Source organism: Phyllobates terribilis, unplaced genomic scaffold (genome assembly GCF_046119375.1).
Source record: "Phyllobates terribilis strain yellow unplaced genomic scaffold, ASM4611937v1 Scaffold_5__5_contigs__length_657084704, whole genome shotgun sequence".
Classification (NCBI taxonomy): Eukaryota; Metazoa; Chordata; class Amphibia; order Anura; family Dendrobatidae; genus Phyllobates; species Phyllobates terribilis.
This window is the reverse complement of record NW_027362765.1, coordinates 513091956-513236134: the sequence shown is the minus strand read 5'-3', so window position 1 is coordinate 513236134 and position 144179 is coordinate 513091956.

Here is a 144179-nt window from a genome sequence, read left to right as displayed (position 1 = left end):
CACCACCAACATCCCTATTTACTGCCCTGAGGCTATACTCTTCCCGTGGGGAGTTATACTATCCTCTGCTACACCCACAACACCGGCCTCAGCGGTCTGCCCTGCAGCGGCGGTTCCCTCTGACCGCAATTCACAGGTGGGGTAGTCGGACATTTAACCTCAAAACCCTATAAATAGACCGCCATTTGGGTTGACACCCTGAGCCACGGGACTGGGTCCCCGCCACGCAAGGACTACGACCCCCAGCATCCACAACGGGTCTGGTTCCGGGTATCCCCACACACACACGGCCCAGGGGGCGCGTCATAAGATGTTGCCGTTCTTGGGAGAAATTGCATAATAAAATACAGTGTATTTCATTAATTTTCCTGTTGTAAAAATGAACAGCTTTGATCTAAATCTGCATAATTTAACTCTCACCTTCCTCATCATCAAGGATACCTCACGAGGTGAGATTTTGCATGATGCTCCAGATCAATGTCGATTGAGAGTCATTTTCTATTTATTCCATTTTCTTTACTCATTGTGATGCGCCCCCTGGGCCGTGTGTGGGGGAATACCCGGAGCCGGGTGTCTGTGTAATGTCAGGGGTTGTAGTCTCCGTGGCGGCGACCCAGTTCCGTGGCTCAGGGTGGTCAAACCAGTGGCGGATCTGTTTACTTGGTTTTTAATGTTTAAATGTCCGACTACGCCACCCGTGGATTGCGGTCACTGAGAACCGCCGCTGCGCGGCAGACCGCTGAGGCTGATGTTGTGTGCGCAGCAGAGGGTAGTATAACTCCCCACGGGAGGAGTACAGCCTCAGGACAGTGAGTGCAGATGGTGAGGGTTGTGGTGCATGGGCGCAGCAGAAATGACTCAGAGTCTGTGCAGTGCAGTTCAGGGTCTTTACTGTTGGTAATGAAGAAGGCCCTGCCGGGAGTACTGGCTAACATTAGAGGCCTGGTCAGTCTGTGAGCGAACAAGAGTCCCCCTGGCCAGGTGGAGGTGTAGGCCTTCCCGTCTGACTGCACTCTCTCTGGCTACCCTGCTGTAGTCGTGTAGTAGCCCACGTCCTTGATTGTACCGTGTGGTGCTCACCCGTATGGCTGGTGACTTGGGGCCTTTGGTACCTTCCGCTCCTCGATGGCGGTGCCGCTCCCTTGCTTGTGACTGAGCCTCCGGGCTTTCTATGGCCAGAAGACCTGAAATCCCCTGCCAGGTGGCTTCTGCTGCTGGATGTGGATATCCTCACAGCCTCGGACTCCTGTGTCCGGTTCTCTGCGTCTTCGGCCAGGACGAGCTCTGCACAGCTCCAGTCCCTGGCTTTCAGCTCCTGTCTCCTACAGAGCTCCTTGCTGCTCTGTCCCTGTCTCTGGAACTACTCACTAACCCCGCCCAGATAAAGTTTATAAAGGGCAGGATCCTCCCCTTCCTGGACTGGGGCAGGAGGCATTGCATGCAATATTGCTCCTGACCAGGAAAACCCATGCTCGCTCTCAGACATGGTATTTCTACCACTGTGGCAACCAGACCCCCTGGGGTGCCACATTCCCCCCTAGTAAACTTTAGTATTCCGGGACTAAACACATTTTATGAAAACATACATAACAGGGTATAAGCAATAACATAACATATATACAAGGAGTTCAGTCTTTATAGGTCACCCAAGATGTATTTTGAGGGACCCGTCCCAAACCCTCCACGTAGGCCCTGGGGTGGCTACAGGGCATCGATGATCTGGCGTTGGACCTCGTCTTTAGCCACCTCCACGGGTTTTTGTTCTGTGGTCTGGCACAAAAGGGGCACTTAATAGGTGCAACTATTTACAAGGTACAGTTCCGGTTATTCATTGTCCATAACCTGTCAGTCCATAGAACCAGTCGGGTAACTTGAGAAACATAATTATTATTCATGTAACAAACATAAAATATTTCAACATTTGCAATATACAGGTATATATCATTTTCTTTCTATATTCTCCAGCGAGCAGGCTTCTGACCTCTAGTGCTCCTGGTGGACCTACGTAACACACTATCTGGTGGTGTTCTTTCTGGGTCCCCTGTTTCCACCCCTTGTGTAGTGGGCTCGCTAGTGTCTTCACTACAGGTGTTTGGAGATGTTACGGGTAGGCTGGGCAGCTTTCTGTGTACTCTTTGGCTTACCACGGGCACGGCAGGCTCACTACTAGCAGAGGGTTGATTCTCCTGGGCTGCTGGTATGGAATCTTCTGCCTCCAGGGCCGGTTGCTCTCCCAACTCTACTTGCTCTTCTGTAGGCCCTTGAGTGGCTGGTTGGAGAAAGGTAAGGACGGGTACCACAATAGCGTTGTTAATTTGTGTCCAGGACCGGGGAAATTCTCCGAGTACTGTACTGACCATTTCTTCCCTTTCCTCTGCGGGTTGAGGGCTATCTTGGTCTTCATCAGTGCTTTGCAGCTGCTCGGGACACTTCTTCAGGTGGTCTCTGGAGACAGTGGCTGTGGTCTCTCCTCCATCCTTACTGATAATGCATACTTTCGGATTTTCATGACTTGAGGGCAGTACTGTGTACGGGTCTTTCTCCCACTGGTCATCCAACTTATGGAGCCGCCTCTTCCTCTTCAAGACCTGCTCTCCAGGTGCCAGGGGAACAGCGGGAGCATGCTGGTTGTAAGTCCTCTCTTGCTTTTCTCTTGCTTGAGTCTTGTTTGAGACAGACTTCTCTCAACACTCTCCTGCACTTTCCGGTACTGCTGCTGCCGTTCTGTATCCCAGTCTGCTTCTGGCGAGGTGTCCTCGGGTGTCAGGACTCCCATATCCAGGTCAATAGGCAGCTTACTAGGTCTTGCTCTCATTAGGTAAGCCGGGGTGCAGTTGGTGGAATTTACTGGGATGTGGTTATACAAGTCCACCAGATCAGGCAGTTTTTCAGGCCACAGACTGCGTTCCTCCAGGGGCAACGTTTTCAGCAAGTCTATCACCACCTGGTTCATCTTCTCGCACAATCCGTTGGTTTGGGGGTGATAGGGTGTTGTCCTTATCTTCTTGCAGCCATACAGGTTGCAGAACTCCTGGAAGACCTCCGCTTCGAAGGCTGGACCTTGGTCAGTCAACACTTGCTCCGGATACCCGTGTGGACGGCAGAAGTGCTGCTGGAAGGCTCTAGCTGCCGTCTGAGCTATTAAGTCCTTGACAGGGACCACCACCAGGAACCGGGAGTAGTGGTCTACGATGGTGAGGGCGTAGACGTACCTGGACCTACTTGGAGCCAGCTTCACGTGGTCCAGGGCTACCAGTTCTAGTGGCTCCTTGGTGATGATGGGCTGCAGGGGAGTCTTCTGGCTGACACGGTCCTTTCTTCTCAGGTTGCACGGGCCGCAGTCTATGCACCATCTCTCAATGGCCCCTCTCATGCCTACCCAGAAGAACCGTTCATGCAACAGGAACTCCAACTTCTTCCATCCAAAGTGCCCTGCTCCGTCGTGGTATGCCTCCAGGACCATAGCCGCGTCTAGTCTCGGGACCACTACCTGCCAGGTCAGCTCATGTGTCCGGGAGTTGACAATCCTCCGGCACAGCTTCCCCTTGTAGAGAAACAGTTTACTCTTCTCCTGCCACACCTATTTGGTCTCTTCCGGAGCATCTGGGTCAAGGCGGGCATCAGCCTGAGTCAGCATCTCTTTTACCAGGCGGACGGCTGGGTCCCTGTCTTGCGTCTCCGCCCAGCTGTAGTGGGGTAAGGTATTGAACATGGCAGAGTGCTTGTCCCTTACATAGTGGGAACACTGGGTAATCCCATGACGGTGGAACGCAGGGAGTTTAATCTCTTCCAGTTCTTCTGGATCTTCCCCTCTGTCCGGCAAGTTCGGCATCCTGGACAGGGTGTCTGCGTTGGCATTTGTGTGTCCCGCCCGGTATTTGATGGTAAACTCATAGTTGGACAGCCGGGCCATCCATCTTTGCTCCAGGGCACCAAGTCTTGCAGTGTCAAGGTGTGTCAACGGGTTGTTGTCCGTGTACACAGTGAACTTGGCAGAGGCAAGGTAATGCTTGAAACTTTCCGTCACTGCCCACACCACTAGTTTGAAGGAGCTATAATTTTCAGGGTTTCTCTCTGTAGGCCGGAGCCTCCTGCAGGCATAAGCGATTACCCATTCTCTGCCCTGTTGGATCTGGGACAGCACCGCCTCTAGCCTGATGTTGCTCGCGTCTGTGTGGAGAATAAAAGGCTGGCTGTAATCAGGGTGCGCCAGGATTTCATCTCCCGTGAGGGCCATCTTCAGCTGGCGGAAAGACTCATCCTCCAGCTTGTCCCATTTGAAGGGCGGCTGCTGGTTTTTGGCCTTCCTGGACTGGCCTATCAGGAGATCCTGCATAGGAGCTGTCATTTTGGTGAATCCAGAGATGAATCTTCGGTGGTAGCCTACCAACCCAAGGAACTGCCGCACTTCCTTTATGCTGGAGGGTGTTGGCCAGTCCTTAATCACTGTGATCTTATCAGGGTCTGGAGCTACTCCGTCAGCACTCACCACGTGTCCTAGGTACTGTACCTTTGGTTTCAGTAGATGACACTTGGAGGGTTTCACCTTTAGGCCATAGCCTGCCAGGGCGTCAAACTCTTCTGCCAGGTGTTTCAGATGGTCCTCATATGTTTTGGAATACACTATGACATCGTCCAGGTATAGCAGGACCGTCTCAAAATTCCTGTGCCCCAGGCAGCACTCCATCAACCGCTGGAAGGTTCCTGGTGCGTTGCAGAGCCCGAACGGCATACAGTTGAATTCACTGAGACCCATCGGGGTAGTGAACGCGGTCTTCTCCTTGTCTGCCTCTGCTACAGGAACCTGCCAGTACCCGCTAGTAAGATACAAAGTGGAGAAGAAGTTAGCAGACTTTAATGCAGCTAAAGATTCCCCTACCCTAGGTAACGGGTACGCATCTTTGTGTGTGATACGGTTGACCTTTCTGTAATCTACACACATTCTCATGGTGCCATCTTTCTTTTTCACAAGAACTAGTGGAGCTGCCCAGGGGCTACAGCTGTTCCTGATTACCCCAGCCTCCTTCATTTCTCGCAACATTCCCTTTGCATTCTGATAGTGTGCAGAGGGTACAGGTCGGTATCTTTCCTTTATGGGTGGATGGTTTCCTGTGGGGATGTGGTGTTCTATCCCCTTTACTTGCCCAAAGTCTAGCGGGTGTTTGCTAAAGACTCTTTCGTACTCCTGCACCACCCGGTAGACTACCTGTTTTTGGTGTGAGGGAGTGGAGTCGGTGCCCACATGCAGCTTCTGACACCAGTCCTCCATTTGTTTCTTGGAGCCGTTACCCTCCTTTGGTTGAGATGGAGGTAAGGGTTCCACGGCCTTTACAGAGTTCTGGTTAACGGTGAACAATTTGGCTAGAGTGGCATACCGGGGCAAGTATACTTCTCTTTCCCCAATCTTTAGGATGCGGACGAGTACCCTCCCATGGCGTACATCGACCACCCTCCGTGCTGTCAAAATGGTGGACCTACTGTCTGAGTAGACGGGTTCTACCATGGCTTGGCAGTCCCTTTCTCTTAACCCGATTGCAGTCCGGCACCAGATCATCATCTCACTTTTTGGGGGCATGGTGATAGGGAACGGGTCACTCATCCTAACACTACCAATCTCACCACCAGACAGTTCTACCTGTTGCCTTTTCATCAGGGCTCTGATCTCTTTTTGTAGGACACACTGCTGGCTGGAGCTGGCGCTCATCGCAACCTGCTGTAATATGACAATTATCTCTGCAAGACAATTTTCAATAACATTAGTACCCAAGGTTATCTTAGGGTGGCTTTCACGACGGTCAATGTCCACAATAATCAGTCCTTGCGCTGGCAGTTCAACTTTAACAATTTTGATGGTCACCTCCTTGAATCCCACCTGCGGTACGGGCTGACCATTGCTGGCGATGATGCTCAAATCGCTATCTGGGTAGCGGGTAATATCTGAGTCATTCCATTACCGCTTAAAAAGCACATAGGGGATGGTGGTTACCTGTGGCCCGGTGTCCAGTAGTGCACTCATAGGAAGGCCATCCAGCACCACAGGCAGGACTGGTCGTCCCCCTACGTACTTATCACGCCAGCTCGATGGGCCTGATGGCCTTATGCCTGGGGGTCGGCCCTCTGCCCCAGGTTGGGCCCGTTTAAATGACAATACCTTGCCATATGTCCTGGTTGGTTGCAGCGGCGGCAGATGGGTTGTCCGTCCTGGTCGTAGCGGTCGCTGGGCCTTCCTCTGGACGATCGGATCCTCCTCTGTCGGCGCCAAGGGACGTCCTCCGGACTGGAAGCCAATTGGATCTTTCCTGGAGGGGACACCTGTAAAGACTGCACAGTTCTGGTTAGCGCGGCAACGCTTTTGGTCAGCTCTTGGACCTGATGGTGCAGGTCTGCAGCCGGGGCTTTGTCCAAAGCCTGTGCATCAGCTCCAACAGGCTCTGCAGACAAGGGCGATGCCTCCTGGTGATAGGTGATAGCAGGGCACCTGTGGGTTACAGCGCCACCTGGTGCCGGTTCTCGGAGCACCCGGATGGCCCTGTCTTTAAACTGCGCAAAGTCCAAATCAGGGTTCTGCAAGGCCATTACTTGCAACTGGGTTCGGTGGGCGCTGGACTGTAGACCCTCAATGAACTGTTCAGTCAACAGCCTATCCTCATTCCGCACGCTGTCAGGGTCTGCCTGCTTAATGGCCCTCAGGGCCTCCTGCAAATTCAAAGCATAGTCCCGTATACTGTCCTGTGCCTGCTGTTTGCATCCATAAAATTTTAGTTTGATCTCTGCTGAGGTGCGGGTATCAAAAGTGTCCTTTAGACGGGCCAGTATTTCCTTTACAGTCCCCTTTTCCCTGGCTGACCAGGACTTCACTTCTCTTTGGGCTGCTCCGATTAACTGGCCTATCAGGATGCTCACTTTTTGTTCTTCGGACAGGGGGTATACTTTGAATAGGCTATACAGTCTTTCTTTAAAGTCGCTCAGCGTATGCGACTCCCCTGAGTACTGGGGTAACCATGCCGCTCCGGGGATATATGGCATTGTGAACGGCATCACTGCGGCAGCAGCCGCGCTGGCGGTGGGAGCTCCCTCCATTCCTGGTGTCTTCCTCCCCCCTAGTTAACCGTGGCCTACCTCCCGTTGCTTCTTCTCCGTAGGCCGCGGCTCCGCAGGCGATCGTCGGGATTGAGGACCTTGCGTCGCGCGCTGGTGACGTCGGCGTCCGCTGGGCTCCTTCCAGGACCTTGTGCAGCGTCAGTACGTAAGGCGGGGCTTCAGCTCTCGCGCGCTTTTGGCGTAGACGCCCCTCTTCTTCCCGCGCGGCATCCCAGAAATGGCGCCCAATGGCGGGAAAATGGCTGCGGATGGCGGGAAAACGGCTGCGGATGGCTGGAAACTTCACCATGTAAGTATCACAGTCTTTCTTCAGGCACGCAGTACCCGGTGGTTGCGGGCACGAAATCCTGCCGACTACGCCAAAGTTGACGTGCCCCCTGGGCCGTGTGTGGGGGAATACCCGGAGTCGGGTCTCTGTGTAATGTCAGGGGTTGTAGTCTCCATGGCGGCGACCCGGTCCCGTGGCTCAGGGTGGTCAAACCAGTGGCGGATCTGTTTACTTGGTTTTTAATGTTTAAATGTCTGACTACGCCACCCGTGGATTGCGGTCACTGAGAACCGCCGCTGCGGGGCAGACCGCTGAGGCTGATGTTGTGTGCGCAGCAGAGGGTAGTATAACTCCCCACAGGAGGAGTATAGCCTCAGGGCAGTGAGTGCAGATGTTGAGGGTTGTGGTGCATGGGCGCAGCAGAAATGACTCAGAGTCCGTGCAGTGCAGTTCAGGGTCTTTACTGTTGGTAATGAAGAAGGCCCTGCCGGGAGTACTGGCTAACATTAGAGGCCTGGTCAGTCTGTGAGCGAACAAGAGTCCCCCTGGCCAGGTGGAGGTGTAGGCCTTCCCGTCTGACTGCACTCTTCCTGGCTACCCTGCTGTAGTCGTGTAGTAGCCCACGTCCCTGAGTGTACCGTGTGGTGCTCACCCGTATGGCTGGTGACTTGGGGCCTTTGGTACCTTCCGCTCCTCAATGGCGGTGCCGGTCCCTTGCTTGTGACTGAGCCTCCGGGCTTTCTATGGCAAGAGGACCTGAAAACCCCTGCCAGGTGGTTTCTGCTGCTGGATGTGGATATCCTCACAGCCTCGGACTCCTGTGTCCAGTTCTCTGCGTCTTCGGCCAGGACGAGCTCTGCACAGCTCCAGTCCCTGGATTTCAGCTCCTGTCTCCTACAGAGCTCCTTGCTTCTCTGTCCCTGTCTCTGGAACTACTCACTAACCCCGCCCCAGATAAAGTTTATAAAGGGCAGGATCCTCCCCTTCCTGGACTGGGGCAGGAGGCGTTGCATGCAATATTGCTCCTGACCAGGAAAACCCATGCTCGCTCTCAGACATGGTATTTCTACCACTGTGGCAACCAGACCCCCTGGGGTGCCACAATTGCACCAACAGTTGTCTCCTTCTCACCCAGCGTCTTACTTATGGTTTTGTTGCCCATTCCAGCTTCGTGCAGGTCTATGATCTTGTCCCTGACATCATTAGAAAGCTCTTTGGTCTTGCCCATGTTGTAGAGGTTAGAGTCTGACTGATTAATGGAGTCTGTGGACAGAAGTCTTTTCTACAGGTGACTATGCAAGACAGCTGTCTTTAATGCAGGTAACCAGTTGATTAAGAGCATCTAACTGGTCTGTAGGAGCCAGAACTCATAATGGTTTGTAGGGGATTAAATACTTATTTCTCACTGCCAAATGCAAATAAATTATGCAAATAAATTTATCTAATTTATACAATGGGATTTTCTTGATTTTTTGGGGGGGATATTCTCTCAATGCTAAAATTAACCTACCCTTAAAATTATAGACTGTTCATGTCTTTGTCAGTGGACAAACATACAAAAACAGCAAGGGATGGAATAATTCTTTCCTTCACTGTATTTAGATTTCCCTGCTCTGATATATTTCTTGCTCTCATTTTGTTTGATTTTTCAATTTAAAAACATAAAACAGAAGAGCAGTGTATTCTTACCACAGGAGCAGCTATGTTATGAAGGGGTTGTCTCATCATAAATGGGTACAATTTTAAAGCACTTGAAAAAAACAAAAGCAATTTTGCAATTTGCTTGTTATTAAAAATCCTCTCCAAGAATGGAGTCATTTTTAAGTATTATTGCTTACAGCTGAGGAGTAACTAATCTACTAGGCAAGGAGCAATTCTGAAGCTCGCTGGATTGCTGGATCAGGACAGGTTCAGAACCACCCAGCTCCTCCAATGCTGTAAGACAAGGATGACTTTGCTTGCAGAAACGAAGAGCACACAGTCTGACAACAACGCCACAACCTCCGCACAAAAGGAAGGTATACCGTACTGCTTCCCATCATCACTAGAAGAGCACATCATTAGAGAAAAAAACGCATGACTCACTTTTCTAGGTAACTGACAGCTGCAGCCAATCACTAGCTGCGTTGGTTCTCTGACTTTGTAAAAAAGTAGGCATCACTTCAGGAGTCGTCACCGATCTCCGAAGTGGACTGCGCTTGATTTGCGAGGGCAGTGTAGGGAGAGTATGCCACCATTTTTTATTTTAAGCACATTCGTGCCTTATATATTTATTACTGTAACAGCAACCTATTTAATATCAACTTAATTGAACCAGTGTTATGTAAAAATGAAGAGTTGTTCTATAACACTCCTAATATTTTCCTTTTGTATATATTTAGCCTACAGAAACAATTTGTCACATTTTAGACAGAGGTTATTACCCAGCTTTTCCAGTCTGCATAATGCCAGATCTGCCCAGGTAGTCATTTTTAAGTCATTAACTCTTCTTTTATAATAGTGTGACTAGTCAGGTTGCTATTGGTTGACTAAGTCCCACCCCTTCCGAGACTTTCATGTTCAGCAGTGATGGAACACTCACATGCATCTGCTGACATCACAGTGAGTGTGACATCACCGGCACAGTGACATCACATTCCACAAAGTTCCATAAACAACTGACTGCAGCCATTGAGCTTTAGTTGTATTTGGCTTTGACTACAATATACGTGTGGATTGCATTTAGTAATTTTACATACGTTTTTTGGATAATTGCCCTGTTGTTGCCTGATGCAACATGGACTTTACAGGGAAAAGAAAGAGAAAAAGGAAAGAAACACCAGATGGAGAAGACACTGGAAATAACCAGGAACCTCCACCAAAGATAAGGAAGATGGACTCCAAGAAATCTGGGCAGGATGGTCAAATATTACCTGACAATGAGGGAACCCAGAATATTTCCTTCCTAGACACTGTACAAAACAGATGTGACAAGTTTGTGGGATACATCACAAATCAAGCTGATACCAATCTACAAAAGCTGAGTACAAGAGAGAGGAAAAGAGAGACTGTGGGTCCAACCAGGATCATTAACACGAGAGGTAATGAAAGTGCAGCAGAAGAGAAGAGAACTGGGAGAAAAAGGAAACATCAGGAAGATCCAGCCACCAGTCAAGATGACATCTCAGGTGAATTTAGTGGCCCCAGTAGCAAAAAAATAAAGACCACTGTCCCTCTCACCAGGGATAAGTTTATCTGCCATGGCATACTTGGAGAAGGGAGTTATGGGAAGGTTGTACTGGCCACGGATAAGATACGGAAACAAAGTGTGGCCCTTAAAATCATAAAGAAGGAAAGTCTAATCTCCTTCCCTGAATGCCTTGTTGAGCACCATGTCCTGAAGCTTAGCCACAACAGCAGATTCTTAACTCATTGCCATGCCGCGTTTCATACTGAAAACCATGCCTATTTTGTCACCGAGCTGGCCAGTGGAGGGGATCTGCATGACTATATATATAGTACCATTCCCCTGAAGGAACCTGTAACCTTTATAGCAGCAGAAATCGTCTGTGGCCTACAATTCCTGCACAGCAATGACATCATTCACCAGGACTTAAAACCCGATAACATCCTGCTGACTGGTGACGGCCACATAAAAATTACTGATTTTGGACTATCTCTTTATGAGTTTGATAAGAGATTTAATGCCAGAGATTTCAGTGGAACACCTGGGTATGGCGCCCCAGAAATGATCATGGGAGACGCTTATGATGAAGGTGTAGATTGGTTCGCCTTTGGAGTCATATTGTACAACATGATTTTCCAAGACTCACCATTTCCAGGAGACACCACTGAAGAGATTGAGAGAAATGTCATCTACTCTGAACCATCATATGAAAACCTCACTGACCACGATGCTGTGGACATTATGTCCAAACTACTCTGCAAAGACCATTATGTCCGGCTAGGGGTTAATGGAAAAATCAGAAAACACCCCTTATTTTCAAATCTAAACTGGACAGACATAGAAACAGGGAAAGCGCCATCTCCAGTTATTATAAGAAGGAACATGAATGTCAGCATGAGACAGCAGATCCCAGCACCGCGCAGTGAAGACCTGAACGAGACAATTCCGGATGAAGAACAGAGGATTTTTACGCGTTTCCCATTTGTGGCTCCAGAATGGAGCACAACTTACCACTAAGCGGAGAAATGGCATAATACCATCTAATCCTCCTGTATCTTGACTTAAGACTATCTACTTTGGGGTGTGTGGCACCTCATCCCGTATCCCGCATATTCTTAATATGTAACAATAAACTTTGCTTGTTTTAATTCATCCTTTGGTTCTTTGGAGCATTTTTCTATTTTTTCCTGTGTATATACAGTGTATATATGTACAGGTCATGTGTATATCTAAAGGTCATGTATATATGTGTATATATAATGTGTAGGTCATGTGTCTGTATAATGTGTATGTGTATATTGTGACAAACAAACATCAGATTAAGAAACAATTCTATTTTTTTAACCCCATAGTGACCACCAATACGTCTTTTTACGGACCTGCGATATAAGAGATTAGCATCCCCCGACAGGTGACAATCCTGCAGCTATCAGCTGTACACTATAGCTAACAACATGCTGCATCAGCCACGATCTGGGTCGGCACTGATTATGGCCATTTAACCTCTTAAATGCTGCTGCCAATAGTGACTACAGCATCTAGATGGTTAACAGAGTGTGGGGGCTCCCTCTTTAACTACATTGGCACCCTGAGATCTTGATCGTGCGGTCCTGATGTTCGCCATGGCAGTCGAATAACGGCCTTAGAGCCTGCCGCGTATAGTGGCCTGTTCAGAAGTTATTAAAATGTAGGTGGTGAAAATAAACTTTTTCATTCCTGTTATGCCAGTTTACATTAATTCCTGAAAAGCACCTCAAGGGTTAATGAACTACCTGAAAGCAATTACATTTTTAATTCGGGGATGTGGTTTTTAAAATGGTATCACTTTTGGGGGGATTTCCAATATATAGGACCCTCAAAGTAATTTCAAAACTGAACAGGTTCCTATAAAAATAAGTTTTGTAAATTTCCTTGAAAATATGAAAAATTACTCCTCCATTTTTAAACCTTCTAAAATGCTAACAAAATAAAACATTTTTACATTTTACAAATGGTGCTGATAGAAAGCAGACATGATTGAAATGTAATTTATTATTGCTTTGTGTGGTATGACTATCTGGATTAAAGGGATAATCATTAAAAGTTTGAAAATTGCAATTTTTTTTACATTTATATAAAATTTCTGATCTTTTTATAAATATGGAATGATGCCATACGGATGGCAAAATCGATAAAAATCATCCAAATTTTTTCCACTATTTTTTTTCACACTCGTGTAGCCCCGACCTTACAGTGATCCCAGATGTGTTTAGTTTTTTTACGCTTTGCTACTTTTGCACACTATGAACATTTTTTTTAGGAAATATAATTTGATTTCCTCTAAATGACACAGTCACTATTGACTCTATTACATCCAGTGGGTTAAACGGCCGAACTCCAACGATGGTCATGAGGAAACAAACAAACAATCAAACTGAGCTTTTACTCACCCGGGGTCCAGCACTGCTTTTTGCTGCTCCAGACATTTTTAATCAGCTGCATCTTCATGTCAACTGCGCTGCAGCCAATCACTGAGCTCTGTGGTACTGCCAAATTAAATGGGGCATTCTTATAATAAAGAGGCACAAAAGGGGCATTATTAGGTATGGAGGCACAGAGGCATACTTCCCAACTTTGAAAGTTAGGAAAGAGTGACACAAACTATGTGACACTGGCCCTGACTGGAAAGATTTGGATCTCCTCCATTAACCATCAGAGAGACCATGGATTCTTTTAGGGAGACCAGGAGAGGACGAAGAAGTCACCTGGCGCCATGGATATGTTGTTTTGGGGTTGCTAGGAGTGACTCACCGGTTGATTAGAACCCATGGAGACATTGGGAGTTGCCAGGAGGGACCCACTGGTCATCTGGCCCCATGGAAACTCTCGGATAGGCCAGGTTGGGACCCTCGGGTCTCGTGGCCTTGTACCTCGATGGACTGCTAGCTTCTTAAGCTTGCCGCTACCTTCTCTCTGTGGGGGCCCACCAGAAGCAGGGGGCCACTGGTTGAAGTAGTCGGCCCTGGAAGTCTCCAAAGTTGCAGCTGTTCTATCCCAGGTGGGCGGAGAAGGAAGGGTGAGACTGTGTAATGTTGCACCATCTTGGACATTTGCTGGGACTGTTCTATGTGTTTATTGTCCGCTTTGTGGTTCAATAAAATATTGCCACGCTGTTTTACCCTCACCCTGCGTTGTCTGAGTAGCGTTACCCCCACGGAAGACCACGGGTCCTCACAGCACCTATACTCCAAAATAACAACAATAATAAAAAATACAACTCGTCCTGCAAAAAAATAGGTTCTCATACAAATCTGTTAACTGAAAAAATAAGAGTTATGGCTCTCCATATATGGCAATGTAAAACTGTTTTGTTTTTGAAAATGTATTATTTTCATGCAGACATCATAAAACATAAGTAAATGGTGATTTTATGTTAATTGTACTGATCCACAGAATAAAGTTAATATGTAATTGATATGAAATGGTCAATGCTGTAAAAAATAAACCTTAACTGGGGAAAAATGTATATTTTAACTATTTGCCATGTGCCGCGTATTTATCTCTTGAACTTACTTTTAAGTTAAAAAAAAAGATCACCGCATCCCTTGATAAATGTCGTGAGGGGTAGAGGGATATTGTGAAAAAGCACAAACATTATTAAAAATACATAAGATTAAAAGATCATTAAAATCATTAAAAATAAAAATACATAAGATTAAAAACCTGATGATAAATGAATCTATGCAGTAAAAAAGGGTGAGACAGATAGAGTCCTTGTATGCGTAAAGCTGGGTATAAATAGAGATACAAATAGGATTAAATCATTACAAGAATAAACGATCTGTGTATAAATGTGTTTAAAAAATACTCGTTCTGTTAAATGTCTGGTTGACAACACAAAGAAAATAATGGGACCTATAGTGTCAAGTCATAATTATCAATGGCAGGCTCAGACTGAGGGCTCGTCCACACGACCGCTTAACATGGCCGAGTGCTGTCCGATGTTTTATCAGATGGCACTGTCCCACAGTATAACATTGGTCAGAGTGCTAACTAGTGTTTTTTTCTCATGCCGATTTTACATACAAGTCTATGGACTTGCATGACATCAGTGTGAAACATTGAACTGCACTCGGATGTCATCTGAGTGCAGTCCAATTACCACGGACTCAGACAAGGGAGAAGATGGGGAAATTATGTACTCTGTCTACTCAGCACATGTGATACAAATCTCGCATGAGAGAGAATCGGATCGCACTAAGTTGACACTCAGGTCAATCTCTGACAGAGTTTGATCCAAGTGACATTAGCATAATCGTCCAGATTCTCTTGCATGAGACAATCGATGGCCATGTGAGCGAGCCCTGACCCACAGGGTAGCATGTAAATCCCCCGGGGGGTCCCCTATGCAGGAGTAAGTAACGTACCCCCTAACATGAGCAGTAGTTGGTCCAATACATTTGATTCACTATGTCCAGACAAAATGTAGCTGAAAAATGAGCTCCCATAGTCAATATTACTGGTGGGCTCTTGCCACTTAAGTCCAACACTAACAGGCAGTAGCTTAAAGTAAAAATAGTGATAGCCTGGAAAATTATTTCATAATTAACATAAAACCACCAACAACATGGACACAGGATGCCCAACTCACTTACTGTGTTTCGCACAAGAAGCTGCATCAGGAGCTAAGTTTATGGATTCATGACCTGTTACGGCCAATGTGGTTTCCTACCTGTTGTCTTCCCACTTCTCACAAACCCCCGGGATCCCATGATCCGTCCCTGAAAAAAAGACTCTACAACATGTTATTTGTTGGATAAATTGGCCACAGCGGCCGTTTATTAACAAACAACAAATAACAAGCCAAATAACAATGAAATAAATATATATATATATATATATATATATATATATATATATATATATATATACAGTACAGCCCAAAAGTTTGGACACGCCTTCTCATTTAAAGATTTTTCTGTATTTTCATGACTATGAAAATTGTACATTCACACTGAAGGCATCACAACTATGAATTAACACATGTGGAATTATACACTTAACAAAAAAATGTGAAACAACTGAAAATATGTCTTATATTCTAGGTTCTTCAAAGTAGCCACTTTTTGATTTGATGACTGCTTTGCACGCTCTTGGCATTCTCTTGATGAGCTTCAAGAGGTAGTCACCGGAAATGGTTTTCACTTCACAGGTGTGCCCTGTCAGGTTTAATAAGTGGGATTTCTTGCCTTATAAATGGGGTTGGGACCATCAGTTGTGTTGTGCAGAAGTCTGGTGGATACACAGATGATAGTCCTACTGAATAGACTGTTAGAATTTGTATTATGGCAAGAAAAAAGCAGCTAAGTAAAGAAAAACGAGTGGCCATCATTACTTTAAGAAATGAAGGTCAGTCAGTGCGAAAAATTGGGAAAACTTTGAAAGTGTCCCCAAGTGCAGTTGCAAAAACTATCAAGCGCTACAAAGAAACTGGCTCACATGAGGACCGCCCCATGAAAGGAAGACCAAGAGTCACCTCTGCTTCTGAGGATAAGTTTATCTGAGTCACCAGCCTCAGAAATCGCAGGTTAACAGCAGCTCAGATTGGAGACCAGGTCAATGCCACACAGAGTTCTAGCAGCAGACACATCTCTTCAACAACTGTTAAGAGGAGACTTTGTGCAGCAGGCCTTCATGGTAAAATAGCTGCTAGGAAACCACTGCTAAGGACAGGCAACAAGCAGAAGAGACTTGTTTGGGCTAAAGAACACAAGGAATGGACATTAGACCAGTGGAAATCTGTGCTTTGGTCTGATGAGTCCCCAAATTTGAGATCTTTGGTTTCAACCACCGTGTCTTTGTGAGACGCTGAAAAGGTGAACGGATGGGCTCTACATGCCTGGTTCCCACCGTGAAGCATGGAGGAGGAGGTGTGATGGTGTGGGGGTGCTTTGCTGGTGACACTGTTGGGGATTTATTCAAAATTGAAGGCATACTGAACCAGCATGGCTACAACAGCATCTTTCAGCGGCATGCTATTCCATCCGGTTTGCGTTTAGTTGGACCATCATTTATTTTTCAACAGGACAATGACCCCAAACACACCTCCAGGCTGTGTAAGGGCTATTTTACCAAGAAGGAGAGTGATGGGGTGCTACGCAGATGACCTGGCCTCCACAGTCACCAGACCTGAACCCAATCGAGATGGTTTGGGGTGAGCTGGACCGCAGAGTGAAGGCAAAAGGGCCAACAAGTGCTAAAAATCTCTGGGAACTCCTTCAAGATTGTTGGAAGACCATTTCCGGTGACTACCTCTTGAAGCTCATCAAGAGAATGCCAAGAGCGTGCAAAGCAGTCATCAAAGCAAAAGGTGGCTACTTTGAAGAACCTAGAATATAAGACATATTTTCAGTTGTTTCACACTTTTTTTGTTAAGTATATAATTCCACATGTGTTAATTCATAGTTTTGATGCCTTCAGTGTGAATGTACAATTTTAATAGTCATGAAAATACAGAAAAATCTTTAAATGAGAAGGTGTGTCCAAACTTTTGGTCTGTACTGTATATATATAAATATATGGAGGGAGGGTTCTTGGAGCTAATAGATCTGGCTTTAAATTAACTATAGAAATCAACCGCCATGTTACCCTCAGCCGTTCAGCACCAGCTCGAGGGCACCAAAATTTCCACATTCCGTGAAAGACCAACCAACTAAATGCTCCTGAGGTAAAACCCCGTCCAGAGCCCAGAACCGACTGCCAGATCACCCCCACTCAATTTAAAATGACCTGGAATTTTTCCCAATTCCTTCCACCGACAATTCGGTACCAACTCCAAGAACCCCACCCCCCGCCAACCAAGTCACTGTGACAAGCAAAACAAAAAGGGACATGTTAATATACCATTTTAAAAAACTAACATAAAACTATAATCAAAAAGGGGAGGGAGGGTGGGTAATCAGTCTGCTGCTCTTCAGGGAATGGCGGTTTTCCCACACTTTTCCCTATATATGCACCTCTCCCACTACCCGCCCCCAACTTCCCCTTATCCAATCCCCAAGAAAGCCTTATTCAAAAACGGGGGGGGGAGTGAAACCTCCAGGCCAACCCCAGTCATGGGTGGCTTCCCCCTAGCTGTGCTGTCTCCAGCCCCCTCCTTTACCTGTTACGGCCAATGTGGTTTCCTACCTGTTGTCTTCCCACTTCCCACAAACCCCGGGATCCCATGATCCGTCCCTGAAATAAAGACTCTACAACATGTTATTTGTTGGATAAATTGGCCACAGTGGCCGTTTATTAACAAACAACAAATAACAAACCAAGTAACAATGAAATAAATATATATATATAAATATATGGAGGGAGGGTTCTTGGAGCTAATAGATCTGGCTTTAAATTAACTATAAAAATCAACTGCCATGTTACCCTCAGCCGTTCAGCACCAGCTCGAGGGCACCAAAACTTCCACATTCCGTGAAAGACCAACCAACTAAATGTTCCTGAGGTAAAACACCGTCCAGAGCCCAGAACCGACTGCCAGATCACCCCCCACTCAATTTAAATGACCTGGAATTTTTCCCAATTCCTTCCACCGACAATTCGGTACCAACTTCAAGAACCCCACCCCCTGCCAACCACGAACTGCCCTGAAACCTTAGGCTCGTGAGTGCCCCAAAGCCACCAACACCCTTTCAATGCCCTCCTGTATTGCAAGGGCCCAAAGATCGATACCGATATCATTGAGATGGACCCCGTCCTTCAACCAAAAATTACCAACCCCCGATTCCAACTCAAAGTGCCTAACACTTATGCCGCCATTCCTTGACACGAAACTGGACATGGCCCTATTTAGTTTCACTCTCGCTCTATTTATACCTTTTTCGGATCTGACCGCCTGCCATTTTTTCCTGGGCATTATATCCAACCAAACAGTCAAAACCCCCGGGAATGAAGTCCTCAATCTCAAAAAATCGAAACGGATATCCCGAATCAACTCTCTCACGGGCCTTGCCCCCAAATCGTTCCCTGACCAAATGCACAACCAGAATATCCGGTGTTCTGTCCAATCTTGCCGCTTTATGAAATTCCGACAAAAACCGGCTCCATACCATCCCCCTAAAACCTAGCCACCTTATAACCACTTGTACCCTCGGAAAGCCCAATTGCCTACCGTCACGCCTTATGTCCGCACGCAGCGCCCCCCAATGCACATACGAATGTCCGAAAATCCAAGCTAACGAGGGAACACCACCTAAAAGGATAACAAACAAGCATATTCAACAACTATCCAACAACTCACAAATGAAACAAGGTCCTGGGTATTTAACGACGAACATACATCAAATAACGGTCCGAACTCCATCTTTCAATCCGCTTTATCACCTCCGCCCCCAAACCGCGCCTATCAGCCTCAGACGCTGCGCCAATCCTAAAGGAATGCGAACCATAAACACCTGGGCTAAGGCCCAACTCCTGCACCCCCTTTTTTAGGACCGCTATAAACTGGAAACGGGAAAGAAATGACCCGTCGCAATGACGTAACAGTGGGCCGGATCTACCCGACCACACTTGCCAATAAACCTCCAAGCACCTTCTTGGACACATCAGAGCCCCATCCACTCTACCCAAAACGACGCGCTTACTTCTACCCAATTGAGAATTTTTGAGCGTCTAATCCAAAAATCGATACCCCAGGCCCAGCTACTCAAGTCTTCGGCTAATAAACCTCCCTCCCTATTCCTGCTGGGGGCGACCAACTCGCCTACTCTCATTGCCCCGAAAAAAGCTAAAGAAAAAGCTAACTTAGCAGAGCCGCCTCAAAAGCAGAACAACAAATCCTTTCCAAAACTAGACCTAACCTTTCCAACATACTAAACGTGACTGGCCTACGCTTATCCACACTCTTGCTACCCTTTCGAAAACCTCTAAGTGCCTGCTTGACCAAAAAGTATTTAGTAACATCAGTCAAACCCTGTAACTTGAAACCAAATGCGAGGCCAGCAACAAATTTGCTAACTCTAGATGGCGACCACCCTAAGTCCGCAGCCTTACCAATCAAAAACAAGACCGCCAACGTCCTATCCTCGTCACTCTCTATTGCCCCCCAATGCGACACCCAGCTTTGCCATACTCGCCACGATGCCTCGTAAGCAGACCAGGTTGAACTCGCCACTGACTCCTGGATCAATCTTCCGGCTCGTCCGTAATCAGCTGCCACACCTGCGAAGGGCATTCCACTCCTGCGACCTCTGCCTCCGATGCCAGAGCACGGAAACGCTCCCACTGGAAACGAGACAAAGCATCCGCTATAGAATTTTGGACACCTGGCACGTGCACCGCTGAAATCCATGCATTCAACTCCAAACACCGGAGTACCAGTTCCCTGACCAGCTTAATAACCGGGGGAGACGAAGCCGACAAGCTGTTAATCACCGTCACCACACCCATGTTATCGCAGTGAAACCTGACTCTCCGATTCAAAAAGAACTCACCCCAAATCGAGACTGCAACTACAATTGGGAATAATTCCAACAGAGCGAGATTCTTTGTTAGACCCCTCTCTTTCCATGAATCGGGCCATTTTCCCACGCTCCACTTTCCCTTACAAAAAGCTCCATAGCCAGCACCGCCTGCCGCGTCCGTGTAAATCTCGCAATCAAAGCAGTTCAAAAACTCCTGCTGAATCAACGACCTGCCGTTGTAATTGTCCAAAAAACGCTTCCACACCAAAAAATCCTCTCTGTGCTCTCTATTCAAACGAATAAAGTGATGCGATGCCCGCACTCCCGCAGTTGCCCTTGACAACCTGCGACAAAATATTCTGCCCATAGGCATGATCCTACAAGCAAAGTTCAATCTCCCTAGCAGCGACTGGAGCTCCTTCAATGTCACCTTACGCAGTTTACCAATTTGCTCGACCTCCTGCCTGAGTAACAACAATTTATCCTCGGGCAGTCGACACTCCATGCGATCCGTATCAATCAATATTCCCAAAAAACTCAATACAGTACAGGACCTTCAGTTTTTTCTTTGGCCAAAGGGACCCCAAAACGTTCCGCAACCCACACCATGGCTGCCAACAAATTACCACAGACAAACGAATCTGGGGGACCTATAAACATATAGTCATCCAGGTAGTGGATAACGGACTGCACACCCGCAACATCCCTGACCACCCATTCCAGAAAAGTACTGAAAGTTTCAAACAAGGAACATGAAATAGAACAATCCATAGGCAAACACCTATCCAGGTAATAACCTTTGTTCCAAAAACAACCCAACAGTGGAATGCTAGCCAGGTGAACTGGGAGTAACCTAAAAGCTGATTCAATGTCAGTTTTTGTTAACAATGACCCAGGCCCATGTAATGCACACGCCCGGGCTGAGCGGCGTGTGCGTGTGATTCTACTGGACCGTGCCGGAGAGTGAATGCCTGGAGGGGCGTAACTAGGTATTCACCCGATCCGACCAGGGTCACACGACGGCATACGACGCCAGTGCACCAAGGAGGAACCGAGCAGAGGGACCAGGTGCTACTCCAGGACAGACCCCGGACACGGCTGTTGACCCACACAGGGGAATACAGGAAAAGACAGGTTAGGCTGGCCCACAGACTGGTGGGTATAGGCAGGCACGACTGGTATGCAGGCAGGCGGTTATGCAGGCAGGGGGGTACAGGCAAGCACGGCTAGAGTGCAGACAGGGAGGCACTAGCAGGTAGGAACACAGGCGGGATAGGACCCAGTACACACTGGGACTCAGGAACAGAACCACAGATGTGGCGGACAAACACAGCAGAGTAAGGCCGCCCGGAGTGGTGAGCGAGAGCAGGGCAAGACGAGACCGCCTAGAGCGGTGAGCGAGAGTAGAGCAGGACGAGGCCGCCTGGAGCGGTGAGCGAGAGTAGAGCAGGACGAGGCCGCCTGGAGCGGTGAGCAAGAGTAGTCAGAGCAGAGCGAGACTGCTGGAGCAGTGAGCAAAGGGTCAGAGCAGAGCGAGACTGCCGGAGCAGTGAGCAAAGGGTCAGAGCGGAGCGAGACTGACAGAGCAGTGAGCAAAGGGTCAGAGCGGAGCGAGACTGCCGGAGCAGTGAGCAAAGGGTCAGAGCGGAGCTAGACTGCCGGAGCAGTGAGCAAAGGGTCAGAGCGGAGCGAGACTGTCGGAGCAGTGAGCAAAGGGTCAGAGCGGAGCGAGACTGCCGGAGCAGTGAGCAAAGGGTCAGAGCTGAGCGAGACTGCCGGAGCAGTGAGCAAAGGGTCAGAGCGGAGCAAGACTGCCGGAGCAGTGAGCAAAGGGTCAGAGCAGAGCGAGACTGTCGGAGCAGTGAGCAAAGGGTCAGAGCGGAGCGAGACTGCCGGAGCAGTGAGCAAAGGGTCAGAGCGGAGCGAGACTGCCGGAGCAGTGAGCAAAGGGTCAGAGTGGAGCAAGACTGCCAGATCAGTGAGCAAAGGGTCAGAGCAGGCCAGAACCGCCGGAGCGGTGAGCAAGGCAGAGCAGGCTAGAACTGCCGGAGCGGTGAGCAAGGCAGAGCAGGCTAGAACCGCCGGAGCGGTGAGCAAGGCAGAGCAGGCTAGAACCACCGGAGCGGTGAGCAAGGCAGAGCAAGGGGGACAGGGCTCTGTACACACGGAACAGGCAGGAAGGGAAAGGCAGAACCAGATACCCACAGGGTACTTACAGTGAAGTAGCGAGTGGACCACAAACTCACAAACGGAAGTACAGTGACAACGAGCAGGAGTTAGGTACGAGTTCAGACTGGTGGGTATAGGCAGGCACGACTGGTATGCAGGCAGGCGGGTATGCAGGCAGGGGGGTACAGGCAAGCACGGCTAGAGTGCAGACAGGGAGGCACTAGCAGGTAGGAACATAGGCGGGATAGGACCCAGTACACACTGGGACTCAGGAACAGAATAACTGATGTGGCGGACAAACACAGCAGAGTAAGGCCGCCCGGAGTGGTGAGCGAGAGCAGGGCAAGACGAGACCGCCTAGAGCGGTGAGCAAGAGTAGAGCAGGACGAGGCCGCCTGGAGCGGTGAGCGAGAGTAGAGCAGGACGAGGCCGCCTGGAGCGGTGAGCAAGAGTAGTCAGAGCAGAGCGAGACTGCCGGCGCAGTGAGCAAAGGGTCAGAGCAGAGTGAGACTGCCGGAGCAGTGAGCAAAGGGTCAGAGCGGAGCGAGACTTCCGGAGCAGTGAGCAAAGGGTCAGAGCGGAGCGAGACTGCCGGAGCAGTGAGCAAAGGGTCAGAGCAGAGCAAGACTGCCAGAGCAGTGAGCAAAGGGTCAGAGCGGAGCGAGACTGCCGGAGCAGTGAGCAAAGGGTCAGAGCGGAGCGAGACTGCCAGAGCAGCGAGCAAAGGGTCAGAGCGGAGCGAGACTGCCGGAGCAGTGAGCAAAGGGTCAGAGCGTAGCCAGACTGCCGGAGCAGTGAGCAAAGGGTCAGAGTGGAGCAAGACTGCCGGAGCAGTGAGCAAAGGGTCAGAGCGGAGCAAGACTGCCGGAGCAGTGAGCAAAGGGTCAGAGCGGAGCAAGACTGCCGGAGCAGTGAGAAAAGGGTCAGAGCGGAGCAAGACTGCCGGAGCAGTGAGCAAAGGGTCAGAGCAGGCCAGATCCGCCGGAGCGGTGAGCAAAGGCAGAGCAGGCTAGAACCACCGGAGCAGTGAGCAAGGCAGAGCAGGCTAGAACCGCCGGAGCGGTGAGCAAGGCAGAGCAGGCTAGAACCGCCGGAGCGGTGAGCAAGGCAGAGCAGGCTAGAACCGCCAGAGCGGTGAGCAAGGCAGAGCAGGCTAGAACCGCTGGAGCGGTGAGCAAGGCAGAGCAGGCTAGAACCACCGGAGCGGTGAGCAAGGCAGAGCAGGGGGGACAGGGCTCTGTACACACGGAACAGACAGGAAGGGAAAGGCAGAACCAGATACCCACAGGGTACTTACAGTGAAGTAGCGAGTGGACCACAAACTCACAAACGGAAGTACAGTGACAACGAGCAGGAGTTAGGTACGAGTTCAGACTCTGCAGAAAAAGGAAAGGTACGGACATAGAGAAACACAGGAAACAGGCTAGAAGAGTATACAGACAAGAACAGACACAGTAGCACAATACAGGAGCGGGTCTAGATATGCAGCCCCTAGAAGGCGGGAGGTACAGGCTAGGAGCGTGTTCAGACAGGACAGGAGCGGGTCTAGGTATGCGGCCCCTAGAAGACGGAACGAACAGGCAAGGAGCGAGTTCAGACAGGCCTGGAAATACAGCCTCCAGGAAGGGCAGGCAAGCAAACACAGAAGGGGACCTGGCACATTCAGAGTGAGAGAGCACACTGAATGAAACACAATGCTCAGGCATGGGTTAATTGGAGCAGCTGGTTTAAATACCAGGTGACAGACAGCAATAGGCTGAGGACGCACAAGGGGTGTGCCTGCAGCAGGTACAAAAAGCAGGAAGTGATCGGGCACCGCCCTTAAGCAGCAGAAACAGAAGCAAACAGACAGCATGGAGGGAAGCCAGGCTAGCAGACTGGACTGGAGATCAAGTGCGCGCTCTTGCACAGTGGGAGATGGACCACTATGCAAGGACGCCGCCAGGTATGTTACAGCCCATACCTACGAACCCATGACACAGCCGCATCATCAAATGATGTGTATTCAACTGAACATAATTCCGGCGCTATACCGTCATTGACCGAACAACCTTTCGGGTACGACAAATGCTGGATCAGGCGAAATTTATTCGGCTCCTTCTTAGGCACCACCCTCAAAGGAGAAATGATCACACCCTCAACCGGTAGACTATCAAAAGGCCCCGCCATACGACCTAACTCCACCTCCTTCGCCAACTTAACACCGACAACCTCTGGATGCAACAAAGCAGACCTCAAATTCTTAACAGAAAAAGGAACCGTATGGCCAGGAGGCGGGATCCTGAAACCTTCCAAAAAACCATCATTAATAATCCTGGCCTTCGATTGATCAGGATATCTACTTAGAAAGGGGGCCATCCCTAGCAGATTCACTGGAGTCACCCCCTTGACCGGTACCCACAGACATCCTTCCTTTTCATTTTTTGTAGCATTTTGCTGCCCCATGGGAGCTCCCATTGCAATGGGAACAAACGTGCTTGAACTTACAGCCGTTCCCATATTTGCACTGGCCATCATTAAATTGCCAGCACGTTCCCGACTTCTCTTTTCCTCCCTGTCCTCCCTGACTACCTCCACCCGTTCCCGACGATTGACTCCCGCTTCCTCCGCTCCCGTGAAAGGACTGCCCGTATCTAGCAGGGGCCATCACTTTTAACCAAAGGCCAATATCTTTCTGGTCCCACTTAATCTCAGGCCGCACCGCCTTCCTCTGCCTGAATTGCTCGTCGTACCTCAGCCATGTTTGTCCCCCGTAAGTACGATGCGCTTCCCCAATCGCGTCTAAGTAACAGAATAAACCCGAGCAATTTTCTGGAAACTTTTCCCCAATATAGCAAATGCTTGAAGCCAATTTGCAAAAGTCTGAGGGATCAAGCGCCACCTGCGCTTCTCCTCCTCCTCCTTTTTGCTATCATCCTTCCTCCCCTTGTCTAAATTAAATTTCTCCAAGGGAAGGAGGGAGAAAATTTCGACATATTCATCACGCCAAATTTTCTCCTTCACCTCTTTTTTTAAATGTGCCCCCAGTGGCCCCTTGAAGCACACATACACCTCACCCTTTGCCCTATCATCCAGCTTTACTGTATCGCCCTTGTCCTTTTCCGTTTGAACCGATACCGAAACGCCCGTAGACGCTTCCTCAGTGCCCGCCGCAGACCCCTACCATAACGCAACTGGGTTGAAGCAACACCTCCTGGCCTGGTAACCAGGCTCCTACGGGGGATCCCCTTGATCCACCCGCTGCCCCGCTCTCCATTCTAAGAAAAATCTGTGACATGCTATGTAAGATATCCCTAATCCTCGATACCTCTGCACCCCCGGGACCACCTAAGCTCCTCCCCTCTATCCCTGCAAACTGCCCACTACCCCCCCTTGCAAAACAGCCCCTGCGGGCGACAAACGAGACATAGAATTATACTCACGCAGCTGCGCAGGTGCTGTGTCACCGCCAGCTGGAATTCCTGAGTCCTGACGATCACCACTTCCGTCACGGTCACTGCTGGAATCAGATCCTTCAGTGTCCGTTCGCCGCTCAAGGTCCGCGCCCCTGGGCTCTACGTCACCAGGGGGGACCTGAACGGTCACAGATGCTGCAGACTGTCTTCTCCTCGACGCTCGCCTCCCGCCAGACCGTCTTATGCTCCTGGGTGCAGCTCTGGGCCTCTTCCGGCTACCAGACCCAGACACATGGGCCTGGTCCGTGCTGCCTAAACGGACGCTGCCAGGCAGCGCGGTGTCGCCGCCCGCCGCTCCTTCCATTCCACATCTTCTGTGTGAGCCAGGCAGCAGTGGATCCCTGGACTGCTGCCTGCTCGCAGATGCTTGTCTCCCTGGTGTCGTCGTGGTCCTCCCAACAGGCGCCCCGACAGGAGCATCGCCAATGGCGCCTGCCGTTTTTTCCGCTGTTCCCCCGATCCTCCTGGGCCCTCTCTCCTCGTTCTGCCCCCCACCGCTGGTAGCAGCTGGCCTGTGCGGCACAGCTGCGGTGCGCGATCGACGCTCATCCGGGGCCCGGAACCCCGGCTCCAGCGACGCTGTTCCCGGGGGGCGCACATTCGGTGCGGACGTCACTTCCGGTGCGGACGTCATTTCCAGTGCGGCCCTGACTTCCAGTGCGGGCCGCGCTCCTCGTCGTGCAGCACCAACAGGCCAGCTAGATGGATTCCTGCCAGGTTGAGCGCGGCGGGCAGGGACCCCACCGTCTTGCTCTCCTCCCCCAGGGTCCCCGGAGGGGCTCCGGAGCCTGCGCCTGTTGCGCGTTGATCCCTCCGGTGACAGTCTCTCCGGGGGCCGGGTCCTCCTGCTCCTTCGCACAGCTCCGGACGGCGCTTCCATTTTTTCAGCTGCTCCCAGCAAGGCAGAAAGCTGGGCCTCCAGCAGGGCCGGCGTCAGCACCCGGCGCACCCGGGCAAATGCCGGGGCCCTGAGCAGGCAGAGGGGCCCACTGGCAGTCGCGGACCCCGCTGGGCTATGGGCGGAGGAGAGCGGTGTCAGCGCCCGCCCTTCTCCGCCGCTTGCTCAGGGCCCTGGCAGCCGGATACTTACCTCTCCCCGTGCCTCCGCAGATCCGCTGTCTTCCTGCTCTGCGCTCCCTGTGACGTCTCAGGTCAGAGGGCGCGGTGACGTCTTTTCACTGCGCCCTCCCCTGAGCCGTCACAGGGAGCGCTGAACGGGAAGACGCCGACAACGCTGGAGTTCGGAGCTGAGCAGCGAGCAGCGGGCAGCGGGCAGCGGCAGCAGGTGAGGAGAAGGGAGGTGAGTATTTGTTTTTTTTTTTTAATGTATGGAGGCATGGGGCAGTATAAAGAGAAGGGGGGGGCATCCTGCATGGGGCATTATAAAGAGGGGGGGTGGCATCCTGCATGGGGCATTATAAAGAGGGGGGGGGACATCCTGCATGGGGCATTATATAGAGGGGGGGCAGCCTGCATGGGGCATTATATAGAGGGGGGGGCAGCCTGCATGGGGCATTATATAGAGGGGGGGGGGACAGCCTGCATGGGGCATTATATAGAGGGGGGGGGACATCCTGCATGGGGCATTATATAGAGGGGGGGGGCAGCCTGCATGGGGCATTATAAAGAGAAGGGGGGGGCATCCTGCATGGGGCATTATAAAGGGGGGGGGACATCCTGCATGGGGCATTATATAGAGGAGGGGGGGGAACAGCCTGCATGGGGCATTATAAAGAGAAGGGGGGGGCATCCTGCATGGGGCATTATAAAGGGGGGGGCGACATCCTGCATGGGGCATTATAAAGGGGGGGCAGCCTGCATAGTGCATTATGTGGGGGGGAACAGCCTGCATGGAGCATTATAAGGGGGGGGGCAGCCTGTATGGGGCATTATGTGGGGGGTAACAGCCTGCATGGAGCATTAAAAGGGGGGGCCTGTATGGGGCATTATGTGGGGGGTAACAGCCTGCATGGAGCATTAAAAGGGGGGGGCCTGTATGGGGCATTATGTGGGGGGTAACAGCCTGCATGCAGCATTATAAGGGGGGGACAGCCTGTATGGGGCATTATGTGGGGGGTAACAGCCTGCATGCAGCATTATATGGGGGCCAGTATCCTGTATGGAGAGTTATAAGGGGACCGGTATCCTGTATGGAGCGTTATAAGGGGACCGGTATCCTGTATGGAGCGTTATATGGGGGCCAGTATCCTGTATGGAGTTTTATAAGGGGACCAGTATCCTGTATGGAGCGTTATATGGGGGCCAGTATCCTGTATGGAGCTTTATAAGGGGACCAGTATCCTGTATGGAGCGTTATATGGGGGCCAGTATTCTGTGTGGAGCGTTATATGGGGGCCAGTATCCTGTATGAAGCGTTATATGAGGGCCAGTATTCCGTATGAAGCCTTATATGGGGGCCAGTATTCTGTGTGGAGCGATTCACCGGTTTCTGAGCTATTGTGGAATTTACAATAGATATCACTCATGTAATGCAAGAAGTGAAATCTTTGCATTGTACTATATATATATATATATATATATATATATATATATATATATATATATATATATTTCTCCGCTGTATCTCTGCATCATGAATCGTGGTATGTGTTAAAGGGGCCCACTGAGACTCTTTCGCCCGGGGCCCAGAAAAACCTGGAGCCGGCCCTGGCCTCCAGCCATCCCCCTCTCCGTGACCTGGCGACGTCTCTGAGTTGACCCACCAGGGATTCAATGGACGCCATCTCTGGTAATCAGTCTGCTGCTCTTCAGGGAATGGCAGTTTTCCCGCACTTTTCTCTATATATGCACCTCTCCCACTACCCGCCCCCAACTTCCCCTTATCCAATCCCCAAGAAAGCCTTATTCAAAAACGGGGGGGGGGGGGGAGTGAAACCTCCAGGCCAACCCCGGTCATGGGTGGCTTCCCCCTAGCTGTGCTGTCTCCAGCCCCCTCCTTTCTAAATCTTGTTTTATGATTTTTTAAATCTAATATATTTTTAATGAAGTTTGCAATTTTTACATTATACTCATATCTCTTGGCCACTTTTGAAAACCATTCCAGCAAGATTGGCGCTCCTATTTTTCTGCGTCCAAAAAGTGGTATATGACCACATATAAGATGTTGTCGTTCTTGGGAGAAATTGCATAATAAAATACAGTGTATTTCATTAATTTTCCTCTTGTAAAAATGAAGAGTTTTGATGTAAATCTGCATAATTTAACTCTCACCTTCCTCATCATCAAGGATACCTTACGAGGTGAGATTTTGCATGATGCTCCAGATCAATGTCGATTGACAGTCATTTTCTATTTCTTCCATTTTCTTTACTCATTGCACCAACAGTTGTTTCCTTCTCTCCCAGCGTCTTACTTATGGTTTTGAAGCCCATTCCAGCTTCGTGCAGGTCTATGATCTTGTCCCTGACATCATTAGAAAGCTCTTTGGTCTTGCCCATGTTGTAGAGGTTAGAGTCTGACTGATTAATGGAGTCTGTGGACAGAAGTCTTTTCTACAGGTGACTATGTAAGACAGCTGTCTTTAATGCAGGTAACCAGTTGATTAGGAGCATCTAACTGGTCTGTAGGAGCCAGAACTCATAATGGTTTGTAGGGGATCAAATACTTATTTCTCACTGCAAAATGCAAATAAATGTATCTAATTTATACAATGGGATTTTCTTGATTTTTTGGGGGGGATATTCTCTCAATCTTAAAATTAACCTACCCTTAGTGGACAAACTTACAAAAACAGCAAAGGATGGAATAATTCTTTCCTTCACTGTATTTAGATTTCCCTGCTCTGATATATTTCTTGCTCTCATTTTGTTTGATTTTTCAATTTAAAAGCATAAAACAGAAGAGCAGCGTATTCTTACCACAGGAGCAGCTATGTTATGAAGGGGTTGTCTCATCATAAATGGGTACAATTTTAAAGCACTTGAAAAAAGCAAAAGCAATTTTGCAATTTGCTTGTTATTAATAATCCTCTCCAAGAATGGAGTCATTTTTAAGTATTATTGCTTACAGCTGAGGAGTAACTAATCTACTAGGCAAGGAGCAATTCTGAAGCTCGCTGGATTGCTGGATCAGGACAGGTTCAGGACCACCCAGCTCCTCCAATGCTGTAAGACAAGGATGACTTTGCTTGCAGAAACGAAGTGCACACAGTCCGACAACAACGCCACAACCTCCGCACAAAAGGAAGCTGGGCAGCAGGGAAACGGTGAGCTCCTGAGGTGAAGAAAACCTTTAAGGCCAGTGCACAAGAGCCAAGGAGGCCATATGGAGGGTCTGGGTATAAGCTTCATGCGTTTTGTCTACACCGTGAGCTGGCTCTTTGCTGGAAGGATTTTCCTAGATTCCAGTAGTGGTAACCAGTCCACCAGTAATTCACAAATAGTGGTATACCGTACTGCTTCCCATCATCACTAGAAGAGCACATCATTAGAGAAAAAAACGCAGGACTCACTTTTCTAGTAACTGACAGCTGCAGCCAATCACTAGCTGCGCTGGTTCTCTGACTTTGTAAAAAAGTAGCCATCACTTCAGGAGTCGTCACCGATCTCCGAAGTGGACTGCGCTTGATGTGCGAGGGCAGTGTAGGGAGAGTATGCCACCATTTTTTATTTTAAGCACATTCGTGCCTTATATTTTTATTACTGTAACAGCAACCTATTTAATATCAATTTAATTGAACCAGTGTTATGTAAAAATGAAGAGTTGTTCTATAACACTCCTAATATTTTCCTTTTGTATATATTTAGCCTACAGAAACAATGTGTCACATTTTAGACAGAGGTTAGTACCCAGCTTTTCCAGTCTGCATAATGCCAGATCTGCCCAGGTAGTCATTTATAAGTCATTAACTCTTCTTTTATAATAGTGTGACTAGTCTGGTTGCTATTGGTGACTAAGCCCCGCCCCTTCCGAGACTTTAATGTTCAGCAGTGATGTAACACTCACATACATCTGCTGACATCACAGTGAGTGTGACATCACCGGCACAGTGACATCACATTCCACAAAGTTCCATAAACAACTGACTGCAGCCATTGAGCTTTAGTTGTATTTGGCTTTGACTACAATATACGTGTGGATTGCATTTAGTAATTTTACATACGTTTTTTGGATAATTGCCCTGTTGTTGCCTGATGCAACATGGACTTTACAGGGAAAAGAAAGAGAAAAAGGAAAGAAACACCAGATGGAGAAGACACTGGAAATAACCAGGAACCTCCAGCAAAGATAAGGAAGATGGACTCCAAGAAATCTGGGCAGGATGGTCAAATATTACCTGACAATGAGGGAACCCAGAATATTTCCTTCCTAGACACTGTACGAAACAGATGTGACAAGTTTGTGGGATACATCACAAATCAAGCTGATACCAATCTACAAAAGCTGAGTACAAGAGAGAGGAAAAGAGAGACTGTGGGTCCAACCAGGATCATTAACACGAGAGGTAATGAAAGTGCAGCAGAAGAGAAGAGAACTGGGAGAAAAAGGAAACATCATGAAGATCCAGCCACCAGTCAAGATGACATCTCAGAGGAATTTAGTGGCCCCAGTAGCAAAAAAATAAAGACCACTGTCCCTCTCACCAGGGATAAGTTTATCTGCCATGGCATACTTGGAGAAGGGAGTTATGGGAAGGTTGTACTGGCCACGGATAAGATACGGAAACAAAGTGTGGCCCTTAAAATCATAAAGAAGGAAAGCCTTATCTCCTTCCCTGAATGCCTTGTTGAGCACCATGTCCTGAAGCTTAGCCACAACAGCAGATTCTTAACTCATTGCCATGCCGCGTTTCATACTGAAAACCATGCCTATTTTGTCACCGAGCTGGCCAGTGGAGGGGATCTGCATGACTATATATATAGTACCATTCCCCTGAAGGAACCTGTAACCTTTATAGCAGCAGAAATCGTCTGTGGCCTACAATTCCTGCACAGCAATGACATCATTCACCGGGACTTAAAACCGGATAACATCCTGCTGACTGGTGACGGCCACATAAAGATTACTGATTTTGGACTATCTCTTTATGAGTTTGATAAGAGATTTAATGCCAGAGATTTCAGTGGAACACCTGGGTATGGCGCCCCAGAAATGATCATGGGAGACGCTTATGATGAAGGTGTAGATTGGTTCGCCTTTGGAGTCATATTGTACAACATGATTTTCCAAGACTCACCATTTCCAGGAGACACCACTGAAGAGATTGAGAGAAATGTCATCTACTCTGAACCATCATATGAAAACCTCACTGACCACGATGCTGTGGACATTATGTCCAAACTACTCTGCAAAGACCATTATGTCCGGCTAGGGGTTAATGGAAAAATCAGAAAACACCCCTTATTTTCAAATCTAAACTGGACAGACATAGAAACAGGGAAAGCGCCATCTCCAGTTATTATAAGAAGGAACATGAATGTCAGCATGAGACAGCAGATCCCTGCACCGCGCAGTGAAGACCTGAACGAGACAATTCCGGCTGAAGAACAGAAGATTTTTACGCGTTTCCCATTTGTGGCTCCAGAATGGAGCACAACTTACCACTAAGCGGAGAAACGGCATAATACCATCTAATCCTCCTGTATCTTGACTTAAGACTATCTACTTTGGGGTGTGTGGCACCTCATCCCGTATCCCGCATATTCTTAATATGTAACAATAAACTTTGCTTGTTTTAATTCATCCTTTGGTTCTTTGGAGCATTTTTCTATTTTTTCCTGTGTATATACAGTGTATATATGTACAGGTCATGTGTATATCTAAAGGTCATGTATATATGTGTATATATAATGTTTAAGTCATGTGTCTGTATAATGTGTATGTGTATATTGTGACAAAAAGCATCAGATTAAGAAACAATTCTATTTTTTTAACCCCATAGTGAGCACCATTACGTCTTTTTACGGACCTGCGATATAAGAGATTAGCATCCCCCGACAGGTGACAATCCTGCAGCTATCAGCTGTACACTATAGCTAACAACTTGCTGCATCAGCCACGATCAGGGTCGGCACTGATTATAGCCATTTAACCCCTTAAATGCTGCTGCCAATAGTGACTACGGCATCTAGATGGTTAACAGAGTGTAGGGGCTTTTTCTTTAACTACATTGGCACCCTGAGATCTTGATCGTGCGGTCCTGATGTTCGCCATGGCAGTCGAATAACGGCCTTAGAGCCTGCCGCGTATAGTGGCCTGTTCAGAAGTTATTAAAATGTAGGCGGTGAAAATAAACTTTTTCATTCCTGTTATACCACTTTGCATTAATTCCTGAAAAGCACCTGAAGGGTTAATGAACTACCTGAAAGCAATTCAATTTTTAATTCGGGGATGCGGTTTTTAAAATGGTATCACTTTTGGGGGGATTTCCAATATATAGGACCCTCAAAGTAATTTCAAACCTGAACAGGTCCCTATAAAAATAAGTTTTGTAAATTTCCTTGAAAATATGAAAAATTACTCCTCCATTTTTAAACCTTCTAAAATGCTAACAAAATAAAACATTTTTACATATTACAAATGGTGCTGATGGAAAGCAGACATGATTGAAATGTAAGTTATTATTGTTTTGTGTGGTATGACTATCTGGATTAAAGGGATAATCATTAAAAGTTTGAAAATTGCAATTTTTTGTAAATTTATATCAAATTTCTGATCTTTTTATAAATAAGGAATGATGCCATACGGATGGCAAAATCGATAAAAATCATCCAAATTTTTTCCACTATTTTTTTTCACACTCGTGTAGCCCCGACCTTACAGTGATACCAGATGTGTTTAGTTTTTTTATGCTTTGCTACTTTTGCACATTATGAACATTTTTTTTAGGAAATATAATTTGATTTCCTCTAAATGACACAGTCACTATTGACTCTATTACATCCAGTGGGTTAAACGGCCGAACTCCAACGATGGTCATGAGGAAACAAACAATCAAACTGAGCTTTTACTCACCCGGGGTCCAGCACTGCTTTTTGCTGCTCCAGACATTTTTAATCAGCTGCATCTTCATGTCAACTGCGCTGCAGCCAATCACTGAGCTCTGTGGTACTGCCAAATTAAATGGGGCATTCTTATAATAAAGAGGCACAAAAGGGGCATTATTAGGTATGGAGGCACAGAGGCATACTTCCCAACTTTGAAAGTAAAGAATGAGTGACACAAACTATGTAGCAATCCACAGTTTTATTTGACACTAAGCCACTTCCGTAACCTTGGTCCGTCGTTTATGTGTGCCTACACAGAAATATTCCTCCTAGTGAACTCATTAATTCTTAGCCTGTGGATGTGTATTTAAGAAGAGACATGTGTTTCTGAGACAGAATAAGACTTGGGACAGAGAATCAAGGAACATCAGAAAGACCTTAGAAGGAAAATACGAGACATCATTCAGGAAAGTAGATGGATTGCATGGCATCCAAAGAGACACAGATTTGTATTCTACATGATTCTAGTCTAAAGATATGGCCCTGACTGGAAAGATTTGGATCTCCTCCATTAACCATCAGAGAGACCATGGATTCTTTTAGGGAGACCAGGAGAAGACGAAGAAGTCACCTGGCGCCATGGATATGTTGTTTTGGGGTTGCTAGTAGGGGCTCACCGGTTGCTTAGAACCCATGGAGACAATGAGAGTTGCCAGGAGGGACCCACTGGTCATCTGGCCCCATGGAAACTCTCGGATAGGCCAGGTTGGGACCCTCGGGTCTTGTGGCCTTGTACCTCGATGGACTGCTAGCTTCTTAAGCTTGCCGCTACCTTCTCTCTGTGGGGGCCCACCAGAAGCGGGGGGCCACTGGTTGAGGTAGTCGGCCCTGGAAGTCTCCAAAGTTGCAGCTGTTCTATCCCAGGCGGGCGGAGAAGGAAGGGTGAGACTGTGTAATGTTGCACCATCTTGGGCATTTGCTGGGACTGTTCTATGTGTTTATTGTCCGCTTTATGGTTCATTAAAATATTGCCACGCTGTTTTACCCTCACCCTGCGTTGTCTGAGTAGCGTTAACCCCACAGAAGACCACGGGTCCTCACAGCACCTATATATATATAAGAGTTATGGCTCTCCATATATGGCAATGTAAAATTGTTTTGTTTTTGAAAATGTGTTATTTTCATACAGACATCATAAAACATAAGTAAATGGTGATTTTATGTTAATTGTACTGACCCACAGAATAAAGTTAATATGTAATTGATATGAAATGGTCAATGCTGTAAAAAATAAACCTTAACTGGGGAAAAATGTATATTTTCACTATTTGCCATGTGCCACGTATTTATCTCTTGAACTTACTTTTAAGTTAAAAAAAAAAGATCACCGCATCCCTTGATAAATGTCGTGAGGGGTAGAGGGATATTGTGAAAAAGCACAAACATTATTAAAAATACATAAGATTAAAAGATCATTAAAATCATTAAAAATAAAAATACATAAGATTAAAAACCTGATGATAAATAAATCTATGCAGTAAAAAAAGGGTGAGACAGATAGAGTCCTTGTATGCGTAAAGCTGGGTATAAATAGAGATACAAATAGGATTAAATCATTACAAGAATAAACGATCTGTGTATAAATGTGTTTAAAAAATACTCGTTCTGTTAAATCTCTGGTTGACAACACAAAGAAAATAATGGGACCTATAGTGTCAAGTCATAATTATCAATGGCAGGCTCAGACTGAGGGCTCGTCCACACGACCGCTTAACATGGCCGAGTGCTGTCCGATGTTTTATCAGATAGCACTCTGCCCAATGTTATACTGTGGGGCAGTGCCAACTAGTGTTTTTTTCTCATGCCGATTTTGCATACAAGTCTATGGACTTGTATGACATCAGTGTGAAACATTGAACTGCACTCGGATGTCATCTGAGTGCAGTCCAATTTCCACGGACTCAGACAAGGGACAAGATGGAGAAATTATGTACTCTGTCTACTCTGCATCATGATACAGCACTTTGATTCTTTTTATTATTCCTCTTATTATTTTTTGTAATCCATTAAAAACAAGTATGTGGAAAACAGACTTCTGAATGAGGCCTAAATGTCTGGAAGGATCACTGCTGGAAAAAATATAGCCGGGATAAAAAAAAGTGCACCTTGCGTTATAGGTGATTTGTGCATGCGCGGGATCTGGAAGACGAGACTGTACGTCACAGGGCAGGGGAGGGGGGAAACATTGTAATTAGCAAAGTAGTTTGGGATTTCTGTCCGTTCCCCGGCTCTCAAGAATGAGAAAACTAACTGAATAAAAAGACATTTCAAAGCAAGCTGACCTCTAATATTAGGCATACAGGTATGTATAGACTTACATTTCTATCACCTGTATGCCCATATTAGAGGTCTGATAGGTCCCCGGGGATGACAGATTCCCTTTAAAAGCCTCCACAGTTTCTCTAGTAGCCAAATATCCTGTGGTCTCAGCAGCGACCCCTTTTTGTTTAGATTTGATTGATGTTTATGCATATAACAGTGGATGATGCAGGAGAGGTCAGAGGCATCAATCTAACCTAAAGGAGAGGGGTTATGAGGAGATCACTGGATACCAGGGGCGGACATATCATTGGTGCAACCTGTGCGGCCCCACAGAGGCCCAAGAGGTAAAAGGGCCCATTTCTACCTCCAAAGCAGGTGCAATTTTGCATTTTTAGCAGCTCTGGGGCTGCAAAGGGCCCATATATTGTTCTTGCACAGGGGCCCTTTTCTGCCTGTGTCCACCAGTGCTCGATACACGTCTGCTAAAGAAACATCCAGTCTACGATATTAGAGTAATTTGCAACAAAGCAGGAGATATTAAAACTTCTGTTTCTAAGGTACATTTATTATTACTACTACACCTGAGTTTGTACCCATTTAATAGTGATAGTGGTCTTGGAGAGTCAAAACAGCGAACAGATTATTTTTCAGTTGTAAATGTACTTTCAGATAGCGACCACTAGATGTCCCTAGTGAGCTGACATGAAGTTGGCACAAGTATTAAGGCACTGCACATTCACTCATCTCAGGTGTAAAGGAGTCTGGGCTTATGGTGTTGATGACTTATCTACAGGATAGGTCATGAACAGCTGATTGGTGGGATTCCGACACTCAGCGCCCCCCACCGATCAGCTGTTTTTTTGCTCCAGCGGACTGTAAACATTGTAACTACAGTATGCCTGGACAACACCTTTAATTCTGTGCTCTCAGCAGACAATGTTTTTGCTCTGCCTACCTACAACATATAATTGTAGGTAGGCAGTAATCTGAAGAGGATTTCCAGGCTTAAGATACTGGTAAGTTATTCTTAGGATAGGTCATCAGTATCAGATGCATGGTGTCCCAGAACGCAGTACCCCACCGATCAATTGTTTTCAGCTCTGGCAGCGGGGGGATGTGAAAGTGACCCATGCAGACCCCCACAGCTCTGTTCACGGTGTATTGGCTGTTCTGTGTGCAGCTCTTATTGCATAGTGGATAAAAACTGAGCTGAAATATTCATGAACAGCCAATAGGCCACGAACCGGACCATGCTGTTCACTCCATTCACTGGTTACATCTGGCAGCCACCAGAGCTGAAAACAGCTAATCGGCGGGGGTGCCGGATATTGATCCTGAAACACCTCTTCTATGTGCACACCGAGTCTTTTTTGCAGTTTTCACAGCAGATCCTCTAAGTTTTTGAGGAGGATTTGTAGAGTTTCCGCTCAGTCTCTGCTCCAATACAGCCTCAAACACTCCTGTGTGCACATATCTGAAGTGAAATTTCACATTTGATGATCACTGACTATATTATTTTAACAAAAAAGAACTAACAGTCTAGTAATATGCAAATCAACATAGAAATAAAACTGGTAAAAAACACAACAGAATTCAATTTGTAGTAAATCACTTCATGACCACACGCTTGTTACAATTCCTCTGCCACTGGAAACCTGCAGCGTGTGGAGGGTCTTCCTGAGGAAGATGAAGCTTGAGCGTTAGGGTGCAGACAGACAGCCATATAACTCGGGTGAAGATCGCATCGCAATCCTCGGACTGGCTGTCGGCTCCTGACCTGAGCGTGACAGCTGCAGAGAAATACATGCTGCCACTCTCAGGTCAGGAGCCGACGGCCAGTCCGAATATTGCGATGCGATCCTCTCCTGAGTTATACGGCTGTCTGTCTACGACCTTAGGCCACATTTATGCGTTCAGTATTTGGTCAGTATTTTACATCAGTATTTGTAAGCCAAAACCAGGAGTGGGTGAAAAATGCAGAAGTGGTGACGTGTTTCTATTATACTTTTCCTCTGATTGTTCCACTCCTGGCTTTGGCATATAAATACTGAGGTAAAATACTGACCATATACTGAACGTGTGAACGTGGTCTTAGAATTGGTGCGAACCAAGTCACAGGATCTAATTCATCGGCCACGTCCGTAATCAGTGCTTGCTGGAAGGGAGGTCTGAATATCACTTCTTACCTCCTGGCATCGGTGGATCTTTTTTTGATTAGTTGGCCTGGTGCGACATCACATGTACATCACACTCCAACAATGATGTGGTGCCAGGCCGGAGGAGCCGAAGATGCCGTTAGGCAAGAGGCGGTTCTCAGGGCGCCCTTAGAGCAGACACAGATTACTGACCTGGCCAATTGATTGGGTCCTGAAAATCAATTCGCACCAATTCTATTATTACACTATTCTATCCAACAGGACAATGATCCCAAAGGTCCACCAAGGCATGGTTTCAGAAGAAGTCTTAGAAGATTCTCAGGTGGCTGTCACAGTCGCCTGAATTGAAGCCCATAGAAATTTTTGATGGGATTTGAAGAAGGCGGTTGCAACATGGAAAGCCAAGAAAATTAGTTACCTGTAGACCATGATGAATGGGTTAAGATTCCCCAAGAATGCTTCCAGAAGCTATGTCTGGCTGGCTATCACCATTGCAATTCTACTAAGTAGAGTTAGCAGCATGGTGGTGTAACACAGCGTGGAGCAGTAGCCGTGGGCGAGGCACTCGTCTCCAGCGCCCCGGCACATTACATGAAAGTGAAGGTCCTGGCTGGGTGTGTGGATTTGTGCTGTGAGATCCTTACACCCATGCAGGCAAAATGTAGCTAATGTTGCTGGTTTTCCAGAACCAGATGTTTCACAGTTCAATGAGAGAGGCCATCATTAGAAAATAAACTCTACTGAATGGCAACTTGATCAGGGTTATATAAAAGGGATAGCGGGTACAAAGTCTTAAAGACGTTTCCTTTACAGTATGAAGCAATTTCCACACAGTATCATTCCTCTGTAGTATACTCCAGGGCTTTCTATATCTGCTGTTTCTCCCTACTTCGCCACAACCCAGCTTTAACGCAGCGGTCCTGATTAACAAGCCTCCGCTACTTGTTCAGCGGTTCCGCATCCTATTTCTTCCACTACTGTGGCCCTGGAGCTCCTGCTCGGGACCCACATTAGTCCCAGTTTGAAAGTTCTGTTAAGGACATTTCTTTCTGCGTTACAAGCCCAAGGTCTCGTGGCTTGGCGTCCACTCCAAGGACCCGTCTCCGGGAAGCCACTCTGTCTCATCAGTCACTGTTACGGATCCGGGTGGTGGAACCACTGTGCTGCGGTGCAAGGAGGGACCCAGAGGGGCGTAACTAGGTATCAACTCGGACCGACCAAGGTCGTACGGCGGCTCAATCGACTCCGTGAACAGGGAGGGACCGAGCAGAGGGACCAGGTGCTACTCTGGGGACAACCTTGTAAGAGAGCAGGTGACTCCCACAGTTCAGATGGCAGGGACTGACCGGTACAGCAGATGAGCACAACAAGCAGGAGTCTCCAGGTAGGCTGTCAGGTATACACGGCAGGTGCAGGAAGGAGCCTCTAGGTAGGCTGTCAGGTATACACGGCAGGTGCAGGCAGGAGCCTCTAGGTAGGCTGTCAGGTATACACGGCAGGTGCAGGCAGGAGCCTCCAGGTAACATGCAGGTTTTCCAAGTAGGCAGGCTAGCCTAGCCCATAGACAGACTGGCGGGTAGACCGTAGGCAGACCGTCGTGCTGGAGAGTGTCCTTGGCTGGCGGAGACAGGTAGCACGTTAAAGCTCCGTATTAGCGGACTGGCCAAGCCCATAGACAGACTGGTAGACGGAGCTGTAAGCAGACTGTCAGGCTGGAGGGTAGACAAGCTGGCGGACAGGACTGGTAGTCAGGCTGGCGGGCTGGACTGATAGTCAGGCAAGCAGCGGGGCCTGGGGGCTGAAGCAGAGTTAAACACACAAAGCTACAACCTTGCACGGGCACCTCCATTTTGGAGGAGGTGCCCTTTATATGGGAGGTCCTCCGGTCATTGGCCGGGGACTCATTAGGATGATCACAGTGCCAGGGAATCTGCGCGCACCGGCAGCAGATGCAGGAGCGCCAGAGGACGCCGGGCGGGGAGCGTGGCGGTTAGAGGGACGGCGTCTCTGCCTGTCAGAGGGCAGAGACGCCGATACTACAGTCACTTTTCCTCAGGATCTCACTATCCCTTCCCTTCAGTTTCCTCTCATTCAGGGTCCACCTCCAATGCAGCACTGCTCACTATGGACCTTTTAGTCTGCTCACTTTGTACTCTCGACCCTATTGGACTTCCTAGCAGGAAGCTGTCACTTTCCCTTATACTAGCCCCTCCCACTGTGGCCTAGTCCCAACCTTTAACTCCAACTTACACTATGGTCAATTATATACACTACCAACATCATTAACATGTTTATCGCATTACACTATTCATATTACATCACAATACTATTAACACTGATCACATTACATTAATATTTTTAAGACGCAGGACACAATTCGCATGACATAATACAAAATACAGTGGCTCAGTGTGATTAGCACTGCTGCCTTGTAGTTCTTGAGTCTTGGATTCAAATCCCACCAAGAACAACATCTCCAAGGAATTTGTATCTTCTCCCCATGTTTGTGTGGGTTTCCTTTGGGTCCGGTTTCTTCCCACACTCTAAAGACATACTGATAGGAAATCTAGATTGTGAGCTCCAATGGGGATGTAAGGGGGAAGACCAGGGTGTAAGTTCTTTCAGAGCAAGGGATCTGGAACTGCTGGGGCTGTACTTCCTGTTGCAGGGGGGAGACAGACTGCGAGCACAGGAGTCATGTGACTGGGAAGTGGGGGGTGTCCAGAGACAGAGCTGGGAGGTCAGGTGATCAAGGGACTCCTGGTGTGACTAGAGAGAGGAAGAGACGAGGACGTTTTGGCTGGAAAGCGGAGCTGAGTCCTGCGCAGGAGAACAGTGTGAGATGATCCAGGCTCCTGGCTCGAGTACTGGGATCAGGAGTCGGGTGCAGTGGACCGGAGGAGTCAAGCACGACTATAGAGACAAGGGACTCAGTGTCCGTGGAGCCGAGGCATGTAAGGTGCCGTGTTATGGACTAGGGGCTCAGCGGGTAAAACCAGAGACCGCCCGCTGCTGCCAGAAGACGGAGCATTGTTTGGGCGGGGAAGCCTGAAGAAATCATCACCTGCATCTGCTGGCGACTGCCTTGTGAGGAGCCGGAGTCAGCTAAGTGTACAAACTGACGTTTACAACCGGTTCGGCTCTGCTACATCTTGTCAGACTGTGAACTGTTAGTTATAGGCTATGTGCCCACGATGCAGAAATGAAGCAGAAAATTTCTGCAGCATTTCTGCATCTCCCTGGCAGAAAAACACGCATGCAGATTGTGCATGCGTTTTTCCTGCAGAATACATGCGGATCCACATGCGGGTTCACATGCGTTTCCGCATGCAGATTGACAAGCGCTTTCCAGGCGATAGCATCACTTGGAAAGTGCTTGACAACTAGGTCACACTGTATAAATCCATGCAAACAGCATGGATTTATACAGTGTGAACCGTAAAAATGAAAACAAATAAAGCTATACTCACCCCCGAGGCCCCGGCGTGGTTGCAGCGCTGCTTCCTGGCTGGTTCCCGGCTGCCGGCATATCGCGAGACAGAGCGGTGAAGGGCCTGCGGTCACATGACTGTGACGTCACCGAAGGTCCTTCAGCGCTGCTGGCATTCAGAGAGAAGCCGCCGGACAGGTGAATATAAACTTTATTTGTTATTTTATTCTTTTTTTACAGGTACAATGGTACCCAGGTCTGGATGAGAGTCTCCTCTCCTCCAGAACTGGGTACCATCCGCACATAGAGACGCATAGAAGCCGCTTGTAAAAATGTACAGTCGCGGTTTCTATGCGTCTCAATGCAAGTCAATGGCGGGAGTTCCGCTGCACTTCCGCAAAATTAAATGACATGCTGCGGATTTTTGTACGTAGCATAAACGCTGCGGAAAAATCCGCAGCATGTGCATAGAACATGTGGAATCCCCTTGGGGACCATGGGGTGCGGATTACCTAGCGTTTCACAAGCGTTTACGCTGCGGAAATTCTGCAGCATAAACGCTTGAAAAACGCTACGTGGGCACACAGCCATAGACTTTCACCTGCTATTTCCCTTGTTTTTCCCCCATATTTTCCTTGTTGCTCCCTGCATGGAGATTGACCTTGTTCTTATAAATCCCCCCGTTTATTAACCCCGTATTGTCTGCTCTGTGTTTCTGTGTCACTGCATCTAAAGTACCTGTGTTACAGGGACAGTCATGATAATATCTGTAAAGTGCTGTGGAATATGATGGAGCTATAAAAGAAAGTAAAATAAATAAGTAATAAGGATGTTTGTCACAAAGGAGATGAATAATTCTGAGACTGCAATAGTCATTAAAAATCATCTTTTTTGATGAATTTGGAGAGACCACTTGTTATATTAGTTGTGTTGAGCTATGTAAATAGTGTTTGTTTCATTTGTTTGTTTCCCACAAACAGCAGAAAGTTTGTACATTTTTACTAATAAACCTAATATGCAGTGGTGATTAAATCATTTTGATTACAACTGTGTACATACTTCCAAAATACAGTACTTTGTAGAAATGCAGTAAATAGGGGTCGTTTATTTGGTATTTTTTTTCCTTCCACAGATTTTTCTTAACCCCTTAAGTACAAAGCCTATTTAGAGTCCCAATAGGTGAAAATATCAAACTGAACATTACTTATCATCTACTTCAGCTCTTCACCCCTGCCTCTGGTCTGTTTTGCACTGGCGGTTTCACATCAACAGCTAATTATTGGGCTCAGTGACTCTGTCAATGCAGACAGCATGAGCTGCTGAGCCCAATGATTGGCTGCAGCACTGATGACTTTACATCACTGCTCCCACCTACCAACAAAGAGGGGAGGCAGTTTTGATAATCCTTCACAGGAGCAGGGAAGAGTATGTAAAGCTGTATTTAATATTTCCCCTTGAAAGACTATGAAATTAAAGAAAAAAAACAATTCCTGGAAAATCCCTTTAAGGCCTGTGGAAGTTTTTTTTTTTTTTGAGTTGTATTTTTCAATGGTATCATTTTTGAAGTATATATCACTCATTGATATTAACTATTTTTCCCCTCACTGTGGAGAATAACTAACATGTTACTTGTTTTTCTATGGGTTGGTACTATTTATTGATTACCGAACGTGCTTGTCACTGCTCGGTTCTCGCCCGAGCATCACGGTGCTCGAAAAGCTCAGCGAATATTTCGGTGTTGCTAGGACAGGAACTCGGGTCCCCTCCCTGCATGTTTGGCGCTCTTTAGAGAGCCAATGAACATGCAGGGATTGCCTGCATCGCACTGTAATGCCGTAGCCATGTTGGTTGTGGGCATTACAGTGATTGGCTGGCCGCACAGCGTCATCAGGCCTATATAAGACCTGGCGCCGCTATGCTCGCCACAGTCTACCCCGGAAACAGGCAGAGTAGGGAGAGCTGCTGCTGCGTCAGGGAGAGATTTGCTTGTTTAGAGTTAGTATAGGTATTCCACAACATATATATCCATCTGAACTAAGGCTGTGTGCCCACTATGCGTTTTTCAAGCGTTTATGAAGCATAAACGTTTAAAAAACGCTTGGTAATCCGTCCCCCATGGTCCCCAATGGCATTCCGCAATGTCAATGCCCATGCTGCGGATTTTTCCGCAGCGTTTATGCTGCGCTCAAAAATCCGCAGCATGTCCATTAATTTTGCGGACACGCAGTGTAATCGCCACCATTGACTTGCATTGAAATGCATATAATCCGCGTCAGTACATTTGTACACACGGATTATGTGCGTTTCTATGTGCGGATGGTACCCAGGTCTGGAGGAGAGAAGATTCTCATCCAGACCTGGGTACCATTGTTCCTGTGAAAAAAAAGAATAAAATATGATGGCCCCTGCAGCGCTTTGCTCTCCTTTGCCGGCAAATCGCGAAGGACTGCAGAAATGCTGCAGAAATTTTCTGCATGCATCGTGGGCACATAGCCTTACAGTCCTTCTGAGGACTAATCCAGCTGCATATATTCAGTGGTGAATTTGATAGCAGGAGTTAGGCAGGCAGGCAGTGTATGTGGCCGACTGCAGTGCATGATACAGCACAAGAGGGTCCATTGAACATTCTGTCTGCTGCTGCTGTTCTGACATATATTTGTAGACATAGCCTCATATAGCAGGGGCCAGGGCCAATTTTTTTTATCTTAATCCTGATATTACAGCAATAAAAATCCAGAAGTTTGAACTGAACATGGAAAATAATGGCTTACATTTTCATTTTGTAGCAGTGTGTCGGTCAAGCTACTCACACTAGTTCTCTGTGAAGAATAGTATTAGTAAATTACAGGCTTGCTATTTAAAACTGTGGTTCTCTGTCAGACGTATCATATATAACAGCGTTCCAAAATCAGCCATTTCTGCCTTCCATTTCTTTGCAGTGTGTCGGTCAAGCTACTCACACTAGTTCTCTGTGAAGAATAGTATTAGTAAATTACAGGCTTGCTATTTAAAACTGTGGTTCTCTGTCAGACGTATCATATATAACAGCGTTCCAAAATCAGCCATTTCTGCCTTCCATTTCTTTGCAGTGTGTCGGTCAAGCTACTCACACTAGTTCTCTGTGAAGAATAGTATTAGTAAATTACAGGCTTGCTATTTAAAACTGTGGTTCTCTGTCAGACGTATCATATATAACAGCGTTCCAAAACCAGCCATTTCTGCCTTCCATTTCATTGCAGTGTGTTGGTCAAGCTATTCCCACTAGGTCTCACAAACAAACAACAAACACCCACATCTTGTCGCCCGAAGTTCTTGTCCCAATTGCTAGGGGACCACAGCAAAACACTATTGAACCCTGAGCAATGTCAAAAGGTTGTTGGTTATATAGCAGTCACTTTGCCACCACTACTACCACCCTGTCTTCCATATGGTCAAGTCTCAGTAGCCGTGAGTCTGGACCGCATATTCCTAACCCTGATCCTCCTTTCTCCCACCATGCCGAGTGCCCGGAGGCAAATGATCCCACACTTGGACACTCAGAAGAGCTGTTCACTTTTCCATTTGTAGATTCGGGCCTTTCACCCAGCCAGCTTCAAGCGAGTCAAGAGGAGAATGCGTGTAGCGATGTCCAAATATTTGAGCAGCCACGGTCACATGAAGGCAACGGTGGGAAAGTGCAATTACTGTCGCAAGAGGTGGATGATGATGATGAGACACAATTGCCAGAAAGTCAGGAGGAGGACCAGGGTGTGGAAGTGGAAGACGAGGTGGTGAATGATATAGTAACTGACCCAACCTGGCAGGGGGATATGCAGAGCAAGGACAGCATCACACAGGGGGAGGGAGGCGTAGCACCACAACAGGCAGAAAGAAGCGGTGTGGTGGCCACAGACACAAGGTGAGAAAGTGACGCGCCCCCTGGGCCTGTGTTGTGCAGGGAATACCCAGAGCCGGATTGCTGGGGGTTGTAGTCTCCGTGGCGCTGACCCGGTCCGTGCCCAGGGTGGTCAATTCAGTGGCAGTCTTATTAGTGAGATAATAGTCCGACTACGCCACCCGTGGATTGCGGTCAGTGGGGACCGCCGCTGCAAGGCAGACCGCTGAGGCCGGTGTTGTGTGTGCAGCTAAGAACGGGATGACTCCCCACGGGAGGAGTATAGCCTCAGGGCAGTTAGTGTGGATAATGGGAGTGATGGTGCACGAGCGCAGCAGGAATAACTCAGAGTCCGTGCAGTGCAGTTCAGGGTCTTTACTGATGTTATAAAGCAGACCCTCCCGGGAGTACTGGCTAGCAGTAGAGGCCTGGTCAGTCTGAGAGCTAGCAGGATCTCCCCTAGCCAGGTGGAGTTGTAGGCCTCCCCGTCTATCTGTACTCTTTCCTGGCTACCTTGCTGTGTGCGGGTAGAAGTAGCCCACGTCCCTGAGTATACCGTGTGGTGCTGACCCGTACGGCCGGTGACTTGGGGCCTTCTGTTAGCCTCCGCTTCACGATGGCGGTGCTGGTCCCTTGCTTGTGACCGTGCCTCCGGGCTTCTCTGGCCAGAGGACATGGAATCCCCTGCCGGTTGGATTCTGCTGCTGGACCTGGATGTCCCCGCAGCCTCGGACTCCGTGTCCGGTCTTAATGTCTTCAGCCAGGGCGAGCTATCTAGCTTCCAGCCCCTGGCACTCGCTCCTGCTCCTACAGAGCTCCTTGCTGACACTTTCCCTGTGTCTGGAATTGTCTCCAGGCTCTGACTCCCTAATCCCGCCCCAGACCCAGTTTATAAGGGCAGTTTCCTCCCCTCCCAGGTCTGGGCGGGCGGTGTTGCATGCTTAGGGCTCCTGACCAGAGAAACCTCCCACTTGCTCTCAGACGTAATATTTCTATTACTGTGGTAACCAGACCCCTGGGGTGCCACATTCCCCCCTAGTAAAATTTAGTACTCCGGGACTAAACATATGTTTAAAGAAACATAAATACAGGGTATAACAATAACAAGACAACATGAAAAAGTACATTTTGTGGTCACAGCGTTTCCGTAACCGGGTGTCCATATCACCCAAGGTGAAGTTTTAAGCGAGGTAGGGGACTTGTCCAAAAAAAACCCCTTGAGTTGGCCTTGGGCATGGCTGCAAGGCTGAAGCTAGCTACTTTGAGCCGCAAGGAGGCCACGCCAGACAGGTTTTCTCTTCCGCGGCTGTCTTCGCAAGAGGCACAATGTGCAACTATCTACAAGATTGTTCCGGTTATCCAGCGTCCATAACCTGTTAGTCCATAGAAATCTGCAGGGTAACTGAGAAACATAATTAATAACAGGCAACAACAAAAACCATAAACATTTTCAAGAAACAGGTAAATTTACAGTGCATTACTTTATATTCTCCAGCGAGCGGGCATCTGACTTTTAGTGATTCTAGTGGACCTACGGAGCTCACTAACTGGTCCTGCACTACAGGGTGTAGGAGGTGTTATGGGTAAGCTGGGCAGCTGTCTGCGTACTCTTTGGCTCACTAGTGGCATGGCAGGCTCACTACTAGCAGAGGGTTGATCCTCCTGCGCTGCTGGTGTGGACTCTTCTGCCTCCTGGGCCGGCTGCTCTTCCTGCTCTACCTGGTCTTCTGTAGGGACTTGAGGGGCTGGCTGGAGAAATGTGAGGACGGGCACCATGATAGCGTTGTTTACTTGTGTCCAGGACCGGGGAAAGTCTCCGAGTACGGTGCGGATTATTTCCTCCTTTTCCTCTACGGGTTGAGGGTCTTCCTGATCTTCATCCGTGCTTTGCAACTTCTCGGGGCACTTTTTCAGGTGGTCTCTGGAGACAGTGGCTGTGGTCTCTCCTCCATCCTTGCTGATAACGTACACCTTTGGATTATTGTGGCTTGAGGGCAGTATGGTGTACGGGTCCTTTTCCCACTGGTCGTCCAACTTATGGAGCCGCCTTTTTCTTTTCAAGACCTGCTCTCCAGGTACCAGGGGAACAGCGGGAGCATGTTGGTTATAAGTCCTCTCCTGCCTTTCTCTTGATTGACAGAGACTTCGCTCGACGCTCTCCTGTACTTTCCGGTACACTTGCTGCCGTTCTGTATCCCAGTCTGCCTCTGGCAAGGTGTCCTCGGGTGTCAGGACTCCCATATCCAGGTCAACAGGCGGCTTACCAGGTCTTGCTCGCATTAGGTAAGCCGGGGTACAGTTGGTGGAACCTACCGGGATGTGGTTATACAGGTCCACCAGATCGGGCAGTTTCTCAGGCCACAGACTGCGTTCTTCCAGGGGCAATGTTTTTAGCAGATCTATCACCACCTGCTTCATCTTCTCGCAGAGTCCATTGGTTTGGGGGAGATAAGGCGTTGTTCTTATCTTCTTGCAGCCATACAGGTTGCAGAACTCCTGGAAGACCTCCGCTTCGAAGGCTGGTCCTTGGTCCATCAGCACTTGGTCTGGATACCCGTGTGGGCAGCAGAAGTGCAGCTGGAAGGCTCTGGCTGCTGTCTGAGCCGTCAAGTCTTTGACAGGGACCACCACCAGGAACCGGGAGTAGTGATCCACGATGGTTAGGGCGTAGACATATCCGCTTCTGCTTGGAGCCAGTTTAACATGGTCCAGAGCGACCAGTTCCAGCGGATGCCTGGTGAGGATGGGCTGCAGGGGAGTCCTCTGGCTGGCATGGTCCCTCCTTCTTAGATTGCACGGGCCACAGTCTCTACACCATCTCTCAATGACTCCTCTCATGCCTATCCAGTAGAACCGTTCATGCAGCAGGAACTCCAGCTTTAGCATCCGAAGTGCCCTGCCCCATTGTGGTAGGCCTCCAGCACCATAGCTGCGTCCCGTCTCGGTACCACCACCTGCCAGATCAGTTCATGTGTCCGGGAATTGACCATTCTGTGGCACAACTTCTCCTTGTAGAGAAACAGTCTGCTTTTTTCCGTCCACAGTTGCTTGGTCTCTTCCGGAGCGTCTGGATCCAGGCGGGCGTCAGCCTGGGTCAGCATCTCCTTCACCAGACGGACTGCGGGGTCACTGTCTTGCGTCTCCGCCCAGTTGTAGTGGGGTAAGGGGTTGAACGTAGCGGATCGCTGGCCCCTCACACGGTGGGAATACTAGGTAATCCCAAGATGGTGGAACGCAGGGAGTTCGACCTCTTCCAGTTCTTCAGGATCTTCCCCTCCGTCCGGTAGGTTTGGCATCCTGGACAGGGCGTCCGCGTTGGTATTGGAGCGTCCTGCCCGGTATTTGATTGTGAACTCATAATTGGTCAGGCGGGCCATCCATCTCTGCTCCAGGGCACCCAGTCTTGCAGTGTCCAGGTGTGTCAACGGGTTGTTGTCCGTGTACACGGTGAACCTGGAAGAGGCAAGGTAATGCTTAAAACGTTCAGTTACCGCCCACACCACTGCCAGGAACTCTAGCTTGAACGAGCTGTAATTCTCAGGGTTTCTTTCCGTGGGTCGCAGTTTTCGGCTGGCGTAAGCAATTACCCGTTCTCTCCCCTGCTGGATCTGGGACAGTACGGCTCCTAGCCCGATGTTGCTTGCGTCCGTGTGGAGGACAAAGGGCTGGCTGTAATCAGGGTACGCCAGGATTTCATCCCCCGTGAGGGCCATCTTCAGCTGGCGGAATGACTCCTCTTCCAGCTTTTCCCATCTGAAGGGTGGCTTCTGGTTTTTGGCCTTCCTGGACTGGCCTATCAGGAGGTCCTGCATAGGAGCTGCCTTCTTGGTAAAACCGGGAATGAATCTTCTGTAGTAGCCTACCAACCCGAGGAACTGCCGCACTTCCTTTATGCTGGATGGTCTTGGCCAGTCCTTAATCACGGTGATCTTGGCAGGGTCGGGGGCTACTCCGTCAGCACTCACCACGTGTCCCAGGTACTGTACCTTTGGCTTCAGTAGATGACACTTTGAGGGTTTTACCTTTAGGCCATAGTTTGCCAGGGCTTCAAACACTTCTGCCAGGTGTCCCAGATGGTCCTCATAGGTCTTGGAATAGACGATGACATCGTCCAGGTATAATAGGACCGTCTCGAAGTTCCGGTGTCCCAGACAGCATTCCATCAACCGTTGGAAGGTTCCTGGTGCGTTGCAGAGCCCGAACGGCATACAGTTAAACTCGCTGAGTTCCATCGGGGTGGTGAATGCGGTCTTCTCCCGGTCCGCCTCTGCTACAGGAACCTGCCAGTACCCGCTTGTGAGATCCAAAGTAGAGAAGAAGTTAGCAGATTTTAATGCAGCTAAGGACTCTTCTATCCTTGGTAACGGGTACGCATCTTTGTGTGTGATACGGTTGACCTTCCTGTAGTCTACACACATTCTCATGGTGTTGTCTTTCTTTTTCACTAGGAGTAGTGGAGCTGTCCAGGGGCTACAGCTGTCCCTAATTACCCCAGCCTCCTTCATGTCTTTTAGCATCCCCTTGGCGTGTTGATAGTGTGCAGGGAGTACGGGTCGGTATCTCTCCTTTATGGGAGGATGGTCTCCCGTGGGGATGTGATGTTCTACCCCCTTTACTCGCCCGAAGTCCAGCGGGTGTTTACTAAACACTCTCTCGTACTCTTGAACCACCCGATAGACTCCCTGTTTTTGGTGTGAGGGAGTGGAGTCAGTACCCAAATGCAGTTGCTGACACCAGTCCTCCATTGGTTTCTTAGAGCCGTTACCTTCCTCTGGTTGAGATGGAGGCAAGGGTTCCACGGCCTGTACAGAGTTCTGGTTGATGGTGAACAATTTGGCTAGCGTGGCATACCGGGGCAGGTATACTTCTCTCTCCCCGATATTTATGATGCGGACGGGCACCCTCCCATGGCATACATCGACTACCCCCCCGTGCTGTCAAAATGGTGGACCTACTGTCTGAGTAGACAGGTTCTACCATTGCTTGGTAGTCTCTACCTCTTAGACCAATAGCTGCTCGGCACCAAATCATCATCTCACTTTTCGGGGGCATGGCAATAGGGAACGGGTTACACATTCTCACGCTACCAATCTCACCACCAGATAGTTCCACCTGTTGCCGTTTCATCAGTGCCCGGATCTCTTTTTGGAGGACACGCTGCTGGCTGGAACTGGCGTTCTTGGCAACCTGTTGCAAAATAAGAATCACCTCTGCAAGACAGTTTTCGATTACGTTAGTACCTAGGGTTATTTTTGGGTGACTCTCGCGACGGTCAATGTCCACAATGATCAGTCCTTGTGCCGGCAGTTCAACCTTACCGACCTTGATGGTCACCTCTTTAAATCCTATCTGTGGCACGGGCTGACCATTGCTGGCAATAATGCTCAGGTCGTCATCTGGGTAGCGGGTTATGTCCGAGTCATTCCAGTACCGCTTGAAGAGCACGTACGGGATGGTAGTCACCTGTGACCCAGTGTCTAGTAGGGCACTCATAGAAATGCCATCCAGTACCACAGGCAAGACCGGACATCCCCCTACATATTTGTCACGCCAGCTCGATGGGCCTGATGATCTTATGCCTGGGGGTTGGCCCTCTACCCCAGGTTGTGCCCGTTTAAATGACAGTACCTTGCCATATGTCCGAGTTGATTGCAGCGGCGGCAGATGGGTTGTCCGTCCTCGTTGTATTGGTCGTTGGGTCTTCCTCTGGCCGGTGGGGTCCTCCTCAGTCGGCGCCACGGGACGTCCTCCGGTCCGGATGCCAGCTGGATCTTTCCTGGAGAATAGACCTGTAAAGACTGCACAGTTCTGGTTAGCGCGGCAACGCTCTTAGTCAGCTCTTGGACCTGAGGGTGCAGGTCTGTAGCCGGGTTATTGTTCAAAGCCTGCACATCAGCTCCCACAGGCCCTGCAGACAAGAGCGCCGCGTCCTGGTGATAAGTGATAGCAGGGCGCCTGTGGGTCACAGCGCCACCTGGTGCCGGTTCTCGGAGCACCCGGATGGCTCTGTCCTTGAACTGTGCAAAGTCCAGGTCAGGGTCCTGTAAGGCCATTGCCCGCAACTGGGTTCGGTGGGCATTGCACAGTAGACCCTCAATAAATTGTTCGGTCAACAGCTTGTCTTCATTCCCCATGCTGTCAGGGTCTGCCTGCTTAATGGCTCTCAGGGCCTCTTGTAGGTTTAGAGCATAGTCTCTTATACTTTCGTGTGCCCGTTGTTTTCACTCGTAAAATCTGAGCTTTATTTCGGCTGAGGTTCGGGTATCAAATGTGTCTTTCAGCCGGGCTAGTATTTCTCTGACAGTCCTCTTCTTCCTAGGTGGCCAGGACTTTACCTCCCTTTGGGCTGCCCCGGTTAACTGGGCCACCAGGATGCTCACTTTTTGCTCTTCCGTGAGGGGGTATACCTGGAAGAGGCTATCCAGTCTTTCCCTAAAGTCACTTAGGGTATGTGACTCCCCTGAGTACTGTGGTAGCCAGGTTGCCCCCGGGATATAGGGCATGGTGAATGGCATGACCGCAGCAGCGGTTGCGCTGGCGGCAGCTGTGGCGGTGGAGCTTCCCTCTGTATCCGACATCCTCCTTCCCCCCTAGTGGACCGTGGCCTACCTTGCGATGATCCTCTTCCGTAGGCCGCGGCTCCGCAGTCGATCGTCGGGGTTGAAGACCTTGAGTCGCGCTCCTGTGACGTCAGCGTCGCTCCCTCTCCCTTCCAGGACCTTACGCAGCGTCAGTTCGCGGGGCGGAGCTTCGGATCTCGCGCGCCTCTTCTTCCCGCGCGGCGTCCCGAAGATGGCGTCCGATGGCGGGAAGCGGCCGCGGCTGGCGGGAAGACGGCAGAAGATGGCGGGAAACGACCCAAGATGGCGTTCGATGGCGGGAAACGACTCCGGACGGCGGGAAACTTCTCCTAGGTAAGTGCAAAAGTCTTTTTTTTTCAGGCACGCAATACTCGTTGGGGCGGGTTGATTTGAATCCTGCCGACTACGCCAAAGTTGACGCGCCCCCTGGGCCTGTGTTGTGCAGGGAATACCCGGAGCCGGATCGCTGGGGGTTGTAGTCTCCATGGCGCTGACCCGGTCCGTGCCCAGGGTGGTCAGTTCAGTGGCAGTCTTATTAGTGAGATAATAGTCCGACTACGCCACCCGTGGATTGCGGTCAGTGGGGACCGCCGCTGCAAGGCAGACCGCTGAGGCCGGTGTTGTGTGTGCAGCTAAGAACGGGATGACTCCCCACGGGAGGAGTATAGCCTCAGGGCAGTTAGTGTGGATGATGGGAGTGATGGTGCACGAGCGCAGCAGGAATAACTCAGAGTCCGTGCAGGGGAGTTCAGGGTCTTTACTGATGTTATAAAGCAGACCCTCCCGGGAGTACTGGCTAGCAGTAGAGGCCTGGTCAGTCTGAGAGCTAGCAGGATCTTCCCTGGCCAGGTGGAGTTGTAGGCCTCCCCGTCTATCTGTACTCTTTCCTGGCTACCTTGCTGTGTGCGGGTAGAAGTAGCCCACGTCCCTGAGTATACCGTGTGGTGCTCACCCGTACGGCCGGTGACTTGGGGCCTTCTGTTAGACTCCGCTTCACGATGGTGGTGCTGGTCCCTTGCTTGTGACCGTGCCTCCGGTCTTCTCTGGCCAGAGGACATGGAATCCCCTGCCGGTTGGATTCTGCTGCTGGACCTGGATGTCCCCACAGCCTCGGACTCCGTGTCCGGTCTTAATGTCTTCAGCCAGGGCGAGCTATCTAGCTTCCAGCCCCTGGCACTCGCTCCTGCTCCTACAGAGCTCCTTGCTGACACTTTCCCTGTGTCTGGAACTGTCTCCAAGCTCTGACTCCCTAATCCCGCCCCAGACCCAGTTTATAAGGGCAGTTTCCTCCCCTCCCAGGTCTGGGCGGGCGGTGTTGCATGCTTAGGGCTCCTGACCAGAGAAACCTCCCACTTGCTCTCACACGTAATATTTCTATTACTGTGGTAACCAGACCCCTGGGGTGCCACAAAAGCGTTCCCCGTAACACCAACACGACGGAAGTTGCCAGCACAACTGTTAGGTCTTCCTGAGTCTGGTTGTTTTTTAAAGACTCTGCCGATAACCCCAAAAAGGCCATTTGCACCACCTGCCAGGCCAGCATCAGCAGGGGTACCAAAACTAGCAGCCTGACCACCACCAGCATGATCAGGCACATGTCAGCAAAGCACCCTACTAAGTGGGCTTCTTCCGCTGTTGTGCGTGCACGCCAATCCACTGTCCATGGCGCATGCAAAGATGCCTCCTGCCCTGCACGTGTCGTTGCACACTCTCAACTAGCACCATCAGCAAGCACGTCCACGTCCTTGTCTCCTTGCACGTCTCAGCTACTGAGACTTGACCGTGTGGAAGACAGGGTGGTGGTGGCAAAGTGACTGGAAGCATTATCTGCTATCCAACCAACAACCTTTTGACATTGCTCTGGGTTCAATAGTGGTGTGCTGTGGTCCCATAGCAATTGGGACAGGAAGGTCGGGCAACAAGATGTGGGTGTTTGTTGTGGTACAATTTCAGCTTGCCCACGGCCTCGGCCTCTGCATGCACCATCACCGTCAAGTCCACTTCCCCGTCCCTTGCCACGCACCTTGCCCATTTTAAATGGAGGACAATATTTTCCACGTTCACTAGAAATGGCTGATTTTGAAACACAGTTATATGTGATACATCTGACAGAGATCCACGATTTTAAATAGCTGGCCTGTAATTTATTAAATACTATTCTTCACAGAGACTTAGTGTGAATAGCTTGACCGACACACTGCAGCGAAATGAAAAGCAGAAAGGGCTGATTTTGGAACACAGTTATATATGTGATACGTCTCATAGAGAACCACGGTTTTAAATAGCAGGCCTGTAATTTACTAATACTATTCTTCACAGAGACCTAGTGTGAGACTAGTGTCAGACTGCCTGCATGCCTAACTCCTGCTATCACTTTCACCACTGAAAATATGCACATGGATTAGTCCTCAGAAGGACTGTTAGTTCAGATGGATATATGTGGGTACGGAAAGTATTCAGACCTCTTTAAAATTTTCACTCTTTGTTTCATTGCAGGCATTTGGTAAATTCTAAAAAGTTCATTTTTTTCTCATTAAAGTACACTCTGCACCCCATCTTGAAAAAAAACAGAAATGTAGAAATTTTTGCAAATTTATTTAAAAAGAAAAACTGAAATATCACATGGTCATATGTATTCAGATCCTTTGCTCAGTATTCAGTAGAAGCACCCTTTTGAGCTAGTACAGCCATGAGTCTTCTTGGGAATGATGCAAGAAGTTTTTCACACCTGGATTTGGGGATCCTCTGCCGTTCTTCCTTGCAGATCCTCTCCAGTTCTGTCAGGTTGGATGGTGAACGTTGGTGGACAGCCATAAATGTCACCAATCAGATGACTGGGGCAGAGCATGCACCACAGGGGGTCACAGGGAGGTGACACCTCCCTGTGACCGCCCGGTCATCTGTATTCAGGTACTCTGATTGGAGCGATCAATGTCATCATCGATTGCTCCAATCAGATTACTTGAACGGGAGGTGACTGGGTGGTGACCTCCACCTCTCACCCCCCTGTGACCGCCCTGCAGACCCTCACACTTGGTGAGGATTTCTGCAGAGCGGTCACGTCTGATGTTTCTGTCACTGGGCCTTGTAGTGCCACAGAATATTCTGTGACACCACAAGACCATCTTTTCACCTGCTCCAGTCGCTGCTGCTGCTCCTGGATCTTCTGCTCCGGCGTCCTGGGTCTCCTGCTCCTGACCTGCTGTGGTTCCTGCTCCAGAGCCTGCTGCTGATCCTGCTGCTGATCCTGCTGAAGAACAGAGAAGACTTTGGTAAGACTGTTCTCCTCTCATCCACCCCAATCCCCCTCCCCCTCTTTTCACCCCCCTTACCACCATTTTTTTTCGTGCGTCCTGCAGCGGTCTCCAGCTCGGCTCCCGGTCTCCAGCTCGGCTCCCGGTCTCTAGCTCGGCTCCCGGTCTCCTGCGCCGAGCTCACGATCTCCTGCTCCGAGCCCCCGGTCACCAGCGCCGGGCTCCTGCCCCCGGCTCCCAGTCACCAGTGCCAGGTTCCCGGTCACCAGCGCCAGGCTCTGGCTCCTGTCTGGGTCTTCTGTTCCGTTCCTGCTGCTGATCCTGCCTCATCCACCCCAATCCCCCTCTCCCCACCCCCCCTTCCTTTTACCCCCCTTCCCATCCCAATACCCCTCACCCCAGTGTCCCTGTTAATTCTCTTGGTTCTGGTTTCCAGCTCCAGTACCGGTCTCCAGCATTGGGCTCCCGGTCTCCAGCATTGGGCTCCCGGTCTCCTGCTCCGGGTCTTCTGTTCCGGTCCTGCTCCTGATCCTGCTCACCCTTTGATAAGTCCATCTCTGATCTCCCCTCATCCACCCCAATCCCTCTCTCCCCACTCCCCTATCTTTTTACCCCCTTCAAACCCCAATCCCCTCACCCCAGTGTCCCTGTTAATTCTCTTGCTTCTGATCTCCACCTCCAGTACCGGTCTCCTGCTCAGGGCTCCTGGTCTCTGTCTCCTGCTCCGGGCTCCCGGTCTCCTGCTCCGGGCTCCCGGTCTCCTGCTCTGGGCTCCCGGTCTCCTCCTGCTCCGGGCTCCCGATCACCAGCGCCGGGCTCCCGGTCACCAGCGCCGGTCCTGCTGCTGAAAGAAGAACAGAGAAGACTTTGGTAAGTCCATCTCTGATCTCCCCTCATCCACCCCAGTTCCCCTCTTCCCACTCCCCACACATCCTTGTGCACATCCAGCAGCCGCCGAGTGTTGATCGGTGACATAGTTCACCAATCCACACTCGTGCTCGCTGTTTGCACCACATACTATATTTCCTTTTTTCAACACACTCTAAATAAAGTACTGACACAAATGCGCAACAAACATAAATAAAAAATGTCCCGTTCATCCCAAACTCGCTATTCAGCGGAGAAGGTGTGGCGCCCCTGAGGGTTCGACCGCCACAGGGATGCTGCACTTCTCTAATGGAGTGTAGTGTTCCTCCTCTGAGGTAAGAACAGTGTAATAGTCGTGACCCAACCTTTGCATCCAACACCACACTTCTCCACCAGAGGGGGCTAGTATGCACTAGGTGCTGCTCCCCTGGTTACAGGGAGACTGGGGAGCCAAGAGTTAGGGGAACCAGTTAGTGGGTGAGGGTGGAGGACTTACAAGTTAGTTACACTTTAAATTTCATATTTAATAAAAAGCCATTTTTGGTCTTGGTCGTTCTGTGCTGTCATATACTGTGTGTAACTGTGACCTCCATCCCGGAGTGCAGATCCTGTGTGGGCCTGCACCGGCAAGGGACACAGCCCTCGTACCTTAGCCTTGGGACGAGGGGCAGGTTGTAGACCAGGAATGTCTCAACCCGGCCAATGACCAGGACCAAGAAGGCCCGGAGCTCAAGAGTGTGGCTCCACTGCAAATGGATCCCAGGCAGGATGCAGACGGAGCGGTGTACGCCACCCGTCCTCGCCATGCTGATATATTCAGAGGGACTCCGGCTGCAAAAGGGGTACCCTGAGGATCCCACCGGGTATCAGACAGAGCGGAGCTGCTACCCGTGCCCTTGTTCTGAGAGGAGCTCAGAGGGAGACCTGGCCTATTTGCACACACACGGACAGGAAAGGATTCGGTCTGTAGTTCAGGAACACTCTGGTGTAGGGTCCTGACTGAATGCTGGACTTACTCGGAGGTTGTCGGACCCCCGTCCCTGGTGACCGCAGGACTCCACGGGGAGCAGGGAGTCGCCTTCCTTCTGCCATCTCTAAAGTGAATAAAGCCTTGGAAGTTCACCCCTATGGCCTCCGGACTGTTTATTCTGCGCCACACTGCGAGACGCGGCGCCCGCCTCCCTCTACGACTACCCCCATCCTCCTGTCCCTCTGCCCTGAGGCCCTGCTCCACTTGTGGGGAGTAGTAAGAACTCTAGCCGCCATAACACCATGCCTCAGCGGACTGCGGCGGCGCTGGTGGCCTTCACCAGGTGCCACAGGTGGCGTAGTCGTTAATCAGCCACTCAACCCGGATGAGCCCACACCATCTCTTTTAATGTGACGGCCCTGAGCACGGGTCGGGTCCGGGCCACGGCTGCACCCCATCTCTCCATCTCAGGACCCGACTCCGAGTCCCCCATCACCCAGGGTAAACTAAAGGGCTTTTTCGAGCATGAGGCATCACAAAGGCATACGCTTTTCTTGCCTCCAACACTGACAGCGAGGATCTCACATTTTTTTATTTTTCCAACTCCCCGTTGTCTTCCTCCTCCTCCTCTTCTTCCTCCTCTTCCTCCTCAGGTGCTGCTGGACCGCCCGCAGTCGTCACAGGAGAGAAGATGATCCTGCGCTCCCCACTACTGATCCCATATGGACCTCGCTCCCCAAAAATTATGAGCCACTGATTTCTGATTTTGTGGCGGAATCAGGAATCAAGTTTGACACCACCGGCCTCACACAACTAGACTTTCTCTGAGGGTTTTGTAAACCTCATGGTGGGCCAAACTAATTTATACGCTCATCAATTTTTGGAACAAAAACCCTCTTCATCATTTTCTAACTGGTCTCCTGTAGACGCAGTAGAAATTATGAAGTTTTGGGGCCTGGTCCTTCTCATGGGGATCCTGAAGAAGCCAGATCTTCGGCAATACTGGAGTGTTGACGTTTTGTATAACACTCCAGTGTTCAGAATGGTCATGATCCGGAAACGTTTTCAGGCCATCCACAAGTTCTTGCATTACCAAGATAATGTGTAGCATCGGCGTCATTGCCTCCTGCCCGGCAGAGACGCAGTCCCCCTTACCGCCGCGGCCCTGCTCCGCCGTCTTCCGGCCTCCCTGCAGCTGCTGCTGGTACACGCAGCTTCCCCGGCTCTGTGCTTAGGGCGTACGCGCGCGCGCTCCCTCCCTCTTAAAGGGGCCGCGCACGTTGTATTAAAAAGTCGCCGGCCAATGGACGGAGGACTTCCCCTATAAAAGGCACCTCCTCAAATATGGAGGTGCTTGTGCAAGGTTGGTGCTTTGTGATTCTTACTTTGCTTCAGCCCTCAGGTCCTCTGCAAGTCAGTCCTGTCTGCCAGTCTGATCTTCAGTCCAGTCCGCCAGTCTGACTACTCTCCAGCCCGACAGTCTGTCTGCAGTCCAGTCCACCAGTCTGTCTATGGGCTCTGCCCGCCTGCTTACCTGGAAGTGACTCGCCCCCTGGGCCGTGGGGCACTCGGATCCGGGCAGTAGGGGAACGATGGGAGTAGTAGTGGCAACCCGGTTCCGTGGCTCAGGGTGGTCAGGCCAGTGGTAGTCTGTTATGTGCTGATGATTATGTCCGACTACGCCACCCGTGGATTGCGGTTATTAGGAACCGCCGCGGCATGCAGACCGCTGGGGCTGATGAGGTGTGCAGCTAGGGTAGTGTGACTCCCCACGGGAAGAGTGCGGCCCCAGGGCAGTATAATGGATGTTGGGAGTGATGGTAGTGAGAGTCCCAGTGCTGATAGTGCTGGAGGAGCAAGGAGCACGCAGACAACAGGTTGCAGTCCAGGGTCTTTACTAGAACAGGTAAATTGACCCACAAACAGTCCCAGCTAGGAGGGGACCTGGATGTCTGAGAGCAACGGGGAAATTGGCCCTGGTCAGGGTGAGGTGTAGGCCTACCATGCTTTCTGTGCTCCTTCTGGCTATCTCCTCGTTATAGGGTAACAGCCCACGTTTCCGAGCTTTCCGTGTATTCTCGCGTGTATGGCCTGCGACGTGGGTTCCTTTCTGCTCCCAGCCTTGTACGGCTTTACTGGTCCCTTCTGTTGTGGCAGAGCCTCCAGGTTTCTTAGGCCAAGGAACATACAGTCCCCTGCGGACTGGTTATCTGCTGGAGGATGTAGAATCCTCCCAGCCTCAGACACCAAAGTCTGGTAGATTAAGTCCTCTGTCTGCCAAGACAGGCTCACTTCGCCTCTTGTCTCTGGCTTGTGGCTCTCCTCCTGCCACACTTCCTCTTAGGTGCAGTGCAACTGTCTGTCCCTGCTCTGCTCTGGGACAAGTCTCAGTCCTGAGACAGGCCTTCAAGTTCTCTCTAACCCTGCCCCCAGTACCAGCTTTTATAGGGGCAGCCAGCTCCCCCTACTGGCCTGAGACAGGAGGCATTGCATGCTAATGTTCCCCTGACTAGAGAACCTCAGACACAGCTTTAATACATTTTGTGGCATTCAGGCCAGGGTGACACATTCCCCCCTAGTGAAATTTAGTACTCCGGGACTAAACAGTAAACAAAGACAATATGCATAACCATAAAACATTAATAGACAGACGACGCACAAATTGAGTTCTTAAGGTCACAGTGTGGCCTGTGACCGGGTGTCCATATCACCAACACAACGGGGAGCCGTAACCAGGTGGGGGTCTGTCCTACCCCAAGTCCTTTACAGTCTTAGTTCATTCCTTGGTTAAGCTCCGAACGCAGTCCCTACAAGGTCCCGGTTACAAAAAGTCCATAACCGTTGAGTCCTTACGGTAGCTGCAAGAAACTGAAACACAGAATTACCAAACATGCATGTAACTTGGCAAACATTTCAACATTTGGCAACAGGGTCATTTACAATCTTAGCGCGCTCTATATTCTCCAGCGAGCGGGTATCTGCCCCTTTGTGCTCCTGGTTGACCTACGTAGCCCACTGTCTGGTGGTGGACCAACCGGGCTTTCCCCACTAGCGTTAGGGGTACAGCTACCAGCTGGGTGTACAGGTAGGGCAGGCAGCTGTTTGCGGGTTCTTTGGCTTACCGCAGGCATGGCAGGCTCACTGTCAGCAGAGGGTTGACTCTCCTGGGCTGCTGGTATAGACTCTTCTGCCTCTGGAACCGCTTGCTCCTCTTCACCTTCCGGCTCTGGTGTTGGTTGTTGCTGTGCCGGTTGCAGGAAATGCAGGACGGGTACCACTATGGCATCATTTATGCGAGTCCAGGACTGAGGGAACTCTCCGAGAACGGTGCTGATCATTTCTTCCTTGTCCTCTTGCTCGGGGCATCTTTTGAGGTGGTCTCTGGAGACGACACTAGTGGTTTCTCCTCCGTCCTTGGTGATTACGCACACCTTTGGGTTGTCGTGGTCAGACTGCAGTACGGTGTAGGGTTCCCTTTCCCACTGGTCGTCCAACTTATGTAGCCTTCTTTTTTTCGCTTTAGGACTTGCTCACCAGGTTCTAGGGGACCAGCAGGGGCATGTTGATTGAAGAGTTTTTCTTGTCTCTCTCTCACCTGGGCCAGGCTCTTCTCCACACTCTCCTGTACCTTCTTGTACTGCAGTTGCCTTTCCGTATCCCAGTCCGCATCCGGGGAGGTGTCCTCAGGTATTAGGACTCCCATCTCCAGGTCTACGGGCAGCTTACCTGGTCTAGCTCGCATCAGGTAAGCCGGGGTGCAGTTTGTAGCATTCACCGGGATATTGTTGTATAGGTCTATCAGGTCCGGCAGTTTTTCTGGCCACAGGCTGCGTTCCTCCAGGGGCAATGTCTTCAGGAGATCAATGACTATATTGTTCATCTTCTCACACATCCCGTTGGTTTGGGGGTGGTAAGGCGTTGTACGAATCTTCTTACAGCCATAGAGGTTGCAGAACTCCTGGAAGATTTCAGCCTCGAACGCTGGACCCTGGTCTGTCAGGACCTGTTCCGGATACCCGTGTGGACGGCAGAAATATTGCTGGAAGGCTCTGACCGCTGTTTGGGCTGTCAAGTCTTTTACCGGGACCACCACTAGAAAACGGGAATAGTGGTCCTCGATTGTCAGGGCATAGATGTATCCTGACCGGCTGGGAGCCAATTTGACATGGTCCAGAGCTACCAGCTCAAGAGGCTGCGTGGTGACAATGGGCCTCAAGGGTGTCTTCTGGCTGGCACGGTCCTTCCTCCTTAGGTGACAAGGGCCACAGTCTCTGCACCATTTTTCTACAGCTCCTCTCATGCCGACCCAAAAGAACCTTCCTCTTAGAAGGAACTCCAGTTTCTTCCAACCGAAGTGTCCCGCTCTGTCATGGTAAGCCCCCAGGACCATAGCTGCATCCCGCCTTGGAACCACGACTTGCCAGGTCAGCTCGTGCGTCCGGTGGTTGACAATCCTTCTGCACAACTTGCCTTCGTAGAGGAACAGCTTGCTCTTCTCTTTCCATAGCTGCTTGGCTTCCTCTGGGGCATCTGGATCTAAGCGGGCGTCTTCCTGGGTCAACAGATCTTTCACCAGGCGGATGGCAGGGTCACTATCTTGGGTCTCGGCCCAGCTGTGGTGAGGTAGGGGATTGATCATCACGGTTGTTAGATCCTCCTCCTTCACGCGGTGGGAGTATTGAGCGGCTCCATACCGGTGAAACGCGGGGAGTTCTACCTCCTCCAGCTCTTCTGGGTTTTCGTCACCTTCAGGTAAGTGAGGCATCCTCGATAGGGCGTCAGCATTGGCATTGGTTTTGCCGGCCCGGTATTTGATCACGAAGTCATAGTTGGAGAGACGGGCCATCCACCGCTGTTTTAGGGCACCCAGTCTTGCATTGTCCAGGTGTGTCAATGGGTTGTTGTCCGTGTACACGGTGAACTTTGCGGAGGCCAGGTAATGCTTGAAGCGTTCCGTCACGGCCCACACCACCGCCAAGAATTCTAGCTTGAAGGAGCTGTAATTCTCTGGGTTCCTCTCGGTGGGCCTCAGCTTCCGGCTGGCGTATGCGATCACCCGTTCTCTGCCCTGTTGGTTTTGGGACAGTACGGCTCCCAGTCCCACATTACTGGCGTCTGTGTGGAGAATGAAAGGCTGGCCATAATCAGGGTAGGCCAGGATCTCGTCCCCTGTGAGGGCCATCTTTAGCTGGCGGAAGGACTCCTCTTCCGGTTTATCCCACTTGAAGGGTGGCTTTTGACTCCTGGACTTAGACTGTCCGATCAGGAGGTCCTGCATAGGAGCTGCCATCTTAGTGAACCCGGGGATGAATCTTCGGTAGTAGCCTACCAACCCGAGAAACTGTCTCACCTCTTTGATGTTCGAGGGGCTTGGCCAGCTCTTGATTGCCGTGACTTTGTCAGGGTCGGGGGCCACTCCTTACGCGCTTACCACATGCCCTAGGTACTGGACCTTTGGTTTCAACAGGTGACACTTCGATGGTTTCACCTTCAGGCCATAGCCTGCCAGGGCTTCGAACACCTCGGCCAGGTGCTTTAGGTGGTCCTCGTAGGTCTTCGAATAGACGATCACGTCGTCCAGGTAAAGGAGAACCCTCTCGAAGTTTCGGTGCCCTAGACAGCATTCCATCAGCCGCTGGAAGGTCCCTGGTGCGTTGCAGAGCCCGAAAGGCATACAGTTGAACTCGCTCAGTCCCATCGGGGTGGTTAAGGCGGTCTTTTCCTTGTCAGCCTCTGCCACAGGAACCTGCCAGTACCTGCTAGTAAGGTCCAAAGTAGAAAAGAAGTTAGCTGATTTTAGTGCGGCTAAAGACTCCTCTATTCTAGGCAGCGGATATGCGTCTTTGTGGGTGATACGGTTGATTTGTCTATAGTCGACGCACATTCTCATGGTGCCGTCTTTCTTTTTCACCAGAACCAAGGGGGCTGCCCAGGGGCTACAGCTGTCTCTAATGACCCCAGCTTCTTTCATTTCTCTTAGCATGCCCTTGGCGTTCTGATAATGTGCAGGGGGTACAGGCCTGTGTCTTTCTTTTATCTGTCGGTGGCTCCCTGTGGGGAAGTGGTGTTCTATCCCCTTTACTCTGCCGAAGTCTAGCGGGTGCTTACTAAAGACTCTCTCGTACTCCTGTACCACCCGGTAGACTCCTTGTTTTTGGTGCAGGGGAGTGGAGTCAGCACCCACATGGAGTTTCTGGCACCAGTCCTCCTTTTGTTTCTGGGAGCCATTACCCTCCGCCTGAGGAGATGGAGGCAAGGGTTCCACGGCCCTGATAGCTTTGTGTTCGACAACAAACAGTTTGGCGAGTGTAGCGTACCTGGGTAAGTGTACTTCCCTCTCCCCAATGTTGAGGATGCGGACGGGCACCCTCCCATGACGGACATCAACCACCCCCCGGGCTGTCAAAATGGTGGGCCTGCTGTCTGAGTACACGGGTTCTACCAGGGCTTGGTAGTCTCTACCTCTCAACCCGATTGCAGTCCGACACCAGATCATCATTTCACTTTTGGGAGGCATGGAAATGGGGAATGGGTCACTCAGTCTTACGCTACCGATCTCACCACCAGACAGTTCTACCTGCTGCCGTCTCATCAGGGCTTTTATCTCCTTGTTGAGGACTCTCTGTTGGCTGGAACTAGCATTCACCGCCACCTGTTGTAAGATTACAATTACCTCTGAAAGACAATTTTCAATTACGTTAGTACCCACAGTTATTTTAGGGTGACTTTCACGACGGTCAATGTCCACAATAATCACTCCCTGTGCCGGCAGTTCAACTTTGCGAATTTTAATGGTCATCTCCTTGAACCCCATCCTCGGCATGGGTAAGCCATTACTGGCGATGATGCTCAAGTTACTGTCTGGATACCGTGTGATATCAGCATCAGTCCAATACTGCTTAAAAAGTACATAAGGGATAGTGGTTACTTGCGACCCAGTATCCAGCAAGGCGCTCATGGGGATACCGTCCAGCACCACGGGTAAAACCGGGCGCCCCCAACGTACTTATCACGCCAATTATAAGGGCCTGGTGATCTTATGCCTGGGGGTTGGCCCTCTGCCCCAGGTTGGACCCGTTTAAATTACAGTACCTGGAAATGTGTCCGGGCTGGTTGCATTGACGGCAAATGGGCTGTCCATCCTCTGCGTAGCGGTCTGTGGGCCTCCTTCAGAACGACGGGATCCTCCTCTGTCGATGCCATGGGACATCCTCCGGACTTGAAGCCAGCTCGATGGGTCTTGACGGGTCCACTTGCAACGCCTGGACGGTCCTGGTCAACGCCGCGACGCTCCTGGTCAGCTCCTGGACTTGGTGGTGCAGGTCTTTCGACGGGGCTTGGTTCAGGGCCTGTGCATCAGCCCCCACGGGGTCCATAGAGGAGGGCGCCGCCTCCTGGTGGTAGGTGAGAGCAGGGCGCCGGGGGTTTATAGCGCCACTGGTTGCAGATTCACGGAGCACCCTTATGGCCCTGTCCTTAAATTGGGCAAGGGTCAGGTCAGGGTTCTGAAAGAACATGAGGCGCAGTTGGGCCCTGTGGGCGCTAGACAGCAGACCTTCTATGAATTGTTCTGTTAGCAGCTTATCCGTTTCCTGCACACTGCCAGGGTCAGTTTGTTGAATAGCCCTCAAGGCTTCCTGCAGATTTAGGGCATAGTCTCTGATGCTGTCCTGTGTCCGCTGCTTACATCCATAGAACCTCATTTTAATCTCAGCGGAGGTACGTGTGTCAAAAGTACCCCGCAGCCGGGCCAGAATACCCTTCACAGTGCTTTTCTCCTCAGTGGGCCATGATTTTACCTCCCTTTGGGCTGCGCCAGTTAACTGCCCTGTTAATATGCTGACCTTCTGTTCCTCTGTCAGGGGATAAACGTGGAACAAACTGTATAGCCTTTCCTTGAAGTCAGTTAGGGCATGGGGCTCCCCTGAGTATTTGGGCAGCCAGGCTGCTCCAGGGATGTAGGGCAGGGAAAAGGGCATCACCGCTGCTGCAGCTGCGCTGGTGGTAGTGGGCGCTTCCGTGTCCGACATCTTCCTCCCCCCTAGTGAAGCGCGGCCTACCTTCCGACGATCCTCTTCTGTAGGCCGCGGCTCCGCTGCTGCTGCTCTGGATGAGGACCTTGCGTCGCGTCCTGATGACATCAGCGTCGCTCTCTCTCCCTTCCAGGACCTTGCGCAGCGTCGGTGCGTGGGGCGGAGCTTCGGATCTCGCGCGGTTTTCACGTCCACGCCCCTCTTCTTCCCGCGCTGCGTCCTGAAGATGGCGTCCGATGGCGAGAAGCAGCTGCGGATGGCGGGAAGATGGCAGAAGACGGCGGGAAACGGTCCAAGATGGCGTCTGATGGCGGGAATCGGCTCCGGATGGCGGGAAACGACTCCGGACGGCGGGAAACTTCGCCACAGGTAAGTTACAAAAGTCTTTTTCAGGCACGCAGTACCCGGTGGTTGCGGGCACGAAATCCTGCCGACTACGCCAAAAGCTGACTCGCCCCCTGGGCCGTGGGGCACTCGGATCCGGGCAGTAGGGGAACGATGGGAGTAGTAGTGGCAACCCGGTTCCGTGGCTCAGGGTGGTCAGGCCAGTGGTAGTCCGTTATGTGCTGATGATTATGTCCGACTACGCCACCCGTGGATTGCGGTTATTAGGAACCGCCGCGGCATGCAGACCGCTGGGGCTGATGAGGTGTGCAGCTAGGGTAGTGTGACTCCCCACGGGAAGAGTGCGGCCCCAGGGCAGTATAATGGATGTTGGGAGTGATGGTAGTGAGAGTCCCAGTGCTGATAGTGCTGGAGGAGCAAGGAGCACGCAGACAACAGGTTGCAGTCCAGGGTCTTTACTAGAACAGGTAAATTGACCCACAAACAGTCCCAGCTAGGAGGGGACCTGGATGTCTGAGAGCAACGGGGAAATTGGCCCTGGTCAGGGTGAGGTGTAGGCCTACCATGCTTTCTGTGCTCCTTCTGGCTATCTCCTCGTTATAGGGTAACAGCCCACGTTTCCGAGCTTTCCGTGTATTCTCGCGTGTATGGCCTGCGACGTGGGTTCCTTTCTGCTCCCAGCCTTGTACGGCTTTACTGGTCCCTTCTGTTGTGGCAGAGCCTCCAGGTTTCTTAGGCCAAGGAACATACAGTCCCCTGCGGACTGGTTATCTGCTGGAGGATGTAGAATCCTCCCAGCCTCAGACACCAAAGTCTGGTAGATTAAGTCCTCTGTCTGCCAAGACAGGCTCACTTCGCCTCTTGTCTCTGGCTTGTGGCTCTCCTCCTGCCACACTTCCTCTTAGGTGCAGTGCAACTGTCTGTCCCTGCTCTGCTCTGGGACAAGTCTCAGTCCTGAGACAGGCCTTCAAGTTCTCTCTAACCCTGCCCCCAGTACCAGCTTTTATAGGGGCAGCCAGCTCCCCCTACTGGCCTGAGACAGGAGGCATTGCATGCTAATGTTCCCCTGACTAGAGAACCTCAGACACAGCTTTAATACATTTTGTGGCATCCAGGCCAAGGTGACACAGAAGCACCTGCCTGTCACCTGCCGTGCCTGCCAGCCTGCTTTACCTGGAAGCACCTGCCTGCTACCTGCCATGCCCGCCAGCCTGCATTACCTGGAAGCACCTGCCTGTAACCTGTTGTGCCCGCCTGCCTGCTTACCTGGAAGCATCTGCCAGCTACCTGTCTACCTGTAGTGCCCGCCAGCCTGCCTATCCGGTACGCTTGCCTGGCTATCTGCCTAATCAGCCTGCTTGTTTACCCGGACCACCCGTCTGCCTGCCTGCCGAAGCTCATCCGCTGTTCCGGCCAGTTCCTGCCTTCTGACCCGTGGGAGTCACCTGCTCTCATACAAGGTCGGTCCCAGAGTGGCACTTGATCCCTCTGCTCAGTTCCTCCCTGGTTCACGGAGTCGACTGGGCCGCCGTGCGACCTTGGTAGGACCGAGTTGATACTTAGTCATGCCCCTCTGGCCCCTCCTTGCACCGCAGCACAGAGGTTCCACCACCCGGATCCGTAACATAATGCAAGGTGTCCTGCACGCGATGACCTGAACTTTGATCATCTTTTCAAAGTTCGGCCGATCATTGAACACTTCAACAACAAGTTTGCTGAAGTGTACGTGCCCCAAAGGGACATCTGTGTGGATGAGTCCTTAATCGCTTTTAAGGGGCGACTTGGATTCCGGTAACACCTGCCCAGTAAGAGGGCTAGGTACGGAATCAAGATGTATAAACTGTGTGAGAGTACCTCAGGGTACGCTCACAAGTTTAGAGTTTACGAAGGGAAGGACTCTCGGATTGAACCCCCTGAATGCCCCCCTGTTCTGGGAGTGAGTGGGAAAATTGTGTGGGACTTGGTGCACCCACTGCTGGATAAAGGTTATCACCTGTACTTGGATAACTTTTATACAAGTATCCCGCTCTTCAAGTCCCTCTCTGTGCGAGGTACCGCAGCCTGCTCTACGGACCGCAAAAATCAGAGAGGTCTCCCAAAGACGCTAATTGGGCAGCTGCTCAGAAGGGGTGAGAGCAGAACCCAATGTACCGACCACCTGTTGGTGGTCAAGTACAAGGACAAGAGGGATGTCCTTTTCTTGACCACCATACATGGTGATGGCAGCACCCTCAGCACTGTACGAGGTTCCACTACACAGGTCGACAAACCAGACTGTGTAGTGGGGTACAGCAAGTACATGGGGGGAGTTGATCTCTCTGATCAAGTCTTCCAGCTGTACAGTGCTTTGAGAAAGGCCAAGTTATGGTATAAGAAGCTGGCCATGCACATTGTACAGATGGCAATGCACAACGCTTTCCTTCTGTTACAATGTGCAGGCCAGACTTCTACGTCGTATCTTCACTTCCAGGAGACAGTTATCAAGGCCCTGATATTTGGCAGTGTGAAGCCCAGCTGTGCTTGGTATCACAGATCCTATAAGGGTGTATTGAAGGATTCCTCCACAAGAGGCCCCCATAACCATTCACACATCTCCACCTTCCACCTCAGACCACCAGAGGGAGCCCATTAGGGAGATATAAAAGGGAAGGTGGAGCCAGGCAGCAGTCAGTCAGTCCAGAGTCTATTCTGGTATAGCAGTGAGTCCAGTACAGCCTGAGAGGAGTTACCTCAGAGGACAAAAGCCTGTTCCAGCTCCTGCAATTGCTATCCTGCAGTGGAGCTTCCAGATCAAGACTCCGTGTAGCTCAGAGAGGTGAGCTTTAGGTGTGCCGGCGCCATAAGATCGGTGAAACGCGGCAAGCTGCCGTTAGTGTGAGTAGCCTATTGAGGGTCCGAGTAGGCCGAAGGCAAAAGAGTAGAGAGAGTTAGTTCATAGGGGGCAGAGGAGCTTAACTAGCTCACCCCAAAGAAGCAGTTACCGGGCACCGGGTCCGAAGCTTGCCGGGATCTCCACGACCCAGTAAGATAAACCGGAATCCCTGGAGAACTACAAGTCCCAGGATCGCTAAAGTGCTGATACGTACCAGAGCCAGGAGACACATAGGCCCCGTAGGTCGGGAGCGTGCACTCCAAGAGAAGGCCGGCCCTACCACAAGGTCAGCCAGCGCAGGACAGAGACAAAGTTAGGCCTAGCTCCAGGCAGGTCAGAAACTTGCTACGCAGCAGCAAGAACCAGGAGGCCCAAAACCTGCTCATTGGGGAGGATCCGGACATACACCCTTCACCCTACAGTGCTCCGGGGAGTGCCTGAATTTCCATCAGTAAAAGGTACTGAAGTGACTATTGTGTCCGTCCCTGTTCTTCCTCTGACCCGGCAGAGTCTCTTCGTCCTGCATACCCCGTCCGTACCCTGCCCTGAGGCCTAGCTCCACCTGTGGGGAGCCATACCATCTAGCTGCCTTATCACCGGCCTCAGTGGACTGCGCAGCGCTGGTGAATATCATCAGAAACCATAGGTGGCGTCACGAACTTTTATAAACTTAATATCTATCAACGTCTTTTTAAAGAGAGACCCCAGAGTACGGGCCCGGGAGCCGACCACCGCGACCTCCGTAAGGCTAAAGGCCCGGGTAACCAAGTCATCCCCCATCCCCTGGGCTTGTCATCTCTCTTCTGGCGTCACGAACAGGATTGCGTGCCTGCGGCAACTGAAGGAGTTGTGCCCGTTGCCACCGGGTACTGTGCGCCTTTATTTTGAACTGTGTACGTAAAGTTGTGGTGAAGATAGCCGCCATTGTTGGGCTGTTGAGCAAAAAGAAGGGCGTAACCGCGGGAAAATAAGGGGCGTACCTGCAAAAGAGCGCGAAGTCCCGGACACGCCCCACGCCTCAACGTCAAATCTGGAAGCGCCAGGTCCTGTACGGAGCATCGCTGAACGCTCTGATGTAGGACGCAAGCGACGCAAGGTCCTGAAGATAACCGTCACCTGCGGAGCTGCGGCCTACCGGAAGACAAATCAGAAGGTAGGCCACGGTTAACTAGGGGGGCGCTAAGATGTCTGTCGAGCAGCAGAACGCCGACCTACCGGTCCACGTCCCTGAAGTTCAGCCCGCGCCCGATAATGGGCAGGCAGAAGCCGCCGCTCCACCAGCAGCGCCTGTAACACCTGTAATTCCTATGACTTTACCGTACATTCTTGGAGCAAAGTGGCTCCCCCAGTACAACGGCAAACCAGATACCCTGTCTGGATTCAAGCGGAAGATATGTGGTATCTTAGACATGTACTCTATGACCGGCAAACAAAGAGCTGCCGTTGTATTAGGACAACTGACCGGTGCTGCGGAACGGGAAGTGGAAACATGGTCAGCCACAGACCAGGAGTCAGTGTCCGCAATATTCCAAAAACTACAGACTGTATTTGACGACCTTACTGAGGCGGACCTCCGGATGAGGTTCTACAGCTGCTCCCAACAACCAGAGGACAATGTTCGGGACTACGCCTGGCGTCTCCAAGGGGCCCTGCGGGCTCTGAACCAGGTTAGTCCAACCAGCATTGAGAATGAGAACAAAATGCTGAAGGAACAGTTTGTCCCGGGACTGAAGTCTCCAGAGGAGAGCAGGACTGTGCGTTGGTGGTCCCTGGATCATCCGGATGCCACCTTTGACAATCTCAAGGACATGGCTATAAAAGGACTGAAGTCCCTGGAAACAAATGCCATCCAACGTTACCAGGGTGGGGCTACTCCAGTGCCTGCTACACCCACCTTATCCCCAGTGGCTGCTGAAGTTAAAGTCCCAGCAACGTCCCCTAAAGAACTGGACAGTCTGCGCTCTGAGGTGCGTCAGTTGAGCAAAACTCTGACCACCGTGCTGAGTGCTCTGCAGCTGCGGATGGAGCCCGAGGAAGGAGGGAAGATCCTGTTAGCCGACAGCCCTGAGGATGTCCCCTGGATGCGGAGAAGGAGGAGGCCAAAACCACCCTCGCCAAGGACCAGTGACCAGCGCCACCCACCGAGGGAACCAACCTGCTACCGATGCCGCAAGACCGGACACCTCGCCCAGAAGTGTCCTTTAAACGAGAAAACCCTGGGTCCGAGGGCTGCCACCCAGGAGTAGACTCACCAGGCCCATCAGACTGGTACAACAGGTTCGTCGGAGGAAGACCTTTCCTGTCCATTGTACTGGACGGGATCCCGACGCATGCCCTGCTGGACACAGGATCTCAGGTAACCATCATGCCTGAAGTCCTCTACAAGAGGTTCTGGTCCATGGACGATCTACGTCCGCCAGCTCCAAATTTGTCTGTATATGCTTCAAATGGACTCCCCCTTAACCTACTCGGGGTTAAGAATGTGACTGTAAAGGTGGGGAGAGTGGAGCTGAAGGACCAGGGACTAATTGTAGTGGAGACTAACCCTGATGACAGCAACCCATATATGGTACTTGGCACTAACATTGTTGGTAACTGTTTGGGAGAGGTTGTGTTCTTACTCCAACAGATAGCTGACACTGCCAAACCAGGACAGAGGAGGGCGCTACAGAAGGAGATCCGCGTCCTGATGTATCAACAGCAAGTAAGGTTGACAGATGGTGAAATCGGTAATGTGAGGGTAACCGACCCCATACCCATTGTCATCCCCCCAATGAGTGAAATGCTCATCTGGTGTAGAGCTGCCATAGGTCTTAGAGGACAGAGCTACCAGGCGGTAGTAGAACCCCTTTGCTCCGAGCATAGACCCACGCTCTTAACCGCCAGGGGAGTGGTAGATGTACGTAATGGGAGAGTGTCCGTCCGTCTTCTTAACCTAGGGGAAGATGAGGTCAAACTGCCACGTTATGCCACTGTTGCCAAATTACATGCTGTCAATAATAACTGCATTCATGAGGCGGAGTCCTTAACCTCACCAGAGGAAGTAGAGGATAATGACCCTGCAACCCAGGTGGAGGATTGGTGTCAACATCTCCATGTTGGGACAGACACCACTCCTGCCCATCAAAAACAGGGTGTACACCGAGTGGTACAAGAATACTCGCAGGTGTTCAGTAAACATCCACTAGACTTCGGGAGGATTAAGGGGGTTCAACATCATATCCCCACAGGCAGCCATTCCCCAATCAAAGAACGCTATAGGCCTATACCCCCAGCTCACTACCAGAAGGCAAAAGAAATGCTGAGTGACATGAGGAAGGCGGGAGTAATTAGAGATAGTTGTAGTCCCTGGGCGGCTCCCCTAGTGCTGGTTAGGAAAAAGGACGGGAGCATGAGAATGTGTGTAGATTACCGTCAAGTAAATCGCATTACACATAAAGATGCATACCCTTTCCCACGCATAGAGGAGTCCCTAGCTGCCTTGAAGTCTGCAAATTACTTTTCCACCCTTGCCCTCACTAGTGGATACTGGCAAGTAGCTGTGGCTGGGGAGGATCGGGAGAAGACGGCCTTCACCACCCCGATGGGACTCTGCGAGTTCAACAGCATGCCGTTTGGACTCTGCAATGCCCCTGGAACGTTCCAGAGATTGATGGAGTGCTGCCTGGGACACCGCAACTTAGAGACTGTGTTACTTTACCTGGATGACGTAATTGTGTACTCCAGAACGTACGAGGACCACTTGAAACACCTGGCAGAGGTATTTGAGTCACTGTCCCGGTACGGGATGAAGTTGAAGCCCTAAAAGTGCCACCTGCTCAAGAGGAAAGTACAGTACCTGGGGCACATTGTCAGTCCGGAAGGCGTAGCACCAGACCCGGAGAAAGTCACAGCCATCCAGAAGTGGCTGGAGCCGAAGAACCTCAAGGAGGTGCGTCAGTTCTTGGGACTAGTAGGATACTACCAGAGGTTCGTAAAGGACTACACAAAGAAAGCAGCTCCTCTGCAAGACCTCCTGGTAGGGCAGTCCCCCAAAGGCAAAAACCCTCCATTCCACTGGGGTAAGGAGCAAGCCGAGTCGTTTCAGGAGACGAAGGCGATCCTGACAGGTGATGAGATCCTAGCCTACCCTGACTACAGCCAACCATTCCTGCTGTATACGGATGCCAGCAACGAAGGCCTGGGCGCTGTCTTAAGTCAGAAGCAGAATGGGCAAGAGAAAGTCATCGCATACGCAAGCAGGAAGCTCCGTCCGACTGAGAGGAACCCAGAGAACTATAGCAGCTTCAAGTTGGAGTTCCTGGCCTTGGTCTGGGCCATCACTGAAAGATTCAAGCACTATCTGGCTTCCAGCAAATTCACTGCCTTTACTGATAACAACCCCTTGGCCCATCTTGAAACAGCTAAGTTGGGGGCTCTGGAACAACGATGGATGGCTCGGCTGTCAAACTACCAATTTACAATTAAATACCGGGCGGGCCGCAAGAACGCCAACGCCAATGCTCTGTCTAGGATGCCTCACCAGTCAGACACAGAAGAAGAAGTGGATGACCAGGAAGAGATAGAGCTACCGGCCTTTCACCGGAGTGGGATGATCCATGAGCAACGAGCCTCCAGGAAGCCGAGTGAAAAGACGTTAAACCCCCTTCCTCACCACAGCTGGAAAGAGACCCAGGACAGCGACCCGGTTGTCAGCCGCATCAAACAGCTGATAACCCAAGAAGGTGCCTCCCTGGAGAAAGATGCGTCTCTGCAAGCAAAGCAGCTGTGGAACGAGAGAAGCCGGCTGTTTATCTACCGTGAAAAGCTGTGCCGGAGGTACGTTAATCCAAGAACCCACGAGATGGTATGGCAGATAGTGGTCCCGAAGACTGACATCCAGATGGTATTGGAAGCTTACCATGATCAGGCGGGGCACTTTAGCTGGAAAAAGCTAGAGACCCTGCTGAAATGTCGATTCTACTGGGTAGGAATGCGCAGCTCCATTGAAAGGTGTTGCCGAGACTGTGGACCCTGCGGCCTAAGAAGGAAGGACTTCAGCAGCCAGAAGGCACCCCTGCAACCCATCAAGACGACTCGGCCCCTGGAGATCGTGGCCCTGGACCATGTCAAGCTCTCCCCCAGCAGGTCAGGGTACTCCTATGCTCTGACTATGGTGGATCATTACTCACGTTTCCTGGTGGTCACCCCTGTCAAAGACCTGACAGCAGAGACAGCAGCAAAAACGTTCCAAGCGTATTTCTGCAGACCCCATGGATGCCCTGAGCAGGTGCTGACGGACCAAGGCCCGGCCTTTGAGGCTGAGTTGTTCAAGGAGTTCTGCAATCTCTACGGGTGTAAAAAGATAAGAACTACACTTTACCACCCACAAACAAACGGTCTCTGCAAAAAGATGAACAACATCATCATCGACCTGCTAAAGACCATACCACTTGAGGAGAGAAACCAGTGGCCAGACCTACTACCAGACCTAGTGGATCTGTACAATCATATACCAGTCAGTTCCACCAATTGCACTCCGGCATATCTCATGCGGGCAAGGCCAGGAAAGCTGCCCATGGATTTGGAGCTTGGTGTTGTTGAACCTGAAGCTGATATGACCACTGAGGACTGGGACACCACCAGACAAGAGCAGTACAGAAGGGTACAAGCTTGTGTCAAGGACAGTCTTACTCGGGTGAGAGAAAAGCAGGAAATGCACTACAACAAAAACGCACCAGCAGAACCTTTCACACCTGGTGAAACAGTACTAAAAATGAAAAGACGTAACCACAAACTTGATGACCAGTGGGAAAAAGAACCCTACACTGTGTTACCGTCAAGATTTGACAACAAAAAGACATGCATAATCAGTCGAGATGGAGGAAGAACATCTGCTACAGTGTCCAGGGACCACTTAAAGTTGTGTCCAGAATTACTGAAACCCCATGAAGAAGTGTCTCTCACAACCCAGGAAGAACCTAAAGAAACAGTGATACACACTGACCTTGGAGACTTCCCAGCGGATTGGCCTCAGATAGGAGGTGCAGTAATCATTCCAGTACTCCAATTCTATGAATAGCCAAAAACCCTCCACAGCAAGTTGTACCTGTAAGTGCTGCAGAAGAGCCAGCTCAAGAAGTATCCCCGGATGAAGGATCCCCGGCAGGAGCAGAGCAAGAGGGCCCATGCAATGGTAGACTTGCCAGTCCAAGAGAAAGGTTAAGGCAGTTTTACAACATGGTCACACGTAGAACTGATAGAGTAACTGAGGATACAGACACTAACACTCCACCAACCACAGCACTATGCAGATCAGTACGTAGCACGAGAGGTAAACCCCCTGCTAGGTACATGCAGTAGATGGTTAAAATTTCTGAAAGTGTAGATAGTTACCCCTGGGGTATTGTATATTAAATTGTAATGTACTGCATAATTGTGTATTTCCCATGCAAATGTACATTATTTTGTGTTCTGCTTATTTTTGAACAGTTTAAGTGATATCGACATTTTGCCTATTTACTTCTTTATTTACCAAAGAACTGCGTGGCTGAGGACTGTGTGCAGCCCAAAAACTTTTATTGTATATAATTGCGCTCCCTGGAGTGCCCTTTAGGTGACCTCAGAAGGAAAACCTGTCTGGAGTGGCACGTGTGGAGGTCCGATTCGGGATCTTCATGCCCTGCAGCCACCCCAGGGCCTACGTAGAGGGTTTAGGACAGGTCCCTCAAAACCACCAAAGTACTCTACCTTGTGAGATGGACATCCTTTTTGGGAACCTCACCACAAGAGACTTGGATTCTGAGGACACTCTGCTTTGTTATTGTTATGCAACGTTTAAGATTCGTGCCTCCCATAACGGGAAGAATGTTCTAGTATTGCTTATGTTTCTTATTGTTATTGTTTTTATAAAATGTACTTCAGCCCAGGAGTGCTGAGTTTAACTAGGGGGGAATGTGAAGCCCATCTGTGCTTGGTATCACAGATCCTAGAAGGGTGTATTGAAGGATTCCTCCACAAGAGGCCCCCATAACCATTCACACATCTCCACCTTCCACCTCAGACCACCAGAGGGTGCCCGTTAGGGAGATATAAAAGGGAAGGTGGAGCCAGGCAGCAGTCAATCAGTCCAGAGTCTATTCTGGTATAGCAGTGAGTCCAGTACAGCCTGAGAGGAGTTACCTCAGAGGACAAAAGCCTGTTCCAGCTCCTGCAATTGCTATCCTGCAGTGGAGCTTCCAGATCAAGACTCCTTGTAGCTTAGAGAGGTGAGCTTTAGGTGTGCCGGCGCCATAAGATCGGTGAAACGCGGCAAGCTGCCGTTAGTGTGAGTAGCCTATTGAGGGTCCGAGTAGGCCGAAGGCGAAAAAGTAGAGAGAGTTAGTTCATAGGAGGCAGAGGAGCTTAACTAGCTCACCCCGAAGAAGCAGTTACCGGGCACCGGGTCCGAAGCTTGCCGGGATCTCCACGACCCAGTAAGATAAACCGTAATCCCTGGAGAACTACAAGTCCCAGGATCGCTAAAGTGCTGATACGTACCAGAGCCAGGAGACACATAGGCCCCGTAGGTCGGGAACGTGCACTCCAAGAGAAGGCCCTACCACAAGGTCAGCCAGCGCAGGACAGAGACAAAGTTAGGCCTAGCTCCAGGCAGGTCAAAAACTTACTACGCAGCAGCAAGAACCAGGAGGCCCAAAACCTGCTCATTGGGGAGGATCCGGACATACACCCTTCACCCTACAGTGCTCCGGGGAGTGCCTGAATTTCCATCAGTAAAAGGTACTGAAGTGACTATTGTGTCCATCCCTGTTCTTGCTCTGACCCGACAGAGTCTCTTCGTCCTGCATACCCCGTCCGTACCCTGCCCTGAGGCCTAGCTCCACCTGTGGGGAGCCATACCATCTAGCTGCCTTATCACCGGCCTCAGTGGACTGCGCAGCGCTGGTGAATATCATCAGAAACCATAGGTGGCGTCACAAACTTTTATAAACTTAATATCTATCAACGCCTTTTTAAAGAGAGACCCCAGAGTACGGGCCCGGGAGCCGACCACCGCGACCTCCTTAAGGTTAAAGGCCAGGGCAACCGAATCATCCCCCATCCCCTGGGCTTGTCAGCAGCGGTGACGGAGCAGGCCCCAGTAGTTCCGGAACTGAAGGACCTCGAATTGTACCAGGCCAGCATTTCCCGGGGCAGATCCCTCACAAAAAAAGGTAAGTCACAAAAGAGGTGCCGAGTGTGTTATAAAAGGGGAATACGCAATCAATGTGACACCTGCCCCGACAAACCTGGCCTGTGCATCAAAGACTGCTTCAAAAGGTACCATACTTCCATGGACTATTAAATTAATTTCTGACATATGACAACCTGACGAACACTACACAGCTGACGTAGTGTTCGTCAGGTTGTCATACGTCAGTTGTGCAGTGTTCGTCAGGTTGTCCTACACAACTGACGTATGACACTACATTATAGAATTCAAAAATCAGCTATCACTTCCAAAAAGGGGGCACTTGTTGGGCATTTCCACTGTTTAGGCACATCAGGGGCTCTGAGAACGTGACATGACGCCGGCAGACTGTTCCATCAAAGTCTGCATTCAAAAGCATCACTCCTTCCCTTCCGAGCCCTGACATGCGCCCAAACAGTAGTTTTCTCCAACACATGGGGTATCTGCGTGCTCAGGAGAAATTGCACAACAACTTTTGGTGTCCAATTTCTCCTAGTACCCTTGTGAAAATAAAAATATTGCGCCTAAAACATTGTTTTTGTGGAAAAAATATTATTTTGGCTCTACGTCATAAACTTTTGCAAAACACTTGGGAGTTCAAAGTGCTCACCACACATCTAAATAAGTTCCTTAAGGGGTCTAGTTTCCAAAATGGGGTCACTTGTTGGGGGGTTCCACTGTTTAGGCACATCAGGGGGTCTCCAAACGCGACATGGGGTCCACTGTGAATTAGAGCGAGTTTTACATTGAAAACGACAATTGGCGCTCCTTCCCTTCCAAGCCCTACTGTGCGCCCAAACAATGGCTTTCCCCCACATATGAGATGTCAACGTACTCAGTAGAAATTACACAACAACTTTTGGGGTCCAATTTCTCCTGGTACCCTTGTGAAAATAAAAAATTTGGGGTCTAAAATAAAATTTTAGTGAAAAAAAGTTAAATGTTCATCTTTTCCTTTCAGGTTCAATTAATTGGTGTGAAGCACGTGAAGGGTTAATAAACTTGTTGAATGTGGTTTTGAGCACCTTGAGGGGTGCAGTTTTTAGAATGGTGTCACTTTTGGGTATTTTCTGTCATAAAGACCCCTCAAAGTGACTTCAAATGTGATATGGTCCCTAAAAAAAAATGGTTTTGTAAATTTTGTTGGTAAAATGAGAAATCGCTGGTCAACTTTTAACCCTTATAGCTCCCTAATAAAAAAAAATTGGTTTCAAAATTGTGCTGATTTCCATTTTTTTCACAAATAAACACAAGTGATATCGAAGAAATTTTACCACAATCATGAAGTACAATATGTCATGAAAAAACATTCTCAGAATCAGGGGGATCCATTCAAGCGTTCCAGAGTAATTACCTCATAAAGTGACAGTGGTCAGAATTGTAAAAATTGGCCTGGTCATTAACGTGCAAACCACCTTGGGTTGTAAAGGGGTTAATGAGAAAAAAAATGAACTTTTTAGAATTTACCAAATGGCTGCAATGAAACAAAGAGTGAAAAATTTAAAGGGGTCTGAATACTTTCCGTACCCACTGTATGTTGTGGAATACCTATACTAACTATAAACAAGCAAATCTCTCCCTGACTCAGCAGCAGCTCTCCCTACTCTGCCTGATTCCGGGGTAGACTGTGACGAGCATAGCGGCGCCAGGTCTTATATAGACCTGATGACGCTGTGTGCCCAGCCAATCACTGTAATGCCCACAACAAACATGGCTATGGCATTACAGTGCGCGGCAAGCAATGGCTGCATGTTCACTGGCTCTCTAAATTGCGCCAAATATGCAGGGCGGGGACCCGAGTTCCCGCCCGAGCAACTTGGAAATGCTCGCCGAGTGCCGAGCTTGTCGAGCTTGTCGAGCACCGTGATGCTTGGGCGAGTACCGAGCAGTGGCGAGCACATTCGCTCATCACTACTGGTGAGCCATGCACTTTTACCCCTTACCTGTGACTGATGACCTTACAGAGATGTAAATATAAACAGGGATGTTTGTAGTGCTGCAGGCAGAATCAAGGAGCATCAGAAAGACTTTACAAGGAGAATGAGAGACATCCTTCAGGAAAGTAGATGGATAGCATGGCATCCAAAGAGACACAGATTTGGATTCTATATGACTCCAGCCTAAGGGTATGGTCCTGACTGGAAAGATACGGATCTGCTCCATTGACCATCAGAGAGACATGGATACATCTCGGAGAGGCCAGGTTGGGACCAAGAAGTCAACCGGCCCATGGATATGTTGTTTGGGGTTGCCATTAGGGACCCACCCACCAGTCGCCTGCAACCCACAGAGACATTCGGAGAAGACAGATTGTGACCCACCGGTCATCTGGCCCCATGGAAACTCTAAGAGAGGTCAGGGTGGGAACCTTGAGTCTCCTGGCCTTGTACCTCTATGGACTGCTAGCTTCCTTAGCTTGCCGCTACCTTCTCTCTGTGGGGGCTGTTCTATCCCAGCCTGACAGAGAAGGAAGGGTGAGACTGTGTAATGTTGTACTATCTTGGGTATTTGCTGGGACTGTTCTATGTGTTTATTTCCGCTTTGTGGTTCAATAAAGTATTGCCACGCTGTTTTACCCTCACCCTGTGTTGTATGAGTATCTTTACGCACACAGAAGACCCTGGGTCTTCACATTTTGGTGGCAGCGCTGGGATACTACTCAGCCCAGCAGATCTGGGGGAGCTGCAGGAAACTGGTGTTGGCACACACCATCCAAAGAGCTTCACATCCAAGGAGGCACATAGACGGACCCAGCAGACAATAGGTGAGGCATACACAGCGGGTTTCGGATGCTACCATGTCCAACCCCACCAGCCACAGTTGGAGGCCCTTCAGCGAGATCTATTTCCTTTTTGTCCTTTTAATTTCATCTGAGACTGAACAACAGTTTTACCCCTATCCCGAACAGAAACAAACCCCGGCCGGGTAAGTGAGTGGCCTTAACACTCTGAGCATATTTCTCTCCGGGAAAGGTGGGGTCGATCTAGGTCAGTCTCCGGGATCTTGAACGGGAAACCCTCAGGTAGCAATTTTATTATTATTATTATTATTAATTTTTTTAATATATATTATTACTAACAATTTCACATAACTGGAAAATTACTCATTCAAATACTATATCATATATCTGTATTTTTGCATGCATTAACTATTTCATATAATATATATATAGTACTTCTACATCCCCAATCATTGCTGCTTCCAACTTAACTAACGTTCATGCTAAGTGTAACTGTGTTAAGTTCATGCTTATTATAGCAAAAATGTACGAGATATAAGTGATTAGATGACGTGTGCTGAATGCGTGTGTAGTACTCTGGTTAGCAAATACAACAATGGAGCTGTCACGCATTTTAGGAAGCTGCGAGATTAGTGTGGAATCTGAAGGTTGGGGGCTACGGGAGGAAAATAATACATTCCTTACGTTAGTATATGTGAATATTAACAGTCATTGTTTTGTTGAACCTTATACCATTTATGAATATTGTGATATTGATTCAGCTAGAGCAATAAATAGAATCCAGGATTCACAGGATATAAAGTTATTTTGCCCAGTTGCCCTAGAAAATTTTAATAGGAATTGGAGTACGAGAAGTGTTGTGGTGGAGAATGAGGAGGTGTTAATGATTGAAGTGGTGATTAAGAGAAATGAATAATTGATAGGCTGGAAAAGCATACATGACTTGTGAAAAGTGTTTGTGCTCGGTTACAGTAGTGAGAAAGCGAAAGCCTCATCGTAGGGATACTGCTTCATTTCTAGAAAGAATACATTTGTACCCTGTAAGTGCACACCAGTATAGGAGAAGTAACGTTACATACCGAGTTTTCCCTGCCATATTGTTCCACATCCACACACTATAGGTAAAGAGTGGCAGTATATTATAGAAAACAGATGGTATATGCCTGTGTGACAGGATATTATTACTCATGATAATTATCTTGCCAATATTGACACGGACTCAGGAATAGACGTAGGATATTTTTCAAGTGAGGACTCTGACCCAGATGTATGAAGAATATATAGCGATTGCTTTTGGAATGGTTTTGTTTATAATAGTCTACATTTATTTGTTTAGACGAACTTGTCTCAGCATCAGAGCAGAGCAAAGAGTTGAAGTTCAGCTTAAGGTCCTCGAATCAGAGGTAACTGGCTAACGTACTTGACCAGTTGATCCAGCTGATTGAATCAGGGGTAACCAGCTAACGTATCTGACTGGTTGACCCAGCTGATTATATAGCAGGATATTGAAGATAGGGATCGCAACCCTTGACAAATCCTGTTATGGGTGCTCGAGTCTCCAGATCAAGGAATAAGGATCCGAGGTGCACCATGTGTGATCTTGTGAGAAGGGAGCACAGCAGGGCAGCTGTAAAAGATGCAACAAAGATATTGAAAAGGGCTGGTATGCCAGCCAAGGGATGCCTAGATGCTGAGAGATGGAAACGGTTCAGTCAGGAACATTCACAATGGATTGATAAGCATGATTACGGAGCACAGGTTGCAGCCTGGTTGAGAACTAGTGAGAGACATCATCCCTTTTTAATTCCCGATGATGACGATGAAACTGATCAGGTAGTGATCAGAAGCAGATCTCATGCCATACAACCCCCGACACCTAGTCGGGAACAAGGTCCAATCCAGGCTGCGCCCTCCGCTCCGTCAGAGAATAGATTAGAGCCAAGTGATAGGTCAGAGTCAAGTGTAAGTGTTGAGAAAGAAAAATCATTGTCCGAGATTTTTACCTCCCCAGCAACCACGCATAGTGCTAGCACTATCCCGTATATGGATGAATCAACCGGCCAGGCTCTACACTCTCCACCACCACCCATGATGCAACCCTTTACACCATCACAGCCACAGCACTCACCTCATTACACATATGCCCAACAACCCGTTCTGATGCCGCAGTATCAGACACCCGTCCTGATGCCACAGCAACAGGGCTATCAGTATTCTCACATTTTGTATCCGTCACTCCCAGTCAGTCCAGGTACACCTGAGAACCCCCCCGCCTACGCTATAGGAAACCATTTTCCAGGGATCCCATCTGGGTCTACTGATAGTTTCTCCACCCCAACAAAGAGGAAACAAAGTCCTCCCGAGAACGACCCCTATCAATTTTCTCCCCGCATAGTACTGCATCTACTACAGATAGTGACAGATCCTTTCACTTGCATATGACACCATCCCCATCCATGACTCCACGTGAGACAATAATTTTAAAACTAAAAGTAGGCAAGGACGGGACTTGGGGGGTTGAGGATAAAGAGAGAGAAAGGGAAAATCTAGCTATCAGCTCAGTTGCCAGTGAGGAGGACGGTGGAGAGGAGAACGCAGGCACACACGTGCAGCCCACAGCCCCTTCCCGCACTCAGCAGCTAAGAGGAACAATAGCACTACGCTCTGAGGCTGGGTGCCCACGTAGCGTTTTTCAAGCGTTTATGCTGCGGAATTTAAGCGCTTGTGAAACGCTAGGTAATCCGCACCCCATGGTCCCCAAGGGGATTCCGCATGTTCTATGCACATGCTGCGGATTTTTCCGCAGCGTTTATGCTGCGTACAAAAATCCGCAGCATGTCATTTAATTTTGCGGTAGCGCAGCGGAACTCCCGCCATTGACTTGCATTGAAACGCATAGAAACCGCGACTGTACATTTCTACAAGCGGCTTCTATGCGTTTCTATGTGCGGATGGTACCCAGTTCTGGAGGAGAGGAGACTCTCATCCAGACCTGGGTACCATTGTACCTGTAAAAAAAGAATAAAATAACAAATAAAGTTATATTCACCTGTCCGGCGGCTTCTCTCTGAATGCCGGCATCGCTTGAGGACCTAAGGTGACGTCACAGTCATGTGACCGCAGGCCCTTCACCGCTCTGTCTCGCGATATGCCGGCAGCCGGGAACCAGACAGGAATGAGCGCTACTGCACACACCGGGGCCTCGGGGGTGAGTATAGCTTTATTTGTTTTAATTTTTACGGTTCACACTGTATAAATCCATGCTGTTTGCATGGATTTATATAGTGTGACCTAGTTGTCAAGCACTTTCCAAGTGATGCTATCGCCTGGAAAGCGCTTGTCAATCTGCATGCGGAAACGCATGTGAATCCGCATGTGGATCCGCATGTATTCTGCAGGAAAAACGCATGTGACGCGCCCCTGGGCCTGTGTCGCGCTGCGGCGCACGCGGGAGCTTACCCGGAGCCGGATCTCTTGAGGGTTGTAGTCTCGTGGCGGTGACCCGGTCCGTGCCCAGGGAGTCAAACTGAGCGGCGATGTAACAGCGGTAGATGTAGGACGACTACGCCACCCGTTGAATGCAGCTATGGAGCTGCCGCCGCAGGACAGTCCGCTGAGGCCGGTGGATGGATGGTGCAGCGTAGATGGTATAACCCCCAACGGGAGGGGTATGGCCTCAGGGCAGCAGATGTGGATGATGGGGGTAGCAGGAACCACTCAGAGACGGTGCGGTGTAATTCAGGGTCTTTACTGGTAACAACGATAGACCCTCCCGGAGTACTTGCTAGTGAACGGGGCCTGGTCAGTCCTTGAGCAGATGGGATCTCCCCTGGCCAGGCGGAGTTGTAGGCCTCCCAAACTGACTGTACTCTTCTGGCTACCTTGCTAGAAGCGGATATAAGTAGCCCACGTCCCTGAGTGTACCGTGTGGTGCTCACCCGTATGGCCGGTGACTCGGGGCCTTCTAATGGCTTCCGCTCCACGATGGCGGTGCTGGTCCCACGCGTGTGACCGTGCCTTCGGGTTTCTGGGCCAGAGGACCTGAAATCCCCTGCCGGTCGGCTTCTGCTGCTGGGTAAGAGTTAGTCCCCACAGCCTCGGACGCCGGGTCCGGTAAGAAAGCTTCTCAGTCAGGGCGAGCTCTGCAGCTGCCAGCCCCTGACTTGTAGTAGTATTGCTCCCACTGAGCTTCTGCTGTTTCTTCCTGTGACTGTTTCTTGTCTCTACTCTCCTTGACTGCTCACCCTGCTTCAGCCCCGGGTTTATATAGGGGAAGTTCTTCCCCTCCCAAGACTGGGCAGGAGGTGTGGCATGCACAGGATCCCTGACCAAAGGACCTCCCACCTGCTCTCAGACATAATATCTCTATCACTGTGGCAACCAGACCCCTGGGGTGTCACATTCCCCCCTAGTGAAATTTAGTACTCCGGGACTAAACATATTTTAGAAAAACATAACAAGATATAACAATAACAATACAATAAAGAAACACATAAAGGTGGTCACGGCATGTCCGTAACCGGGTGCAGTCTTTGAAGAAAGCAAGGTGTCCATTTCACCAAAACAGGGAGACGTAACCAGGTAGGGGTCTGTCCTACCCCGAGTCCTTAACAGTCTCTAGTCCATCCTGGGTTACGCTCCAACCATGTACAAGGATTCCCGGTAAATCCACCAAGGATTCCTAAAAATAACTGGAAACACAAAATTATACACAAGCAACAATACACAGATAAATATAAATAAAACAATTTATACACTTCAAATCCTCCAGCGTGCGGGTAACTGGCCTCTAGTGGCCCTAGTGGACCTACGGAGCTGACTGTCTGGCCCTGAACTACAGGGTGTAGGAGCTGTCAAGGGTAAACTGGGCAGCTGTCTACCGGCTCTTTGTCTCACTAGGGGTACGGCAGGCTCACTATAAACAGAGGGTTGATCCTCCTGTTCTGCTTGTGTGGAGTCTTCTGCCTCCTGGACCGGCTGCTCTTCCAGCTCTACCTGTTGCTCCGTAGGTGCTTGGGATGCTGGTTGGAGGAAGGTGAGTACGGGTACCACAACTGCACCATTGACTTGAGTCCAAGACCGAGGGAAGTCCCCGAGCACAGTACTAACCATATCTTCCCTTTCCTCTACGGGTCGATGGTCTTCTTGTTCCTCTTCAGGGTTCCTCAGTTGTTCGGGACACTTCTTCAGGTGGTCCCGGGATACAATAGCTGTGGTTTCCCCTCCGTCTTTACTGATGGTACAAACCTTCGGGTTCTCGTGGCTTGAGGGCAGTACGGTGTACGGGTCCTTTTTCCACTGGTCGTCCAACTTGTGGAGCCGTCTCTTCCTCTTCAAGACCTGCTCTCCGGGTACCAGGGGAACAGCGGGAGCATACTGGTTGTAAGTTTTCTCTTGTCTTTCCCTAGCCTGACAGAGACTTCGCTCCACGCTCTCCTGTACTCTCCGGTACTGCTGCTGCCTCTCTGTGTCCCAGTCTGTTTCTGGTGAAGTGTCCTCGGGTGTCAGGACTCCCATTTCCAGGTCAACAGGTAACTTACCAGGTCTTGCCCTCATTAGGTAAGCCGGGGTACAGTTGGTGGAACCTACCGGGATGTGGTTGTATAGGTCCACCAGATCGGGCAACTTCTCAGGCCACAGACTGCGTTCTTCCAGGGGCAACGTTTTTAAAAGATCCATTACCACCTGGTTCATTTTCTCACAAAGTCCATTAGTTTGCGGATGGTAGGGTGTCGTCCTTATCTTCCGGCAGCCATACAGATTGCAGAATTCCTGGAAGACCTCTGCTTCAAAGGCAGGTCCCTGGTCCGTCAGCACTTGGTCCGGGTACCCGTGTGGACGGCAAAAGTGCTGCTGGAAGGCTCTAGCTGCTGTTTGAGCCGTTAAGTCCTTGACGGGGACGACAACCAGAAACCGGGAGTAATGATCCACGATGGTTAACGCGTAGACGTAGCCACTTCTGCTTGGGGTCAGTTTTACATGATCCAAGGCTACCAGTTCCAACGGTTGCCGGGTGACGATGGACTGCAGGGGAGTCTTCTGGCTGGCACGGTCCTTCCTTCTCAGATTGCACGGGCCACAGTCTCTGCACCACTTCTCGATGGTTCCCCTCATGCCTACCCAGTGGAACCGCTCGCGCAGCAGGAACTCCAGCTTCTTCCACCCGAAGTGTCCAGCTCCGTCGTGGTATGCCTCCATCACCATGGCTGCGTCTCTTCGTGGCACCACTACTTGCCAGAGTAATTCATGCGTCCGGGAGTTAACCATTCTGCGGCACAACTTCCCTTTGTAAAGGAACAGTCGACTCTTCTCTGCCCATAGTTGTTTGGCTTCCTCCGGAGCGTCTGGTTCAAGGCGAGCCTCCGGCCGAGTCAGCATCTCCTTCACCAGTCGGACGGCAGGGTCGCTGTCTTGCGTTTCCGCCCAGTTGTAGTGGGGTAAGGGGTTCAACGTAGCAGTCTGCTTACTCCTTACCTGGTGGGAATACTGAATAGTCCCATGACGGTGGAACGCAGGGAGTTCAACTTCTTCCAGTCCCTCCGGATCTTCTCCTCCGTCCGGCAGGTTGGGCATCCTGGACAGGGCGTCCGCGTTGGTATTGGAGCGTCCTGCCCGGTATTTGATTGTGAACTCGTAGTTGGACAGACGGGCCATCCACCTCTGCTCCAGGGCACCGAGTCTTGCCGTGTCCAGGTGTGTCAACGGGTTGTTATCCGTGTACACGGTGAACTGGGAAGAAGCGAGGTAATGCTTAAAGCGCTCGGTGACTGCCCATACTACGGCCAGGAACTCTAGCTTAAATGAGCTGTAATTCTCGGGGTTCCTTTCGGTGGGTCGCAGCTTTCGGCTGGCGTAGGCGATTACTCGTTCCTTCCCCTGCTGGATCTGGGACAGTACGGCTCCTAGCCCGATGTTACTGGCGTCGGTGTAGAGGATAAAGGGCTGGCTATAATCCGGGTACGCCAGGATTTCATCCCCCGTGAGGGCCATCTTCAGCTGGCGGAAGGACTCTTCTTCCAGCTCCTCCCATTTGAAGGGCGGCTTCTGGTTCTTGGCCTTCCGGGACTGGCCTATCAGGAGGTCCTGCATAGGTGCTGCCTTTTTGGTGAAACCGGGAATAAACCTTCGGTAGTAGCCTACCAACCCGAGGAACTGCCGCACTTCTTTTACGCTGGAGGGGCTTGGCCATTCCTTAATTGCGGTGATCTTATCAGGGTCGGGAGCCACTCCGTCAGCGCTCACCACGTGTCCCAGGTACTGCACCTTTGGTTTCAGGAGGTGACACTTGGAGGGTTTCACCTTTAGGCCGTAACTCGCCAGAGCTTCGAACACTTCCGCCAGGTGTTTCAGGTGGTCCTCATACGTCTTGGAATATACGATGACATCGTCCAGGTACAACAGGACCGTCTCAAAGTTTCTGTGGCCCAGACAACACTCCATTAGTCGTTGGAAGGTTCCTGGTGCGTTGCAGAGTCCGAACGGCATGCAGGTGAACTCGCTAAGTCCCATCGGGGTGGTGAATGCGGTCTTCTCCCGGTCCGCCTCTGCTACAGGAACCTGCCAGTACCCGCTAGTGAGATCCAAGGTAGAGAAGAAGTTAGCAGATCTTAAAGCAGCCAATGACTCCTCTATCCTTGGTAAGGGGTACGCATCCTTGTGTGTGATACGGTTGATTTTCCGGTAATCTACACACATCCTCATGGTGTTGTCTTTTTTTCTGACTAAGACTAGTGGAGCTGCCCAGGGGCTACAGCTATCCCTGATCACCCCAGCCTCCTTCATGTCTCTAAGCATCCCCTTGGCGTGTTGGTAGTGGGCAGGGGGTACGGGTCGATACCTCTCTTTTATAGGAGGATGGTCTCCCGTGGGGATGTGGTGTTCTACCCCCTTGACTCGCCCGAAGTCTAACGGGTGTTTACTGAACACTCTCTCGTACTCCTGAACCACCCGATAGACTCCTTGTTTCTGGTGTGCGGGAGTGGAGTCAGTACCCAGATGTAGTTGCTGACACCAGTCCTCCATGTTTTTCTTAGAGCCGTTACCTTCCTCCGGGTGAGATGGAGGCAAGGGTTCCACAGATTGTATAGAATTTTGGTTAATGGTATATAATTTGGCTAGCGTGGCATACCGGGGCAGGTACACTTCCCTCTCCCCGATATTTATTATGCGAACGGGCACCCTCCCATGGCGTACATCAACCACCCCCCGTGCTGTCAAAATGGTGGGCCTACTGTCCGAGTAAACTGGTTCTACCATTGCCTGGTAATCTCTACCTCTCAGACCAATAGCTGCCCGGCACCAAATCATCATTTCACTTTTTGGGGGCATGGCAATAGGAAAAGGGTCACACATTCTTACGCTACCAATCTCACCGCCGGAGAGTTCCACCTGTTGCCGTCGCATCAGTGCCCGGATCTCTTTCTGGAGCACCCGCTGCTCGCCGGAGCTGGCGTTCTTGGCAACCTGCTGTAAAAGGAAAATCACCTCTGCAAGACAATTTTCAATTACATTAGTTCCTAGAGTTATTTTTGGGTGACTCTCATGTTTGTCAATATCTACAATGATCAGTCCCTGTGCTGCCAGTTCGACTCTACCGATTTTGATGGTCACCTCTTTAAATCCGATCTGTGGCACGGGCTGGCCATTGCTGGCGATGATACTCAAGTCGTCGTCAGGGTAGCGGGTAATATCCGAGTCATTCCAGTACTGCTTAAAGAGCACGTACGGGATGGTGGTGACCTGTGACCCGGTGTCCAGTAGGGCACTCATGGGAATGCCATCCAGTACCACAGGCAAGACTGGACGTCCTCCCACATATCTGTCGCGCCAGTTCGATGGACCTGGTGATCTTTTTCCTGGGGGTTGGCCCTCTACCCCAGGTTGTGCCCGTTTAAAGAACAGTACCTTGCCATATGTCCGGGTTGATTGCAGCGGCGGCAGATGGGTCGTCCGTCTTCGCTGTATCGGTCACTGGGTCTTCCTCTGGCCGGTGGGGTCCTCCTTGGTCGACGCCACGGGATGTCCTCCGGTCCGGATGCCAGCTGGATCTTCCCTGGGGTGGAAACCTGTAAAGACTGCACAGTTCGGGTTAGCGCAGCAACGCTCTTAGCTAGCTCTTGGACCTGATGGTGTAGGTCTGGAGCTGGGTCATTGTCCAAAGCCTGCGCATCAGCTCCCACAGGCCCTGCCGACAAGGGCGCCGCCTCCTGGTGGTAAGTGATAGCTGGGCGCCTGTGGGTCACAACGCCACCCGGTGCCGGTTCTCGGAGCACCCGGATGGCTCTGTCCTTGAACTGTGCAAAGGCCAGATGGGGATCCTGTAAGGCCATCGCCCGCAACTGGGTTCGGTGGGCATTACAATATAGTCCCTCTATAAATTGTTCGGTCAACAGCCTGTCCTCGTTTCCCACTCCATCAGGGTCGGTCTGTTTAATGGCCCTCAGGGCCTCTTGTAGGTTTAGTGCATAGTCCCTTATACTCTCATGCGCTCGCTGCTTGCACCCGTAGAATCTAAGCTTAATCTCGGCTGAGGTGCGGGTATCAAAGGTATCCTTCAGCCGGGTTAGTATCCCTGCGACAGTCTTCCTCCCAGGTGGCCAGGATTTTACTTCCCTTTTGGCTGCCCCGGTTAGTTGAGCCACCAGGATGCTCACTTTTTGCTCTTCTGTGAGGGGGTACACCTGGAAGAGGCTATCCAGCTTTTCTCTAAAGTCATGCAGGGTATGTGACTCCCCTGAGTACTGGGGTAGCCAAGCTGCTCCCGGAATATAGGGCATGGTGAAGGGCATAACTGCAGCAGCGGTGGCGCTGGCGGGGGTTGAGGCAGTGAAGCTCTCCTCCGCATCCGACATCTTCCTCCCCCCTAGTGGACCGTGGCCTACCTTGCGATGATCCTGTTCCGTAGGCCGCGGCTCCGTAGTAGATCGTCAGGGTTGAGGACTTTCCGTCGCGCTCCGGTGACGTCGGCGTCTGCTGGGCTCCTTCCAGGACCTTACGCAACGTCCGGACGTGAGGCGGGGCTTCAGTTCTCGCGCGCTTTCGGAGTCCACGCCCCTCTTCTTCCCGCGCGGCGTCCTCAAGATGGCGTCCAACGGCGGGAAAACTCCACGGATGGCGGGAAGAAGGCTGAAGATGGCGCCGGATGGCGGGAATCTTCACAGATGGCGGGAAGAAGGCTGAAAATGGCGCCGGATGGCGGGAATCTTCACCGATGGCGGGAAAACTTCACGGATGGTAAGTTTTAAAAGTCTCTTTTTCAGGCACGCAGTACCCGGTGGTTGCGGGCACGAAATCCTGCCGACTACGCCAAAGTTGACGCGCCCCTGGGCCTGTGTCGCGCTGCGGCGCACGCGGGAGCTTACCCGGAGCCGGATCTCTTGAGGGTTGTAGTCTCGTGGCGGTGACCCGGTCCGTGCCCAGGGAGTCAAACTGAGCGGCGATGTAACAGCGGTAGATGTAGGACGACTACGCCACCCGTTGAATGCAGCTATGGAGCTGCCGCCGCAGGACAGTCCGCTAAGGCCGGTGGATGGATGGTGCAGCGATGATGGTATAACCCCCAACGGGAGGGGTATGGCCTCAGGGCAGCAGATGTGGATGATGGGGGTAGCAGGAACCACTCAGAGACGGTGCGGTGTAATTCAGGGTCTTTACTGGTAACAACGATAGACCCTCCCGGAGTACTTGCTAGTGAACGGGGCCTGGTCAGTCCTTGAGCAGATGGGATCTCCCCTGGCCAGGCGGAGTTGTAGGCCTCCCAAACTGACTGTACTCTTCTGGCTACCTTGCTAGAAGCGGATATAAGTAGCCCACGTCCCTGAGTGTACCGTGTGGTGCTCACCCGTATGGCCGGTGACTCGGGGCCTTCTAATGGCTTCCGCTTCACGATGGCGGTGCTGGTCCCACGCGTGTGACCGTGCCTTCGGGTTTCTGGGCCAGAGGACCTGAAATCCCCTGCCGGTCGGCTTCTGCTGCTGGGTAAGAGTTAGTCCCCACAGCCTCGGACGCCGGGTCCGGTAAGAAAGCTTCTCAGTCAGGGCGAGCTCTGCAGCTGCCAGCCCCTGACTTGTAGTAGTATTGCTCCCACTGAGCTTCTGCTGTTTCTTCCTGTGACTGTTTCTTGTCTCTACTCTCCTTGACTGCTCACCCTGCTTCAGCCCCGGGTTTATATAGGGGAAGTTCTTCCCCTCCCAAGACTGGGCAGGAGGTGTGGCATGCACAGGATCCCTGACCAAAGGACCTCCCACCTGCTCTCAGACATAATATCTCTATCACTGTGGCAACCAGACCCCTGGGGTGTCACACATGCACAATCTGCATGCGTTTTTTCTGCCAGGGAGATGCAGAAATGCTGCAGAAATTTTCTGCTTCATTTCTGCATCGTGGGCACATAGCCTCAAACATGGATTTGCCCTGGATGTCAGGATAATAACAGCAATGCAGAATCAGAGTGTAAAACTTGTAACTTTGTTAGAGGACAACCAGAGACTGCTGCATTCCTAGTTATTACACAGACAACCACGGGCACACAGGGTGAACAACAGGTGAAAACTGATACCACTACTTGGTATAAACCGTGGTCTAGGTCAGAACAATTGTCCATGGCAAATAGTTTTCCAGACATGTATAAGAATCCGATAGGATATTATAAGGCGGTGAAAGGGGTAGCTGAGAACTATGATGCCACTTGGAGTGATCTGGTACCGCTCTGTAGTCTCAATGGTGGAGTACCACTTGTGGAAAAGGTTAAACAGGTCCATGTAGGAGACGGAATAGGAGCGCTACCGGGTGACACTAAGACCCTAGAATCGGGGAAACAGTTTATCCTCCGGTTAAATGCAGTCACTAAAATAATGCCAGAAAGGATGCCAGAGATATTCCAAGAACCTGAGGAAACGTTTGATAAATTTCATGCTAGGTGTGTAGCTGTGTTTACAGATCATGATTATAATTTGAATAATCCAAGGGAATTGGGGTTTCTGAGAAATATGTTTATCACTAGTCTCAGAGAAGACCTCAGGGCAGAGGTGTTTAAGCTGCACCCAGAATGCTTATATGCCCCTTGGAGCAGTCAATATCCACATTCAGAGGATTAGAACAGGCCATAAATAAGAGAAAAAGAAAGATAAGGTCACCTCAATTATGGTAAATATACACCCAGATGCCTTTCAGGACACTATTAAGGACACAGTGAAATCAGCCAGTCGAACTACTTTAGGCGGAAGAGTAGACAAGAAAAAAAAAATGGACCCAGAGGATTGTAAACAAAGAGTTTCTGTTTTGGGTATGGTGAGAAGGGTCACATCTAAAGGAAACTGAACCTGTAAATGTTAAAGATAGCACATGCTATTGACTTATGTACCCATCTACTTGTCTCAGATAAATATCCTAGAAATTTAATAGGTGCAGACATTCTTAATGCAATGAATGCGATCATTAAATTTGGAAAGAAAGGTGTTACCATTGCAGGTCCATTATCTGAAACAACAATATCAACAATGATGTCAATAATTCAACTTGAAAAGGAGGTGGATACAGGTCTCGATGACGACATACAGGAGATGCCTGGTAACGTACCAACCGTACTATGGGTACAAGATAAAACGGATGTTGGACTGTTAAAAATAACCCCAGTGACAATTAGGTTGAAGCCTCGTGTTGCACCGGTACGTATGAGACAATTTCCCCTGAGCAAGTAGCAAACAGAAGCAATTGCACTACAGGTGAATAAATACCTAGAAAAAGGTATAATCAAGGAATGTATGGTCCATGATTTGAGAGAGATTAATAAATTAATGGTTGTAGACACGCCCATAGTACCAAATCCACATACCCTATTAAATCAAATTCCATCTAATGCAAAATTTTTCACAGTGATTGACCTCAGTAATGCTTTCTTCTCAGTGCCAATAGATGCTGAGAGCCAGCTGCTGTTTGCCTTCATCCATGGAGGAAAGCAGTATTGCTGGACCCGGTTGCCTCAGGGGGGAGCAACTTTTCCCTCCATGTTCTCAGAGGCAATGGCAGGAGTACTTCTCTCTTGGCATCCTGAGAATCAAGACATTCAGCTACTTCAGTATGTGGATGATCTACTGTTGTGTACCCCAAGTAAGGATGTATGTTTAAAAGAGACATTATCTTTACTAATCTTCTTGTACCACGAAGGTTGCAAGGTATCCAAGGAAAAACTGCAAATTGCAAAGGAAAGAGTAGTGTTCTTAGGACATTGTATCTCCTTCCCACTCAAACATATCACTCCAGAATGGAAAAAAAAAACAACAACAATCAGTCAGGCTGTAGAACCAACAACTTCCAGCGCATTAAGAACGTTCCTGGGGCTGGTCAGCTACTGTAGAGAGTGGATTCCTACTGCATCTGCCATGATTCAGCCCCTATTTGACGTGCTCTCTGCATGCAATAAGGGTCAGCTTTATTTGCTGACCCTAGAAGAAAAACAGGGGTTTCAAATGCTCAAGGACGCCATTCTCTCAGCACCAGCACTAGAAATCCCCAACTACGGCCTACCATTTTTCCTTTACTGTCATAAATCAGGGGGGCATGCTAAAAGTGTGCTCACCCAAAAACATGGAGGTAGACATCGTCCTCTAGGATACTACTCTGCTCAGCTCAATGTTGTTGCAAAGGGGGCACCCTCATGCATCAGAGCAGTAGCCGCCTGTGCAATGTTGAAAGAAAAGGTGGCTGATATAGTGCTAGACAATGCACTAGAAATTCAAGCTCCCCATTCAGTACAGGAGCTTCTGCTCCAGGCCAGGACAAAACACCTGTCCATGAGCAGATTTACCAAGTACGAGGTGGCATTATTGACTCCCCCAAATGTCACTATCAGAAGGTGTACAACTCTTAACCCTGCCACACTAATACCTGAACCAATTGATGATGAAACATTACACCTTGAGCATAACTGCTTTGAGTTAATGGACGCAGAAACTAAACCATTAGCCAATGTACAAGAAACACCAATTTCCGAGGTGGATCTAGAGCTATATGTAGATGGCTCCCGATACTACCTAGATGGGAAGCCCCATACAGGCTATGCCATAGTCAGTCAAAATGAAGTATTAAAGGATGAGGCACTGTCCCCTAGAATGTCTGCCCAGGAAGCTGAGTTAAAAGCACTCGCTGAAGCATGTATAATTGCAGAAAACAGAATTGCGAATGTTTTTACAGACAGTCGCTACGCATTTGGCATTTGCCATGATTATGGTCCCATATGGAAAAGCAGAAAGTTTATTGGTTCTTCTGGTAAACCAATAAAGAATGCAGAAGCAGTAGCACAACTCCACAGAGCATTGGAGTTCACACCAAAGAGTGCACAAAAGAGGCTGAGGGAAACAGGAGGGCGGATGCAGCTGCAAAAGCTGCAGCCCTGTTGCCCCTCCCAGTAGAAACATATGACGCGCCCCCTGGGCCTGTGCTGTGCAGGGGGATACCCGGAGCCGGATCGCTGGGGGTTGTAGTTCTCCGTGGCGGTGACCCGGTCCGTGCCCAGGGCGGTCAAACCAGTGGCGGCCTTAAGTAAGAACAATGTCCGACTACGCCACCCGTGGATTGCAGTCAGTGGGGACCGCCGCTGCGCTGCCGACCGCTGAGGCTGATGTTGTTTGCGCAGCCGAGTATGGGATAACTCCCCACGGGAGAAGTATTGCCTCAGGGCAGCTAAGGTGGATGATGGGAGTGATGGTGTGAGCGTCCCAGTAGTAATGGTGCTGGTGCGGCAAGGAATCACAGAGACGTGTGGTGCAGTTCAGGGTCTTTACTGATGGTATAAAGCAGACCCTCCCGGGAGTACTGGTTAGCAGTAGGGGCCTGGTCAGTCTGTGAGCAAGCAGGATCTCCCCTGGCCAGGTGGAGTTGTAGGCCTCCCCGACTATCTGCACTCTTTCCTGGCTACCTTGCTCTATGCGGGTAGAAGTAGCCGACGTCCCTGAGTATACCGTGTGGTGCTCACCCGTATGGCCGGTGACTTGGGGCCTTCCGTTAGCCTTCGCTTCACGATGGCGGTGCTGGTCCCTTGCTTGTGACCGTGCCTTCGGGTTTCTAAGGCCAGAGGACATGGAATCCCCTGCTAGTTGGATTCTGCTGCTGGACCTGGATGTCCCCACAGCCTCGGACTCCGTGTCCGGTGTTAGTGTCTTCAGCCAAGGCGAGCTCTCTAGCTTCCAGCCTCTGGCATTCACTCCTGCTCCTACAGAGCTCCTGTTGTCACTTTCCCTGTGTCTGGAACTTCACTCCAGGCTCTGACTGACCTAATCCCGCCCCAGACCCAGTTTATAAGGGCAGATTCCTCCCCTCCCAGGTCTGGGTGGGCCGTGTTGCATGCTTAGGGCTCCTGACCAGAGAAACCTCCCACTTGCTCTCAGACATAATATCTCTATTACTGTGGCAACCAGACCCCTGGGGTGTCACACATACACTGTGCAAGTGTCTGGGAGTGTGAGTAGAAGCATACACTGTGCAAGTGTCTGGGAGTGTGGACCTGGATCTCTTGCAGAGCCTACAGGATCAGGCCTCTGCACCAGAAAAGGAAGAATGGACTAAACGCTAAGCTAAACAGGGAAAGGATGGACTGTGGAGAGCAGATGGAAAACACTGTCTGCCAAGATCCCTGTACTCTATGATGTGCACTCTTTCTCATGGACCAACCCATCAGTCCAAGGATGCAATGGTAAGTCAGGTAAAGATTTATTGGGTAGCACCAGGATTCCATTATGCTGCTGTTAAATTCATACAGGGATGCATCATCTGTGCATGTCACAATGTGGGAAAAACGGTGAAAGTGCCACCAAAGTGCACTGTGAGACCATTATACCCGTTTCAGCGACTTCAGATAGATTTCATTCAGCTCCCGAAGGTAGGCATTTATGAATATGTGCTTGTCTGTGACGCGCCCCCTGGGCCATATTCTTTAGGGGAATACCCGGAGCCGGATCAGATGGGGGTTGTAGTCTTCCGAGTGGCTGTGACCCGGTCCGTGCCCAGGGTGTCAAGCTCAGAGTATGTGGCAGTCCTACAGATGTTATAAAGTTCTTAATGTCGACTACGCCACCCGTTGTATTGCGGTCACTATGGCCGCCGCTGCAGCAGGGTCCGCTGAGGCTGATGGTGTTGGTGCAGCTTTTGGTAGTATAACCCCCAACGGGTGGGGTATAGCCTCAGGGGGTCAGGTGCAGAGGATGGGGGTTGTGGTGGTGCAGCATAGATGTTAAATGAAGACAGAGTCGGGTTGTGCAGTTTAGGGTATTTACTCACTGCTGATGTTCCGGTCACTCCAGCTTCAAGTGACCACCCGAGCCGTGCTGCGTCCACCAGGTCCTGGATTCAGCAAACCCCCAAACAAGTCCGTTGCGTGACCCTGAGCTCTCCTTCTGTCCTTTCCTCTGGCCGTCCCCACTAGTGATCCACCTAGGTCCAGCTCCCTCGGGCCTTCTGTTGGGAGACCCTTGGCCTTGGGTTCCCTGACCCTACATGTGGTTTGCCTTCGGGGTGGATGTGGTGGGTGGCCGTGGCAGATCCTGCCCACGGCCTCCGGTCTCTGGCTAGGGTGTGCTTTTGCCCCCACCAGTTTGGGATCCGGTACCCTATTGCCGACTCTTCACCCGGGGATTGAATTTGGGTTCTCAGAGTCCTCTCTTTGTCCCCTCTGGGTCTTTCTTGCTTTCTCCTCTCTCTCTCTCTCTGGGGCTGCTCTGCTCCTCTTCCTCTGACTTCTCTGCAAAGGCTGACAGACTGACCGCCTTCTCACAGACTGACCCTGATCTTAGATGGTGCCCACCTTATATACTCCCTCTATGTGTGAGCTCAGGTGACCAGCACCCAATGAGCTCCTATCTTTACCCAGGCTGCTCCCCCTATCTGCCCCTACACTACTTGGGATGTACCACCCCCCTCCCACTCCAGCCAGGAACAGACTCGGTCGTACCTGCACATTTCTAAGTGGGAGTACCGTTGGTCTATTCCTCGGAAATGGGATGTGTGTAGTGCATGCAGCCTACCGAGCTCAGTTCCACACTCCATCCTTACCCGGGAGTGGAATATCACACCTCTGGGTTGAGGTGCAATACCCCTGTAGCAGCCGAATCCTCAGGGTGCTACATTCCCCCCTGGTAAATCACAGCACGTCCTCGGGCTGTAAGACAAAAACAACACCAAACATACATTTTTTTTCATAAACATAAACATAACAAAACATCATATAAAACTTTTCATATAAACATTCTTTCTTCTTTTTCTGGTTCCTCCTCCGGACACTGTGCAACGTGTGTCCGGGAAAAGTGCGACAGTCTCTTAGAAAAATGGTTTTCCTATAAAACCGGTAGGGGGCGCTTTAGGAAGCGCAACTATTTACAGGGATATGGCCGCTCTCAGTCCTCGGCCAGGTAATGGGAATTGGGATGACCGCTCTCAGTCCTCGGTCAGTGGGAATTAAGGGAAATACGGGTAAACAGTTCACACATGCTGGTCCCAACGGGGACTATATTAGCAACAGTTCACTGTGCCCCGACGGGCAACTATATACAGCTTGTACTCTGCTGTACTTAACGACGGCGTCCTCCTGCTCTTTCTTGGTGGTTACCTTTAGCTTCAGACCCGTCCGGGTCCTCTTGTTCTTCCTCCTCACACCGCAGCTCTTCCTCCGTCAGGCGATGCACATGGAGGGCGTAGGGTCCTTTGGCACACTTGTGCCGGGTGAAGGTGACCTCGTCCCCGATGTAAAGGTCACGACCTCTGTGTCCCTCCGGTAGGTGGGACTCAACGTCTCTCCTGGTCACGAAGACGTCGCCTAGGGTGCGGTGGTCTCGGATGAAGCCCCACCCATGCTGCATGTTAAACTTGATCACAGTCCCGATGGTGCGGGGACTATGCGCTGCACGGGGGTCTCTCCTGGCCCGGCTCTTCTGCTCCGCGCTCCTTACTTGAGCTTGCTGTTCCCGGACCCGCCTCTCTCTCCGCTCCCTCTCGAAGACCTCGAGCTGTTGGCGGCAGCACTCAGCACGCTCCGCTGCAGCTGCCCGAGTCTCCTGAGTGAACCCCATGAGATCTTCTCCGGTGGGGTCCCACTCAAACTGTGCTTCCTCTAGCGGGGGCGAGATCCTCTTTACGGGCTTTGGAGCCGGGATCAGGGGTGCACACATGGCCCCAGCCTTCCTCTGCCGTTCCAGTTCACGATATTCCTGGGGCCAGATGAAAGGCTGCCCATCCGGGCACGTGTGTTGGGTAAACAGGTCCTCTCCCAGATGCGGCACTCTTGGTCTTATGGGTGCGGTGGTGTTAGCGCCCGGGTTGCCCGGGCCTTGCGGCCAGGCCTGGGGTATCTGGAAGGTGAAGGGCACCGTAAGGACGGTGGCGCCCTGGGCTACTTGGCCCTGCGACCAGGCCGGGGGCTCCGCGGAGGTAGGGGGCGCTGTTGGTATTGCGGCGCCCGGGGGTACTAGGCCTTGCGACCAGGCTGGTGGTACTTCCTGCTTGGTCACGCTCGGGGTCGAGGCGTGTGACGTCACAGGGGTCGCGGCTCCCGTTTGAGGCCTAGTCTGCGGCGGTGACGTTGCAGCGACGGGCACGGCAGGATAGACTTCGGGCTCTGCGACGGGGAGCTGGGGCAGGTACGCGGTTTCCCGGTTTGGGGTATAGACGTCCCCTTTACCTGCCTCCACTCGTTCGGCTCCCTTCTCGGCGCCGTCTCCGGCCTTGAGTCCTCCCGCGCCATCCTCAGAGGCGGTCTGTCTCCTCGTCTTGGGTGGCGTGCTCCGCTGACGGGTCTCGGTCCGCTGGGCCATCTCACGGCTCCACTCCGCCAACGTCTCTCGCTGCACCCGGGCCATCCTCCTTGCGAGGCCCTCCAGAGCGGTCTGCGCACACTCTCGATCTCGGGGGAGCTGTGCTAGGACCTCCACTAGGCCTAGGGGGGTCGTTGTTTCCAGCAGGCTCCTGACCAACGGGTCGGTGCTGCTCTGCTCTCCTTCTGTTGTTTCCAGCAGGCTCCTGGCCAGCGGGCCGGTGCTGCTCTGCTCTTCTTCTTCTGTTTCTAGCAGGCTCCTGGCCAACGGGCCGGTGCTGCTCTGCTTTCTCGCCATCTCCGGGTAAGCTCCTCCGAAACTCTTCTCCAGGCTTCTTGCCTCCGGGTGCGCTCGCTCCAGACTGCTCCAGGCGACACCCATCTTTGCTCTCTCCTTCTCAGTCCTCCCACTTCGAGGGCGGTCCCGGGGCCACTTGGTCATTGTCAGCTCCAGGGGCAGTTCTTTCACGCTGACAGACACCTCTAGCATCACAGTCTCTGTTGGTGGGGGCGGTTTCCACTTTTGGCGCCATTTTCGGTCCTGGCCCACGATGGGAGGTGGCCTCTTGCCACCCTCTGGCACGCCCATAATGGCGTCCGCTCTTCCAAGGCGGGAAACCTTTGGAAATGGCGGGAATCGTCTCCCAGTGGCGGGAAACTCTGCAGATGGCGGGAAAAAGCTGTTAATGGCGGACAACCGGCGGGAATCGATCTGTGACGGAGTCCGATGGCGGGGACCCTCCGGAACCGGCAGGAGACTTCTTTTTGAGGTAAACTTGTTCTTTTCTTCAGGCACGCAGTACCCGGGTGTTGCGGGCACGTGATCCTGCCGACTACGCCAAAGTTGACGCGCCCCCTGGGCCATATTCTTTAGGGGAATACCCGGAGCCGGATCAGATGGGGGTTGTAGTCTTCCGAGTGGCTGTGACCCGGTCCGTGCCCAGGGTGTCAAGCTCAGAGTATGTGGCAGTCCTACAGATGTTATAAAGTTCTTAATGTCGACTACGCCACCCGTTGTATTGCGGTCACTATGGCCGCCGCTGCAGCAGGGTCCGCTGAGGCTGATGGTGTTGGTGCAGCTTTTGGTAGTATAACCCCCAACGGGTGGGGTATAGCCTCAGGGGGTCAGGTGCAGAGGATGGGGGTTGTGGTGGTGCAGCATAGATGTTAAATGAAGACAGAGTCGGGTTGTGCAGTTTAGGGTATTTACTCACTGCTGATGTTCCGGTCACTCCAGCTTCAAGTGACCACCCGAGCCGTGCTGCGTCCACCAGGTCCTGGATTCAGCAAACCCCCAAACAAGTCCGGAGCGTGACCCTGAGCTCTCCTTCTGTCCTTTCCTCTGGCCGTCCCCACTAGTGATCCACCTAGGTCCAGCTCCCTCGGGCCTTCTGTTGGGAGACCCTTGGCCTTGGGTTCCCTGACCCTACATGTGGTTTGCCTTCGGGGTGGATGTGGTGGGTGGCCGTGGCAGATCCTGCCCACGGCCTCCGGTCTCTGGCTAGGGTGTGCTTTTGCCCCCACCAGTTTGGGATCCGGTACCCTATTGCCGACTCTTCACCCGGGGATTGAATTTGGGTTCTCAGAGTCCTCTCTTTGTCCCCTCTGGGTCTTTCTTGCTTTCTCCTCTCTCTCTCTCTCTGGGGCTGCTCTGCTCCTCTTCCTCTGACTTCTCTGCAAAGGCTGACAGACTGACCGCCTTCTCACAGACTGACCCTGATCTTAGATGGTGCCCACCTTATATACTCCCTCTATGTGTGAGCTCAGGTGACCAGCACCCAATGAGCTCCTATCTTTACCCAGGCTGCTCCCCCTATCTGCCCCTACACTACTTGGGATGTACCACCCCCCTCCCACTCCAGCCAGGAACAGACTCGGTCGTACCTGCACATTTCTAAGTGGGAGTACCGTTGGTCTGTTCCTCGGAAATGGGATGTGTGTAGTGCATGCAGCCTACCGAGCTCAGTTCCACACTCCATCCTTACCCGGGAGTGGAATATCACACCTCTGGGTTGAGGTGCAATACCCCTGTAGCAGCCGAATCCTCAGGGTGCTACATCTGTATCGACTTATTCTCATCATGGCCAGAGGCCTGGCCAGTTGCAAAAGCTAAAGCTAAAACAGTAGCCAAGAATCTGCTCTCTGAAGTGGTGTGCAGATATGGAGTCCCTGAGGTGATAGAAAGTGACAGAGGTAGCCATTTCACTTCTCAAGTTTGTCAGGAAATTTTGGACGCCTTAGGGATCCAACAGTCTTTCCATACTCCCTACCACCCACAGAGCAGTGGTAGGGTGGAAAGACTGAATGGTACACTCAAATCAAAAATACAAAAGGCAATGGCAGAAACAGGAAAGCCCTGGACTGAGTGCCTCCCCATAGCGTTGTACTCTGTTAGAGTAACCCCAATGAGGAAAACTAGTCTCAGTCCGTATGAGATATTGTTTGGGCGACCACCAAAGACTGGGCTTTATTTCCCTCAACAGTTGCAGGCCTTACATTCAAATATGACATCATATGTGGGAGCTTTGCAAACTGTGTTACAACAGATTCATGACCGTGTTTTCAGTTCCATTCCAGATCCTACCTCTTTGCAAGGCACGCACAGCCTCAACCCTGGGGACTGGGTGACGATACGAAAACACATAAGCAAAAGCTTGGATCCACGATTTGAAGGACCTTACCAAATCCAATTGACAAACCTACGTCAGTAAAGGTGGAGGGAAAACCCACCTGGATCCACGCTTCACATTGCAAGAAGTTCTACAAGAATTAAACCAAAAGAATGGGCTTTGGGAAGTATTACTTTCTCCATGTGGTTATATTACTTGTGTCATTCCAAGGAAAAAGGGGTGCCCAGATACCAATAGAGTGGGATGATGATCAAACAAAACAGTGGAGTAATAAGTTTGTAAAATATCATGATTATGTAGCCCGGGCTAGGAATCTTTCAAATTGTTGGATTTGCACACATGCCCCCATAGCTGCAAAAACTATGCCCTATTTTGCAACCCCCATCCCTGAAGATGAGATCCTTAGGGAAAGATGTTGGGACATGTATGCATTAAATTTACCGTCCCCAGAGAGTAAAACTTTAGCAGCTCTGCCAATTACGGGATGGACCAAACAGCCCTGGTTTCAGGTCAATTTGACCGAGCCACTAACTAACAAAGACAAAAATAATATATATGAATTTGCGGAATTTGATGGTACCTGGAGAAACAAGGAAAGTAATAGACATTACTTGGGAAAAATACCTGATCAACAATTGAAGCTCAGCTTCGCAGCAAAAAACCCTGCCCCTTATGTTGTCAGTAAAGGTGGCCAGCAATGTAAACCAACTTGCCTGGAAAGGCATATCCATAGGAATTGGACAAAGGAACACCTCTTTACCTTAGGAGATACCCACCAATGTACAGAAAGAGGAGCTATATATATAGATGAAGAAACAAGGGAAGGCCAATTGGGAGATGGTGCATCCGAAATGTCCATAAGTATTAACACCCAATCCCAATGTTTGGTTCTCCAATACTATAGAGCAGTCACTACCGATTTAGAGGATTCTTGGTGTTTATACCCAAAAACAGTACGTTTAGTAACTATCGTTATGGCATTTTTAAATGAATTTCAATTTCAGTTGCCAAAGGGCGTATATATAGTATTTGGGGACAAGGCCTACCGATGGATACCCAAAGGTGCAGAAGGCACCTGTACATTGGCTAGATTAGAGCCTGCCACATGGGTTTGGAAAGATGAAGACTTCCCCTATAAGAATGTGCCCAGCCATATGCTTGCAAAAAGGAGTATAACTCCCCCCCCCCCCCCGAGAAAACATCTCATGGTAACACCCTGGTATCTCAAGGCAGGAATGGTGTTAACTGGTCCCTTGGGGGTAAACTTTGGCACAATGAGAAATGCCCAGATGATAGAGAAGCTGGGGGACGTTTTTGATAATATAACTGATTATTTATTTGATGCAATTAATGTGGAATCCGCCTACATGAAACAACTGATAATGATCACTAATCAACACTCTATGGTGCTAGACTAGCTTACTGCCTCGTAACGAGGTTTTTGCCAGGTTGTAGGTCCAGCATGTTGCCATTTTATAAATCCCACTGGTTTAATGCAAGTCACACATGATATAGAACAAGCACAACGGATCAAAGAAGGTGTGTGGAAGGCAAATGCCTTAGGCCTTAGATAATTTACCACTACCCGAGTGGCTCGCTTGGATGAATCCTTTAAACTTATTTAGGGGAGTTGGAGGGTGGATAAGTGGTGTCATACATTTCTTGATCCAGGCTGTGTTTATAATAGTGGTGGTTGCAATAATCATAAAACTTTTTGTGATGATGATAAAGAAAATTCTTGCTTCTAATTGTAAATGTTTTCCAGGTAAATCCCAACATAAAATTGATACAGACACTGAAATGAAACAAACCCAAGTACAATAATAACCACAGCACAGCGAGAATGCATCTTCTGCAACAAGATGACTGCAGCAGACTGAGGCTGAGTGCCCACGTAGCGTTTTTCAAGCGTTTATGCTGCGGAATTTCCGCAGCGGAAAAGCTTGTGAAACGCTAGGTAATCCGCACCCCATGGTCCCCAAGGGGATTCCGCATGTTCTATGCACATGCTGCGGATTTTTCCTCAGCATTTATGCTGCGTACAAAAATCAGCAGCATGTCATTTAATTTTGCGGAAGCGCAGCGGAACTCCCGCCATTGACTTGCATTGAGACGCATAGAAACCGCGACTGTACATTTTTACAAGCGGCTTCTATGCGTCTCTATGTGCGGATGGTACCCAGTTCTGGAGGAGAGAAGACTCTCATCCAGACCTGGGTACCATTGTACCTGTAAAAAAAGAATAAAATAACAAATAAAGTTTATATTCACCTGTCCGGCGGCTTCTCTCTGAATGCCGGCATCGCTTGAGGACCTGCGGTGACGTCACAGTCATGTGACCGCAGACCCTTCTCCGCTCTGTCTCGCGATGTGCCGGCAACCCGGAAGAAGCCAGGACGACCGCTGCAGCATACGCCGGGGCCTCGGGGGTGAGTATAGCTTTATTTGTTTTAATTTTTACGGTTCACACTGTATAAATCCATGCTGTTTGCATGGATTTATACAGTGTGACCTAGTTGTCAAGCGCTTTCCAAGTGATGCTATCGCATGGAAAGCGCTTGTCAATCTGCATGCGGAAACGCAAGTGAATCCGCATGTGGATCCGCATGTATTCTGCAGGAAAAACCCATGCACAGTCTGCATGCGTTTTTTCTGCCAGGGAGATGCAGAAATGCTGCAGAAATTTTCTGCTTCATTTCTGCATCGTGGACACATAGCCTTATCGGATTGTATGTTCTGCGCAAAGCCATTGGTCTGAAAAGCAAATCCTACTAGCAGAGGATGGAACCTGATAGATGCTAAACTCTCAGCTACTATTTACTCAAAGATACCGAACATATAACTTGTAGTTGTATATACACAGCAGTCTATTATATTAAAGTAGACATATACCTGACAATCCCTCTATACATATAGCAACTATACTCAGAAAATGGTAGGGAAAGTAAGGGACAGTGGGTCTGATAACAAATTAATTTGAACGGATGCGCAGTAGGACTGGCATCCCACTACATACGGAGGGTAAGCCCCGTGATGGCGTGAAGTAGGGTTAATTTGCAGGCCTAGAATTTAGGTAGGGACATGAGGGACAGACAGTATGACAAGATGATAAAAAGAGGGGAATTGTTAAAATAATGGTTCAGCTTCAAATCATTGCCTTTAAGAAGACTTGTTTTTCAGTCAGATAATCCTTATTTAGCAATACTTTTGTTTGTTCTGTTTTCTTGTAGTGTTCTCATGACCTTTATAAGAATTGGCTCATTGGTTTATAATTATCATACTTGTCCTATGTCTGTACACAAAATAAAGTCCCAATATATCACCACCAGGAAACTCCCTAAGTTCACCATGACCTGGACTGTATTCAGTATTATCAGTGAGAAAGGATGTTGGGAGTATCATACATCATGAATATCCTGCAGATGTATTGACAAGCACCTGTTATTTAATTATTTTACGCCAAGGATAACATATTATTTACATAATCTCATAGCATGTATCAAAGCACAACCCACGTTGATTGGGGTATATAATTACATTACATCTTAAAATAAACAGAATCATTCTCTTGAGACAGTCTATAGTGAGTGTCTTATTTGAAGCGTCATACCTATAGGAAATCCTTATTTCTAATTCGTCTACCTGAGAAGAAGCGAGATCCCCTCCCGTCTTTAACACCTTGGGAGGAGGACTGGACAGGATATACAGCAGCAATAAGAAACTGCAACTACAGGAGCTGTGCCAGCTTTAACGGATTGAATACCAAGCGACCGACACTCATCGGATTTAATTCAGGAACCACAGGATGCAGAGGACGGTATGTGTGGATGCAATGAATACCAGTCTGTTCGTGTCAATTGCGCGTGGAGTTTATTTGCAAGGAGGACATGGAATATACTCTGAGGAAACTGGATGATGCAAAGTTTTGTTCTCATGAAGGTGAGACCTCTTACATTCGTGTCTGTGCTTAAAGACATGCTGATGGACTGTCTCCAATAAGTGGAGAAGGATGATTGGGATCCTATCATGTCTGGCTAATTAAGATTGGGGGAGCAATGTGACTACACAGCGTAAAATCTTAATTATGCCAGACATACTTTCTGATGGCAAAAGCAGTATACCTTTATTTTTATGTTGACTTTTTAACCTGTGTTCTTCTTTAGTTGATTAACACAGACCAGTATTTGTATAACGCTGAATGTTGAATTCTATTCGTTTGGAAACAATCATATTTACTATGCTAATGACAAATTGTACTAAAAGTCAGCTAGATGTTTATTTACCATAGCCCCTGTGATACCAACTATGTAAATTAATTACCTGTGACTGATGACCTTACACAGATGTAAATATAAACAGGGATGTCTATAGTGCTGCAGGCAGAATCAAGGAGCATCAAAAAGACTTTACAAGGAGAATGAGAGACATCCTTTAGGAAAGTAGATGTTTAGCATGGCATCCAAAGAGACACAGATTTGGATTTTACATGATTCTAGCCTAAGGGTATCGGCCCTGACTGGAAAGATTCGGATCTGCTCCATTGACCATCAGAGAGACATGGATATATTTTGGGGAGACCAGTGTGGGACAAGGAAGTCACCTGGCCCCATGGATATGTTGTTTGGGGTTTCCAGGAGGGACCCACCAGTTGCCTGCAACCCATGGAGACATTCGGAGAAGCCAGATTGTGACCCGCCGGTCATCTGGCCCCATGGAAACTTTCGGAGAGGTGAGGGTGGGAACCTTGAGTCTCCTGGCCTTGTACCTCGATGGACTGCTAGATTCCTAAACTTGCCACTACCTTGTCTCTGTGGGGGCTTGCCAGAAGCTGGGGGCCACTGGTTGAGGTAGTCGGCCCTGGAAGTCTCCAAATTCGCAGATGTTCTATCCCAGGTGGGCGGAGAAGGAAGGTAAGACTGTGTAATGTTGTACCATCTTGGGTATTTGCTGGGACTGTTCTTTGTGTTTATTGTCCACTTTGTGGTTCAATAAAGTATTGCCACACTGTGTTATCCTCACTCTGCCTTGTCTGAGTAGCATTACGCCCACGGAAGACCCCGGGTATTCACAAGTATAATGCACCCCCATAGTCCATACAGTATAATACATCACCACCTACTGTGTGGTACTGTGTGCCCTATAATTTTCTCTCCTACTAAAGCCCTACATTCCCCTTTCATTGCATTCGTAAAGTATGAAGGCCCCACTGTACCCCACTCCTCAACTGCCCTGGAAAAGTATTGTGACCCCAACACTTTATAATCCCACAACTGTGACACCCACACAGCCCTCCATGCAGTATAATGGGAATACATGCAATATATTGGTCCCACATCTTTCCACACTGTGCCCCCACACAGCATGATGGACCCTACACAAACCTTCACACTGTAAAATTGCTTGCATATAGTTTAAAGGCCTCCATGTAGTCCTCCAGGTTTCTCAGGATGAGAGGTGTGGAACAAACTAACTAGCCTAGGGGCATTCACCTCTTATGCCGAAACCCACATCCTTTCCCTCCAGTGCACCAAGTACTGTAGGGAACGACGCTGGAGACGAGAATCCACAGCACTCGAAATTTGAAACTTCAAATTACCATCAACCATGATTGGGGCGGCGGCAGGGGAGAGGACTCAAGAGGTTCTTCATATTTCTTGAGTAGAGACCTGTAAAACACATTGTGGGTCTTAAGGGCCTGAGGTAGCTCAAGACGAAACGCTGCTGAATTAATGACGGTTAATTTATAGGGACCAATAAATCTTGGCCCCAGCTTCCAGAAAGGAACCTTCAACTTGATATTCCTGGTAGACAACCACACAAAGTCATGCCTGTGTCTATAGAAGGATGGAAGACTGCGGAGAGAACAGTAATCCTCATGTGCGAGATTTCCTCTCGAGCAGCCGACGTCACAGGTACTGAGTGACTCTGATGGGAAGTGAGAAACATGGACATAAAGTGCGGAGGCAGCATTTTCTTCCAGGCAGGCAGCATCCTCCCCATAGCCTGGAAGAACTCATTTATATATAGTAATAAAAGATGATTTATCAACAGCAAGGCATCTGATATGAGACATACAGGTATCACTCTCCTCAGCAGTCTATAATCAGTATGCCCATATTAATAGTTTAGAAAGGTCAAATATGGAACAGATTCCCTTTAAAGGGGTATTCCCATCTCCAAGATCCTATCCCAATATGTAGTATTTGTAATAATTATAGTATGAGCAAATACCTCTAATTAGAAATATAGTATAGTTTTTCTGATTTGCTATGTCCTTTCTTCAAGTGTAGGCATTGCAGGACCTTAGGTATTAATGGCTACGACCACTGACATAGTGACAGCTTGCCGCTAGCGGTCATAACCGTGGATACCTAAGGTCCTGCAATGCCCTGCACATGAGGAAAGATTGGGATAGGGTCTTGGAAATGGGAATACCCCTTTCAGCTTACTTAAATATCATTGTTCTCGGCAGCAGATCATCCAGTGTAAACGAGCTGCCAAGTACATTTTTATTCTATGTGCACAGAGATATCATATTAAGGATGGCTTTCTGCGCATGAAGGTGCAGTTGGTCAGTCTGAACAGGTTAATAAATGACTGCCAATCGGCTTCATAAAACCGGTCAGTGGTCATTTAAGTGCTGCGATTGACCAGTGTAAATGCCTCCTTAGATCCCGGTACATCATAGGTGAAATCTCCTCTGATTGTCATTCTTCTCCTCTTCTTCTTCATCTGGCCACGTCACTATAGCTCGTCTCCGCGGACGTCCCTCTTCTACAGAATTTGGCAGCACATCCTGACACAGAGCCCTTAAAAATAAAAAGTGTCATTATAATGCCAACAAAATAAAAATAGCTGCCCATGCTGTGCCCTAAATAAATAATTGCTCCTCACTGTGCTTTCTGCCCCAAAAAGTGACACCCGCACTGTCCCTCTTATGATACATGACCTCCTCTCCTATAAAATATTGCCTCCCCACCGTTCCCCCTTATATATTATGCCACCCCATCCCTTCCCCATGAACTATGCCTGCCACACTGGCTTTCTTTATGAACAAAACAGTCAAACCACCCCCCCTTAACAATTATGGTCTATACACTGTCCACCCTCCACACTGTACCTGCGTTATAAACTGTAGCCTCCAAATTGTCCCCATCTGCAGTATCCCTCCCCACACTATATTCCCTCCATACTGTGCCCATAAATACCTCTCCCCCTCACTGTCTACAGTAAAAATTCCATGTATCTTCAATTCCACTAAGGAGTGCTTACCTTCCCCTTACCTTCCCCTCCTTTGTGGCGCTCTATCACGTACAGTCCGCACCCCATGTACCGCACCCCATGTACCGCACCAGGGCTGTGGAGTCGAGTCGGTGTCCATTTTGGTGGAGTCAAACTTGGAGTCGGTATAAAATAGTCTGACTCCATCTCCTAAAATGTACATTAAATTGGGCACAGTAGTTTAATGCAGTTTGTGGGGAATATTTTTTTCATAAGAATTTGGGAAAGTTATGAAATGTCCTATAAATGTCTGTCCTATTCCTGATCTAAGGGTATAGACTTTTAGCTGAGATGAATCTGTGCTACAGTAAATTTATCACTTAAACATGAGCCGTGTATGAGGGAGTCAGAGTCAGAGTTGTTGTCATGGAAATTGAGGAGTCGGAGGTTTGGCTTACTGACTCCACAGCCCTGATGACGCCTCTCCTGAATATATGTTGTATAACTATCTAAAGAAGCTGTCTAAAGTTCTTAAATGGTTAAAGTTGCAAATTGTTTGTAACAACAAGCTACTTTGCAATGTAACTCTTTTTAAATGTCTTTTAAATTCTCAAATATGGAAGGATTTTTACTTTTACAGATTACAGCTCGTTGCCTCGGTTACCTGCCACCCGAGTAACAGTCAAACAGACCGAGATCAGAACACAGTGCACGGACTGGCCAGCGGACGCCCGAGCCAAGCGTGACAGCTTCATGCGTTTCTAAGGAGCTGTCATGTTCGGGTCGGAGAGTCTCCTGCCAGTCTGTGCTCTGCTTTCCAATCTCTGTTCGATTTATATTTCCGTCTACCTGCGCCCTAAGAATTACTTAGGTAAGGAGTGTGAGGCCACAAGCAGGCTCTATGCTATAAAGCTGTAGGATCTGGGCCCTGTGCTACTCCCAAGAAAAAGCTATGAGATTTCAGTAATCGCATGCAGACACTTGCTTTTCTTCCTGATTGAATTGGAAAACTGCTTCTTTTGAAATCTGCAGCATGTCAATTCTTTCAGCATTTTTGCTGCGTTTTTTCATCACAGAAAGCAATGAGTAAATGCAAAAATGCTGGAAAAAAACACAACCCTGCGTGTTTCTTGCACTTTTGCTACCTTTTTGGTGAAAAAAATAACTTTATTGAACATGTCCTGTAGACAAGTGATATACAGGTGCATCTCACTAAATTAGAATATCATTAAAAAGTTAATTTATTTTAGTTCTTCAATACAAAAAGTTAAACTCATATATTATATAGAGGCATTACAAACAGTGATCTATAAGTGTTTATTTCTGTTAATGTTGATGATTATGGCTTAGACAATGAAAACACAAAAGTCATTATCTCAGTAAATTAGAATACTTTATAACACCAGCTTGAAAAATTATTTTAAAATCCAAAATGTTGTCATACTGAAACATATACTCAGTAAATGCACTCAATACTTGGTCGGGTCTCCTTTTGCATCAATTACTGCATCAATGTGACGTGGCATGGAGGCGATCAGTATGTGGCACTGCTGAGGTGTTATGGAAGCCCAGGTTGCTTTGATAGCAATCAAGCATTGTTGGGTCTGGCATCTCATCTTCGTCTTGACAATAGAGCATGTCAGCGTTTTTTCACCCATATGAATTAATGGGTGGTGAAAAAAACACCGAAAAAATGCACCAAAAATTGCATCAGCATTTTTTCAGCATTTTTGATGGCAACATAGAATGATTTTTTTTACAGAACTTTATGTACATGCATAAATAGTGACAGGACAGTGAAAAAAACATTGCAAAAAACACAGCAAAACCTGCGTTTTTGACGCAGCTGATTTCCTGCCAGAGATTAGATTTTCCTGCAGATTTGTGACGCTGAAAAACCCAACAAAAGCTATAAGCTGGGTCTCACAGGCACAGTCAATGAGACACTGACAGTGTCATACACTGCAGTGCATGAGTACTGCAGTGTATGAAACCAGTGATCAAACTGAAATTATACACGTCCCACAGTGGGACTTGGAGACAAAAAGTAAAATAAAGTATGTAAAAAAAAACAAACGCTAGAGTGCACACAAATCACAAAAATGTGTTTCGCCACTCAAAACGCAGTGTTTGCGATAAAACAAAAATAAACAAAAAAACACACATAATTGGTATTGCTGCATCTGGAATGGCCCGCTCTATAAAACTGGCATGTTATTTATTCCATATGGTGAACACCGTAAAAAATAATAATTAAAAACATGCCAAAAATGTCGCTTTTTCATCATACCGACAAAAAAGTGAATAAAAAGCGATCAAAAAGTGATATGTAAAAAAAAAAAAATGTATAAATGAAAACGCCAAACCATCCGGCAAAAAATAAGCTATAATATGGCTCATTCGGGAAAAAAATAAAAAAAGTTACAGCTCTCAGAATATAGCGATGCAAAAACAAATTCATTTTTGTAAAATAATGTTTCTAGTGTGTAAAAAAATAGCAAATCGTAAAAAAAAACAATATAAATCTGTTATAGCTGAAATTGCATCGATTCAAAGAATAAATCTGCCTTATCACAGCGAATGGCGCAAAAATAAAAATAACTATTTTAGAACTGCTGTCTATTTCTTCATTCTGCTTCCCAAAAATCAGAATAAGGCTCGGCTTACATTTGTTCTGCGCTCTCAGCTGAGCACTGACATTGGAGTTTCCTTGTAAATTCCCCAAAACTGCGATTCAGACAAAACACCAGATGAAGCCACTCACTTATGAAGTAGATGGAGACACTTTGGACTGGTCTCTGTTTCGGCGAGGTCCCATCATTTTAGGCATCTATTTAGCGCACAAGTGTGGGCAACCACAGATCTGTGCATGCCTAAAAAGATGGATACCACTGGAGCCAACGCCAAACGGACTCCAAACTGTCTCCTTCTGCCTCTTTATGGTGGGTGGTTCCGTTGGGGGTTTTATCTGAATTGCATTTTTGTGGGATTTAAACGGAAACCCGACGCAAGTGCTCAGTGTAGAACACAAGAATGTGATCCCAGCCTTATCCTGGAAGCGATAGAAAAATATAATGTACCCAAAATGTTACCAATAAAAACGCTAAATTATCCCGCATAAAACCAGCACCCACTCAGGTCTGTCATCTGTCACTGGAACTATAGGGGGTTCCCACGTTACTGATTAAACAAAGGCTCTGAAAAAGCGATTGCTCCCATCCCCTCAAATAAAATCCAGTGAATTCTGCACTCCCAAATCCAAGTGCCTCCTCCTGAGCCCTACTGTGCCAAAACAGCAGTAAACGTCTATATGTTTGACATTACTTTAGTAGAGAGTGCTCACTTAAGCTGGGCACAATGTATGGGAGCACAATGTATGGGCACTAAACTGGCATATTTGCAATTCTCCAGAAAAGAGCCTGGCGTGGATGTTACAAAATAATTACTGCAGCCATAGATTAATTAATTGAGAGGTATAATTTCTACAATGGGGTCACTTTTGTGGTTTTTCTGCTGTTCTGGCACCTTTGGGACTCTGCAAATGTCGCCCGCAAACTATTCTACCAAAATCTGTGTGCCAAAAGTCAAATAGCGCTCCTTCCTGCTCACTCCTGACGTGTGGCCTAACATTAATTTCTGATGACATATGGGGCATCACCGCATTCGGGAGAAATTGCACAATAAATTATGGGGTCCAGTTTCACCTATTAACCCTTATATACCTTAAAATTTGCAACAAATACAAAAACTACTTTTTTACCACAAAAATGTCATATTTTCACATCTCAATGTTATAACTCTGTGAGGCACCTATGAGTTCAACTACTCACTACACTCCTAGATGAATTCCTTGAGGGGACTAGTTTCCAAAATGGGGTCACTTGTGGAGGGGTTTCTGCTGTTTTTGCAAGTTAGAGGCTCTCCAAATGCGACAGGGCATTGATAACCTATTACAGACAAATGGTGCTTTTTCCTTTCCTAGACCTGCCATGTACCCAAACAGAAGTTTTTGACCACATATGGCATTCAGGAGAAATTGCATAACAAATCATGGTGTCTGTTTTCTCCTATTATCCATTGTAAAAATTAAACATTTTCTGGCTAAATGTATGTTTTCATGAAAAAAACATTTTTTGAATATGACGACCTAATGTTATCAAGTTCTGTGTAGTAGCTGTGGGTTCAAAAAACTCACTATAACCTTGGATCAATACCTTGAAGAGTTTAGTTTCCAAAATGTGGTAAATTGGGGTGAGGTGGGGGGTTTCACTGTTTAGGCACATCAGGGGTTCTCCAAATGCGACATGACGCCCGCAGACCATTCCTTCAAAGTCTGCTTTCCAAAACATCACAGCTTCCTTTCCGAGCCCTGCTGTGCAAGCAAACAATAGTTTTCCTATACATATGAAGTATCGGCATACTCAGAAGCAATTTCACAAAAAATTTTGGAGTCCATTTTCTCCTGTTACCTTTGTGAAAATAAAAAATTTAGGGCACATCACTGGCTCTCCAAATGGAACATGGTGTCCTCTCTTGATTCCAGCTATTTTTGCATTCAAAAAGTCAAATGGTGCTCCTTCCCTTCCGAACCCTGCCATGTGCCCAAACAGTAGTTTTACCCCATATATGGGGTATCGGTGTACTCAAGAGAAATTATGCAACAAATGTTGGAGTTTATTTTCTGCTGTTACCCTTGTGAAAATAAAAAAAACTGGGGCTAAAATAATTTTTTTTGTGAAAAAAAGTAAAATGTCCCTTTTTTTTCTCTTCCACATTTCTTTCGTTCCCGTGAAGCACCTGAAGGATTAATAAACTTTGTGAATGTGGTTTTGAGGACTTTGAGGGGTGCAGCTTTTTATAATGGTGTTACTTTTCGGTATTTTCTGTCATATAGGCCCCCAAAAGTCACTTCAAATGTGATGTGGTCCCAAAACAAATGGTTTTGTACATTTTGGTGGAAAAATGAGAAATTGCTGGTCAACTTTTAACCCTTACAACTTCTTAAGAAAAAATATTAAGTTTAAAAAATTATGCAGATGTATAGTAGACATGTAGGAAATATTATTTGTTAATTATTTTGTGTGACATAACTTTCTGATTTAAGGGTATAAGAATTAAATGTTTGAAAATTGCGAAATATTCGCCAGATTTCCATTATTTTCACAAATAAACACAAGTCATATCGAATTAATTTTACCACTGTTATGAAGTGCAATATGTTATGAAAAAACATTCTCAGAATCAGTGGGATCCGTTTAAGCGTTCCAGAGTTATTACCTCATAAAGTGACACTTGTCGGAATTGTAAAATTAGGCTTGGTCATTAAGGACATAATTGGCTTGGTCACTAAGTGTTTAAAGGGATTTTCTATTAGTCAAAAAATGCTAAACCTGAAAAGTTTTTGTGTTGAAGCTTATTTCAATACATTTTTGTTTTCTTGTTTTGGTGGGTTTTTTTCAAGTCCTATTATCCTGAGCGCTTGCCATTCATTTGCTTTCAGGTTTATGGTCGTGGTACCAGTTCAGCATCTTTATTCTGCCACTATACCTCCTTGTTATGTAAGGCCAATGACACCTCCTTTTCCATCTATATCCACCCAATACATCCTTTGCTGCACTAATGTATTATATTCCCATTACATCCTCTTGCACCAGGTCTACATTTCCATATGTCATGGGCTTGAGGCTACTGAAATGGTGCACAGTTTGGTGCTACTGTGGGGTTAGTACAGTGACTATAAAATCTGATCATCCTCTACATGATTTGTGATATGCAGAGACTTTAGTGTAGAGAGATTGCACTTGGGGTAAAGAGCAGTAGCTAATGATGTTAGCACTAACCCATGTACAACATGTGATTGATGATCTGGTGCATACTGGGGCAGTGACATTAGTCTGGGAAAACCATATGACAGATGGCCATAATATCATTGTCATGATGGGAAAAATCGACAGCGAGATCATGTGACCCAACTCCCAGCAAAAAAACAAAATACGATTAACTCTTAATTCTTTGCCATTTGTAATATTCACTACGGCAGTCCAAAATTAAAATATTAGTCTCAGCAGAATGAACAGCATACAAAAAAGACACAGACACAAGGAATAGAGATTAATCATTTTTATTCTTATCTATTATCAAATTTATTTTATTTTAATCATCCAGTGCCATTTATAAGATTTACTGCATAAAAAGGATGTGAACCAGAGGAAGGCAAAACAACCCCAATTACAGGGGAAAAATTCCTTCCTGACCCCAAGTACTGGCGATCGGCTAATCCCTGGTTCACTGCTGCATCAGCACTGGATGGGGCCCTGTCAAACCTTTTACATTAAAAATTTAATACATATCTAATGCATATATTCCTATCTTATCTCTATATCTATTTAGGATTTTTTTACTGAATTTTAAATATACTTATTCATTCTTACATATATTTACCTACATTTTACTTTCTTACCTATATTTACCTATACTTATACTTCATTCCTATACTTACCTACACTTATTCTTTCATACCTATACTTAACCTATCTTTCCTACACTTATCCTTACTTAAACTTATCCTTTCTTTTTATATTTACGTATATTTATACCTGCTTACCAATACTTACCAATACTTTTTCTTTCTTACTTATGCTTATTATTTTTTTCTATATTTAGCTATACTTATCCTTTATTACCTATAATTATAAATTTTTTGCTTTTTTATTGAATTTTAAATATAATCCTTTCTTACCTACATTTAACTAAATCTATCCTACTTTACCTATATTTATTCTTTTCTATCTATACTTATCTTTTTTTTAAAAAAAATTTCTGTATACTTATCCTTACTTACCTATACTTTATTCTTTTTTTCTTATTTTTACTAAATTTTAAATATACTTATCCAATATGTAGAAAATACCTTATTAATTATTTACAACCAAGGTAGATAGAGAAAACACTAAGGGCCAATACACATTTTTAAACCAGAAAAAGTGCACATAGCAGTGAACCCAGTCATAAAAACTCACCAAATATTATTAAACAAATGTAGAAATAATGTAAGCTTCTAAACTATAAAAGAGGCGGGTATATATGATGATAGACTCCCCCACCTGTGTAGATGTACCTAGAAACAGCCTATATAATATATCATGAACAACCCCCCACATACATATGTTGAATGAGAGTCCGAATCCAAACCTATGTATTACCTCAAGGAGCCACAGACCGGGACCACCACCCTGCAAATGTCCCCTGACGCACGTTTCGGTGTTTCTCAAGGGATACTAAATATTACCACATGCCAGCTATAAACAAGGAACACCGCTAATAGCACACCAATAGTATCGCGTGCGCCTCCTCTACCACCACGCCCATTCAGGAGATTGTATTGTCATAGGTACTACGGGCGTCTACCCATAGTGCTACATGCACTACCTTATATGACGTAAACTGTCTCACCCAAAGTTCCGGCTAGTATGCCCGAGAAGTGTAGTGCGCATGCCTGATATGACGCAGAGCGCGTCACTGTAACCAAGATACATGACGATGTCGGCATCAAAGTCACTCACAGACGAGGACCTCATGATGCCAAAGGCCGGCATGCATATCAGGACCGTGACACCTCTGCGTACAAGCACCGCACACAGAAATCATCAATAGAATCAGGCCAGGGACACACATATATCTCAGGGACAGGGGAAGGAGGAAAAAAATAAAACAATAATAAACATACAGTCTCCATATAATACAACATAATATGTTAATTACAACACATTAAGATAATGTATCAGATAAAACCATAATGTCTGATACCCACAGATCACAACTTGCAAGAAAAGGAAAACGCATAGAAATAATACAAAGCCAATGAACACATACATGCAGCACAATAAAGTACCCACATATAAAGCACATCCCGATATATATTCATATTGCACCTAGAAGGATAATAAAAGAATCAAAAATACCCCAACATGACATAACTGGCAACCAATCACACCATATAAATAGACGGTATCCCATCACAACCATATTATATTATAATTCATGTATAATCCTAGTCAGATTGCCTTATATGTCATATAGGGGGATTCACGATACATTATCCTCAAAAATATATCCATAGGCTGGATCACCTACCCACAAAGAATAACTATTACTACAGCTACAATTACTAAAACATACGAGATTGTCCCGTATAGATCCATCCATGACACAGAATTCTTGAATCGTCAAGGATCAATTGTAGCAGGAGCGATCCAAAGCCGATAGATGTGTATCAGAACAGATGTAGCCCATTTCTTGCAATATTCACCATATGGTGGAAGCAGATATCATCATGGAGACTATGTTCATAAAGGTGTTCCATCCACAGCAATTAAGTGTAGTATAATTAGCATAAGACCTAAAACAATATATGAAAACAAGAAGGAATTAAAATCATATAAAAATATATACCATAAAATGTGTAAACCCAGATGACAAATAGGTAAAACAGCAAGCCACGAATCACAAAAATAGGACAAACTAAGGTTTTTGTTAAGTCCAGAAATATGCAATGTTTTCAGGATCCAAATCCATCAGGATTCCAATTGCTCGAAACATTGTGAAATGGGGCCTCCATGTATCTTCGCCTCAATTGCATCAATGCCTCTAACCCTCAAAAGACTCGCATTGCTTTGATGATAGAGTTTAAAATGGTGCAGGATGGTCTTCAACATGGATGCATCCGTGTGGTCAGCTGCAGCAATTATACCCAAAACATGTTCACAAACTCTTACTTTGAATTGGCGAGTTCAAAGTAAGAGTTTGTGAGCATGTTTTGGGTATAATGGCCGCACACGGACGCATCCATGTTGAAGACCATCCCGCACCATTTTAAACTCTATCATCAAAGCAATGCAAGGCTTTTGAGGGTTAGAGACATTGAAGCTATTGAGGCAAACATACGTGGAGGTCCCATATTACAACGTTTCGAGCAATTGGAATCCTGATGGATTTGGATCCTGAAAACATTGCATATTTCTGGGCTTAACAAAAACCTTAGTTTGTCCTATTTTTGTGATCCGTGGCTTGCTGTTTTACCTATTTGTCATCTGGGTTTACACATTTTATGGTATATATTTTTATATGATTTTAATTTCTTCTTGTTGTCATATATTGTTTTAGGTCTTATGCTAATTATATTACACTTACCTGCTGTGGATGGAACACCTTTATGAATATAGTCTCCATGATGATATCTGCTTCCACCATATGGTGAATATTGCAGGAAATGGGCTACATCTGTTCTGATACACATCTATCGGCTTTGGATCTCTCCTGCTACAATTGATCCTTGACTATTCAAGAATTCTGTGTCGTGGATGGATCTATAAGGGACAATCTCCTATGTTAAAGTAATTGTAGCTGTAGTAATAGTTATTCTTTGTGGGTAGGTGATCCAGCCTATGGATATATTTTTGAGGGTAATGTATCGTGAATCCATATGACACATGTGGCAATGTGATTAGGATTATACATGAATTATAATATAATATGGTTACGATGGGATAACGTCTATTTATATGGTGTGATTGGTTGCCAGTTATGTCATGTTGGGGTATTTTTAATTTTTTTATTATCCTTCTAGGTGCAATATGAATATATATCGAGATGTGCTTTATATATGGGTACTTTATTGTGCTTCATGTATGTGTTTTCATTTTCTTGCAAGTTGTGATCTGTGGGTATCAAACATTATGTTTTTATGTGAAAAATTGTCTTAATGTGTTGTAATTAACATATTATGTTGTATTATGTGGAGACTGTATGTTTTTTATTGTTTTGATTTTTTTCCTCCTCCCCCTGTCCCTGAGATATATATCTGTGTCCCTGGCCTGATCCCATTGATGATTTTTGTGCGTGGTGCCCGTACGCAGAGGTGTCAGGGTCCCAAAATGCATGCCGGCCTTTGGCATCATGAGGTCCACGCCATCATGTATCTTCGTTACAGTGACGCGCTCTGCGTCATATCAGGCATGAACACTACACTTCTCGAGCATACTAGCCAAAACTTTGGGTGAGGTGGTTTACGTCATATTTGGTACTGCGTGGAGCACTATGGGCAGACGCCCATAGTACCCATGACAATACAATCTCCAGAATGGGCGTGGTGGAGGAGGGAGGCGCACGCGATACTATTGGCTTGCTATTAGCGGTGCTTCCCTATTTATAGCTAGCATGTAGTAGTATTTAGTATCCCTTGAGAAAGGCTCCACACCGAAACATGCATCGGGGGACGTGTGCAGCGCTTTGGTCCCGGCCTGTGGCTCCTTGAGGTAATACATGGGTTTGGATTCTGACATATGTATGTGGGGCGTTGTTCATTATATACCCGCCTGTGCCTTTTTCATTATATAGGCTGTGTCTAGGTACATCTACTCAGGTGGGGGAGTCTATCATCATATATACCCGCCCCTTACTTTTATAGTAAAGGAGCTTGCATTATTTCTACATTTGTTTGATAATATTTGGTGAGTCTTTACGACTGGGTTCGACTGCTATGTGCACTTTTTCTGGTTTTAATGTGTATTGGCCCTTAGTGTTTTCTGTATTTACCTTGGTTGTATATAATCAATAGAGGAAAATGTAGCACTCACCAACTTCCTTAAAAACAGTCTTTTAATGCAAATAGCGGCACATGGGAGCTTCGTGCAGTGGGTGCGGGGGATCAGAGGACGACGGCCGTTTCGCTTCTTAGCCGACATTTCCTCGGGTTCAGAGTGAGGGATGATGTATAACTGCTTCCTTTTTAGGGCTGTGCAAGAGTACACTTCAATACATATACATTGTAAAAAAGATAAGTTAAAATTCAGTTATAAAGATTAAATCACAGAAACACTGATAGAATAGACCTAATGGGCCCTGTGCTGATGCATTTATGATCCACTTAGCCTCTCTCCTTAATAGATATTTGTTATGGTCCCCATCTTGCGGTGGATGTCTTACTTGTTCAAGACCTGCGAATCACAATATTTTGGGATCTGCTCTATGACATTCCTGTATATGTTTGATCAAAGTAAGGGAGCCTTTATTAGTATATATACAGTAAAGTGAAAATGTTCACGGATGCAGATAAACAAGCGTCGAATGGTTTTATCAATATAATAATGACAGGGACAGAAAATTACATAAATCACATTACTTTGCCAAATGTGGCAAAGAACAATGGCCACATTTAACATTGCCTCTTAAATTGTGCCTATCTAACCAGTTGCTATTATTTGCGGACATCCTATCTCTAACTAAAATGTCACCCAAATTATGACATCTCCTATAGTCATTTTTTTATTGCTATCCCCTTTAAATCCTTATCAGTTTCTATTATATGCCAATTCCTTTTGATTGCGGTGTGTATAATGTCATCCATAGAAGCGGGTTTAAATGTGAATACAAATCTGCGATTCTCTGTGTTAGGAGTTTTGAATTTGGGTTTTTTCCCTTGGAGTAATTCCTGTTCAGTGATGACATTCACTTTGTTAAGAGCTGAATTCAGAGCTACAGAAGGATACTCTCTTCTTATAAATCGGTGTGTGAGCTCTTTAGCTTGTTTTTTAAAATTCCTTTGGTCATTATTTATCTTCCACAGACGTAAATATTGGCTATATGGTAACCCTAATTTGGTGTGCTGTGGATGTATACTGTATGGTGTAACAGGGTATTTGTAGGTTTTTTATATGCATGTGCAGATTTTTTTTACTTGTAATTTTACGTTGAGGAATTCCAAAGAATCCCCGCCATACATTGATGACGTTCTCAGAATTAGTGTCATTTAAGTAATCAACACAAGATAAAAAATCTTCTTTTTTACCAGCCAATACTATTAAAATATCATCCACATATCTTAAATACGTTTTTATGTATTACAATCGAGTTTACGATTGTGGTTATTTATTTGCTCTCATAATGGGCTAAAAATAAATTTGCAAAAATGTATGTTGTAGGCGTGCCCATCGCTGTACCTGTTTTTTGAACATACCATTTTTCCATCAACTTAAATGCATGACATCAAGAGTTTCTGATATAAAATTAATATAGGTTTGGTTTGTATTGGTATTTTGAAGAATATTTTGAATTTCCTCTATAATTTTTGTGGGATTCTTGTATGCAAACTTTCAACATCGATAGAGGTGAGGGTGAAGTCCTCTTGCCATTCAATATCATTAATGGCTCTCAAGAATTCCACTGTTCCCCAGGCTACCCATAGTGTTTGGGGTAGGGTTGATCACAGAACCCCTCTTCAAATATTTGGATTGGCTCTTAAAACCTCTCTTTACCAAATATACCATCGTATATAAAGGATACAGGGTAGGTCTTAAGAGCCATTAATGATGCTGAATGGCAGGAGGACTTCACCCTCAACTCTATCGATGTTAAAAATTTGTATACAAATATCCTCCAAAAATTGGGTATAGAGGTAATTCAAAATATTCTTAAAAATATGAATAAGAGCCAAACCTTTATTTATTTTATATCAGAAGCTCTTGACCTCATGCTTTCACACAATGCATTTAAGTTTATGGAAAAATGGTATGTTCAAAAACCAGGTACAGCGATGGGCACGCCTTCAGCATGCATTTTTGCAAATTTATTTTTAGCCCATTATGAGAGCAAATACATAAGCACAATCGAAACCCCTATTTGAAATACATAAAAGCAATTTAAGATATGTGGATGACATTTTTAATAGTATTGGCAGGTACAAAAGAGGATTTTTAGGTTTGTGGATTACTTAAATTACATTAATTCTGAGAATATGCGTTTTACATCAATGTATGGTGGGGATTCTTTGGAATTCCTTGACGTAAAATTACAAGTAGAAAATGGGCAAATCTGCACAGGGGCATATAAAAAACCTACAAGTACCCTGTTACACTATAACAGTGCACATCAGTAGCACATCAAATTAGGGTTACCATATAGCCAATATTTGCAGAAGATAAATAATGACAAAGGGAATTTTTAAAAACAAGCTAAAGAGCTCACACACCGATTTATAAGAAGAGGATATCCTTCTGTAGCTCTGAATCTGCTCTTCACAAAGTGAATGCCATCAATGAACAAGAATTACTCCAAGGGAAAAAAACAAATTCAAAACACCTAACACAGATAATCGCAGATTTATATTCCCATTTAAACAGGGTTTTATGGATGACATTATACACACCGCAATCAAAAGGAATTGGCATATAATAGAGGAGGATAAGGATTAAAAGGAGACGGCAACAAGAAAACCACTATTCTCCTATAGGAGATGTCATAATTTGGGTGATATTTTAGTTAGACATAGGATGTCCGCAAATAATAACAACTGGCTGGATAGGCAAAATTTAAGAGGCAAAGTTAAATGTGGCCATTGTTCTTTTTGTCAATATCATGTAACTGAAAATCCGCTGAGAATAGGACCTATTACCCATAAAGCCATAAAGTATCTGATTTTATTTCCTGTACAACAAACAATGTAATTTATGTAATTTTCTGTCCCTGTCATTTTTATAATAATGGTAAAACCATTCGACTCTTGCTTATCTGCATCCGTGAACATTTTCGTTCTATATATACTAATAAAGACTCTCCTAATTTGATCAAACATATATAAAGGAATGCCATGGAGCAGATCCCAAAATATTGCGATTCGCAGGTCTTGAACAAGTAAGATATTCACCGCAAGGTGGGAACCATAACAAATATCTATTAAGGAGAGAGGCTAAATGGATCATAAATGCATCAGCCCAGGGCCTATTAGGTCTAAACGATAGAATAGATCTATCAGTGTTTCTGTGATTTAAATTTTAGAACTGAATTTTAATGTATTTTTTTACATTGTGTATGTATTGACATGTACTGTTGCACAGCCCTAAAAAGGAAGAAGTTACACAACATCCCTCACTCTGGACCCGTGGAAGTGTCAGCTAAGACACGAAACGGCCGTCGTCCTCTGATCCCCCACACCCACTGCACGCCGCTCCTATGTCCTGCTATTTGCATTAAAAGGCTGTTCTTAAGGAAGTTGGTGAGCGCTACATTTTCTTCTTTTCTGCATATTGGATACTCAATTACTTTATAAAGCACTGCACCGCCTGAATCCTATTGCTTAATGGTTAGGTGCTGAAGACCACTTCTTATTTGATTAATTAAACTTATCGTTTCCTACCTATGTATATCCTTTTCTATCTATTTTTATCCTTTTTTAATTAATTTATCCTTTTTTTACCTATGCTTATACTAGCTTACCTATACTTATACTTTTTTTCTTATTTTTAAATTTTTTTGAATAATATACTTATAATTTCTTACCTATATTTAACCTATACTTAGCCTTATCTCAACAGATTGTTTATGAAGGAGGCAATCCTGGCCCTTGCTGTTCTCATCATCCTTCTTGATGGAATGTAGGGCCAGGCGCAGCAGGTTGTTTCCTCCCCCTCCTCCTCCTCCTCTGTAATTGTGCTGCTTTCTCCTGAGACAGGTTCTTCCTCTACTGTCGTAGTGACGTCTTCTGGTGGAATATGCTCTGTCTCTTGCTCCTATGAACACAATAAAGATAATAAATAACTAATAATAATAAACTAAATGCCTTTTTGGTGTCAAGTATGTCAGAATGGTGAACAAGATACATGAATTTGGTATAAAGTTAAAAATGGGTTTTCTCTTTGTCTTGAACTTTTTTTTGTCACTTTTGGCGCTAAAAATTGCACTCAATACTGGCTTACTTAAAATACAACAATGGTTGGACTGAAGTAAAGTTGTAGCAAATTTTGAAAAGGTTTCAATTGATGAATCAGGATAAAACATCTGGAATTACCAGACTCTCGCCACAAAGCGGAAAACAAAAACAGAGAAGCACATAAAAAATAGACTTCAAAAAAGGCTCAAAGAAAATAACGAATAATATGCAAAATAAAAAAGAAGCTAAACACACAAAAGTAGTCAAAAAACAGGCGCAAAGGCAATGATGAATCAGGGCCTGTGACCTGGAGCCGTTCTGTATGTGTAATAATCCGAGGGGCTAAGAAGTGCATCAGCTGAGAGATGGGGGAGATACTGATATATAACCAGCTGTGTGTAGGTATAAATACTATGTGTAGTGATGGGGATCTGTATATAACTACTATAACCAAATATAAGGGCATTTCCAGTTTTTTTCCTCTACATGATGCTAATGTAAATCATGTCCTTTCAGTTCAGTATGAAGATACACGCTGTATAATCACTTACGTCTTCCTCTGGGATCCTGATGCCTTGATCCAGCTTCATGTAGATAGGCTGCAATACAACAGGTAAGAATTAGTTTGTTTGTATTTTTTTTTGATACTGTAAAGGGCTTGTGTAGCCTTGGTGGAATTTTCATAAAGCATTGTATCCTAACACACTGTCAGGATTCAGCTACGCGTGCCGGATCAAGCAGTTGTCATGTGACCAAAACTATGTGATTTGCATATAATTGGTCATGTCAGTAGAACATTACATACTGTTCGGATTCTGCATTCTGCTGAAAATTACACCTGGGCTTAACAACCCCTTTAATTTCAACCATTTTATTAATTCCTGATATTATTGCATACTAGGAGGTATAGCTTAGAGATGCCTGCAGGGCCATAGGTAAGGAAGCACTTGTGTAGACTATGGTGCCAATGGGGCTCTTACCCCGTCATCGTCGTCATATCCTTCCGCATCCTGATCCTTATAGAAGAAAATAATAAAATTAGAAATTGTATTGGGTGAATGTTTGGGCGCTCTCAGATCTGCACTATGATATTATTGGTGTTTTTCTCTGTGTATTTGTGATTTTTTTTTATATTCTAGCTTTGATGCAGTTGGTTTATGCTTCATGTACCATAAATTGTAGACACACAAATATATATATATATAATGTTGTGCCCTTTCCATCAATTGCCTAATATGTTGCAATTTAGATTTTTCAGAACATTACTTTTTGTACATAACACAGAGCGGAGTGACCTAAGTGAATAATCTTTGATGCGGGGTGTGGTGCTGAGCCCGCATCTTTTCAGGCATATGATCGCTGATTTGATCATCTGTCAAGTGCTCCTAACAGCCACGGGTGGGATTACGATCAAACCGCGGCTGTTAATATGTTAAATGCCACTGTCAATCGCTGACAGCGGCATTTAACATGCCCGTGCCATAAGCGCCCATCAGCTCCACCCATCAGAGCCTCTGTCATATGACCACGGGGCGCCAATGAGTTGGCATGACACCGGGGTCTGCAGGAGACCCTTGTGGTTGGTCATTGCCCGTCTGCTATGAGCGCCGCTCAGTGGCCAGTGCTCATAGCAGATGATCATTTTTGCTACACATAGCAGGGCTGCAGCTCTGTTATGTGTAGCACAAGCAATCAGATGATCGCAGCTTCAAGTCTCCTAGGGAGTTTATAAAAGCAAATGAAAAGTAAAAAAAATGGTTTTAGAAATATTAAAAAAGTTTAAAAAAAGATAAAAATTCAAATCACCCCCTTTAGCCCCATTCAAAATAATACAATAAAAAAATCAAAAATACACATATTTGGCATAGGCGATGAAAGATGAATTTGATACATCTTACTCCAGCACTGGATCACGACTGGTGCGTAAACCACTCATTTTGATACATTTTCCCCTGTGTACTTATATCTCTGCTGTACAGTTGGAATACACTTTAATGATATGAATTGCTCATATCACTTACGTGGTGTTCGGTGATCCGTAATCCATAGTGTCTTATCTATTGCAATGAGGAAATAAAAACATAAATTACTAATAATCTGTTTTCTGGTAACAGATCTGAAAGAACTCGACTCATGTGGTTTCTGTTACAAACATTTTTATTAATAGCCAAATCGGGTCTCATTCTTTATATGTATCTGCCCTCCCACTGCACATTATACATTATCATATACAGTGGGGAAATAAGTATTTGATGCACTGCCGAATTTGCAAGTTTTCCCACTTACAAAGAATGGAGAGGTCTGTAATTTTTATCGTAGATACACTTCACCTGTGAGAGACAGAATCTAAAATTAAAAACCAGAAAATCACATTGTATGATTTTCAAAAAACTGAATTGTATTTTATTGCATGAAAATAAGTATTTAATCACCTACCAACCAGCAAGAATTCTGGCTCTCACAGACCTGTTAGTTTTTCTTTAAGAAGCCCTCCTACTCTGCACTCATTACCTGTATTAATTGAACATTTTTGAACTTGTTACGTGTATAAAAGACACCTGTCCACACAATCAATCACACCCCAACCTCTCCACCATGGCCATGACCAAAGAGCTGGCTAAGGACACCAGGGGCAAAATTAAATTTTAGACCTGCACAAGGCTGGGACGGGCTATAAGACAATAGGCAAGCAGCTTGTTGAGAAGGCAACAACTGTTGGCACAATTATTAGAAAATGGAAGAAACACAAGATGACTGTCAATCTTCCTCGGTCTAGGGCTCAATGCAAGATTTCGCCTTGTGGGGTAAAGATGATTCTGAAAAAGGTCAGAAATCAGCCCAGAACTACAGGGGAGGACCTGGTAAATAACCTGAAGAGAGCTGGGACCACAGTCTCAAACATTACCGTTAGTAACACACTACACCGTCATGGATTAAAATCCTGCAGATCACACAAGGTCCTTCTGCTCACGCCAGCACTTGTCTAGACTTGTTTGAAGTTCACCAATGACCATCTAGATGATCCAGAGGAGGCATGGGAGAAGGTCATGTGGTCAGATGAGACCAAAATAAAACTTTTTGATATCAACTCCACGCGCCGCGCTTAGAGGAGGAAGTATGATTATAACCCCAATAACACTGTCCCAATCATGAAGAATGGTGGAGGAAACATCATACTTTGGGACAGTTTTGCAAAGGGTATAGGACGCCTGCACCATATTGATGATTGAAGGGAGGACGGATGGGGTCATGTATCGCAAAATTTTGGACCACAACCTCCTTCCCTCAGTAAGAGCATCGAAGATGGGTCATTCCTGGATCTTCCAGCATGACAAGGACATGAAATACACAGCCCAGGCAACTAAACAGTGGCTCCGTAAGAAGCATTTCAAGGTCCTGGAGTGGCCTAGCCAGTCTACAGGCCTGAACCCAATAGAAAATCTTTGTAGGGAGCTGAAACTCAATGTTATTCAGCGACAGAGCTAAAACCTGAAAGATCTGGAGAAGATCTGTATGGAGGAGTGGGCCAAAATCCCTGCTGCAGTGTCTGCAAACTTGGTCAAGAACTACAGGAAACGTCTGACCTTTGTAATTGCAAACAAAGGTTTCTGTACCAAATATTAAGTTCTGTTTTTCTATTTCATAAAATACTTATTTCATGCAATAAAATGCAAATTAATTATGTAAAAATCATAGAACGTGATTTTCTGGATTTTTTAAGATTCTGTCTCTCACAGTTGAAGTGTACCTACAATAAAAATTACAGACCTCTCCATTTTTTGTAGGTGGGAAACCTTACAAAATCAGCAGTGTATCAAATACTTATTTTCCCCTCTGTATCTGTGCCAAATTCCTCATCAAATATTGGTGGGATCTGGAAAATTACTGCTTTTGTTACTGAGGTTAAGGATTTCTTCAGATCTGCATCGTTTCTGCCAGCAAAAATAGCAGAGCGCTGTGACAAAACAGACACAGCCCCTGAACGTCAGGCCGAGTCCACACAACTTTATTATCGGTCTGAGTGCTGTCCATGAAAAAACTGACGTCACACGGACGGCACGAGGACCAATGTGATTCCACTAGTTCATAGGAGCGTTTATTTTGTTTCATTGTTTTTTTCATGGACTGAATCTCCACTTGTAAAACATCTCAGCGTCCATTAGTTTCTTCCATAGGTCGGATGAGACTCGCCTATTCAAGTCTATGGCTGTGCAAAAAAATTGGATCCCATATGGGTCATCCATATAGCGTAAGATTTTTATGGATACAAACAATTCTTTAACATAAGAAACTGGATTTCATCTTGTAAATTTTCAAAACTGAAGTATAAATATCGATGCCGCACGGAAGAAAATTGAGATAAAAAGTATCTGCTTTTCAGGATGAAAATCGGACGATATTTTTGCATATTCTTGTGTGAACTTAGTCTTGCAAAACTAATAGCATACAGACAGCACAAGGACCAGTTCAAGTCTACGAGGTTGTTGACTTGAACATTTTTACTCACGGACTGATGGTCCCAGCATGCACTACTGTGATTGCTATTCTGGATCAGCCTCACCCATTATAGGGCAATGAGTGTAACAGATCGATCACATACGAGTTATCATCCTTATGTCATGTGATTTCACAGATATGTTACAATAATAAAGATAGGAAACTGTATTTGATCTTTATTATGTATTAAATTCCGCTTATGTGTGTGAGAATGAACTTATGGATTGCATATGGATGTGAATAAAAATGGACATATAGATGACAATACAGATGAAAAATCATCATATTTTTTTGGGTGTAACCGGATGATTTGCATACACTTCTGTGCACCCGACCTCAGTGTGAGCTGATGTTCCCCTGCTCCTGTGAGGAATGTCTTATCATGTAGATGTGAGGCTCTTACCTCCTCCAGGGTGATCTCTGTCCTGAACAGGTTCCTGAAGAGCTAGAAAGATCAGACATCACGTAGATGACATGAGCAATATATGCTGGGGTAGGAGAGAGGGCACTTCCACTTATTCTGGGGGTAGGAGAGGGGGCACTTCCACTTATTCTGGGAGTAGGAGAGGGGGCACTTCCACTTATTCTGGGGGTAGGTGAGGGGGCACTTCCACTTATTCTGGGGGTAGGAGAGGGGGCACTTCCACTTATTCTGGGGGTAGGTGAGGGGGCACTTCCACTTATTCTGGGGGTAGGAGAGGGGGCACTTCCACTTATTCTGGAGGTAGGTGAGGGGGCACTTCCACTTATTCTGGAGGTAGGTGAGGGGGCACTTCCACTTATTCTGGGGGTAGGAGAGGGGGCACTTCCACTTATTCTGGTGGTAGGGCAGGGGGCACTTCCACTTATTCTGGGAGTAGGAGAGGGGGCACTTCCACTTATTCTGGTGGTAAGAGAGGGGGCACTTCCACTTATTCTGGTGGTAGGGCAGGGGGCACTTCCACTTATTCTGGGAGTAGGAGAGGGGGCACTTCCACTTATTCTGGTGGTAAGAGAGGGGGCACTTCCACTTATTCTGGGAGTAGGAGAGGGGACACTTCCACTTATACTGGTGGTAGGGCAGGGGGCACTTCCACTTATTCTGGGGGTAGGAGAGGGGGCACTTCCACTTATTCTGGGGGTAGGTGAGGGGCACTTCCACTTATTCTGGGGGTAGGAGAGGGGGCACTTCCACTTATTCTGGGGGTAGCTGAGGGGGCACTTCCACTTATTCTGGGGGTAGGAGAGGAGGCACTTCCATTTATTCTGGGGGTAGGAGAGGGGGCACTTCCACTTATTCTGGAGGTAGGTGAGGGGGCACTTCCACTTATTCTTGGTGTAGGAGAGGGGGCACTTACATTTATTCTGGGGGTAGGAGAGGGGGCACTTCCACTTATTCTGGGGGTAGGTGAGGGGGCACTTCCACTTATTCTGGGGGTAGGTGAGGGGGCACTTCCACTTATTCTGGGGGCAGGTGAGGGGGCACTTCCACTTATTCTGGGGGTAGGAGAGGGGACACTTCCACTTATACTGGGGGTAGGAGAGGGGGCACTTCCACTTATTCTGGGGGTAGGTGAGGGGGCACTTCCACTTATTCTGGGGGTAGGAGAGGGGGCACTTCCACTTATTCTGGGGGTAGGAGAGGGGGCACTTCCACTTATTCTGGGGGTAGGTGAGGGGGCACTTCCACTTATTCTGGGGGTAGGAGAGGGGGTACTTCCACTTATTCTGGGGGTAGGTGAGGGGGCACTTCCACTTATTCTGGGGGTAGGTGAGGGGGCACTTCCACTTATTCTGGGGGTAGGTGAGGGGGCACTTCCACTTATTCTGGGGGTAAGTGAGGGGGCACTTCCACTTATTCTGGGGGTAGATGAGGGGGAACTTCCACTTATTCTGGGGGTAGGTGAGGGGGCACTTCCACTTATTCGGGGGGTAGGTGAGGGGGTACTTCCACTTATTCTGGTGGTATGAGAGAGGGCACTATCACTTATTCTGGTGGTAGATGAGGGGGCACTTCCATTTATTCTGGGAGTAGGTGAGGGGGCACGTTTACTTATTCTGGGGGTAGGTGAGGGGGCACTTCTACTTATTCTGGGGGTAGGTGAGGGGGCACTTCCACTTATTCTGGGGGTAGGTGAGGGGGCACTTCCATTTATTCTGGGAGTAGGTGAGAGGGCACTTTTACTTATTCTGGGGGTAGGTGAGGGGGCACTTTTACTTATTCTGGGGGTAGGTGAGGGGGCACTTCTACTTATTCTGGGGGTAGGTGAGGGGGCACTTCCACTTATTCTGGGGGTAGGTGAGGGGGCACTTCCACTTATTCTGGGGCTAAGTGAGGGGGTACTTCCACTTATTCTGAGGCAGGTAAGGGGGCACTTCCACTTATTCTGGGGTCAGGCTGGGGTTCTGGTTCTATATATGTTTGGTTTTGGTTCTGTGTAGATTAGTGATAATGCCAAATAAACTGATGCATGTTTTGTGCCTGATAAATATGGGCGTCTGGATTCATAGATACGTCACGGTGTGTTATCTGTTGCTGTCACTTACACGGTCCTCAGCGGTCCTCAGGATACGCTCCATAGTGTGCAGTGGTGGAGGCTACAGTATAACAGGAGATACTCATATTTTAGGACATTTCATAAAGAAATCAAGTTTATACATTACACAGCCAATTTAATGGATGAAAGAGCCTGGCACTGACAGTATTCTTGTAGCAGTCCAGCAATGCTGACGCCATCATGGTGGTCACGTTACTCCATCCATCGTCCTGTGGCTGGAGGTCCATCTCTAAATGGAAGGAGGTGGATCCCAGGTTCCTGGGAAGAGATAAAAATATGTTTAAATGTGTAAGAATATGTCATATTCCAGAGCCACCAGTGTAAAGTGAAAATGTGACATCATAACATAAGGTTAGAAATGTGCTGAGTAAATGGATATAATAGAGAGAATACAATATCTGATGCCCGATCACATAAGTACAAGATAAAGGATGACTGTACAAATCTATATTCCCCTGCGCCATGAAGTCAGAGGTACGGACTTAGTTCACTTTCTGAACATGAAGCATTTATTACTCTTCTGATCCCAGCATTTTACACCAGTTATGGCCTTTATTCAGTCCAGTGGGTTTTCTGTTTAATCCTTTATGAACAGGGCGAATTTTCATTTTTGCAATTATGTGTTTTCCTCATTTTCTTCCAAGAGCCAAAAGATTTCTTTATTTTTCCACTGACATGGCCATCTGAGGTTGTATTTTTTGCAGGATGAGTTGTACTTTTGAATGACAGCCTTCATTTTACCTTGGGATGTACTGGAAAATTCAGCAATAGTGTTTTGGGTTTCGTTTTTATGGCATCCATTGTGCAGTAAAATGTCCTAGCAGTTTGATTCTCCTGGTCAGTGCGATTACAACAAAACCAAACTTACATATTTTTTTATTTAATGAAATGAAATTTGGAAGTTGGAAAAAAAATATCAGAAAATGGGGGATTTGGTTTGTTGGAAATAGCGCTGCCAAGGATTTTTAAAACGCAATACCACTAAGGTAATGACTTTTTAAAAGTTTATTATTTGCTATGCGTTTCAGAGTTGTTCTAGCCCCTTCTTCAGGCAAATATTAAAGATTTTTGCCATTTCCTGACTATATCCCTGGATTCCCAGCGGGATCCAGTGGGTGGAGGAGCGGCCAACTGGAGTATACATGCTACCTGGCTCAGTGTTGTGCCTGAGATGAACTCACTCTGGTGAGTAATACCACCATTGAGTCTTTACTTGTCCTGTTTGATCTGCACAAGGTGCGCTTCTCTTTCTTCTTCTTTATGTAAAAAAAAAAGTGATATTGCCATTTTCCAAGAGCTGTTTAGTTTAATTTTTCAGTGAATGGAGCGGTGTAAGGGATTGTTTTTTGCCTGGCGAGCTGACGTGTTTATTGATATTATTTTGGGGTAGATATCATGTTCTGTTCACTTATCGCATTTTTTACGGAGTTGCTGCAGCTGAAAAATCACAAATGTTTTTCAATTTCTACATTTTTTTTATAATTCTTTAAAAAAAATTAAATTTTTTTTTTACTTTATTTTTTTTTCTTTTTGAGGGACTTGGGGTCTGATTGTCTAGTGTTAATACTGTAATACAACTGTAAAATCAAGAGTTTTCACAAGCCTCCTTGATGAGGAAATGTTTAGAAAAATCGTGGCCCATCATCTTGGCAGATTGTGCTCTATCCAAATACTCACCTAATAAATCTAGTATCACCTTTCAGAGGAGTAAAAACCTCCGTGATAGTGTTGTACATACAGTTATATGAAAAAGTTTGGGCACCCCTATTAATCTTAAGCTTAATGTTTTATAAAAATTGGTGTTTTTGCAACAGCTATTTCAGTTTGATATATGTAATAACTGTTGGACACAGTAATGTTTCTGCCTTGAAATGAGGTTTATTGTGGTAATTAGAATTAGCAACTGTGCGCCTGCAAGAGGAGATGAGTGGTGATACAGCCCTTGTGTCTGCTCCTCAGGGTCCCCGTGTGCCTGCAGCAGACACTGGGGTGAAGAAGCAGGTACACATGGGGACTCAGAGGAAGCGGCAAGGAGCTGCTGCTGCTGGGGGTGTTTGTTTTCACTTGGTCAGTTATTTGGAGAGATTAGGGGATGACATGGTTGCCTGCTTGGCAGAGCTACTGGGTTCTAGCACACCCAGTTTAGCTCTGCTTGTAACTTGGGAAATATGCAAAACCACCAAAGATATTTTTTATGATGTTTCTGCTGACAAATCCTGTGAAAAAAATGTATGTATGTGTATATATACAGTGTATATGTATATATATATATAAATATATATATACAGTACAGACCAACAGTTTGGACACACCTTCTCATTTAAAGATTTTTCTGTATTTTCATGACTATGAAAATTGTACATTCACACTGAAGGCATCAAAACTATGAATTATCACATGTGGAATTACAGTGGTGGCCAAAAGTATTGGCACCCCTGCAATTCTGTCAGATAATACTCAGTTTCTTCCTGAAAATGATGGCAATCACAAATTCTTTGGTATTATTATCTTCATTTAATTTGCTTGCAAGGAAAAAACACAAAAGAGAATGAAGAAAAAATCAAATCATTGATCATTTCACACAAAACTCCAAAAATGGGCCAGACAAAAGTATTGGCACCCTCAGCTTAATACTTGGTTGCACAACCTTTAGCCAAAATAACTGCGAACAACCGCTTCCGATAACCATCAATGAGTTTCTTACAATGCTCTGCTGGAATTGTAGACCATTCTTCTTTGGCAAACTGCTCCAGGTCCCTGATATTTGAAGGGTGCCTTCTCCAAACTGCCATTTTGAGATCTCTCCACAGGTGTTCTATGGGATTCAGGTCTGGACTCATGGCTGGCCACCTTAGAAGTCTCCAGTGCTTTCTCTCAAACCATTTTATAGTGCTTTTGGAAGTGTGTTTTGGGTCATTGTCCTGCTGGAAAACCCATGACCTCTGAGGGAGTCCCAGCTTTCTCACACTGGGCCCTACATTATGCTGCAAAATTTGTTGGTAGTCTTCAGACTTCATAATGCCATGCACACGGTCAAGCAGTCCAGTGCCAGAGGCAGCAAAGCAACCCCAAAACATCAGGGAACTTCCGCCATGTTTGACTGTAGGGACCGTGTTCTTTTCTTTGAATGCCTCTTTTTTTTTCCTGTACACTCTATGTTGATGCTTTTTCCCAAAAAGCTCTACTTTTGTCTCATCTGACCAGAGAACATTCTTCCAAAACGTTTTAGGCTTTCTCAGGTAAGTTTTGGCAAACTCCAGCCTGGCTTTTTTATGTCTCGGGGTAAGAAGTAGGGTCTTCCTGGGTATCCTACCATACAGTCCCTTTTCATTCAGACGCCGACGGATAGTACGGGTTGACACTGTTGTACCCTCGGACTGCAGGGCAGCTTGAACTTGTTTGGATGTTAGTCGAGGTTCTTTATCCACCATCCACACAATCTTGCGTTGAAATCTCTCGTCAATTTTTCTTTTCTGTCCACATCTAGGGAGGTTAGCCACAGTGCCATGGGCTTTAAACTTCTTGATGACACTGCGCACAGAAGACACAGAAACATTCAGGTCTTTGGAGATGGACTTGTAGCCTTGAGATTGCTCATGCTTCCTCACAATTTGGTTTCTCAAGTCCTCAGACAGTTCTTTGGTCTTCTTTCTTTTCTCCATGCTCAATGTGGTACACACAAGGACACAGGACAGAGGTTGAGTCAACTTTAATCCATGTTAACTGGCTGCAAGTGTGATTTAGTTATTGCCAACACCTGTTAGGTGCCACAGGTAAGTTACAGGTGCTGTTAATTACACGAATTAGAGAAGCATCACATGATTTTTCAAACAGTGCCAATACTTTTGTCCACCCCCTTTTTTAGGTTTGGTGTGGAATTATATCCAATTTGGCTTTAGGACAATTCTTTTTGTGTTTTTTCATTGAAGACAAATTAAATGAAGATAATAATACCAAAGAATTTGTGATTTCAATCATTTTCAGGAAGAAACTGAAGACAGGAAGACACGGTGGTTGGAACCAAAGATCTCAAATTTGAACTCATCAAACCAAAGCACAGATTTCCACTGGTCTAATGTCCATTCCTTGTGTTCTTTAGCCCAAACAAGTCTCTTATGTTTGTTGCCTGTCCTTAGCAGTGGTTTCCTAGCAGCTATTTTACCATGAAGGCCTGCTGCACAAAGTCTCCTCTTAACAGTTGTTGTAGAGATGTGTCTGCTGCTAGAACTCTGTGTGGCATTGACCTGGTCTCTAATCTGAGCTGCTGTTAACCTGCGATTTCTGAGGCTGGTGACTCGGATAAACTTATCCTCAGAAGCAGAGGTGACTCTTGGTCTTACTTTCCTGGGACGGTCCTCATGTGAGCCAGTTTCTTTGTAGCGCTTGATGGTTTTTGCAACTGCACTTGGGGACACTTTCAAAGTTTGACCAACTTTTCGCACTGACTGACCTTAATTTCTTAAAGTAATGATGGGCACTCGTTTTTCTTTACTTAGCTGCTTTTTTCTTGCCATAATACAAATTCTAACAGTCTATTCAGTAGGACTATCAGCTGTGAATCCACCAGACTTCTGCACAACACAACTGATGGTTCCAACCCCATTTATAAGGCAAGAAATCCCACTTATTAAACCTGAGAGGGCACTCCTGTGAAGTGAAAACCATTTCCGGTGACTACCTCTTGATGCTCATCAAGAGAATGCCAAGAGTGTGCAAAGCAGTCATCAAAGAAAAAGGTGGCTACTTTGAAGAACCTAGCATATAAGACATATTTTCAGTTGTTTCACACTTTCTTGTTAAGTATATAATTCCACATGTGTTAATTCATAGTTTTGATGCCTTCAGTGTGAATGTACAATTTTCAAAGTAATGAAAATACAGAAAAATCTTTAAATGAGAAGGTGTGTCCAAACTTTTGGTCTGTACTCTACATATATATATATATTTTTTTTTCCCCATAGTTTATTAAAGGGGCTGTCCAGGCTTGAGGTTACTGTCATACTTTTGAATCCTCACAGCGCCCACACTGGTGTTGGGAGCGTTTGTGTACTCCCAGCCACATTCCAACTAGACGTGTCCAGTCTCGCTCAATACAATTGCAATGAGTGAGGCAGCACTCATCCATTCAGCATGTGCCTGCTTGCATGCAAATCACATACTTGTGGTCACATGGGCGTCCGCTACTGGCACTGGAGAATCCTCACAGGGCGCAATGCAGGCGCTGTGAGGATTCAAAAGTCTGATATTAACCTCAAGCCTGGACAACCCCTTCTTGATCTAAATGTTTGGCACTGATAAAATAAGAAAGCTTCTACTTGCCTCCTGTGCTTGGGGTTCTCGTGCGGTTGTTGTGACACATTACCCCGGCACCCAATCAGCGTTGGCGTCTCTGTCTCAGCCTTCGTACAGACTGAACATGAAGAGGAAGGGAGCAAACAGCCGCAGCCCTGGCCTCCTCTTCGTGTTCAATTTGTATGAAGGCGGGGACAGTGACACCAGCGATGATTGGGTGCCAGGGTCACGTGTCACAGCAACAGCACGGGACCTCCAACACCGCTGGAACGGTGCCAGCACGGGAGGCAAGTATAAGCTTTTAAAAAAATACATTTTATTATATATTAAAGGGATTGTCACTATTTTGGCAACCCCTTTTAAAATAAAGTAGTCCACCTTGTAAAATAAAAATACAGTTCCAGTGACGTCGGCGCTAGGTTTCTTGGGGCTCACAAGGCATAACGCCAATCAGTGGCTGCTATCACGCTGCTGCACTCTCACTATTTCAATTTATCCAAGGTTCAGGCAAAGAAAGTGAGAGTGCAGCGGTCTAATAGCAGACGCTGATTGACTGCAAGGCTCACGTGGCATAACGTCACATGACACCTGGCGCCAACAATGCCAGCACTGGAAGGGAGTACGGATTGCTTTTATTTTACAAGGTGGAATATAGTAATTAAGAAGGTTTGTCTGAGTACTGGACAATTCCTTTAGCTCTACTGCCAGTATTCAGTTGTGTCTCCACACCCAATGTCATATCAGACAGTAGAGTGTACCTCAACATTAGGGCTGCGTTCACACATGCGTATGTTCTCTCATGCGAGAGAATCAAGCTGATTATGCTATTGACACTGAGATCAAATTCTGATCCTAGTGTTATTGCAGCACAGGTACAGAGAATATACAGTAATTTCTCCATCTTCTCATTGCCAGCGTCCACGGCAATAAGACTGCACTCGGGTGACATCCAAGTGCAGTCTGATGTTTCACTTGAACCCATAGACTTGTGTGGCTGCTCATAATCCGAATATCGGAGCCACCTGCAGCATGCCCTGAATCAGCATGAGAAAAAAATTGCAGACCTGCACCGACCCAAAGTATAACATTGGGCAGAGTGCTATCTGATAAAACATTGCATAGCAGTCGGCCATGTTATCCGCCAGTGTGAGCGAGCCCTTATATTTATAAAAAGGCTTGCTTGATTTGCGCTTGGTTAGACACTTTGTGCTCTGTCCAGCCTCAGCTTCGGCAGCGTCCACCTTTCTGAGGAGGACACAAGTGCTATCGACCATGCTTTTGTGCACGCCTCAGTAAGACGGACACTGCTAAAAGTGAGGTCAGGTAAAACACAAAGTGACCCCGTCTGCTTCATTAAGGTCAACAGCCCCCTCATGAGTTGTGCTATTATCCTGTATTTCAGGGATTCAGACAGAAGCCCAGATGGAGCAACAGACGAGCGGCAAAAGCACAATATGAACACAGCCCTAACATGACAGGTCCACGCTCCTTGAAGGCCAAAATCGCACAGATAATAATTATGTGCTGTTGATTAATTGGGGCAATGAAAGGGGTTATCCAGGACTTTTGTATATTTTTTCTTAAGGGGCTAAGAATTTGCAGGCAGGAAGTTGCTAACTACCTGCCTGTTCTGCCCAGCACCGATCTCTGCCGACAGAGTGGTCATGGACGCTCCTGTCGGTGATTCTGCGGCTTCATTTGACCTCACTGTTAAGAGAGGTGAGGGGAACGCTTCTCAAGAGTTCAGCAGACATGCAGAACAATAAGTTGACTGTATTCTCTAATTGCTCCTATTAACCAAAAGCACAATATTTTGACCTATCATGTAATGTGCAGCTTTTATATTTTATTCATTATTTTTTGAAAATATTTTTTTTTCTGTTTTTAATTGTGTAGAAAACAATCTGATCGGAAATGCTGAATGGGTGTGGTTGGGGCTTGGATATGGGTGTAGTTAAGGGCATGGTTTAGAAATTGCCACGGTGCACTGTGTGCGTTGCAAACTTTGTCTCTCTTTCTCTTCTTTAAAAGTTGGGAGGTATGGCTGTATGGGAGGTATGGCTGTATGGGAGGTATGGCTGTATGGGAGGTATGGCTGTATGGGAGGTATGGCTATATGGGAGGTATGGCTGTATGAGAGGTATGGCTGTATGGGGGGTATGGCTGTATGAGAGGTATGGCTGTATGGGAGGTATGGCTATATGGGAGGTATGGCTGTACGGGAGGTATGGCTGTATGGGAGGTATGGCTGTATGGAAGGTATGGCTGTATGGGAGGTATGGCTGTATGGGAGGTATGGCTGTATGGGAGGTATGGCTGTATAGGAGGTATGGCTGTACGGGAGGTATGGCTGTATGGGAGGTGTGGCTGTATGGAAGGTGTGGCTGTATGGGAGGTATGGTTGTATGGAAGGTATGGCTGTATAGGAGGTATGGCTGTATGGGAGGTATGGCTGTAAGGGAGGTATGGCTGTATGGGAGGTATGGCTGTATGGGAGGTATGGCTGTATGGGAGGTATGGCTGTATGGGAGGTATGGGAGGTATGGCTGTATGGGGGGTATGGCTGTATGGGAGGTATGGCTGTATGGGAGGTATGGCTGTAAGGGAGGTATGGCTGTATGGGAGGTATGGCTGTATGGGAGGTATGGCTGTATGGGAGGTATGGCTGTATGGGGGGTATGGCTGTATGGGAGGTATGGCTGTATGGGAGGTATGGCTGTACGGGAGGTATGGCTGTATAGGAGGTATGGCTGTATGGGAGGTATGGCTGTACGGGAGGTATGGCTGTACGGGAGGTTTGGCTGTATGGGAGGTATGGCTGTATGGGAGGTTTGGCTGTATGGGAGGTATGGCTGTATGGGAGGTATGGCTGTTTGGGAGGTATGGCTGTATGGGAGGTATGGCTGTATGGAAGGTATGGCTGTATGGGAGGTATGGCTGTATGGGAGGTATGGCTGTATGGGAGGTTTGGCTGTATGGGAGGTATGGCTGTATGAGAGGTATGGCTGTATGGGAGGTATGGCTGTATGGGAGGTATGGCTGTATGGGAGGTATGGCTGTATGGAAGGTATGGCTGTATGGGAGGTATGGCTGTATGGGAGGTATGGCTGTATGGGAAGTATGGCTGTATGGGAGGTATGGCTGTATGGGAGGTATGGCTGTAAGGGAGGTATGGCTGTATGGGAGGTATGGCTGTATGGGAGGTATGGCTGTAAGGGAGGTATGGCTGTATGGGAGGTATGGCTGTATGGGAGGTATGGCTGTATGGGAGGTATGGTGGTATGGGAGGTATGGCTGTATGGGAGGTATGGCTGTATGGGAGGTATGGCTGTATGGGAGGTATGGCTGTATGGGAGGTTTGGCTGTATGGGAGGTATGGCTGTATGGGAGGTATGGCTGTATGGGAGGTATGGCTGTATGAGAGGTTTGGCTGTATGGGAGGTATGGCTGTAAGGGAGGTATGGCTGTATGGGAGGTATGGCTGTATGGGAGGTATGGCTGTATGGGAGGTATGGCTGTAAGGGTGGTATGGCTGTATGGGAGGTATGGCTGTATGGGAGGTATGGCGGTATGGGAGGTATGGCGGTATGGGAGGTATGGCGGTATGGCAGGTATGGCTGTATGGGAGGTATGGCGGTATGGGAGGTATGGCGGTATGGGAGGTATGGCGGTATGGGAGGTGTGGCTGTATGGGAGGTGTGGCTGTATGGGAGGTGTGGCTGTATGGGAGGTATGGCTGTATGGGAGGTATGGCTGTAAGTATATCAGTGACTTCATGGATGGAGCATAATATAAAATATTTAACATCAAACCTATTTTCAACCAAACAGTAATCTGATTTCAGGAGACCCCTCAGGTTTACAAATAAAGCCACATTATCTGGTGAATACATTAGAGAATATAACGGGCACTTTCCATTTCATTTCTTACGCAGAAGATCAAATGATTCTTAGGCTCCTCATGCTTCATCTCCTACACAAGATATAAAATATTTAAAGGGGTTGTCTGGTTCAAATCCATAAGTCTGTAGTCACTCTGTTTGACTGCTGACTTATGAATTCCCCCAGAGCCCGCACTGTGCGCTGTGAGGATCCGCTGGTTTCTGATCCGGGACCTGACGGTATATACAGTACAGACCAAAAGTTTGGACACACCTTCTCATTTAAAGATTTTTCTGTATTTTCATGACTATGAAAATTGTACATTCACACTGAAGGCATCAAAACTATGAATTAACACATGTAGAATTATATACTTAACAAAAAAGTGTGAAACAACTGAAAATATGTCTTATATTCTAGGTTCTTCAAAGTAGCCACAATTTGCTTTGATGACTGCTTTGCACACTCTTGGCATTCTCTTGATGAGCTTCAAGAGGTAGTCACCGGAAATGGTTTTCACTTCCCAGGTCTGCCCTGTCAGGTTTAATAAGTGGGATTTCTTGCCTTATAAATGGGGTTGGGACCATCAGTTGTGTTGTGCAGAAGTCTGGTGGATACACAGCTGATAGTCCTACTGAATAGACTGTTAGAAATTGTATTATGGCAAGAAAAAAGCAGCGAAGTAAAGAAAAACGAGTGGCCATCATTACTTTAAGAAATGAAGGTCAGTCAGTCTGAAAAATTGGGCAAACTTTGAAATTGTCCCCAAGTGCAGTTGCAAAAACCATCAAGCGCTACAAAGAAACTGGCTCACATGAGGACCGCCCCAGGAAAGGAAGACCAAGAGTCACCTCTGCTTCTAAGGATAAGTTTATCCGAGTCACCAGCCTCAGAAATCGCAGGTTAACAGCAGCTCAGATTAGAGACCAGGTCAATGCCACACAGAGTTCTAGCAGCAGACACATCTCTACAACAACTGTTAAAAGGAGACTTTGTGCAGCAGGCCTTCATGGTAAAATAGCTGCTAGGAAACCACTGCTAAGGACAGGCAACAAGCAGAAGAGACTTGTTTGGGCTAAAGAACAAAAGGAATGTACATTAGACCAGTGGAAATCTGAGCTTTGGTCTGATGAGTCCAAATTTGAGATCTTTGGTTCCAACCACCGTGTCTTTGTGCGACGCAGAAAAGGTGAACGGATGGACTCTACATGCCTGGTTCCCACCGTGAAGCATGGAGGAGGAGGTGTGATGGTGTGGGGGTGCTTTGCTGGTGACACTGTTGGGGATTTATTCAAAATTGAAGGCATACTGAACCAGCATGGCTACCACAGCATCTTGCAACGGCATGCTATTCCATCAGGTTTGCATTTAGTTGGACCATCATTTATTTTTCAACAGGACAATGACCCCAAACACACCTCTAGGCTGTGTAAGGGCTATTTGACCAAGAGGGAGAGTGATGGGGTGCTACGCCAGATGATCTGGCCTTTACAGTCACCAGACCTGAACCCAATCGAGACGGTTTGGGGTGAGCTGGACCGCAGAGTGAAGGCAAAAGGGCCAACAAGTGCTAAGCATCTCTGGGAACTCCTTCAAGATTGTTGGAAGACCATTTCCGGTGACTACCTCTTGAAGCTCATCAAGAGAATGCCAAGAGTGTGCAAAGCAGTCATCAAAGCAAAAGGTGGCTATTTTGAAGAACCTAGAATATAAGACATATTTTCAGTTGTTTCACACTTTTTTGTTAAGTATATAATTCCACATGTGTTAATTCATAGTTGTGATGCCTTCAGTGTGAATGTACAATTTTCATAGTCATGAAAATACAGAAAAATCTTTAAATGAGAAGGTGTGTCCAAACTTTTTTGTCTGTACTGTATGTGTAATACATACTCCTGGCCAGGGTCCATCTTGTGGGCATGACCTAGCTCCCTACACTTGCATAGAGCAAGGCCGTGCTACGACAGTGGTTGTGGTCATCTAGAGGGTGTGGCCTCGCTCCATACACTTGCATAGAGCAAGGCCGTGCTATGACAGTGGTTGTGGTCATCTAGAGGATGTGGCCTCGCTCCATACACTTGCATAGAGCAAGGCCGTGCTACGACAGTGGTTGTGGTCATCTAGAGGGTGTGGCCTCGCTCCATACACTTGCATAGAGCAAGGCCGTGCTACGACAGTGGTTGTGGTCATCTAGAGGGTGTGGCCTCGCTCCATACACTTGCATAGAGCAAGGCCATGCTACGACAGTGGTTGTGGTCATCTAGAGCAGGGGTCCTCAAACTACGGCCCGCGGAGGACTTTTATCCGGCCCGCCGGGCTATGGGCGGAGGAGAGGGGAGCGGTGTCATCGCCCGCCCTTTTCCCCCGCTTGCTCAGGGCCCCGGCAGGCGGATACTTACCTGTCCCCGTGCCTCTGCAGATCTGCTGTCTTCCTGCTCTGCGCTTCCTGTGACGTCTCAGGTCTCAGGTCAGAGGGTGCGGTGACGTCTTTACACTGCGCCCTCCCGAGTGTCGTCACAGGCAGCGCAGAGCGGGGCGACGCTGGAGTCCAGACCAGAGTAGAGCAGCGGCAGCAAGTGAGAAGTGAGGTGAGTATTGGATATATATTTTTTTTTTAATGTATGGAGGCATAGGTCATTATATGGAGGGGTGACATCCTGCAAGGGGTATAATATGGGGGGGTGACATCCTGCATGGGGCATGATATGGGGGGTGACATCCTGCATGGGGCATTATATGGGGGGGGTGACATGCTGCATGGGGCATTATATGGGGGGGTGACATGCTGCATGGGGCATTATATGGGGGGGTGACATGCTGCATGGGGCATTATATGGGGGGGTGACATGCTGCATGGGGCATTATACGGGGGTGTGTGACATGCTGCATGGGGCATTATAAAGACAGGGGAGTGATATCCTGCATGGGGCATTATATGGGGGGTGACATCCTGCATGGGGCATTATATGGGGGGTGACATCCTGCATGGGGCATTCTATGGGGGGTGACATCCTGCATGGGGCATTATATGGGGGGTGACATCCTGCATGGGGCTTTATATGGGGGGAAAGGGACATCCTGCATGGGGCATAATATGGGGGGAAAGGGACATCCTGCATGGGGCATAATATGGGGGGGAGGTGACATGCTGCATGGGGCATAATATGGGGGGGTGACATGCTGTATGGGGCATAATATGGGGGGGTGACATGCTGCATGGGGCATTATATGGGGGGGTGACATGCTGCATGGGGCATTATATGGGGGGTGGCATCCAGCATGGGGCATTATAAGGGGGGAACAGCCTGCATGGGGCATTATAAGGGGTGGAACAGCCTGCATATTGCATTATAAGGGGGAAACAGCCTGCCTATTGGGAACATTTACCTGCCCATTGAGGACCTATGCTGCCTATTGGGGATATTTACCTGCCTATTGGGGATATTTACCTGCCTATTGGGGACATTTACCTGCCTATTAGGGACCTATGCTGCCTATTGGGTACATTTACCTGCCTATTGGGGACCTATGGTGCCTATTGGGTACATTTACCTGCCTATTGAGGACCTATGCTGCCTATTGGGGATATTTATCTGCCTATTGGGGATATTTACCTGCCTACTGAGGACCTATGCTGCCTATTGGGGATATTTACCTGCCTATTGGGGATATTTACCTGCCTATTGGGGATATTTACCTGCCTATTGAGGACCTATGCTGCCTACTGGGGATATTTACCTGCCTATTGAGGACATATGCTGCCTATTGGGGATATTTACCTGCCTATTGGGGATATTTACCTGCCTATTGAGGACCTATGCTGCCTATTGGGGATATTTACCTGCCTATTGGGGATATTTACCTGCCTATTGAGGACCTATGCTGCCTATTGGGGATATTTACCTGCCTATTGGGGATATTTACCTGCCTATTGAGGACCTATGCTGCCTATTGGGGATATTTACCTGCCAATTGAGGACATATGCTGCCTATTGGGTACAGTTACCTACCTATTGAAATACCGGTTGATTTAACTTTACTTGTTCTTCATTTTAAATATTGTATTTGTTCCTGTATTGTTTTTTTTACTACAATATAAGATATGTGCAGTGTGCATAGGAATGTGTTCATAGTTTTTTTTAAAAACTATATTTCGGCCCTCCAATGGTCTGAGGGACCGTGAACTGGCCCCCTGTTTAAAAAGTTTGAGGACCCCTGATCTAGAGGGTGTGGCCTCGCTCCATACACTTGCATAGAGCAAGGCCGTGCTATGACAGTGGTTGTGGTCATCTAGAGGGTGTGGCCTCGCTCCATACACTTGCATAGAACAAGGCCGTGCTACGACAGTGGTTGTGGTCATCTAGAGGGTGTGGCCTCGCTCCATACACTTGCATAGAGCGAGGCCGTGCTACGACAGTGGTTGTGGTCATCTAGAGGGTGTGGCCTCGCTCCATACACTTGCATAGAGCAAGGCCGTGCTACGACAGTGGTTGTGGTCATCTAGAGGGTGTGGCCTCGCTCCATACACTTGCATAGAACAAGGCCGTGTTACGACAGTGGTTGTGGTCATCTAGAGGGTGTGGCCTCGCTCCATACACTTGCATAGAGCGAGGCCGTGCTACGACAGTGGTTGTGGTCATCTAGAGGGCGTGGCCTCGCTCCATACAATTGTATGGAAGTGAGGCCACGCCCACTGGCCAGGCCATAGCCATGAGTATATATAACACATGCGTACCCTCCTTTGCTGCCATATAAGGTGTCACCATGACTTCAGGTAAAATTTATGTGTCCTGATATAGTGTAAAGGGTACACGTTGATTATAGAGGTTTTTTTTTCCCCCAGAGTAATTTAGGTGGCCCCCTTCTCTTGTTACCTATGACCTTTTGTGCTGGAAGGTGAAATAGTACCTATAGAAATAGTACCTACAGCATAGCACTTTAGTTGGGCTAAACTGTACAGCATAGTAATTTAATGGTGATAACATTGGGCATTAGTCCATTATTTTAAATTTGGCTGCTTGGAGTTGACCCTTCAAAGCTAAATAGGTAGTTTGTATTCTGTCTTTTTATGGGGTGTTATGTTTGTATGTTTTAAGACTTGTATCAATAAAATTATGCTTTTTTTACCCTCCGGTCGTGGCTCAGAAACCAGCGAATCCCCACAGCGCACAGTACGGACTATGGGGGGTGCATTATACTATATGGAGGACTATGAATAACAAAATAAAAAATGAATTTGGCACTCCAAGTATATGTGAAAATAATGTGTTTCTTATACAGGTTCCTCTGTGTGCATAAATTAACATTTCGACCTATATCTGGCCTTCTTCAGTACAATCTGGAGTTCAGCAACATGTCTATGTGGGATGGAAACATATGACCAGGGAGACAAGATGCGCTGTATGCAGATGGTGTTAAAGGGCGCA